Source organism: Tetrao urogallus, assembly GCF_951394365.1.
Source record: "Tetrao urogallus genome assembly, chromosome: 10".
Taxonomy (NCBI): domain Eukaryota; kingdom Metazoa; phylum Chordata; class Aves; order Galliformes; family Phasianidae; genus Tetrao; species Tetrao urogallus.
The window spans coordinates 19,489,662-19,623,688 of NC_136823.1; the positions used below are offsets into that span (position 1 = coordinate 19,489,662).

A 134,027-nucleotide genomic window follows, 5' to 3' on the forward strand; every position below is an offset into this window, starting at 1 on the left:
TCGGCGCTGCTCCTTCGGCGTCCCGCTCCAGCTGCAGGCTGTGCCTGGGGGCGGGTTGGGGCGGCCGCGCTGCTGCCACGCACCTGAGGTGTGGACCCTGGGATGGGGCAGCGCTGCCCCCTCCGTGCTGTCAGAAGGTCGTCAGCCCCAGCTGCAAGGAGCCTTTCGTGGGATAGGATGGAGCCCGTGGATGCAGACCACAACCTGCGCTGCTTCTGGTGCCCGGGAGTGCTGTGCTGTGCACGGGGAGCTCGCCGGGGCTCGTCCTGTTTGTCTCCCTGCCAATGCCAAACCTGATGCTCTGTCCGTTCTGACCTAGAGGTGCAGAAGGGTCCTGCTGAGCTGCTGAGGGGAAGGGCTGCACTCCTTGTGTCCAAACACGGGGTTTAAGGTGTGGAAGGTTTCCATCAGCCACACTTGGAATGTGCTGGCTCTGGGTGAGGCTCCATGCTGACATCTGCACAGAGCACAGGGTGGGCTGCAGAGCCAGGCCAAGCGCTGGATGTTCTGCAACCAAACCCTGGCAGAGCAGCAGCAGGGAGCGCCTGTGGCCTCTGACAGAGGGCTGCGATTTACTCCTCCCCACCACAGAGGGGGATCAATCCAGGAGACCAGTGCTGCAAGCCACATGCTACACGTGCACCCTGAAGGGAAGCCTGCAGCCCCTCACTGCCGCTGGGGTACCGCAGCACAGCGTGCCTGCAGCTTTCCTCTCCCATCTCCTGCGCCCCCCCAGCTCCCAGCACATCCCTCAGCTTTGGGGCTGGGCAGCCTCACTCAGAGCTCTGCCTTCATGAGGCCTGCCTGCAGCGAGCAGTGAGCAGCACTGACAGCATCTCCACCCATACGAGTTTCTGCTCTCCCGGGTGGCTCAGAGACACACATCACTCGCTGGGTTTTGGCACCTGCCCCACCTATTATACAATATCTAATTCTCCCACACGTTTTCTCATCTATTACCCCGAGTTTTGGCTGTCACCATTTGGCAGCTGACATGTTGTTTTACCAAGCCACAAAGATTCACCCAAAGGCAAAGTGCTTCAGCAGAGAACGAGCTCCTGCAGTGTCCCAGGGTGCTTCCCAAGCAGTGGGACCTGCAGTGCTGCACGAGGACAGGAGGTCACCTCCACCACATGCAGCTCTTCTCCCGGCCGTGGGCTGAGACTGAGCCCAGCGCTCACTGGTGGGGGCCATGCTGTCCTACCCCTGCCCCATCCCTGTGCCACCCCTCCCAGCCCAGCCGGGCAGCTCTCCCCACCTCCAGGGCTGAGCAGTGCTGGAGCCCTTGTCCCCGCAGCAGCAGCACTTTGGTGTGCAGAGCAGGAGGTGCAGCGGGCAGAAATCACAGGACTTGTTCTTTTGAACATTCCTCTCCTTATCAACTTTGTTCAGTTCCCATTAAAGGGAAACCCCCCGACCCATCCTCAGAACGACTAATTCCAGTCAAAACAAACTCCCTCTGTAGTTGCCAGCTGCCATAATGAATTATTTCACGGTGCCCATAAATGCTGCTTTGAGCAGCCGAGGCTATCAGCGTCAGATGTGAACCAGCTCCTACAGGTAGCTCCCCGGCAGGACCCGGCCGGGCACGGCACGGAGCAGCGCCTGCAGGCACGGCGGATGAGCAGCTCCCACCCGACAGCAGCAGCGCAGTCACCGAGCAATCAGAACCCGCTGCTGTCAGCCACACGTGGCCGCTGCCGCTGCTGTGCGTGCCGCAGGAGCCCTTCTAACCGCGCAGCTCCAAACGGCGTTACTGACTGGCAGCGCTGCTTATGCTTATCCCCTTCTAAAGAGGAACAGCAGGAGATGCGTGAGAGCCCGGTGCAGTGCCATCACGCTACCCGCACGTCAATTTTCTGGCACCAATTAGTGAGGGCGCGGTGCCAGGCTGGGCGGCCCGATGCCGTGAGAGGGTCCGGCCGTGGGGCTGCAGCTGCAGCCGGCGATGTCTGCGTGGGAAGGGGACCGCAGGAGCGGGACGTGGCGCTCCGCGGCGCCGGGAGCACCGAGCCACTGGCAGCCCGGCGCGGGGACGGGGCGGGGACACCCCGCAGCTCCATCTGCAGGCAGAGCTCCCGGCAATGAGAAAACAAACAGCGCTGAGGCAAAGAGGCCTGAGAGAATCACAGGGTTTTCTGAGTCACTCCCCGCTCCTTCCAGCTTTAATACATCTACAGTGCCGCCGAGCTGGGAAGATATTTGTTTTAAAAATACATGCGTTGGAATAATCAAAAGCGCCAAGGCTAAATTTAATTTCGATTTACTGCTGCATCCGAAATAGCAGTTTTTCCAACAGCTCTCTGGAATCTCAACTTTACAGCCCCCATGGCACACGGGCCTGGCAATGCTTCAGGTCCCAGCCGCGGCCGCTCAGACGGAGCTCTCACCAACAGCTGCAGGCGTTGCAGGCGCTGTGCAGTGGGATGGGAGGCTCACCTGCTGCTCCTTCCTGCTCCCTCCTGCCCACCCCGTGTGCCCAGCACTCAGCCCGCAGGAGGCCCGGCTTTGGTAACTGCCTACAAACACTGAGATGTGTGTTCCTGTGCACACACCGCCCGCAAAAGACAGAACTCTGCTTTGGTAACAAAACTGCAGAATGTTGCTGTGTTTAGGTGAGGGCGGGGAATGAGGATAGAGAAAAGAATGGTTCTGCTGTTCTTCACAGGAGGGCACAGGAATAACAGAGGGCACAGAAAAACGTGGCAGCCGTGACTGAAATCCCTATGGGTCAATCCATCGGTGCTCTGATCCCCCACCAATACAAAACACAGCATCATTGGGTCCAGAATGCCCACTGAAAGTCCATTATGTCAGTGAGATCTGTGATGGGATAACATTACCCAGAGGTAGGGTCATGACAAGGGACAGCATTGCACAACTGGAGGTGCAGGGAAGGTTGGCCCGGGACACGCTGTGTCTCAGTGCATGTGACCCCATCCGACCTCCCAGGCACAGCCCAGGGCACAGCACAGTGTGAACCAAGGAGAAACGCTCCATCCCACACTGGTGGCAGCAAACAAACCCAAGGCAGAACACAGCAGAACCGCCGTCATTCCAGCATTCCTGCTCCACACCGCATGCAGCTGCAGCTCTGCACAGCGGCCGCGCCAGGAGCGGATCTGCCTTTGGAACCTGCAGCATCAAAGCATTACTTAGGGGGAAAAAGCTGCAGAGACCGACTGCCCACAGACAGGTGCTGCAGTCCTGGGGCTTCTCAACAGAAGAGAACTTTCACGAGTTCCTGCGGTGCATCAGGACCATTTCTTCCCCCCCTCCCTTCATTTATCTGGGAACACTGAGTCCCAGTCGCCAGCACAGAGTGCTCTGCACTGAGATCCCTTTCCATCGTGTCACTGTGAGGTTCACGGGAGTCAAACCATTTCCTCCAGAGGAATCCCCTCCTCCTGCTGCCACGGTCTGAACACCGCTGGCATTGAGCCAGAGCCGTCACCAATTACCTCGGTAATCATCGCCATTAAGAAGGCAGTGCTGCACGCAGGACCTCCTGCCGGAGCCCCTGAAGGTGCACTGCTCATGTGTGCGCCTCTGTGCCAAATGAAACCGCAATCCCAAATCACTGCTAAAAAAAGGAAATCTGAAAACGCGGCCCAAAATTCAGAACCGACCTGGAGCAGAGGAAAGGGACGAAGGGTGTTGGGTGCTTATGAAGCGGGGCAACAGCAAATTTTGTGGGACCTGCAAAACCAGGGCATAAAGCAACGTATTCCTGCGCCTCATGCTGGTACTATGGGACGTCCCCACACACGCAGATGGGCCTGCTCACACCACTCACACCCTGCCTGCAGCTGCAGCTCGTGCACGTGGCAGCTACAGAACGCCCTGTGGTGTCAGAATGAGGCACACCAGTGTGAGCATTGCATCTTCTCGTGTTCTGAGAAAGCCGGAGGAACCGAAACAAAAACTAAGCATATGTGCATACTGATTTTAATACAGATTCACATGTAAATTGCATGATTAATATGCACGCACATCCGTATGAAGGAAACAGAATCGAGTTTACTGCTTATCACTGCCTCAGCAAAATCAGTGCTGCCTGACATGAGGGACACAGCCCTCAGCACAGCTCAGCTGGGAGCGCAGAGTGGGGCAGCTGATGGCCCACAGCAGGGCTTCATCTGAAAGCAAGGCCCAGCTCCATTTATTCCAGCTTTTTTGTGTCACCAATTATCTCCAATTGCAGTTATGTGTTCACCTCCTCCTGGCTGCAGCCCTGCTCTGTGCATGCAGCCAGCTGCTGCACTCAGCACAGACCGCACTGCACTCTGCTCACCCAGCCCCATATCAACCAAGGCACCAGTCACGCTGGGCCCTATAGTCACCATTTTCTCATTCTCTTTTACACGCTGGGCTTTTTTTCTGCAGTAATTCCTCAGATTTGGTTTTCTCAGTACGATCATTACTTTAAAAGCCAACACAATGGAGTACAAGACAGCAGTTTTCTGAAGGCCCTCAGCACAGATCCTTTTGCAGCAATATTCAGTTATGCAAACTAAGACAAAAGGAAACCAAGCCCTGCTGTATGCTGGTTTTCCTTCCTTCAGACACAGTCAGCCCCCTCACCCCCATCTCAGCAGAGCAGCAGTGGGGCTGTCCTCAGCTGGCTTCTAAAAGGAACTAGCACTCAAAGGGCTCTGACGGGCACAAATGAAAGCTAACCCAACAGGAATTAACGAGCAAATCGAAAAACCGAGCTGTCATTTGTCATCCACAATCACGGCTAATTAATTGTTACTAATTGCAAACCGGTGTGCAGTGTGCTGCTGCCCTGCCAGAGATTCGCAGAGCACCGTGGGGCTGTGGGGATGGAGATGGCAGCAGACACCCACAGAGCCCCATCAGTGCCCAGTGTGCCCGAGGGAAGCGTGGAACCAGGCAGTCATTCCGGTTGGAAAAGACCTCCGAGATCCCCCAGCTCAGCCCAGCCCAGCCCACCATGCCCTCCTGGGGATGCTCTGCACACCGAGCAGCCCACTGAGCGTGGGGTGAGCAGGGAGGGCACGGGGTCGGCCCCCCCCCGGGCTGCCAGCAGGGGTGGGTTTGGCCAGAACCAGCGCTGCTCCCAGCCCCCGGTGGGGACACGAAGCAGTGCACGGAGCATCCCCAGGAGACGGTCACTTTTCTGGGAAATGAGCAAAATATGTTCCCTTGTGCTCTGCATGACGAGGATCGTTAACCCAAGCAGGCGCTGCTTTGGGCTGGAAATTGCAATCACAGTAACACAACCATCAGGCTATAAAAAGAGACATGATTCAACCTAAAAACAAGGTTCTTCCCAACCATAAGTGGATTCAACCCACGATGTGACCAGGATATTTTCAGACCACCCCCGTGGTGGAACAACCAGGGCTGGAACATCAGCCCCGGACAGCAGAGATGTCCCATGGCCATCTGCCCCAGAGCTGGTGAAGAGCCAAGAGACTTTTTGCCATCCTTCTTTGTGGGAAAAGACTTACAAAGTTCTTCCACTCAAGTTTCATGAAGGCACTTCATGCACACAGAGGTAATGGCACAGTATGCACAGCCAGAAATCCACACAGGGTCTCCAAACCCCCAGCTACCACCTCTGCCTCCATCCTCACTGAAGCCATGTTCTCGCCCTAAGGACTTCCTCCTTGCACAGCTTCACCTGCTGCTTTACTTCATCTCCTAACTGCTAACCTTAAACTCCAAGCGAAGCGAAAACAAGAAATTAGATTCAGGCTTTAAAAGGTTAGGTTAGGGGGTTAGCATCAAGTACTGGGAAAGAAAGCAAAGTATTAATTACCGCTGATTGCAGCCTGCTGGAGCATGGCACAGCAGCTGTGGGCTTAGAGCCAGCTGTGCTGCTGCTCCTGACCCAGGGATGCAGGAGGAGCTGCCTATGGCATTGTGTGCTGCACTGCACTGACCCCCCCGCAGCACCTCGCTGCAGCAACGCATTACAGCAGCGCATTGCTGCACTGCACCACAGCACCACACAGCACTGCAGTGGAGCACGACCACACTGCCAGTCCCCACAACTGCACAAACTGCAGGCAGGAGGCAATGGCAGCACAGAGCGAGGCAGACCCAGAGCTGCACTCACTGGTTTGTAGCATGTGGAAAAGTTTTGTCTGCAGTCAGCAACTGCAGCACCTGCTGACTGGTCATGGGAGCACCTACACTGACCCAGCCGGGGAGGTTTGTAAACAGAAAGAAGGAAGGATTTGTAATAAAGAAGAAGAAGCAGCAGCACCATCATCCAAGAGCCAGTTCAAATCCAAAAGTTGAAGAAATACATTTACTGCCCAGGGTCTGAGTATGAAAACGCAGCTGAAACGTCGTGTTGGAGCTGGGGCTGCTGTGCTGGAGCTGAGTCCCACCGCACTGCGGCTCCCTGATCTGCCTGGGCCCACACCCCACTGCTGCCCACCTGCAGCCCAGGGCCTTCCAGCAGGGCTCCATCGGTCCTTCCATCCCCAGCTATGGGCAGGAGGGGCTGCTGTGAGCCCACCTTGGGTGTTACTGCCCACGTGTTCTGGTGAGCACTGAGGGCTTGTGGTTGGACTCAGAGATCTCAGAGTACATGGATGAAGATGCTTACAGCTGATATCTATGACACACACAGTATATATTCATTATGCAAAACCTCCAACTTCGGCAAGCGTAACTGTTTCAGACTGTAGGCAGTGACTTCAACAACAAGTGCTGCAACAAATTGATCCCAACAGGCCGTCAGCAAAAGAGTTTGACTTACGTCTGTATTTAATGTGCCATAGCAGCTCTGCCTCAGCTCTACAAACTCAAGTAATTGCTTCATTATCTCAACACGCCGATCACGGTGGTAGCAGGGTGCTGGAGTTTGTCAGTGAAACTGCCATTATCTGTGCCCACAGCAGTTTGCACACAGGAGTGCTGCTGATGGATGGCCGCCCCATCCCCACCCACTGATGTCCTCCACCGCCCAGCAGCAGCCCGGCTCCTTCTGCTGCCCGCAGGACGTCCTCTGCCACATCACGTCGCCTTCCCTCGTGCAGGAGGTGCAGACGACGCACGGCACAGCAGCGACATTTGAGTTTGCGCTGCAGGGTCACGGATACCATGGCAGCACCTGCAGGCTGCGGGTCTGGGTTGTATGAGGTGCTCCTACATCAATTTGCAGCTCAGAGGAAAGCGGCCCACGGAGTGAAAGCGCAGAGCAGAGCAGAGCTCACCCCTTAACTCAGCACTTGGCTCTGCACCCCGGGCGCTGGGAGCAGGCACAGCAGGCAGGGCTCCATGCTGACCTCCCTGTGTGTGTGGGGCTGTGGGGGACCACAGTGCTGAGCTCAGGAACCATGGGCTGCTTTGTTCCAGCATGACATTTGAAGAAGCCTCTGCCTGTCTGGGTCAGGGGCACAGTGCCTCAGAAGGTACAGCACATATGTGCACAAAGCCCATCCATTCTGCAGCAATTATCACCCAAGTCATTTTTCTTTTTGAGTAATCATCTGTAATGGTCAGGTTAGCTTCATTTTACCTCATCTCACCACCGAGCACAGGGCAGGGCCCTGGATGGCAGAAAGCAGAGTAACTCAATTCTCCCCTAATGGAATCACTCGAGTCCACTCCACCTGGAAGCAAAAAAGCAGGTGGTGTTGGTGTTATTTTCACACGGATTTTTATACAGAGCACGCTGCTGCTGCTGCTGCTGCAGAGGCTCAGTGCCGTTGCCTGCAGGCTGTACCCACAGCAGGCTGAGGTGGAGAACAGCCTTACTTACGAACACCACTCACGTTGTTTACAAGCGCTGGCACAGTGTTTGTCTTTTACACTGGGCAGAAGCACTTGAAGGCTTTGCAGCATTAAAATGGCTCCTTACTGTCCGACTCACATCAGCTGTCATTGCCCTCTCTGTCCCTTTAGTGCTTTTTGCCACACACACAACAAACCTGACCTGCATTTCCCCAAACCTGTGATGCTTCACCCCACTGCTGACAACCACGAGGACTCTCTCAGCCCTTCACACACTGCCCAGCGCCGTGTCTGGACCTGATGTAACCCCAACACAGAAAAGCAGAATGAAAATTTGAGGACGGGAGCCTGAGCTCAAACTCACTGGTATGAAAGGGCTATAAACCATCAGCAGCATGTCCTGAAAGTGGCAAGGGAGATCACTTCTCCCACCAAAGGGCTCACAAATCTGCCATTCCCACAGCATGCACACGCCATTTGTCACTGGGCTGTTCAACTGAGCAGACACTGGAGAGGAGAATCTGACTCACGACACTGAAAAACTCCTCTTTGCACTCCTAACTCTGTCCTTCAGTGCTGAGAGTGAAATTTGCCCCCTATAAAACTCTTTGGCAAAAGTCAGAGTCCCTCCTGAACACCCAGCCACCACCACTGCACTCTGGCACGCACTGGCTGTGCCATGGGTGAAGGTTGGGGCTGTGGGCTGCACCATCACAGCTGCTGGCACCGCTGCGGCCAGCAGAGCCCCGAGCACAGCAGTGAGAAGTGGTGGGGAAGTGCAGCCTTGAGCCAACTGCAGCCAGGGCTGTGAGTGCCACGGCCGGGGCTGCTGCAGCACTGTGCTGATGTCCAAATAAATACCTGTGGAATACCTTCAGCTGCATTCAGGGCCTGCACTCCTATTGCTGGAGAGCAGAGAGGGATAAGAGCTGGTACCGATAGATACTTCCAGCAGTGCATTCACTGCTGGCAGCACTCGCAGACAGAAGTGCTCTCGCTCAGAGCCCACGCTTCGGTGTCACAGTGATGGTTTGGAGGACCTGAGGACAGACTGCAGAGCAGACACCAGCCCAGCACGCAGCACAGAGAGCCACTGAGCAATAAACCACTGCTAGAGCTGTGCAAGCAGTGCAGCTGAACTCCCTGCAGAAAGCACGCGCTGTGAGTCATTTGCTCAGCTGCAACCAGGAGATACAGGTATTCAATAATGTGGAGGGGAAAAAAAAAAGAATGTTAAAAGGCTTTTTGTAAAGATGTACCTCAGCTAGGGCTGCCAGCACTGGGCAGCACCACAGCCCCAGCACTGCAGGCATTGCTTTATGGAGTCCCTTTATGACTGCAGTGCTCTCCATCACAGCATGAGAAGGGCTCCAGGTGCTGCTCATGCCAGCAATCAATACTCCCAGGAAAACAAAATATTTTCTTTCATTTCTAAAGTATCTAGGCTGTAAAATGAGCTCCAAAGTGCCTAGCAGTCCTGCTCTGGGCAGGGACCAGCCTGCTGCAGGAGAGGATGGGGACTGGTGTCTGCGTTACCCAAAGCTCAGCTCCCTGCAGGGAGAAGGCCCCACACAGCCACCTGGTCTGCACTTGAGTGGATCCAGCACAGAAATACTGCAGCACGTGGATCACAGCAGCACCTGCCTTCGGCTGAGCAAAGCAGAGCCCTTTGCTGCTCCACCCAAAGCACAGCATCTGCTGCTGCTGCTCCAGGAACAAGGCAAGAGCAAAAGTAAGGCTTTGGCACAGCAACGCTTTCAACAAAACATTAACTACAGAAATAAATTGCAGCACAGTGAGTGGCGGCAGCAGCTCATTGCAGGGCAGTTTCACCTATCAGATCTGTCAGAAACTGTGCAGGTACTTTCCTCAGAGCTGTGGGCTTTGCTTCCGAATTGATGCACAGGAACAGCACAACCTGCTGCCATCCACAAAGGCACATCCCAAACGTCCCACAGCACAGCCTCTTCCCCTCAGCAGCCGTCACCGTGCAGAGCTCAGCTCTGAGGCCTGGCAGCACAAAGCCAACCACACAGCAGCACAGCCCTCTGCGTGGGGAGCTTCAGAGCACTGCCTGCCCACGGCACAGCGCTGCGCTTTCCATCACAAGCTGGCACCTTCCAGCACCCTGCTGCAGGATAATGTAAATGTTTGTGCTCCCAAGCTCTGCAGAGCTCAGCACTGACACCCGCGCAGCCTCAGCCCACCACGGTGCTGCACGAGGCAGTGCCCCATGGGGACCCACTGCAGTGCCAGCAGAGTGCAGCCAGACGTGTGCACAGCTGCAGCACAGATCTGCCTTAGCAAAGATCCGCAGCAGTGATTTATTATGATTTATTACCCTGGGCAAAGAGGAACTTTACACAGATGCTCATCCGCGGCCAGCACACACAGACACGGTAGCAGAGATCACAGGGTAAACGAGGAAAGCAATTGCCAATTAGGAACTCATTTGGGCTCACATTCCAACCATGCATAAGTAGCATTGCTCACAGAGAAGTGATGGTTTATGGTCAGAACACATCAGGCGCTCTGTGCAGGCAGAGACCTTTGTAGTACCAACAGCAGCTATGGCTGAACTAACACTTTCTCCAAAAATGAAATTTTCCTTCTGAAAACCTTCCTGGTGATGCTCTTGCCTTGCAGTTTTGCTTTCTCCATGAATTTACCTTCACGCAATTTTGTGCAAAGCTCTTTTAGCAGCTTTACCAGTGGTACCCTGTTATTCACTAGGAGCTTGAACATCTGAAATGAGCAATGGTCAAACTGTGGCCCAATGAAGGATGCAGAGAATGCCCAGCAGGACTCAGCACTGCATCCAAGGGAAGAGGTTCGGGGCTCCAGAAGGGAGCAGGGGGCAGCACAGAGTGGGGCTGGAGAGGGCAGAACTCCTACAGGGAGCTTCAGGCAAAGGAGCCTTGCTTTTCTTGAGGGGCACCTTCTGAGCTGCCTTGGAAGGAGGCAGGAATCCATTTCCTACTGAGCAGCACAAAAAATCCCAGTGAAAATCCAAGTGCCAGTGCTCCCAAAGCAGCCTCTCCCCAACACCCCAAAGCAGGCTGTCATCTCCTGGGCTGCTTCCTGAGCTGGAAGGGGAGAGCGAGGTGTGTGATGGGAGGGACACACCTGATAGGCAGCAGCTGAGCCTCTCCTCCCGCCCAGGGCAGCGGCCAGGTGGGACAGCAGCTGACACTGATGATGCAAGCAACCCTTGCTTTAAAGGACACAATCAATATAAAAAAATAAACAGCTGAGAACTGAATTTGCAAAGGATGAATGGGATGCACTTAAGAAATAAAAATCCGGGTTTTATTTCAACTTAAAATGGCTCTTTGGGGAAAGCCTGCTGCAGACGTAAGACACCAGGCCATGGTTTGGTTCACTGCAAACATCAACAGAGCAGTTTATATCCGGAACATTTCCAAAGATGTAAGAACTGTTATGAAGCCTTGTGCCTCCCCATGGGCATGTAGGAAGGAGTCCTCAGAAACTCAGCTGAGGAGGATCACACTCTGCTTTCCTGCTTGGAGGGACTGTGTTTGAACAAAGGACTGCGGAAGGAAGACAAATTCCCAAAGCTTCAGCTTGTGCCACGCTCAGGGCGTTCACCTTTTGAAGACGTGGTTCTTCACCACAGTGCTCTCACACAAGGGGACACACACTGCAGGGCTGGCAGTGACCACGCAGAGCAGCACCCACCCACGAGAGCAGGGCTCACACACAGCTCTGCAGGTTTTAATGCGACCAAGGACAGCATTTGTTACTAATGAATTCCCTTTGGTCAGCGGGTTGGTTGCAAACAGCTGGCCCTGCCGTACTGCCCAGCATCCCATGCCAGCCCCCTGCTCCCCAGCAGAACAGAAAGGCAAGCACAGTGCCTGGCACCTCGCCCTGCCTCACTCCCCTTCTCTATTGATTTTTCTGAGTACTCTCCAGCCCCTACTCACTTAATGAATTAAGACTATTTATCCCTTCTGGAAATGGAAGTATATTTTCTGCTCAAGTCAGGATTTATTGCCATCAACTACAAATTTAACTCTGCAAGCAGCATCTGGCTTCAAAGCCAACAAAAAGCCTCAGCTATCAATACAGTCACACAGGTATTAATGAGCAAAGCTCCCCCCGGGCTGCTTCCCTGCTGACTCAGCGGAGTTGCAGTCCTTGTGCAGCACACAGCACTCAGATGCACTGCCACAGCTGGGCTCAGCAGATGGCCAGCACTGCAGCCCAACTGCTCAGGTTGCCATTGCACTTAAAACCAAGAGAGCGATGCTATAACCTCAAGCACCCACCTTGCACCAGTGCTAGCTGGGGAAAGGTTTTGGCTCATCCTGAGCCATGATGCACTCACACTGCATCAGAACCAGAATTCCACACCAGCACAGCTCTGCAGAACATAGGCCAGAAGGCACAACCCTTTAGCTCCTGCCAGAGGAGTGTTCACAGCTCTCCTCAGTGCCACAGCTCACAGCGTGTGTCCCAGTGTTACTCACAAGAGTTTTTTTAGGATGTTTTGTGCATGACAATGAATATCACCAAGAAAATGAATCACTATCAACTCAAATACAATCAAACCATAATGATAAAGACCTGGGATGCACAGCGGAGGATGGAAGCTGACCTGCTGCAGTGAGTCTGACACTGACCATTACATACATTCCTACTCTTCTCTGGCAAAGTGCACACAGTATTTTTCTGTTCATCATGGATTACTATGATTTAAAGGTGGCCCTAAAAGCATAAGTCAATATTTGCTCTCTTTCAGAAGGCATGGTCTTACTGACAGCCAACCAAACAAAAAAAATCTGCTCCCTATTTTTCCCTCTGCATCTCCTCCATCCCACAGAGGCATTACCCCACACTTGCCACAGACACAGTTCTTCCAGTCACCTCTCTCTTCCACACTACATGGAGTACTTCCAGAAGCACGGTGCTGCTCCCACCTGCTTATTTATTTTAAAGGGCAGAAGGCTCAAAACCTTCCAATTTATTTCAGCTATAATACAAAGCTGAAATAGCAACACCTGCTAATGAACATGCTTTCAAGGATGTATTCAAAACCAGCGCATTTCTGCAGTTTGAGTTTACAGTTTATTTCACTAGCAGAAAACCAAATTACACCAAATCAAACAAATCTATTGCCCTTCTAGTGTGGTGCTCAAAGGGGGGAAGGGTTTCCATGCAACCACGGCCTGCAAAGCCCACACTGCAGGCACTGCACATGTGAGCAGGGCAGGGCTGCAGTGCCACACAGAACCACTGCTTGGCTGCAGGAGGGCTCACCCAGCACCCCAGCAGCATTACAGTTATGGGGCACAGTGCTGCAAACACAAGTGCCTGTGCACTCACTTGGTTATTTTAAGGCAGCCTGATTGGCAGTTATGCAAGAATTCAACACTTTATTAAGTACCCTGATACACTGCAAGCAGGAGAAGTCTAAGAAGCACTTCTCAGCCTTAAGCCTTCTGCACTACCTAAGCCCAGTGGCCCCACAGCATCAGCTTTTCTTCCTCTTGCTCCTGGGAAGCAGTCGATCCCCTCCTGGCAGCTGGGACTGGCACGCCTTCCTCTTGCTAGTTCTCAGGTCCAGAAGACAGTTGCTGGAAAAAAAAGTGGAAAAAAGGGTTTCCAAGGTGCTCTGAACAGGCAGATGCTGAAGGCTGTACAAAGGCACAGCAGGCACTGGGTGCACAGTACCCACAGCACACAATCCCTCTGGGGCATGAACAGAAACACGCTCCATCCCCATGTCTGAGGGTAGCAGTACCCACAAACCCCATGGGCACAGACACGTCCAGCACTGCCCAGCTCTGTCCTGGAACTGGGATGAAGGAAAAACAGCCTTCCCAGTACTTCACCCACAGCTTCCAGTGCTGGCACACTCACGTGACATCAGCAAAGGTGTGCATGGAACAGTCATGCACAGCACAGCCACCAAGAGGAGGGACAGCAGCTGTGGGGTGGCTGTCCCACCAGGACAACACGTGGGGCTCCCACCTTCCAGCTGCAACCCTTCACCTGAGGCTCTTCCCATTACAGACAAGGAATGTCACTGGAAGCTCAAATAAGTGTTTTCATTTCAGTTACAGTTAATTTTAAAGGGGAAAAAAAAAAAGTTAAGCTAGCCTTATTTAAATTATACAGCTAATTTCCATCAACCTGCTTTGAGCTTGGAACACACATAGAGTCAACATGAAAGCTTAGAACACACATAGAGTCAACGTGAAAGATACTGCTCTGCCCATCAACAGCCATTACTAATTAAACATTCTTCATAAACACGTTCTTTCAAAAGCCGTTTGCTAGGATGAATCTACCCTACGGGGACTATTCACTCAGCTTAAACAGGAAATTCACAACTGGAAATAAGATGAAATCTGGATAAGAGTCTGGATGAGGTGCTATGAGATACAGCTCAGTGGGTAGTAATGGTGACAGGAGATGGTTTCAACCAGGTGCTCCTGTAGGTCCTTTCCAACCTCGTGATTCTAAGGAACTCAAACGCTGAAGTCGTTCCCCTGTTGGCAGCAGCAAGGAGCACACGCACGGATCAGGAACAACGTGCACCCCAGAGCCTCTGGCAGCTCCCCACGGTTCCTCCTGCCCAGCCGCAACGCACGCCGCACTGCAGAGCACAGCGGAGCCGATGACACGATTCCCTGCCTGCTCTGCCAGCGAGCAGCTCCGACAAGCAGCACGGCCGCACCGGCAGCCAAGCAATTTGATTTTCTACTATGATTGCTCATTTGATTTGCTACTCAATTATCCTTCGAGCCTCTTGGTATTGCTTTCCATTTTCTTCACTGACTTTGTGTGCTTCAGATTATGGGCTCCACAATGAGCCCGAGCTTCATTTACCTACTACATCTGGACAATACTATCACAAAGCATGTCCTAACATCCCCAAAGGCTATGATGAACCCTCTGCAGAACCTCCCGTGTCTTCAACACCAAACACCCAATAACAAAATAATTACCTCTAAGCCTAAAGCTCTTGAAAACAACGGGTTTTGCTTTTTACTCACATATAGTGCCTACACACGGAAGGATGTCACCACTCTCAGATAACCCAGCAGACATCACTTCTGCGTCATCCTTGTCCACATTTTGTTTTATAAGGAAGCCTCATGTTTTCTACCTTTGTTTCAGTGAACTGAAGATAGGTTACAAACACTAAAAGTTAGCATTGAATTAAGAGAGCGATAAACTATTTTCTAAGTAAATTCAAATAAAAACCCACCAAGAAAACTAAGAAAAATAACAACGGAGGTTGACAAAGTGACTTACAGTAACCTAGAGCTAGCACTACTCCAGAGATGGCATTGGTCACAGAAACCACCCCAGACCAGCTGATTGCAGCCAGCCTGCACACACAGTGCCCTCTGTCTCAGCTGGCGCTGCTCACAGGAGCCACCATTATGCAGGTTTAGAAGAACAGAATGGTGGAGCCCTGGGAACACTGAGCAACACGAAGCAGTGCCACACAACGGCTCTGCAACTTGCTGCAGTACCCAGTGCTACACTCCTACAGTCTGCCTTCCCAAACCCTGCAGAAATAAATAAGCCAAGAACTAATGCTTTCTAAGCAACAGCTTCACTTGTCAGCAGATGGGATCCAGGGTCAGCACAGGGCTGGGTGAAACCTGGGGACTCTAAAACCTGTTTCCAACTCAACTGCCAACGTACACCTTTGCATACAGAACAAGTAGCATTGCTGAGAAAGCACTGCAGTGCAATCACTGCATGGAAACAGCACTGAAACTGGAAAGAAAGACAATGTCATCCAAAGATACCCTGGTAAACAAGCAATCGTTGCTTAGAGGTTTTGTCTAATAAGGCAACTTCTGCACACAGGGTCTCTGTCAGTATGTTATTAAATGCTTCTCAAGCCACGACTCTGCAAAGCCATTGACATTTGTATAACCCTGAATGCCAGCAAAACCCTGAAGGGAACAGATGAGTTCAGATACATAACTGCATCCCACAGCAGGTCACATGCAATTCAGGTGTCCATGGCCCTGCTGCTAACACATACCTGCACGCTTCATCAGAAACTGAGTCTATATGTGAAGGACTAAAGCCTTCCACACCATTTCTGAACTAGAACTTAAGACCATTTGTCTGCCAACAGCTCTGCAAAAACATCGTGACCACCAGCACAGACCAATAAGGAGCGTGGCTGATGGGAAAAGCAGGCAAGGCTCAGGTATGTGACCCAACGTGGGGAGCAGGAGGCAGAGGGCACAACAGGGATGTGCCTGCAGAGCTCGATCTGCAGGGCCAGGCCTGGGTGAAGGAGCACAGCAGCAGACAGATCACAGGTCCTCTTAAGCTGAGCAGGCACTCGTTCCAACAGAACACCTCCACCCCCAGGCAGGGCACTGCCACTGTGCTGGGACCAGGGCTGCCAGCCGCTCCTTTGGTTTACGTTCATTCCATAGATCAGAGATTTTTGTACTCTTCAGCTTTGATCTGCTGGCCACGTGGCACAGTGCCACCAATAGTGAAAGCACAAAGCAAGCATGGCTGACCTTCCACAGCAACGTGCACATGTGGATCCTTGGGAAAGGCAGCTCCCTTCCCATACCCATTGGTTCACTTTGTAATGTGGTTGGCTTGGGCAAGGACACAGCTCCAACTTCTGGCATCCAACACCTGAGATGGAGGGAGAAGAAACAGGAAAGCCCCCATCCTTTCTTTCAGAATGAGATGAGCTTGTTTCTCAGAGCACTGAAGTATATTGTGAGGTAGGCAAGATATTTTACTGCAACTACGCACAATTAAAGATCCATCATCCTTTTATCCTTTTCTTTATTTCACATTGCACTCCTGTAGGAAATACATCCACCAGCTTACTCCCTAAAATCTCACTGCCAGCTCTCCAGAAGAACTTAGCTAAGGTGTGAATGGTGAAGTCACCACAGAAGCCTTTCATCAAGCTCACACCAATTTCTAGGCCTTCAGATGCGATGCTTCCTACAGAGCTGAGCAATCCCTGCAGCTCAGCACTCTACTTGCCACACACATCACAGAACCATAAGGCTTTCATTAAATGGTCACCAAGAGGTTACTGAGAGCCTGAAACGCTGCCTCAATTTCATCAGATAGAGTAATATGAATTTATGTAGTCCCAATAGCATTATACCACAGCAAATGGATTTGTTACTTAACAGAGTATATGAAAAGCAAGGAAAAAAATTTTGAGAGCTCAGAGAATGCTTAAATCGTGCTTAAGTTAGTTTCAGGAATGGAATGGTGTTTTGCTAAAAATATGCAGCAAATTGCCACTAAAATATCCCAAATCTGCTCCATCCGTGCACTGTCACAAATGGCAAGTATGCCATAGAAAAATACTCGGGTTTATTTTTTGAGTATTACTGTCTAATCTCTTTGTGTCAAAATAAGACAATTAGCAGAGATGAAAGATGGCTCCAGGGAATTTAAGTAATGTCTCAATTTTCATTAAGCGCTTCATAAAACAGACAATCCACTCTAAACGCAGAATATGAATATTTATTACTTCTTTATTAGATCTATCATGGAAATTAAGGCTCAGCAGATCACTATCTCCAAAAGGCACAGCATGCTGCAGTTCAACTTTTCCAACACCTTGAGATGTGCTGCAGGCAGAGCTGCTCTGCTCAACCTCAGCCTGATGCTGAGCAGTGGGAAGGCTGCTTTGGGAACTGCAGGCACAGATGCTGAGGTCCAAACACACCACATCACTGCTGCCACCTCACCTGCTTAGGGAGAACAAAGCATTCGCACAAGTTTGAAAGTTTGAAGCTTTTCTTTTTTAAATAGCATTAAATTCTCTTTTAGAGACTTGCACTGTGAAACCATAAGAAGCCTGCAGCTCACCAAAGCAGCCCGTGGTGCAGCTGGCAGCACACACAGCTGCTCCCTGCCCCACTGCACAGTGCTCTGCTTCCCTGCCCCCAGGAGCACATTCCCCAGCCACAGTCAACCAGAACCAGTGACCACTCTGACTGCTGAGCAGCCCCTGCAGACTGCTTCCCCCGGAGCTTCAACTTGAGCTTAACCCTTCCAGAGACACAAGAGACCCTAAATCTTGTGAATCCCATCTGTGAGAAACATGAAACAGACGACATAGTTTTAAAAGTACTGAAAAATCACATTTGGCAAAAGCAAGTAATGATCATGAAGAACTATTTCCTCCATTTCAGTTAGCACAGAAATCCTGCAGAAGAGCAATAATATGGACTTATATTGTTAGCGTAGACAAATGTATTCTCTCTCATCACATCCATCTCTGAACAGAGACTCTTCTGCAGTCTTGTCCTGAGAGAAGCCCACTGAATTTCATAGCTAGACCTGTCCTCAGCATAGTGCCCATCTCTAAAGTGAAATCCTCCAGGGCTGCACACAGCAATGTTTTCAGCCCTCATGCCCAAATACCAAATAATGTCACGTGGAATTACGGATATAAAAGGATGCAGAAGTCTGGACACAGCACTATTTAGAAGTGTTCCCTTCACCAAGAAATTGACATTTGAACCTAGGCCAAATACAGACCATCCTAAATTATTTCAAAGCATAATGTTAATTATCTTATGTACTGAAATATGTCAAAAGCTGAAACTTCCATATCACTTGCTTTACAAATACCCAATCATCAGCCATAACAAAAACAGAGAGATGATCAGCCCCAAAACCAAAAATCTGTGCTGGTTATGAAATGTTTTTGTGCTGGCCTGTGCCTTCACAGGTACTGAGCTTACCAAAGCAAAGCTCTCCCTTGCTGCAAAGAGCAGGACACAATTCTGCAATGAAGAGCAATATAGCTGTAATGAAATGCATAGACCTGACTTAATTAATATTCTTGTGCACTTGCCAACCTGGCCAAAACTTGGTGCCATGCAAATAAAACAACCAGAAGACTGAGATTTTCTGAGTGACGGAATCCATCAAAGTAACAAATTATTTTTGCTCTGGATATATTATAACTAACATTAACATCCAATACTGCTAAAGAGAAATGCCCCATTAGGGAATCCAGCTTCCACACTTGACATTCCTATTTCTTCTTGCACTAATGAACACAATTTGCTAATGCATGCAAGAAGTCACAGATGCAATCAGTCTTCATTCCTGTTTCTTTGTACGATGCCTACAAAGCTTTTCAGTTCATCTAACACTGCGCTGCTGTAAATCTCACTATACCTGCACACCCTCAGCATCCCCAGACAGTCCAACATTTGCTCTCCACCTTCATGCATTTCACTGCGTTTCTTCAGGAATCATTGGATGATTTTGCAGCATTTCTTTACAGAACACCTTGCACAGCCAGACACAAACTTTAAATCTTACCAATAAGAGAAGGGGATTTTTGTTCTTTGAAAAGATGACATTAGGATTCTAGAAACAAGAATGTGCTTTTCTCTCTCCTAACAGAAGTCAACCAAAGCAAATGCTGCAATTCAGGACGTTCAATTAGACACAGATACAGGTGAGGACTGGCAACGACCTCACATTAATTTTCTATTGTATTTAGTTTCTTGTTTTCCCATAAAACTCTGTGTTTGTTTTGTTGGTTTTTTGTTTAAGTATACATCCATACTCAATGTATGCTTTGGAACAATGATTTTCAGCCACTCATCTGGGGATTCTAGGAGCACCCATGCATTATTTTCCAGCAAACCAACAACACTGTAGAAGTTTTGCCCCCAATAACTGTGGAGGTTCTCACCAAACTTGATGCTTTAATGGCATTTGCCTCTCTTGCAAAAAACATGTAGGATTCAGCAAACCAGAAGAGACTTCAAATCAGCCTCAAGTACTTTTCCCCCCGTCTGTTTCTACCTACCTGTCAGAGGGCACCGAACAAATCTCAGCTTCCAGATCTCTCAAGATGTCTGAACTGGAGCTGAAGGGAAAAGCAAAACACGCGTCAGTTATTTTAACAATGCTCACGCCAAAGGTCTCTAAACAAAGTGATTAATTCTGGCAGCAGAGCTTGTAAATGAGACAGACCTTACACACAGCACCAGCAACGGGGAATCATTTCCACCAAAGCCCAGAAGGTTCCTTTTTCTGAGAAAATGAATAAATGGTGGGCAGGATTTCTTCTCCCTTTCCCAGTCAGTCTCCCCCCACCTCCCATTCCTCGTCAGGGCCAAAGGAGCAGCACAGTGACTGCAGCACCACGGATAGGAGAAAAACACCACTGGCACAGAGGAGTTCGAAAAAGGGAAAACACACACAAAGCACTGCTGCCATATGCAGAACATTATTCCGAAACAAAATGGACTTTGAAGCTGTGTGTGCAATGTTAGAAACTCATCTGTGGTTCCCCAGGAATTTTTATGAACTGCTGAATAAATTTATCTAATTACAAGCATTACTCAACAGAGCAGCTTTAATTTGGAGATAAAGGCAACTAAAATTAAAAGCAGTGACTGCATGTATAGGGAACAACGTTTCATCCCTGCACCAGTTACCAATCCCACCACACACAGCACCTGGAGGAGTGAGAGCAGCCCAAACCCCAGCACCACACGTGGGTGCTTGGAGGGAACATCAGGGAACCCCAGCATGCCCAGGCATTTCTTACTGCACTACTAAAGATGACATGAAATACTCAAAGCAAAAGCACAGGAAAGCACACTGTAAAAATGATGGTGACAGGGAAAGTTGGGAAGTCTAGCAGGTTTATTTTTTACTCCCAAAATTTGCACTCTGTCAAGAATTCATCTTCGGCACACAAGCTGGATTCCCAGGGAATGAGTTATCATACTTCTGAATCCTGCCCTGATGCTCCAGTTACATTAAAAGAAGCAGGGAGATTTTAGCGTTTGGCTCCCTAAAATAGAAAAAGAACAGGTTTGACGACTGAACACCATGTACTTTATTGCCCTGAAAAATATATTCTTATTATCATTAATCAACTGTTCGTCACAAGCAAAACAATATAAGTGAAAAGATTTGGCTAGCACTCAGCACAATAATGAAAGTTCATAATTTGCATGCATATTTCAAAGTTTATGCCTACCAAACTATTTTGAAACCAGGCACAAAATGTACTGGAGTTACTTACCACCTCAGAGCGTGCCTGTGTAGGAGAACGGGATATCAGCACAAGAGTGGACCGAGCCCCCCACGACCCAGGTCAACCCCTGCACTTCCACTGTGCTGAGTGATGAAGGACATCACACCTGAGCCCACAGACAGCCTGCAGGGCTGGGATTCCCAGCTGTGGCCAAACTGCTCTTTTCTCCAGCACTTCTTCAAACACGTCCATCATTCCAAGGCAGTTGCTCACTAAGATCGCTCCCCATGTCTAGTCTGTGCTAAACATCAGCTTCTTAAACAAAGATCAAGCCATCTCCTGACACTGAGCTGCAGCAACTCCATGCTTTGTACTATTTTCCACATGTGGGGAGGAAAAACAACTCTAAATGGATTGCAAAACAATTATCAAAAAACATTTTTCAGCTCTTTATTGAAACGCTGAATATTAAGCCAAAAGGAATGCTGACCAACTGAGTTCAAAATTTTAAATAATTTTGCTTTCCCTCACAGAAAGCTTCCAAATCTCCTTATTGTTGAACAACCTGCACTTAAACTGAAGAAAATGAGTTAAATTGAGAAGAAACAGCTACCTCATTCTGCATGCTGGTTTTACAGGTTTTAACTTACTGAGGCCAAACAGAACTCAGCATACGGTTTTGCTCATTCCTTTTGCCTTCCCAGCCGGCAGGCACACCAAGGCCAGGCAAGGCACAGCACATCTTCAGGCTTCACTTGGACTCCAAATCCAAGCAATTTCCTGCAAGAGCTCTACTGTCCTTCCCTTTCATAAAGATTATTCTTCCTATCTTGCATTGAGAATTCCAGATGAGTAAATCCACAGCAAAACCAGCAATGCCCTGAGATGTAAATGCTTGTGGTGCAGAGAGCTGAGGAGTGCAGTGAGGGCACAAAGGGTTTGGCTGCAGCACCCACTGCAGGCTGAGGGTCAGCTGCCTTGGGGCACTTTCAGGCCATAACGAGTGAACTGCTCCTTCCTTGATCATCAGCTGGATTTTACACCTGCTCTCCCTTTGTTAGTGAGGCTTTGGTTTGGTTTTGCCTTTTAAAGATAAACACATCACCTTAAAATAGAGAGAAGAAAGCCGACAAGTGCGAATAACATGTCTCATTCTAAAAATGAAAGGAGCAAACGTCTCTGTTTGCTTTATGGCAGATTAAGTTCCCTCTTGGCTGCTCAGCAAGCAGAGCCCTTTCATCAGCCTGTCCTGCCCTGCACTGCAGCACGTGCATGGAGCAGTTCTCGCTGTTGGTGCCAACTGCAGGCTCTCTCATGTCACCAGCTCTGTTTGAAGGTGAATGCCCAGCTACAAGGACCGAGGAGAAGTATTTTTCTGTACCTTCCTGCCCCGCTTCCTGCTCCCATTCCAAACTCCAGCCTGCCTGCGACGGACAGCCATAGCGTGCAGGGTGTCAAGCAGCCAAGGCAATGCAGAGTGCTGGTGCCTTCACGTCTGTTTTCAGGACTCATAGGTGCCCAATCCACAGCTGTGTCTGATGTCCTGACAGCTATCCTATGCAGGCACCATACCCTGCACAAACCAGAGGCCAGCTGCTGTCCCTTTGTCAATGGCCGCCCCAGGACTCCACCTACAGCCCTTGCAGCTCTGTGCCCATACATCACAGTTCACAATTGTTGGAACAAAGGTATGAATTAGCAGAGAAGCAGCAGCATCCTTATGCAACGGACTCACATTTGAAGCCAAAAAAATCAAAGATAGAATGCTCCCATCTAACACTTGACGTTCACCTTCTCTGGCCCACAGCAGCACAAGATTAACTCAAAACTGAACTACAGAATTGAAAAAAAGACAGCTATTCCCCCACTGAAAACAGCTCTCGCACACTGCCTCGAGCCAGAGACAGTCAGCCCCATGACCAGGACAGCACTCTGGTTATCCCAGCCTGCAGTGCCAGGAAGGCCCTCTCAGCTCTGCAGCCGCCCTGCGCTGCCAGCTCCGGCAAAGCCACGTGTGTGAGAGGTCTGCAGGGGATGCTGCTCCGGCCTGCACACAATGCCTTCTCCAGCTGATGAACCAAACCTCAACTACTGCAAAGCAGCTAAAGCCAAAGCAAGCGACTGGCTCAATGCAGACTTTCATCCTGATCAATAGCTGCCAAGCGCAGCGCCAAGGAGCCCCACTGAGTGCCATTGAGAGCCCTGACTTGGGCAAGGAGCTCAGCTGGCAGAGCTGCAGCAGCTCTGTGTATCCCAGAGGCAGAGATTTACACACGCTGCAGGTACAGCACTTTCAGTCAGTGTTTCAGAATTAAATCACCCTGTTTTGCTGTACAATATAACATCGTTAGACGAGGCCAAAGATGTATTGCCTGTGCTGAGAGTCCTCCACTCTGCTCCTAAGAACTGATGCTCTCTTCTAACAGCAGTTTTAAAGCGAAATAATTTGTTTAAATGACTGAATGTTATCTCAGTTTTATAGAGTACTTTTAATAAAATATTTCCTCTGTGTGGTTCGTTAACTGGCTTATCACTGTCCCACCTAGTTTCTTTTATAATTTTTCTATTGTTTAAACTCTTGCATAAAGCTTGGCTTCCGTCCCAGAAAGTAAAAGAACGCAGTGAGACTATTTATATAGAGAACTAAAGTTCCATGAAAGCTTTATGAATGACTTCACAGCTTTGAAAAATATCCTTTAAGAGTCAGGGCTTTGTTCTGCTGTTTATCTATTAGGAGCGTTTTGCTCCATTGGTGGGATCATCCATTTCTGAAAAGACCAAACTCGGATCGATGCTACCACCTCCATGTCTGGCTGATACCTTTCCTCCAGCAGAGTTCTCCTGTCCTCACGTAGAGCAGTGACTGCTGAATAACATCAGCACCGTCAGGATCGCTACAGACGTACAGATATGTTGTATGGTCTGACTGCTCCCTTAGTTGTACAAAGCAGAACTTTAACTACTGGTATTGGATTGAAAAGGCGTAGAAGTTCTAATGAGGAGAGGAGGTAGAAATCACCAAGTCCACTGCAGTGTCATTAATAGAGCAACGACGTCAGCTCCGTGCCTCTGTGACTGTTCAGCTGTGTTCCATACACTGCCCAAAATCCAAATTGTCTTTTAATGCATCACAGCATCAGGCCTCCATAGAAAAGTGCTCTCTCTGTGCTTAAAAGTACAGCACGATTTGGACTCCCAAATATATTTCAAGTTTTGACATTTCAATGTGAAATAAGTTCCCCCTTGTCAAAGGATATCCTCTTATTATCAGAAAGAAAATGCAAGTCTCAGAAAATCGTATCTTGATGAAAAAGCACAATGCTACAGACCACCCCCACTCTAAATCATTCTTCTTTTGTTTTCACTGCACTTCACAGAACATTAACTCCATGGCAGCCAGAGACTGACACAACACATCTTTCTTTCGTGCAGTTTATATGACTGTTTTTCCACAACCTCTGAAAATCATGACCTAATGCTACTAATTAAAATGGACCCGGATGATGTCAACAGCACAGCGTGGGTGCGAGGCACAGCCCAACACACACGGTGCAGCCAAAAGGCACACTGCTCCCAGAGCTGCTGCTCAGAGCCACAGGCAAAGCAGTGCAAGAAGGATGAGCCTGGCCCAAGGAGCACACTGCAGCCAAACAGCAGTGGCCATGCATCACACAGCATCCAGCCAGGCTTCCCTGCCTCATCGCTGCTATTCTCGTCTCTATTTCAGCCAAATATATACTAAAAAAAAAAAACAAGATGCCATGTTATAAAGGATGAGCACCTACAGTCCATGATGGTCAGGCACACCACAGAGCCCAGCAGCCGGTCAGCTGAGTTTAATGCAGAAAAGAAAGGAAAAATAAACACAACCACAGCACTACTGCAGTGAACTTCTTAACTTTTAAGGTTATGCAAACTGCACTAAACTTAAACAAATATAAACACATTGCACATACAAACCAGAGAGTATGCACAAAGTAGGAAAGCAAAGAGAAAAGTCCCAGAGAGATTCTGAAAAAGCAATTCTGTGCCATAGGAGTTGAAGCAAAGAAGTAGCCACAAAGAGCTAGTAAGTGTGTTCGTTGGCTTACGTTTGGTTTTTCAAAGAGGTCCAAATATCTGAGGCATACTGAATGGTCTTTACAGCTGTGAGATCCTGTGTTTGAGTCAAGAAATCTATGGAAATACTTCATTTGGAGAGAGCGAATACATGAAAAGAAGGAATAAACAGCTTTGTCCTCAGCCAGACATGACGCAAACAGATGTGCACTTTCCAACAAAATCTGCCAACTTGCCTTATGAGAGCACATTCAAACCATCAGCAGCAGTGGCACACTGATACCCTGCAGCCAACAGTCTCTTCAACACACTCTCACCCAGACTTGAGAATAATAAACATAAGTCTGCAGACAGAGAAAGGTAAAGAACGAAAATGTAACTGTGATGCCAAAGGCCACAGGAGGGTCACTCAGGACATCATTTATATACCAAGTTAGCAGCGGAGCAGATTTAATGACTCCTTGGATGAGCTAATAAAAGGAAAACTTTCTCACTCTGTCAAATGAAAATTCTAGATTTTCTAGGGTCCTTATTGCTAAAAGGTGAGCTTGCAGGCAAGAAGAAAGAAAAAAAAAAAAAGAGTGAAACGGGAACATCTCATTCAAATTCTGGATAGGATCAAGTGAAGGGCATTTATTTTGTGCAGCTGAAATCAGAGCCCTAGGGCAGGTGCCTTGCAGACCCAGTGGAGGAAGCAGCTCCATGTACCATTTGCACGTGTCCAACACGACACCTGGGTCTGGAGAGCTTCTGCCTGGGCTCCCATCCACTGCTGCTACACAGCCAAAGCACGGCCCAGCCACCACACAGCTCCCATCAGCAGCACAACAGCCAGTGCCACAGCTGCCAATTGCAAAGTTGAGGTTTCGGCACGTGAAACCAGCCTGTGGGACAAAGCACCACAGCCAGATCCTTCCCTCCAAGCAAGGGCCCAGAAGTTGCTCCTCCCAGCTGAGCTCCCAGCTGAGCTCCTTCAGAGCAGGTCCTGCATGGAGCAGCTCCAGGAAGCTGCTGCAGCCAAGCAGCACAGACATGGAGATGCTCTCGGGGTGCCAGTCCTGCCAGCACAGGGCTCTGCTCTCTGGTGCACCAAACAAGGTGCAGGCAGGGTTTGTACCAAAAAACAGTTATCCCATCTTTCAACTACTTTCCCTTTTCCCCTAGAAGCTGGGCCTACAGCACCCAGTACTGAAAAAGATGTTTATCTTAGCATTAGTCATCTTTATCAATCGATAGAGCAGTACCTAGCAAGTTGTGATCTGTGAAGCACGTGTTTTCAACAGACACAAACTCTATCTTTAAAAACTATGTAGTTAGGTCTTAGTAACTGCTGAGTCTTTTCAGTAACACCAGCGCTGAGGAGCCAAAAACTTAAAGCTTCACATTTATAAAACCTTCCTTGATGCTTCATTTCCTGTGACCAAATAAAGCCATTTCAGTAAGCAAAACTAAATGAATTAAGAAAGAAAAGTAAATGGATGTCAGGACTTCAAGGTTCAATGACATTCTATCCCTGCCTGCAAGTAATGGTCATTTAAATTCTATTTCTCAGAGCAATACTTGGCTCAAAGAGCCATTAAAAGATTTAGGCTATATCAGTTTTTGAACCTCTTCAAATAAATCCTCAAACGAAAGGGAAGATGATGCAGTAAGAGAGAAACATCAAACATCCTCCTGGTCCCGCAGCCATTTCATTCACTTTTCTGCACAAAAAGGAACGTTTCCACTACAGTGCCTCTATCAAGCCATTAGTAAACTATTAAGTGAATCTGAATGCATTTCAGCTGCATCCCTCGAGCAACTGCACAGCCAGAAACATGGAAGAGAAGGAATGAGTAACACGGCCGAGGATCACCTTCCATGGCTCTGGGCAGCCTGGTCTGGTGGTTGGCAACCCTGCCTGAGGCAGGAAGGTTGGAACTAGATGATCACTATGGTCCTTTTCAACACAGGCCATTCTATGATATGAAGTATAGATACAAAAGGCCCAGAACTGGTGCCAAAGTTTCTCCAGTTGCTCTAACAGAGTACAAAGCCATGAGAACAGGCTCTCCTGTGCTGACCTGCTCGATGATCCAGATGACTCTGAGAATGCAAGAGAGACCGAGCCCTGCCCTTCCTCTGGGGAACGAGGGTCACTTCTTTTGCCATCAGGAGTTCCTGCTTCGAGAACCCGGGCTTCTCCAAGGGCTGCAGCTGAGTGATGCTCTTCAGGATCTTCCCCTATCAAGAAAAACAATATTGCTTAATTTTTTGCTGCCTGAAGACAGATTTTAAGAACAACAACAGGTTTTGAGCATTTGAATACTGATGCCTCATTCCCACTCACTTCCCAAACTCTTACAATTTCAAAGGTTTAATTTTTTTTTTTTAATGTGGCAGAAAAAGAACCATCACCAACAGCAACAAGAAAACAGCGACAACAAATAGCCTCTGAGAACCAGAGCCTGAATCAGAAATATTCCCTTGTTATGAGTTTCAAATAAAAACAAGGAGAGAAATAAAGGGTAAGGTTATTTGTCACATCTCAGAAATTAGCAAACACTTAACGAGACAGCCCCGTTCTCCGTCCTTGCAACCAATTCACTCTGCTCATTGCATAAGACATCTTGATAGCTTCAGAGTTTCACAGATCAAGATAATAGGCTTGTTTTCAATAAAAGAAACATAATGATTTATTTCCTTATGCATGCAAGAAAGATGAAATGTCAGTCTAGATCATTGGTATTTCCATTTATCTTTATAGGAAAGAACATTTCTAGACAACAGAAACAAACTGTGAAGCCATTCTATTATTTTCCTATCAAATATTTTTATCTATTAGAAGATGAACAGTCCTCTCAAGACATGCCTCCTACCTCTCTACATACGTAGAGAATACGGACTAGGAAGTGGGACACAAACAGAAAACTTGCTTTTACGTTCTGCCCACAAGTCCTTTCCAAGGGATTATTTAACCAGGAAGTTGCAAGGGATGTTAAAGCCATGTTGAGACTCATCTCATTAATAATTCTCATTAAGGCAGTTCAGAGTTATTCTCTGCACCCACACCACCCAAGTTATATTTCTACTCAAACCACTTCCACTTTTGTACCTCTACAAAGTGTTCTGACAGTGTTGGCCAAACAGAACTATAGCAACAATGTGGAATAGCTACACAATCTATAAATTCAGCCAGGGTTTGCCTTTCCCCTGTGCTAAAGGGCATATTTAATTGTTAGGAGCATATTTCTGTCAGTTGAAAACAACCAGCAGATTACAGTGAGTCAGCTGTCTAACTAATGCAGCATTACTGACATCAGGAGATTAAAAATAAAGGCCCAGTACAATAATACAGCTCAAAATAGATACATCAAAGTATTTATCAATTTCTTACGGTGCTTCTGCTAGGCAGTGCAAAATCCTACATTTATCAGTTATAAAAGCAGACTGGAAAGTATTATTATTATTATTATTATTATTATTATTATTTTTAAAGTTTGAAGATGTAAAACAAGATCATGTGAATTGGAAGGGATGTTAAAGTCACTGCAACAAAGCAAGATTTTAATAGAGATATAAGCTACATCCATCAATACTACAGTTAGGGGCAATGGGAGATATTAAGGTTTTAAAAAGAATGTTTTAACTCTGCGTGGTTCCAGGATTACCATCTACCTCTTTCAGACTCCGAATCATTGGGTAAGGAATGCATACAAAGCCTTTGCTCTTCTTGGAAGTAATGTTTTCAAATGGCAAGTCATCAAACCAGTGGTGGTTTTCTTTCTTTCAGTGTTGCAATCTCCAATTTAATAAAAAGGTACGTGCTGTTAATAACAAACACGGAGGAAGAAAAGGCCTTAAGCCTTATGTTCCTTCACCCCTAAGTCTTCATGCTTTTCTTGGTGGCTTATAAGCAGCCAACTGGGTACATCTGTTCAGCACAAAAAGGGAAACTAATTTCAAGGATTGCTTGCATGCAACATTTTAAAGATTACAGAGTGCACAAGAAGAGTAACGAGTATCTTGAAGATTTGTCAGAACCAGATGAAGGGGCATCATCACCTTAAGTCAGCATGATACAGGATGATACAACTCTTGCAAGCTATTTTCTACCTGAAAATTTTTCAGGTATTTCCTCCTATTTTTTCTTTTGGAAAAGCTGCATGGCTTCACTTAGCTTCTCAAAGCCTGCAGTTCAGGGCACAATGAAAAGGTAACTCACAGGAACCAAACTCTGCACTGATCATAGCGAGAAATTAAAATTTCAGTCTGTGATCCCATTATCTAATAGCACATTGCTGCTGTCTCTGCTGTAGTTACAAGTTACACCAAATGAGGCCAACTTCATCCTTGAGATTCCTTACCTTTCACCCTTCGCAGGGAAAGGATTACACATTGCATCAAGATTTGCATGGAATGATAAGGATCGAATACACACTACTTCACTGATAGTTCCATTTCTTTTTATTCTCTGCTGGAGGTGAAGCACAGGACACAGCCTCACACCAGAGATGAACGCAGCTCAACTTGGGCAGCACAGGACGTGCGAGGGCTGCTACCAGCTGAATTTCCCCAAGGTTACAGACATCAGCACATCCAATTCTAGCCGATGGAATGCTCTCTGAAATTCAGCATCCTGAATACGCTGCAATTCCACAGATATTAGGCCAAGGCCTGCTTTTCCAAAGCACACATTCAAAGATTAACTGAACGCTGCCACAGCAAACAATACCATAAAACAAATGAGACCGAACAAAACTACAAGGAACAAGTTAAAAGCACACGGAGGTGTTTCTCTGATGCTGTGGGCAGCGAGGACAACAAACATAGGCTGGATGCTGCTCCTAACTCCAAGCATATCTGCAGAACTGAGTGACTGCAGCTGTGCATTCGCTGTGCTGAAGGATACGAATACAAAATGAAGCAACTTAAAAAGAGAGGCAATGTACTGTATAAACATTCTAGAAGAAGCTGAAGTACTTCACTCCTTCAACCTCAGGACAAGAAAAACACTTGTCCCAGTCCAAACATGCCCACAGTTCCCTGTTACTGACTCCTTATCACACTAACAGAGCAAAGCAGGTAATACCCACAAGCACCTTCATTTCCATGATGCATACCATCACATGCCCGTTACTAACTTGGTACGTGTGGCTCAGAACCTAAGGCCCCATTTACAACAGCGAGTTCAAATATGCATCTGATACAGTACACGTGTACACAGTCATTAAAATCAAACACATTGCACATTTATTACAAGTTGATTCTAGTGTGATTCTTAAGCACAATGGCAGCCCATTTCTTTAAGCTCTGCTTGATTTCTATGTTTGTTTGGGATTTGTGTTCATTTGTTTTATGGTTAAGAACTGTAGGAGGGGAGGAAAGAACATTTCTCCGGGAAATGCACTGATCAGCACGGGAGGCAGGGAGGTGGAGAGGGATTACGTTAAAAGGCATCACTAACCTGTGCCTGCTGGTAATCCTATGAAAGTGCCTTCTTTTTTCTTTTGTGTGCTTTCTGTTTTCCTCTTACCACTTTTCTCCCACCGATTTTTTACTTGATCCACTAAAAATTGAAATTCGCTTCTGTGTTTGTTTCCTGGAACATAAAAGTGCATTGCTGTACAACAAGCAGGCAGACCTGTGCCACAGAACTCCTAAGGCATACCATAAACAAGTGAAAAGAACATGAAATAAACACAAAATACTGAATCAAAAACGTTTTTGTTACAGCAAACAAAAATTAACTCCGCATTGCAGCATTCCATATTCTGTCAACAACCCAAATCCATGTTTATGCTTTCAGGGTTGCCCAGCAGCCAAGACAGTTGCATAAAAAAAACACCTTAGTTTTTGCAGAATAAAACTGTTTGTTTCCTCTTAACATCACCACGTTTCTGTTTGTTTGTTTTATTAAACCCATTACGTACTGCAATTGTCACTGTAACAGCCTGTAACACGAGAAGATTTCAAGCTCCTTCTGAATCCTGTAGCACTGCATTCATTCATAACCTCTCTCCTGAATTAGATGGAGAGGCTGCATTACTCAGTGGAAATAATTAGCCCTTCAGAGGGCATTTTTCACTTGTGTTGCTCAGAAAATCTAAATGCACAAACACCTTACAAAAACCCATCAGCTCTAAATGCTCAAAGGGCTGCACAGCATTTTGCCAAGAGAAAACAGAACCTTGGTGCCTGAACAGCTCAACAGAAAGTGCAAGTAACCAGCTGCAGAAACAGTGACATCTCTTATTCTGTGCTGATTTACCGTCCAAATGCAATTCCCAGTTCTCTGCTTTTTGAGACTGACCTTACTGACAACAAGCCCCAGGGAAGCCGTGTGTTCCCAAGGCGCACTTTCCCAAACAACCTAACAGAAGCTCATCAAGGCTATCAGCCCCATCCTGGTAGCCTGGTTGGCACGCCTCTTGTTTTATCACCTCACAGCAGAGGGCAGCATCCCAACTAGAGAGAAAGAGCATGGATTTTCCCATTTCTGCAGTAAAGTAATTCCACTGTAACAAGATGGTAAGCACAACAATGACAGCAGAGCAGCAAGTAAGGCTTTGCTCAAATGCAAAAGAAGAGGGCACAGAAATAAAACAAAGAAGTTGCTTATCTTCAGAAGGCCTCAGATACACAGGGATCTCTAGAGATGCCCTCACCTCCACTGCCAACCCTTAAAAGAGGTCTGGGAAGGGGTGGATCCTGGCTCCACTCTTCCAGTCACTTGGGTACATTGCATGCACCTGAGCTCCCCTGGGCTGGCCCTGCCTTCCACCAGGTGCTCCACCACTGCTTCTAGCTGGGACTTAGCATTGCACCTAAGGCTGTGTTTATGGACCAGGAAGAACCCCAGCATACAGAACAAGCACCAAACCAATGTGCATCCTCAGCCTGTGGCAAGCTGAGGGCTGGGGGAGCTCCCACAGCTCCCACCTCAAGCCAGGCCTGGCCTCTCCCCAACACCTCCAGTCAGGTTCTGTTCCACACAAGGAAACACATCTGAAATACTTTTCTCATGTATTGTTTAGAGCTTACTCATGCCTGGTAGAGCTGAAGACTCCACATAAGGTCAACAACTCCTTGTAGTAAAAAAAAAAAAAAGTTCCTGCCCAAGATGCTTGTATGTGAAGCATGGCATATTTATTACATAATCCCTTTGGTGCTTCAGTTTTTCCAGCGTTACTATTTTTTGTTGTTTTGTTTCATGCTGCATCTACAAATGTCTTCACATCACAATAAGTGTCCTGCCAATACAGGCCAGTGCTCAGATGCAACATAAATCATAGCTGTGCTGAAGCTACGTACCACGTACAGCTCGTAAAACCATGGGTATTTCAGTAATAAAAACAATTGCAGACATAATTACAAATATTTCAAACACCAGACAATAAATCACCGAGTGTCTGAATCCAAGTGTAAATTAAAAGACTTAGAAAGAGCAGCAGATTACATTTTTTTCCTATGCATTTTTTTTTTTCTTTTTCAAAGCTTGAAATAGAAGCCTGGCCATAAGGAAAGCAGGAGGTGACCCTGGGGATGGGAGGGAACACTGCAGTGCCATTGCTGAGCTCCCAGGGAAGAAGGCGGCTCCTGACCAGGACAACAGTGCTGGTTATATCCCACAAGGCAGCAGCGAGTGGAGCACTGACGGCAGCTGCTCCAGGGCTACCAAGCACTGTGCTTTGGGTTTGCCATTTAGAGCTGTTTAAGTTTCCTGGGGAAAGATACCCCACTGAGGGATTAGTAAGTTCATGGGGAGTTTTTTTGTTGTTTGTTCGGGAGGTTGTTTGTTTCTGTAATTGGTTAGATTGGCGTTTTTTGTTTTGCTTTGTATTATATTGCTAGAGATTTCTGCAAGGCAAGAAAGCAATTATGAACCAGTTACTTGAAATTAGAAGAGAATGATTCAAAACCACAAACAGTGCATGTACAGCTGGAAAAAAAAAATTCTCAGGAATAGAAGCAAAAAGCAAGGGGAAAAAATTACTAAAGATCTAGGCCCTTATTTAGCCTTTACAGAAACCCAACTAAAATCAACAAAGCTAAATCTAGCTGCAATATGGCATAATTTATACGCCCGAAGCAAGAGAAGAACACAAGGAAACAAGGGAAATGTGACTATATTGCAGATTTAAATACACCCCTAAGTACCACCAGAACAAGTTGTCCCTTCAGTGCTTTGCTCCTCCATGGCAAAAGCTGAGAAGCCCCATGTGCGCCGAACGCTGTTCTCCTGTCCCGTGGTAGCCACCACTTCCAGGAGTGCAGGTGAAGTCTTGCAATAGAACTCTCAGAAGAACCTTTGCTTCTAAACTGAGCCTAAAAATGACTAAGCTGCTTAGATGGCTCCGAGGGCAGACAAAGGGGTTTTGTTGGTGGTGGTTTAGTGGTTGTTTTTTTTTTTTTTTTTTTTTTTTTTTTTAAAGATAGCTCATGAGGAAAATGGAGTGAAACCTGGATTTTACTCACGATAACTGGTGTGAATCTCGTCTATTTCCTCCTCTGTCTGGTCCTTTGTAAAGGTCAGGCTCTACAGAAATCACACAAATGTTTATTTACTAAGAGAAAAAGTTGATAAAGCTGCATAGTTTACAACTAAAAACTAACTGGGGGAAGGCTCACACATTCAGTGTTCTCACACCAGCTCCTAGTGCCCCATCCACAGACGTAACACATGTTTAAAGTACACGCTGTCTTGCTTTGCTTTCACAAAGACAAAGGACTAAACCAAAATACCCTGGGTAACACCCGGCATGTGTGGGCCATGAAGTTCTCCCTAATCCTGGACAATAAACGTGCACCAAAAGTCACAAAAGTATCATATGTCATGGGAAAAGAACAGGCACTACTGCTAATAGGGAAGCAAGGAATGTGCTAGATAAATCCTAGAGAATTCTAGAAAGCCAAATATTCCCCACACTACCACGGAGGGTCAAAGTCTTCCAATACATCCAAGGGGAACATTACTTCAGAATTTTTATTGCAATCAGACAAAAAGTTCTCTTACTTAAACAGTTTGGACATAGAGATATCAGCTATACTAAGAACTGCCCATGACAAATGACTGATAAGAGAAAATCAAGCAAGTTACAAGATGGTACACGCCAAGTCCAACATGCAGCCCAGAGTTCTGGCAGTTGCCATAACAAAGTGACAGGCAGACACACTGAGTGCCCACACTGCAGTTTCTCCTGTCCCTCAATTTAGGAACAAGGACAGTCAGCTTACGTTTTCACCACTTTTATTCAGTTCAAGCTGAACCCGAATCTTCTCATTCTTTTCCAGCTCTTTAACAATCTCCGCAACTGTTTGAAAACACAAGAAACGGATCGTTAGACAGGACTTGTTAGGGATGCAGCAGCACTGAACAAAACGGCTGCTAACAAATCAGAGAGACAAAGCCAGCAGCTCCCAGCAGTGCCTGCTGCGCCTCGAGCCGCACACACGCTCGGTGCTCAGCTTCAAACAGTGCCCAGCACACATGGCAGCCAGCACTGCTCCGCCACAGCCGCAGCCCTTGTTTCATTCCCTTTGGGTTAAATTAATAGAAATAGGCAGTCTTTTTGAACCTTGTCTGAATCTTTCTCTACCACACTACGCTGTCTCCGAGACATAAAGGCATGCTGTTTATAAAGCTCTCATTCTATAGTGTATCTTTAAGTGGAAGTTGAAATAACAAAACACACTGCTTATCTTACTTTTCCCTCCTAGCAGCTCCTCTGAGGCAGTGCGGAGCTGTCTGCAGGCTTCTGTCCAAAACCCATAGTCCAGGGATGGATTACAGCCTCCAACCATTAAGTCAGACACCTCAGCAGCACACAAACAGGCACAGCACTGTCTGCAGGGTTTGTTTTGACATTTACTTTTACAGACATGTTTCTACCCTTAATCATTGTCACAGAGCTCTGAGGTAGCTATGCAGATTACTAAAACAAATACTTGCACTAAGTGAAGCAGCCTGAGAACAAGAAGCTTATTGAGCTGTGAAGGAATAAAACCTGCTCAAAACTGGTTTAGGCAAAATCCAGGAATTTGGCACCTCTGCTTCCACAGAAGCTCAACAATTTGTATTTTATAGCGACCTTTGGTTCACTGCTACCACTGAAAATGCATGCCTGTGTGAGCTGGTTTAATAGTTCACCCTTCATAAATAGTCACTGAGCCAGAACTCCATAAAAGCTTTGCATTATTTAAGTGATCCCAGTTGAAGCACCCTGCAGTGCCCTGTGGAACTCTTCATTAGCTAGCTCAGATGAACTGCATGCATAGGGGTTATGTGATGCTTCATTGCAAGCACTGAGTGAAGAACTGCTACAAGAGAGCAGCAGCCCCCAGCATGCCAACACAGCCAACAGAGGGCCCTGTGCATGGCAGAGCTCCTGCCCCAGCACCTCAGAGCGGGCACAAGGCTCCAGCCTGGCAGCGCACTGCTGCTAACCCTAGACATCCCTGCTGTGGATGAGCAGCACACAGTGAATGTGAACATTGAGGGTGCCACCCCAACCCCTACATACACCCCTTGCCCACACCAACGAGGCCAAGCCCACCCATCCCAGCTACTGGGAGCACTGAACGCACACAGACGCATCGACAGCTTCTGGAAGAAGCAGTGAACATGCATCAGGACGAAGAGAAAAGGGATCAGCTATGGGGTGAGGAACGTCATTCCCCAGCCACACACCTGGGCTGTGCTGCCAGCAGCAGGCTGAGCACTGCCAGCAATCAGCATGAGTGCTGCGGGACCCCCGCGCCTGCACTGCTCCAGAGAGCTGCATCACAGCTGGTCCTGCCAGAGACTGCTTCCACAGGGCTGCCTGCCATCAGCTTCCAGTCAGATACAGAGCAATACAGCCAGAAATCCCAAGTCTCTCACACACGTCTGTGTATTTGCGCCATTACTGCTATCACTTGCACAGCTGAGAGATGACAAACGCCATCTTTAAAGAGAAGCATATTCTCTTCTTGTATAAATGGAATATAGCAAGAGCCATTCAAGATGTAAGAAATGGCCCCACTGCATGCAAAGCCAGGCAACACAAACACATACAAAGAGCCTGCGATGATACAAACTTTCCTAGTATTTCTAACTTACCCGATTTGGGATTTAGAGAATCACACTGAGCATTATACATGTGCACAAATTCTTGGTGCCTTTTAACGAGCTGCTGACGGCTCCCACGGGAAGACAGTCCTTGCTCCTTCAGCTTCCTCTTCAAGTCACGATCAGAGAGCAAGTTGTAAACAACTTTAGGCATAGGCTTCCTTTTGTGAGCAGAACTGCAAAGGAGAAAGAAAACAACCCTTTTTTTAATTAATACTCCTACCAGGAATCCAAATGCTGACTTGTATTCTTTCAGGGCATCCCCTAGGAACACTATCTTGCATTATACTTTCCTAAATCCCAAGCAGTCTAGACAAAACAAGCAAAATTTAAAATTCTATTAGGGATGCGGGCTTGATACCAAACAGAGATCTGGCTTTTATTCTCATTCATTAGGAACAGTGGAAACAGTAAAAACATCCCAAATGAAAATTAAAATGTAACATCAGATTCCCGTATTAGTTTACCACTTATTCATCTTCAAAACTCTCTAGCTTCCGGATTGCAATCTCAGCATGACTGAGCAAATTCAGAGCTCTAACAAAGTCACTTCCTAATTTAAGGTTCATAGGACCTGAATCAAACCACACACAGTAAAAGTTCCTCACAGCTGTCAAGTCTGATCAGTGAACCACAGCAGCCTATGTTTATGTTAGTAACAAAGACTAAAGGTTACACTTCTGATGTGAATGTGGCAGCTATAACAAACCCTAGGGTGGATGCTTAAATAGGAAGACATGCATGAACCTTATGAAATTTAACATCTTAAAAGAAAAGACCTTAACCTGAGTAATTTGAAGATAACTACAGCGAGCAGAGGAAGGCACAATTGTTATTTTTGACTTGACAAGTAGTGAAGCAATTCTCTTTTGGCCCATCTGACTCGGAGGAAACAAGTCATTCACCAGATGAAAAATGGGAAGAAGTGTTACAAAATAAAATCGTAATGCTAATGGATGGGAATCCGATGATAACGACGTCCAAAGTTTTACAATCTATGTCAAATTCCTTAAAACACACTCAATGTTTTCTTACTGCTAAAAACAAACAGAACAAACAAAACCCACCACCAATTCTGGTTATCCACAACGCTGCTTTGAAAGAGGCAATGCAGCAGCTTCAGACTGACAGTAAGCAAGGAAAGCACGACGCCCTGCTCTGCAGCCCAGCAACTGCTGTGGGCTCTGCAGTGCAGAGGACTCCACGTGCTCACAGGAGGCTCAGCCCTCTCCTACCTCCTGAGGCGGTCCTTCTTTTCCTCTCTGCTCAGGCAGCTATCCAGGTGTTTGTTGATGTATGCCTCTGGAATAGCAACTCCACAAACAGGGCAGTCCACTGAAAGAAAGGGAGAGTGCTGTTACTGCTGCATACGTATCAGCCAAAATCAAGCTGCAAAACTGTCGAGTAAAATGAAAATCCAGAATTGCAAGTTTGGTTTTATGTTCTTTAATAAGAAGGCAGATCTACGTGGAACCTTCCCTTTTAGTACTTATCTTCAGAGCACTCATACTCCCCGTTCTATGTACCATCAGAACGCATCTCACCTTCCTCCCTGCAGCTGGAGGGCACGAAAACTGTAGTAAAATCGTAGAATAATACACACAGTACAAAGAAACTTCAGAACTAATATAAACATCAGCATATCTTTGCAATAATGCCTTTCATTTTTGCAACATTTCACTTTCCTTTATTTCAATAAGGCAGTAAAGCAGGAATCTGTGCATGTTAACACTGTGTTCCCATCCATGCGTCTCGCCATCATGCCAGCACATGAGTTGGCAAACCTAACAGCAATCCTATGACCCAACCACGTGTCATTTTTTCAGAAGCACCTCTAAACTAACATGATTTCTGCTTGGAGGCTCACAAACCCCTGCAACAGAGTCCCCCCCGTGTCACAACTCTTCCTGCATCAGATTAGCAAGAAATACCTCTGCAGGCCACTTGCAAAGACACTCAAAAACAATGTCTGCCTTTGGCAATTACATCCTGGACGCTGTCAAAAACAAAAAGCTAACCTCAAATGAACAGCATGACATGGATTCTTTTCCCATTATCCTCTGTATTATCACGAGGAAAGTCAAGTTGGATTCAGAAAACAAAGCAAAACACAATAGCAAGAATACCATGAAATGCTGTAGGAATTCAGAGTTCACTGGTAATACTGCTTTGCAATTCCTGACTTACAACTAATTAGGACAGTTATGTTAACACGATAGTTATCAGCAGCCTGTTACTTTATTGAGTACAGCATTTCAGCTGTTAACACAGCAATCAGTCATCCTCACAAGGAGAACTTCAGCACTGCCTCTTTGAGTTTCTCCTTTCTGTTCTTTGACCAACTACTTTGCACTTGTGGAAGCAATTTCTGTGCAACACATCCTTGAGGACTTACTAAGGCCATAAAATGGTCAGCAAGCGAAAAATTCAATTCCTTAAGAATAAATGAGGTAAAATTTTATATTAGTTGTAAATTACTAATACGAGCAAGTCTGATGCATAGAACTAGAAAACATACCAGCTGGCTAAGTTGACATTATTTTCCTGCAGCTACTTTTCTAGCTATGTTACGTTTTAAGCAGTATTTACCTGGCTAATGAATAAATATGAACTTCCAGGTCCCAGTCAAATAAATTGCTAAAAGAATAAAAAAATACAAACTATTAGGTCTGAGTGCTTTGCTCCAGCCAGCTGCACACCAGTCCCCTCCAATCAGGACCATCCTAGGATTCTCTACGGCTTCTAATGGAAAAGCTGCCCACCACGATATTTATTTATGAAGACACTGCCAATTTTGTTGTAGTTGATTAGTATAAATGAACATTTTCATGCTTCAGTACATTAATCTTAACACTGCAAGATTACAGAATATAAAGGAGAATACTTGTAGAGAGTCTATAGACAGGAACATCAACAAAACTGAAACCATGATCAGTTTGGTTGTGGGTGCACCCTCGAATGACTAACATGATGAAATACTTTGCTTCTGGTTACTGAGGATAAGCAAGAACAACAAACATCAGTGTCTGTCTGCTCGTGAAAGGGAAGAAGAGAAAATGAGTAAATTTGTTGTGCAACCATTGTTTTTAAGAGTTGTTATTCAATACAAAGGAATCTGTAAGAGTCGAACTCGGTTTAATTACTTTGTATCAGCCCAAACTTCCTCATCAAGAATATGCTTGCAGCAGTAATGTGAATGAAGCACAACCCAGCTAGACAGGAAGCATCTGAGCACGCCAACGCTCTAATTGCAGATCAGAACAGTGCAGGAGATGGATGCCACAGACTGACGCGCTCAGCCAGATGCAACCACAGACTTGGGGAAGTGATCAGAACAAAAGCAAAAATTAAGTATCTCACCTTTGTTGACTATTTTTACCACAGATGTAGAAGGCTTCTCACCACTGTTGGTGCCTTCAGGACTCCCTCGTGGTCCTGCTTTGTTGTCTTTGCTAGCAGCCCCTGGAGAACTGCTGCTGATGTTACGATGTTCCTCGGTTTTGCAAACTTTCCAATCTGTTCCTGCCAGACCATCTGTCTTTGTCAGGGTACAAACATTCTCCTTTTTCAACAAACTGTCAATCACTGGCACCTCTTCTTTTACAACTGGCGAAGACGCGGAAGTCTTGGCATGGCTTTTGCCAATTGCACGCCTACTACAAGCCAATGGAGATGAAATCAGCGGTGTATCCAAGACCAACTGGACCAGCTGTTGCCTGGAAGCATCCAGAAGACAACTGTTAGCTACATCTAACAGTTCTGTTAGCTCTTTCTCTGAAAACAGAAAACAGCTGGAGTTTTTCCTCCATTCCTTCCTCTCGGAGCAGTTGCTAACACGAAGCACATGGGAATCATCTCGCCCACACAAACCAGGAGCATCCCAGTTCAGTGTTACCACGCTCTACAGATTGCAAAAATCAGTTTCCCAGTTTATAAACAAAACAAATTACATTTCATTTTGCAAATGTTATAAAATAAGCATCAACATATCACACGGAACATAAGGAACAAGTTTTCCCTCTTACTTGAGAGTTGTAGATAACTGCTTTCAGGACAGCGCTCCAAGCACTGGATCAGCTGAGGCAAAGGCGTACCAGAAAGTTTCTGTGTTCTTTGTCCCCTCCTGCTGGGGATCTCCAGAGCACAGCCCAACAGGCACCCACCAAAGCAATAACCAAACACCCGTCAGCTCGTGAGACCGAGCGTTAGGTAACCCCACCTACACACCTCAGTGACAGTGAGACAACAGGAACAAACACTCCACTGTTTCTGTAGCTGGAGTGAGAAGACCACCACAGGTCTTAGGGGCTGCTTTAACGAGGCGCACACCCTGGGGCACAGAGCAGTTCACATCACCCACACACAGGAGCCAGCAGAAGAACCTGTGCAGCCCCTCACCTGGACCCCTCTCATGTCCTGCTGCCCTCCCACACAGCCTGCACACAACCCTCCTGCTGAGCTCCCCATGCAGCAATGCCTGCACACCTGCCCTCCCTGCCCCAAGCTGTTCTGTCCCCACGAGGTGGGCAGAGCCTCCCCCTGCTCCTCTTTACAGCAGGGTAACAAGGTGGGAGGAGCAGGAAGAAGGGGCAGCTTCTGAGGACACTGAGGAGTCCAGGAGCCACTGCCAACAGCAGCACTGCACTCGGGCACCTCAGGGCCCCCACCTTGCCGTGCAGCCTGCACTACAGAGCAGCAGGACAGGGCTGTGTTCAGGGCAGGGCCATCAGCACGATGCCATCTCCTCCCAGAGACAAGCCTCCGCGCTGCCACAGAGCCGCACAGCGTGCCTGCTATCCCTCAACACGTGTATGAGCCCAAAAGAGCACAGCAAGCCTGTAACACCACAAAGCCTTCCACATCCACAGCACACTGACCTCCTCAAGTACAAGGTACCTTCTGTGCATTTTTACTACGGCTGCTGCTCAGTAAGTTCATGCTTTTCATTTAAGCACCGTGACCTGACAGCTTGGATTTTGACGATTCTCTCCCCCTGAGGTGACAAAGCCTGTGAAAAGAGAGCAGCTGGGGGAGTGGAGTTTCATTGCTATGCCTCCCCTCAAGGCCCCAGACCATACAACTTTCTGGTATACGGCCTCCCTGTTCTGACATAAACACAGCACAAGGTGCTGGTCAGACATCAGCTGTTTCAAGCTATCCCTGCACTTAGCCAGCACGGCGAGCTGAAGAGAAAGGAGCTCAAACCAGCACAGCAGCAACATGGCACTCCTGCAGCATTCACAGAACAGAAAGGATTGCCCCTGAGACACACAGCTCTAGATTTTCAATTTGCAAAGTTTTTAACTCAGAAAGAATAAATAAGAGTTGACACAATTTGGATTACTATTCATTTTCTGCAAAAAAAGCAAGAGACACTCGGTGACGCGGCTTTGGAACAAGCACTGCCATTGAACTGCTTCTTGCCCATAATAAGAATGAAATGTAGGTGTGCTTTATGATTGCACAGCTGAAGACGTTTCAGTGTTAGGTAACTACTTGGAAAACTCACCAGTCTTTTAAGGTAAAGATTCACCACACATCTGGGAAGAACTAATTAATATGTATCTTTGAATGTTTTAGAAGGTACCTAAGTCAGTGGGTGAGCCCACAGTCACGCTGCTTTAAGATCAGTTTCTAGTGAATAAATAGAGCATGGAGCTCAGCACACTTTGCATTCTGTGCAGTTATATTTGAGCTAGACTCAAAGCCCAGCCTGGAGTTCAAGCTTCCTGGATTACCCTATGCAATGAGCATATTTGTCAGTAGCAATTCTCATGCATCCCAAGGCACTGTGACTTTTTACAGTACAAACAAGCACAATTAAGCGTGGCAGCAAAACTATGTTCTTCTGTCTGCACATGCCTAGATATGGACTGGAAGTTTTTCAGGAGGTTAATTCCCCAGCTGATGCAAATATAGAGTGGAGTAGCCACTGTTGTCATAGGATCAACTTCACGGGAAACTCAGGAGCCAGCTAAATGGGAACATGAACAGAGTCCCTTTACACAACCCTGTCCCAGCTCTGCTTCACATTTGCTATTGACAAGGGCTACATTTCATCCTAAAGCGTCATCTGACACAGCACTGCTGCCCAGGGCCATCAGCAGCAATAACAGGCATTATTAAGCATCTCACCTGCTGCAGATAAATGCACAACATTCTTCAGCTTACAGGTTAAAGCTGCAGCCGCAGAGGAGCTGACACAACAATAGAAATGCAAGAATGGTGGTTTCTTCTGACTTCCCAGGTTTCCACACAGCAGCCAACCATTAAGGTAGATGGGCAAACAGCTCATCTTTTCAGTGCATTTTCTACTGCTTTGAGAGCTCCTCCTCCTGTCAGAGTAACGCAGTCTGTACCTGCACCTATCAGATACTGCTGATGATTTTCTCCCAGCATATACTCCTTAGCTGGCACGTATCACCATGTACTCACACTGCCTGACAGCACCCGTAGAATTCAAGATTCACATCAGCCTCTTTTTGCAAGGCTTTCCCCTGATTCACTGTTTCACCACGTTTCTCTCTCAGGACACACCACACCACCACTGCTCACAGCACCTGGATCCTCTGAAGAGGGCTCTGCTCCACGCAATGCTGTCCCTCAGGAAAGCTCAGCACCCAGTGACGTGCTGTGCCAAGGGACAGGCTCCTGAGCTGGGGGACAGTGGTGTGAGGGCCACAGGACAGAGCCCTGGTGTACGAGCACCTCTCTCTGAATGCAATAGCTAACACTTGCACAAAGACAGCCAGAATTGTCACCACAGATATGCAGCTCACCTACAGATTGATTCAGGCAATAAATGTTAGCACAGTGTGTCTTTCAGATAGCTTCTCACTTTGCATGGTTTTTTCCAGTTACTTCCACTTAGGCTACGTACTCTGTGCTCTAAGGAATTTAACACAGCCTACTGTCAGCTTGGAGAGGTTGTAGCCGATAAAGTTTTACTACACTGGCACAAAAGCAATACATGTGTCATAGCTGACAAACCTGTTTAACTGCACTGGATACCTTCTCAACGGTGAAACACGAACGCACAAGATGTCAGTGTGTCCTTACGCTCGCTGTATAACCCAAAAGCCCCTCTGTCCCCATCCTTTTCAACAGATATTTGGGCTGGGCGAGCAGTTGCAGTTATTTCAGTTTAGCTGTGAGCAGACATTCATCCTGGCACACCGCACCTGATAAAAACTCCGTTCATAAAGGAAAGGCGGCACACGTAGCACTGCCACGCCAAGGGCTGAGAAACCCTGCGCACGAAGCACTGCACGACAAGCCAAGAGAGCAGAGCGCAGGCTGCTCTTGGTCCCCAGCAGGAACTGCAGGGTGCAGGTGAGAGCGCTGCGCTCCCTTCCCTCCCGCACTGCACTGCTCGGCTCCTTCACGAGCACAGCGCGAAGGCAGCAGTGCTGAGCGCAGCCCATCACCACGGCAGCTGCAGCTCTGCAAACACACGGCCGAAGGCTGAGCGCGGATCGGCGGGATCAGCACTCGGGTCTATTGAGAACCATTTCCATTCCCACGCACACGCTGACCTTGGAGCACAGCTTTGACTTCGCTAACTACTCAAGCATTAACATTTCCTTTCCCTACAGGCCTGACTTCAAAACGTATTTGCATTTTTTGAAATATTGAAAAGCCTTAATGCCTAATTTTCACAAATGCTGAATTACCCGAGGCTCAAAGTCAAGGCACGACGCACTTTAAGAACTTTACACGTTTCAAAAATCAGACCCTGGAGTTTGGATTTGTTTTAGGGCGGGCCAAAGGGAAACAGAAGCAGGGGAAGGGAGCCAGAAGACACGTCCTGTACAGCACGTCTAGGCAGAAAATGCTACGGATAGCAGCACACAGCATTCTGCACCAAGCAGCCCCTAACTCACAGCTGCCTGCCGAGCAAATGCAGTGCCAGGCTACAAGAGAACAACGCAGGGTGCCCGGCATCTGAAGCGGTGCAAAGTTTGCTCTCTGTCTGCATTCCTCTTCCATTTCACTTCAGCAGGCACCTCTGTCAGCCGTTCACCATCGGGCATTTCTCAGCGAGACCCAGAGCAGCTCTGCTCCCACAGCTCGCCCCAGGTGAGGAGCAGGACACCACCACCCCTTCAGGCTTATTGATTCAACTTCACGTTGAGAAATTGATCGACCTCCAAGTCACAGAAGGAAAGGTTATTGATCTTAGCTCTGCTAAGATTTATACTGATCCATTAAAGCAGTCCGAAAAATTAACGGTTAAGATTCATTATCATAATGGATCCAAGTCAGCACTACCTGTTCCCTATGAAATTAGATGTTACCAAAATACAGTAATCCACTTATCAGCAAGAAACACTGAAGTCAGAGTTCCAGCTAAAATATTGGAACTGCAGAACCTCAATTCTTGGAATAAAATCAATTAAATCTAATAGCAGTCATACAAAAGATTAGTTCCTTGTCACACAGAAACTCCCTTAAGAAACAAAGCCATAAGGACTATGCTTCCTGTTGCTTACGAAGCCAAGAATCCCAGTGATTTAAATCTCCAGATTTATTTCAGTAAAAAGTGCCCTATCATGCATCTTCCATAGCTGTAGGAATCCCTGCAGAAAACAGAGCAGTCACAGAGCTGCCTCCAGGCAAAAGCAAGCAGAGCTCACACATCTGCAGGATGCACCTACCATGTCACATTGATTTTGTGCTTCTTTTAAAGGGAGGAGATCAAAAGTGAACCAAATCAAACAGAAAAGAAGGTGAAAGCACAATATTCCATTACAACACCCCAAGTCAAACCTCCCTTTGGACTGCCAAACTAGAGACAGCATTCATAAGACTGCAGCATACCTTGCAGAACTGAAGCTCTTTACCAGCTCATCTAACGCCCGGTTGTTTTTCAGGTCAGACTCCGAGACAGCCTGTTAGGGGAGAAGAAAAGAGAGGAAGAAAGCAAAACAAACAGTCAAATACCATGAAAACAACAGGTATCCTGAAGGTGTCCAATGTCCTGTAACTTCTGTGGACCTGTGCTTGAGCCACCAGCCCCCCAGACTGCAACGTGAATAAGAATGCATAGAGCATAAGCATTTTCTCCTTAAAAACATCTAAAATAAGAGCCTGAGGACTGTGAGTCTGCCAGGTGATCAGCAATGTAGAAACTGCAGCAGAAAGGCAGAAGGAGCAAACCCAGTGCACCCCAATGCCAACGGTGCTCTACTGTCACACACTACAATCATTTTGGAAACCAAAACAAGGAGCCTATCAATGTGACAAGAACTTTAAGCAACAGGGAATGAAAAGAGATGAAGATGTTAATCTCTGGGGTGAAGATGGAAAAAGAAACAGGAATCATGAGATGGCTTCACGCATTCAATTCATTCTTTTAAAGCAATTTCTGGTTTTTATCTCTCTGGCTGTTTCTCTTTGCCCTTCTTTCACCATAACTCAACTTCTACTGGTCTTGTTCATACCACTCGTGATGCTTTTTAAGAAGGCACCAGTGAGATGACCCAGAAACATGCATCAAATAGTCTGTACTTGTTTGCATGTTTAAAAACTGACAAAGTTACAGCTAGCTCTGCTTTTCAGCCTTGAAAAGTCTCATCTGGTGGATGCTTTACAAACACAGAAGAAAATGCCTTCTACCTTGCTGATGCTCACAAAGCACCGCTGATTGTTTTTGGGCAGCCTAACATTTGTAAGGATTCAATACAACACACTGGCTTAAGACAGAAAGCTAGCCTGGGGCCTGGGGAAAACTGCATGCTGTGTGCTTTGAGCAGAAAGGGCCTCGAGTCAGATGGCAATGGTCACCCAGCTGCAGGGCAGGCAAAGCTGCAGAGTGTTTCCCACACGTGGGCTCACTCTGGCAGGACACATCTCCTCTCCCTGCCACGCAGCGCAGCTCTTCCATCCCCAGAAGGCCACACAGCACAGCCCATGCACTGACCACTGTGTGGTCTGTGGGTGCTTCTAAAGCTGTGAAAGAATGGGAAGTGAGGCCTCTCAACCACAGAACACTGAAATGTTTCAACTTAGCACTCACATTTTGACTTATTTTAAACAAATCAGGAGGCAACGCTGAATGCTTCATGGCAGATTTTGTACGCAGCTCAGAGCCAAAACTGAGCTTTCGTGCTCCATCTGCTTTTGCTGACTGAAAACTACCAGAGAAATTCACCTACTACAGAGATCAGAACACCACACTTTGTCCAAACTGCTGCCTACGAAAGGGAAGGTGGTAGAACACACCCAGAATTGCAGCCCAGACAGCAGCGTGCTGAGATGGCTAAAAACAGCACAAAGACAACCACTTACCACACAGCACGTTGGACACTGAGTTTTGTAGGACAAAAACTTGCGTATGCACAGGGAGCAATCTGGAAAAAGAAAAGATACGACTTTTAACAGGTCTCCTTCCACACACAGTTCAACACACACTTGTTAGTACATTCTGATATACATACACACGTTTTCCTATCTACATATGTAAGCTACGTCACAACACACCAGTACTGAAACTATGCCATTTTTCCATAGAATTAAATACTTCTTTCCCCAGAATCTGTGGCAAACAAAGCCAACATGTTTACTGAGAAGAACGGCTAAGAATGGTGAGAAACAGCACAGGAATGCTAAGTGAGAGGCAGCTTAAACGTTTCCTGGTAAAAGCAAGTCACAGCGCCGCCAGGGGATCGATCCTTCGGCAGCCTCTATGGTGAAATACACCACAAGCTTCATTTTGTTGCAATAAATCCCTGGTATTACCCCACTGCCAGTGCTCATCTGTGAGCTTTTATAACCACTTCAAGGGACAAAAAGCACCGCTACTCCCCAGGAGACTTCTCTTACAGAATGCGACTGGAGAGTTTCAGCAGATGCTTTTATTATGTGAAGGAAACAGGAACGGCCCTTCTGTTCTGTCTCTGAAGACACAACCAAAGCACTGCAGCCGTCGATTGGCTCTTGCCAGGAGAGCTGCCCAGCACCACCCACTGCAACAGGGGAGGGGCGTTAAGGGGCGGTGGGCACAAACATTACAGATGGCTGCAAGCCCCACAATGGAGCATTAAGAAAAACAAATCAACAGAAAAAAGTTCTGCCAGCAAATGCAAAGGTAGATGCATCTCCTCTTCATCTATAAACAATCATTAACAGGAGAGGATTTTTTGGTCCACTGGACTGAAGAAATGACACAGAGACAACCTAGCAGGAAACATTTCAGGACATCTTGATTTACAGAGGAAAACAGAGGCTTGCTGCAAAGAACAAGGGAGGATCAGAGGAGAACCTGCCAAACAAGGCAGGCAGCCCCTTCGGAAGCCACAGGCATCAGAGCCAATCCACGGGCAGCTCCGTCACGCCTGCTGCAAAGTGCGCCCACTGCAGGCACGCCCTTCTCAATGCCTACAGCTTTGCCAAGCTAAAGCAGATTTCACCACCGAGCTACAATGTCCCCTTCAGGTAAGTGCTACTGTTTCTGAACAAAACAATTGTAAGCCTTTATTTGAACGTGAGAAAAGACAGCGGGCTTCCCTCTAACTCCCCGGGAAGCACTTTGCTACCGCACCCAGCAGGCAGCAGCCCCACAGACAGCTGTACCTCAAACACTTCATGGGCTCAGCGCTACAGATCGGGTTTTGTTTTGTTCCATCCTCATGGCTGAATGAAGGACATTTAAGCGAAGGATTTCAGGACCAGGTGATCTCTAAGTGCACTGACCCCAGCAAGAGGTTTTCATATTGTCAGAGAAGTCAGTGTCCGCTTCACAGCTCTCACCCCAAACTGCTCCTCCACAGCCCCACACAGGAAAACATCCCTGCTGCCCAAACCACACAGGGAAGGGCTACATGTTTCGTAAGGAAGCTCAGAACCAGAGACCTCTGTGCATCATGGTGGTAAGTAACAAATGGCCAAACCACGACTGCCCTGTGAAACTCTGCGGGAGAGAAAAAAACTCACGCAGACATTTTTTAATAACTTTGTCACCCACACGAAGGAGTTGAAGGTTCGGTCAGCCCTCGGGGCCGTCGCGTTTTGGCCTGCACTCCTTGTAACGACCGGGAGATGCGCCACGCAGGGCACGGAGCAGCGGGACGGGGGCGGCAGCGACCGCAGAGGGCAGAACGGGCCGCACTTACAGTTATGGGAGCATTGCGGGATGATCACTGCGATGCTGAAGTAATCGAAGCAAATCCCACAGCGCAGCAGATCGTCCACGGCCTGCAACGAGAGCGGGCTGGGTGAGCGGCTGAGGCACCGCTGTGCCCGGCGGACAGCACGGCACGGTATGATGCGGTATGGTGGTGCGGTACGGTAGCACGCTATGGTACGGGTATGGCATGGCATGGCATGGCACGGCACGATAGCGCGGCGCGGCACGAAACACAGACCCGGGCCTGGCCTCCATCCCTGCAGCGGCTCCGCAGCAGCCTCCACCTGAGGCCGGGACCCGCGGGCCGCCGCCCCCCAACTCCCCGCCCCGCCCCGCCCCACGCACCTTCAGCGGTGACAGGCTGGCCGGCCACGGCGGCTCGGGCAATGCCAGCGCCATGATCCCGCGCCCGATCCCCGCGGCGCGGCCCGAGCCGCTCCCGGTCCGAATCCCGCGCGCCGCCGCGTGCCACTTCCGGTCGCGGTGGCTGCCGGGAGCTGTAGTCCCGCGCCGCGTTGCCGAGACGCCCGACTCTGCGCACGCGCGCGGCCCGCGGTGGCGGCGCGGTCCCGTCGCGGAGCCGCCCGCGTTCGCCTGCGCTGCGGCTGTTTGCCGCCGGTCGCGTGGCTGCGCAGCGCTCTTGGCACGCGGCGCGGTTCACCTTTGAATGCATCGGTCCGCGTGCCGGTACCGCCTGGCGCTGCTTCCTTCCTTTCTCACGTCTCTGTCAACCGCTTCGGCTCTGTTGCTCCTTACGGTGGAAATCACCGTGCCGTTACCTGCAGCGTTCGCAGCCCGGCTGCCACGGAACCGACCCCATCTGTTCGTAATAAACACCCGATAATGACACCACCTGAACTCATCAGCAATTCATATTTCCTCCTTTTTTTTTTTTTTTGCAGTCTTGTTGGCAGCTGAGGTTTCCAAAGTCCCATCGCGTGTCTCTGCCCTCTCTTATGCTTCAACTAAAACGTGACATTTGTCACATTGCTAAGCAGTAGTGCTGAGCACGCGGGTGGTTCTGGCATCAGGAATCTGTTCGTAGTGTTTCCCTCCACATCGGCCTTCCAGCACAACGTTGTTTCCCGCTGCTCCACCAAAAGCCACCTGCAAGCTTCAAAGTGAAGCTGCACTGACAAAGCCGGGGTGGACAGCAGCTGCAGGAGCTGCCGTGGCTCAGTTCCTCATCCCCGAAGCACAGAAGCAGCGCCCAGTAACAGCCCGCGTGTTTGGCAGCATGTAATGCAGGACTGAGAGCATCTCCGGGCAGAGCTCCCTCTGTGCCAAACCACACCACCAGGCTGACAGCAAGGAGCCTCAGCTGAATGAGCACAACACAAATGGCTCCTGAAATGGAGGGGTTCCACAATCATGGGGACATGGCACTGTGGGATGTGGTCGGTGGGCACACTGGGATGGGGGGGCTGTGTGGGGATCCACCTCTGCTCGCACCACAGCTCCATGGGCACCTGCTCTTCTCATGCAAAAGTGCCTCGAAAGTGCAGCGAAAACTCTCTTCCTTTATGGGTTTGTTTGTCTTCTTCAGTGGTTTCAGGCCAGTGTAAATCAATGGAAAAAATGTCACAGCTCAGAAGAGCAGTCTGGAAACTTCCATCACAGAGCTGTCAGAATGAGCATCTGGAGCAGCCAGAAATAATATTTAACTTTCTCTTGAACTGTCATGAGATGGGCGCATTGAGCACAGCCAATCTGAGCATCTGATAACGCAGCGATGCTGATGGGTCGGGGCTAACTGAGGGCAGAGGTAAATGCTATGAGGCACCAGGGGGGAAGAATCTACAAATGAGAGAGTTTTCAGAAAGGGCTGGTTTGGCTCAGCCAGACATTGCCACGTTCACTTCACGCACTGCCTGCTTGGCTCCTTTCCCTTGGGAAAACATGGCAAACACTCCAACCCCCCGTGCTGCGGTACTTCCAGGAGATGGGTAACACCACGATCCCCAGCGCCTGCTGAAGGCCGTCTGCAGTGTCTCAACGGAGAGCGGCCTGCAGGGCTGCAGCAGTCATCTTTTTTAATTTCTCATTCTAACAAAAGTGGGGGGAGCTGATTTTCACAGCACAGGTGCAGAGCTCCTGCAGTGGAGCTGAAGGCAGGGCTGGGATTGGTCCCGGTGGGCACAGCGCCATGCTGTGCGCTCACTGCCCCGTGCCACGGCACATCGCTCCGCTCCTGCTCCAGAGAGAGATGGAAAATCTTTCCCTCATTTGCTAAAGGCACTTCACTGATTTTAAATGTGGGGTGGGGAGAATTAAACATTTCACTTATTTGTCTCATTTAATCCAGCCGGCAAGACCGAAAGCACTCACTGTGCTCTGTGCCGAAGCTCAGAGCATTAACCACTCCACGTTCTGCCACCGTTTCTTTCCTATTTCGCTCCTGCGTTCCCTTCATCCCGTACCATGAGCACCATACGGACAGGCTGCTGACGGACAGCGCGCACTCGGGACGATCGCCGCCTCCATCAGAGCCCCGCAGATGACGGACGCGACCCCCGCCCGCCCCTCCCGACGAGCCGCTCCGAGCTCCGCGGTGGCGGCGGGCGGCGCCCTCTGGCGGCCGCGGGGCTGCGCGCAGCTCCGGCTGCGCACGGATGGCTGGCGGAGTTTTGCTCGGCGCGGAAATTCGCAGCTGAAGTTGCGCTCAAAGCCCCACGCAGCTGCACAGCCCCCACCCGGGACAGAACTGCGGGGCGAGCACGGGACGCAGCGCAGAAGCTCCGCTCCGGTCCCGCACCAGCCCTCAGCCCGCTCTGCACTCCCGGTACCCGTTGGCAGAGCCGTGGATGTCCGCCCAACACCTCGAGCCCATGCAGCTCCCCTTCAGGGCTGCCTGCTGTACGCGCAGTCGGCTCTCAGGCAGGAGCCGGCCTGTCTCTGTGCTTCCCCACCAAAGCGGCTCTCCATTTCAAGATAATCTCATACTGATTCACGAACATTAACGAGCTAAACTGCTTAGAGCGGCTCAGAGTTCAGCGCTGGGGAAAGCGCTGTAGCAGCAACAGCTGTAGTCATGATCGCCCCAAACGCTCCCAGCACGGACCTGGTGAGCCGTCCATGCACGAGCCCTGCTTGCACGGTGGGGCCCAGCACCGCCCCTGTGCAGCTCCAGGCCCATGCAGTGCAGCCCCATCACCGCTGTGCTGGGGACACGGACCAAGCCATGGCTATTGGGCAGGCACAGGGCTTTTCCTCGCCCAGCAAGGGATGCTGCTCATCCCAGAACACCCTGCCCACATGGCCACCCATAAGGACACCCCCTACACCCTGTGTGCCACTTTTAAACATTTGCATCTGCATCCCACCTAAACATCCCCTGCCTCCCCTTGTTTATGGACTTACTATCTTGTTCAGACAACTGTAGTGTTTGCATTGGCAGGACAGCATGTCTCACTGAGCTGAAGCTCAGAGCAGAACAGCACCAGCCCAGCATGAGTACCAGCATCCCTGCCCATCCCAGCAGCACCCACCTCCTCACCTGCACTCCAGAGCTTTGATGCGGGGACCCTCCGGGCAAAGACTTCACACTTTGGGGAACATTCCCACTGGGTTTGCAGAAATGCATTTTAAATGAAAAACAAGCAGCTCTGGAATACAGGGTACATCCCCGGCTGGTGTAGATCCATGCAAGTCCTCCCACATCCATCAAAATGTACGAATTTACACCTGCTGGAAGCTTTAGGTTTTTATTGGCCTACATCTCCTTTCCCTGCATCTTCCCCACTTGTCCACGGCTGAAAGCAAAGCATCCATCTGCACTCTCAGCAGCTGGGCTCCACACACCACAGGGCACAGCAGGCAGTGCCAGCAGTGCAGGCGCTCAGTGCTGGCTGCGAGGTGCTGCCAGGGCCGGGAGCGGGACACAGAACCACAGGGGGTGAGGGATGGGATGCAGGACAGAGCCCTGCAGCTCCCCAGGCAGCAGCGGGGAGGCAAACACTGAAACCACAACGGGTGATTTTGAGAAAAGTTAAGCAGTTTTATTCAACAGGACGAGTCCACCTCCAAGCAGTGGCTCCATCTACACGGCATCATCAGCGCACAGGACAGAGGACCCAACCGCTCTAGCTGACGGCATCGCACCACACGTTACAGAGACAACACCCACGGGGAGGACGACGACCGCGACGAGGGGCAGCCCACAGCAGTTCCTGAGGTTTCCTGACACAACCAAAGCCCAGCAGAGCACGCAGCCCAGCACCAGGAGCCCATCGGCCTCGGGACATCCCGTGCCACACAGTGAAAACACAGCGCCGCTCGTTAGGCGCGCGGCTCAGCGCCGCAGGCAGGGCACCGGGCACCGCAGCCGAAGGACGAGAGATGCGCCGCCGTCGCAGCGCCAGGCCGGGCACGAGGGCCTCCCATAGCAATGCTCACTCGGCCGCGGTCCCGGGACGGGCTCAGGGCTGGGGGCCGCAGGCGCCGGGGCGGCACCGGCTCTGCATGGCAGAGAAGCCCCCCGGGGCGGCCCCACCTCCCGCGGGCCGGGGCTCAGCAGGAACGGCCCCGGGGCCCCGGGCGCCTGCAGGCTGCAGCCAACCGCCCCGGGACTCGGTGAGCCTCCAGTCTTTGAGCCTTGGAAGAGATATCGAGGAGCAGGATAAAGTCACTCACAGAACGTGAGCGGGTTCCAGTTATGATACTCCTACCGTGTGGTTACATTTTGTGCCGAGTTACAGAAAAATACATTTCCCCCCCGCCCCCCTAAATTTACAGCAGTTAAAACTACAATTGGAATATCGTATTAAAAAGGGGTTGCTTACTCTTCCACAAAACGTCTCGGCTTCCTTTCGTTAAAAAACAAAAATGATAATTAGCAGTACTTCAAAAGCAACCAGCCACAGCACAACGTAACTGTACAAAGGAAATCGGGACGCAGCTCCAAGGACATCGATTCCAGGCCTTTGTTCTGGTGCTCAAAAAGGCACTTAACGTTAAGAAAATAACTGTATTAAAACCCACAATAAAACAAAAGAAAACAAAAGGCAATAATTTAATAGAAAAACACTGGCATTTGTACCGCATCTTCAAAAGAAGGTAGGAAAAAAACCAAACCCAACAAACACAGTTTGCTCCCAAGTCATCTCTGAAAGTATATTAAAAAATAAAGGAAATAAACAGAAGAGCCAAGTGAACGTTCTCCAGGAACCGGATGGAAAACGCGGCCGGCAGTGGCTGCACAGCTCTGCGCACAGCGGCTCTGCTCCCCCTCGGCTGCGGATCAGCGCGGTGCCGGGATGCCGCAGAGCCGCGGCTCAGCCCGCTGTGGGAGGGGAGAAGCCAGGAGAGAAACAAACACCCATAGGAACTGACGGCGGGAGTTACAAATGTCACCGCTGGGAATCGACAAGCACGTCAACACCATTTCCCCTTACAGCGTTATACCGAGGAACAACGACAGGACCACTACGTACAGTACTTTCCCCCACTATGTACACCGAAAGGTCAGGTTGCTGCTTTTATTTCTTTTTTTAACGTTACTTTTTATTTGTACATTGAGCTACCTACTAAGTGCAAAGATCCGGTGAGCGGCATTGGCTTTCATCTAATCTTACCCTATTTTTGTACAGCTTACACTTCAACAGTTACTTCCCAGCACCGAAGCAAATACAGCGACGTAGAGCAGAGCGGGCGCGCAGCCCCGCACAGCAGCGGCACCCGGAGCCGCCGCGCCGCTGCCCCGCCGCCCTGCCTGGGGGCCGGGGGGGGGCGGGGGCTGCGGGCCGGCAGTCAGGCGCTGCTCGGGGAGCGATGGTGGGGATGGGGCTGCGTTACAGCGCGGGTCACAGCGCAGAAAGCTGCGCACGGAGGGAGACTGCAGGAGAAGCACAGAGCGTCTTGGATTCAGCGCTACACAGATGTGGCTATCGGACAAACCCCATGCAATCCCCAGCTCTTTCTGCGTATCTTTTTTCTCTGGGTTAAACGTTCCGAGGAAAAACAAACTGTCAATCTCTTTGCATGAACTCAAACCGCTGCATTATACAGTACAGTACAGAAAGTGCAAAATGTCGCCCCATCAGATCGGCTACACGTCTGATATGGTCAAATATGGCTCATGCTTTGCATGCAAGACGCAATCTGAATCAAGACCCTCATGTACTGCTGTGCAACCGCCCAGGAGTCGCCGCCCCGGAGCCCCCTCACCTTCGGCCCCATTTGTTGAGATACTGACAGGTAAAACTAAAAAAAAAGTGTTACGGGGAAAGGGAAAGAAGAATCGTCTCAGGCTGCGTAAGTTCTCTATTTATGCTTTACCACAGGTTTGGTGCCAGTTCTTATCCGCTGCTGATGCTGAAGCCCCAGCCCAGGGCCTGCGCTGTACCTGGCTGTGCCAGCAGGGCCTGCCGAGCCCCTTCTGCTTCCCCAGCCGTGCAGGGTGCAGCCCAGCTCCCACGAGCAGCCCGGCACCGCTCGGCACACAGCTGCTATGCAGGGCCACGCACACACAGAGAGCCTGGAAGAAATGACAGAACCAACCCAGCGTCTCTAGCGAGGACATTTCAGAGCCAGTTTCTGAGGTAAATCTACTTTTTAAAAAGTCACCAAATTCTGTACACTTCTTAATATATACTTCTACGTGTAACGCGCATTCTCCAGTGATGACACGCAGATCTGCCATCCCCTCTGCCACACGGCCGTGAGCCCAGGCAGCGTCCCAGCGGTTCGGGGCCCCCGCTGCACACCCACAGCCGCGTCACTCCATTGGCGCTGCCCGCCGGCTTCTCCCGAGCGCGGCACCGCAGCTACATGGTGCCCGACTTGTCCGCCGCGCCGCTGGGGAACAGCTTCTCGGTGGGGGTGATGGCGGGGCTGCCCACCCCCGAGCTGCTGCTGCTGCTGGAGCGGTGCTGCACCGCGGGGCGCGCCGGGCGCATGGGGGGGGGCCGCAGCTGAGCCCCGGCCAGCCGGGCCGATAGCGCCGGTTTGAAGGTGGTCATCATCTCGGCGGTGGAGCTGCTGCTGCGCCGCATGGCGGCGTCGGGGTCCCGGATGAGGATGGTGTGCAGGGGACTGGCGGGTTCCGAGTTGGCGGCGCCCAGCGGGGGGTTCTTGAGGAGCTCCAGCGTGTCCAGCACCACGTCGGGAGCCTGCTTGGCCGTGTTCTGCCGCTCCAGCTCCCGCAGCTCGTTCAGGGCCGTGCTCATGGTCTTCTCGATGTCCTGCCAACCGCACCGGCACAAGGAGGTCAGAGCCGCGGCACCGCGCCCGGCCCCGGGTGCCCTGCCCTGTGTGCTGCAGGGGAGCTCCGGCCCTGGAGTCCCTCAGTGCAAAGCGGGAGCTTAGGGAGAAGACGAAGCCACGCTCTGGCAGCACAGAGGCGCCCGCTGGCTCGGATGTCAGTGGGGGTTTGGTCACGACTCTAAAAGCAATAAATCCCACGTGACACTGAGACACCAACCCCGGTACCTGCACCCTGCCCCCCCAGGACAGACAGCCCCGCTCCCAAACCACAGCCCTGTACCCTCCAACAGGCGCACAGGACCTCCGCTCCCCATGTGCCGCACAGGATGTGGCAGAAAGGCGGTGATGTGCGGGGATGAGTGGCACGAGGGGCTCAGGGCTGGGGGAGGCAGCCCCAGGCACCCCCCACGGCACAGGGGCAGCGGGTCCCCATCTCCCACCCTCCAGAACCAGGGCCCCCCACAGCCAGCACTTCCCAGCTACCTGGCTCACGGCACCCCTGGGGCTGCCCAAGAGATCTGTCAGACAGGGAGCCCAAGCCAATGGAAAATGTAAACTTAAAGCAAATTTGGTCAATTGCCTACAACTGGCTGCTGATCTTCACGCTCAGAGATGAAGAGGCCCTAATTTGGCTTCATTTCAGTCAGCCTTAAACGAATTAAGGCCACTTTAACTCAGAGGCCATCTGAAAAGCGATTCACAGCAATCGAATCCACCATTTCAGAAGTAACTCCGCTTAACTCTCCTCGCTACCCTCGTGTAGACAAGTCCTTATGTCTTCTCATGTATACAAAATACTTAGTAAGCCTTAGATCACGTTCAGCTGAAGGGAATTAATTATCAAGTTAGCTCCAATTAATTTTATTAAACTGAGCAGAAAATGAGTGGAGATGATTCTCCCACAGCTCAGCCTTAGGACTACCAATTTCAGTCCAACTTCACATAAATGCTTGTTTTAATCAGTTGAGCAAGAATCCTTTCCAGAGTTTAAAAAAAAAAGTGAAGGAAAGGAAAGGGGGCAGATCGTCTCCACCCCCAGCACTTCCTGCTCCTCTGGAGGCACCCCCTGCACTGACACTGGTTCACACATAAGCTCCTGATGAACAGAGAAGCGGGCAGAGTGCTGCAGAGCAAGCGCACAAGGAGCGTGATTGGTGGAAAAGCAGACAGGACAGCAAGAGTTCTTCCTTTCTGCCATTATTGTTACTTATCCCACTGAAAGCAGGTGGTTCTATGCAATAACCTGCCAAGCCCCACAGAAGATCCTTCCATGTGACAGGCAGCAGCGTCTCCAGCAGCCATTCTTCTCCCACCTCCATCGTGCCTGGCCAGGAGTGGCACACAGCACGTGGCCTGGAAGTGCTGGCACATGGGACTCTTCTGCATGGCCCCGGCCACACAGAGGCATGGGAATGCTGCAGCTTGCTCCACGGAAGTACCACGCTCCAGTTGTTAATGGGTTAGTGGCACCTGGCTGACAGCCCCCAGCTAGCAGCAAGGAGAGCAGACCACAGGCTGTGCTGACAGCAGAGTGCACTGATCAAGCAGCATGAAACTGCGGCGATGCTGTGGACCACGTGTATGGCTGGGGACATTCCACTGCGCTTAGACTAAGGTTCTGAGGTCCTACACATAGCCAAAAAAAACCTGAAATGCACTAAGCACCAACTGAATGCTGACCTACAGATGCTTTCTATGGAGTGCCCAATGCAGGTCATGCACGTCCTGCCCTGCGAGCGGACGGCAGCGCATTTCAGTGGTGCACTGAACACCTCTGCCTGCTGTAGCACAGACGCAAGGAATGTGGAGCAGCTGTACCTCCTGTTAGACCAGCCACAGGGCTGGAGGAGCAGACAGCACGCTGCTGGCTGCTGGCTTCCATCTCTAAACCACTGCAGCTGCAACAGCTCCACCACCCTGAAGCGCTGTGAGATGAAAGGGGCTCTGCAGTGCTCAGCCCTGAATTTTACCTCTCGATCCGTGGGCACCAGGAGCCACTCACCACCCTCTTACCTCGGCAAGTGCTTCTGCTTCTAGAGATTTCTGATCTCCAAGACTACTGTGCCTGGTGGATCCACAGGTCGATCGCAGCGGGTGGCCGTCAGACAAGGCCTTCCTGTCTGGGAAATTGATGCTCCCTGCACTGCCGAATGTCGCCATCCTGCGCTTTTCAGGGCTCTCAATCCTGCCTCTGCTTAGAGGAATTTTGTGGGGGCTGCTAGGGCAGGCGGCCGCTCGAGGAGGAGTGTCTATGCCAGGACCCAGCCCCCGGGGTGGGCTGTGGGTGTCCCCCCCGCTTCGACGGCGAGGGATAGCTGCGCCGTCAGACCTCAATCTCACTCTGCAAAGAATTCATCACAAGAGCGGGTCACTGCACGTCAGATACAGGCGTCCGCTCGCATGCTGCAAGGCAATCTCAGCTCTGGAAGCCAGACCAAATCAGACTCAACCCCTTCAGCTCCAGAAGACTAAAGCAAGAGGACAGACAGAAATTTTAGCCAGCGCTGAGAAAGGGACAGCATTACCATTTTAGTTGTTAAGATCGACATTGGCAACCCACGGGAACAGAACGTTCCCCTCTGCCCTGCCCTGCACACCGACTCTCCCTGCACGTGACAGTGAGCACCTCTGTGTCTGCAGAAAAGGAGAGCTCCCTACCGGCCCATGACCCCGCCAAAGCCGTAGTCCACAAGGTGATCCGTCGGGGACTGGATGTCGTTCTTGGAGGAGGCCTTGTCATCCAGCAGCGGGCCGCTGCTTGCCTCGCTGTCCGCCTTCTGGCTCAGGCTGTCAGAGAAAGCATCGTCCCTGTGGAAACGAGACCCCATTCAGGCTGCCACTGTAATGAATGGTGTGGTACTTACAACAGGAGTGGCATCTACAAAGGACAGGCAGAGCGAGCAGCGGGCAGCAGCAGCTGCACACACAGAGAGAGACCAGTGCTGCGTCTGCACCCTGCCTCCGAGAGTAGCCAGTGACACACATGGTGTAGGCACACCAAGGACAGTATTTAGTGCCTGGCTATGTCGGCTTGAACAAGAGACAGTCTAAGCCAACACATGGAGGGGCATACCAGAACAGATCCAGATTTCTCAAGTCATTAAAAATCTGGGAAAACCAGACCTATTTAAGCAGCTAAAGATGGACCTCATGTAGGTGGGCGATTCTGACATCCCGGGTCAGCGCACAGTGCCTTTACTCACATGTCTTGCACCACAATGTATTGGTGGGGTATGAGGCCATCCACACCGTTGTGTCTCCCTTCCCACCAATCTTCTGATGCCCGATGGTACAGGAGGAGTGACGCCCCTTTCTTAAAGGACAGCTCTCGTGGAGACCGTCCAACATAGTCAAACTTTGCTATGGCTTCAATCTGCTCCACTTCTGCAAAGGAAGAGAAACACAGACAGAGAAGCTCAGTATGACAACCATGAGAGTGAAATAAGCCCCAGAATGAGGAAACCTCACCTGAGCAGCTTCTCATCCTGCTGCCCAAGCTTCCCAAGAGCATCTTACACTGAGCACAGACCATCTTATTTTTAGAGCAACCGATTCTTTTTGTCCTTTCAGCCATCCTAGAGTTTCTCAGAGGCTCACAATCTACAAAAAGCTGCAAACCAGATGGGGAGCAGCTGAAATTTCCCTGTGTACATATGGCATCTTTGTCTACACTCATATTTTCTTCCAATAAAGTGACTTCTTTGGTTACAGAACACCATTATCTTCCAGACTGGGATCTCACCAAGCTGTATCAGATACAACACCCAAAGCCTCTCCCCCTCCATTACATTCTCTTCAATTCCTTCCCTCACCCTGGAGACAGCTTGGCCTGAATTACTGGTGAATAACAAATGTCCCTTGGGGGGATCCCTACAGAAATGAGAGTTTCAGCTCTGAACTCCTCTCTCTGCCCAGAAGGAGGTGCAAGATCAGCAGCCACCACTCGGCCAGCTCTGACTGCTATTGGAGCCACAACAAACAGCTAACATAACCCTGCAGGGATATCAAACGTTTTAAACCCCATGAGGACCAACAGCGTTCGGACAAGAGCAAAGCTGGACAAGGCAGATCAGCCCAGCTCCTTCAGATCTGCCACGTTCTCATGAGAACATGGAAACTCGCCCTGTTCCCTGCGTGCTGCCACTAACCATGGGCTCTGCACTGAGGTGCGCCCTGCTGCTCTGCTCAGAGCAGGACCCACTGAAGGACGTGGGAGGTGCTGAACACGAACCACGTCCCCTTTCGACACGATGGCAGACCGGTCATTTCCATGGACAGACTGTCCCTAGCTGAAAATATGGCTGCACCACTGTGAGCATGGCGGTGCCTGGGTCTGCCACCACGGGATCGATGCAGAATGCTCTCTGTAGGACACACAGGGAGGAGGCTATCAGAAGGGCTTTCCAAACCAGATACAATATTGAGTTTCCCAGCAGGAGGGGTGCATACGGTGAGGGGAAGAAGGAACACGTACATTCACAAAATAAAGATGCTCTTCTCTACGCTTGCACCACAGTTAATCACCCAGAAACTCCAATCACAGCTATTATTAATGTGGCCACCCGGGCAAAAAATTGGCTGAAAGGCAGCTTGCTCTCCTTCATCTTCTCACCCTGCTCCTGGCTGTTCATCACATGGCAACCGCAGAGGTACTTTGTGCAGGCACACCTCAGGCTGCACTCTGCCCAACCCAGCTGCCTGCTCTCCCCTGCAGGCAGACCCCACTGCAGCCGGCCAGCCAGGGAGCACCAGCGTGTGGCAGAACGGGAGGCATAGGGGCAAGGCACCAGCACCCAGCTACACAGCACCTGCTGCGCAGCACCGTCCCGCAGTGGCACTGCTGCCGTGCGATGACATTTGCTGTTTCTCAGCAGCACCACTCGATTCCCAGCCTGCAGTGAAGTCGCAGGTGACTCGTGGGCAGGGAAAGGCCATTGCTTTCTCCGGCTCTGGGCACCACAGCTTGTACTGAGCACACCTCATGCCCAGTTCTGCCTGCACCCTGGTCTTGCACTCGCCTTTGTGATCGATATGAAGTCCACAAAGACAACTCCTGTACTCTTCCCTGGAGTCAGACTGCAGTCCTTGCACATCCTACGAGGAAAACCTATATGCAACATTAACTAACATGCACATACACTGCCAAACACACAGAAACATCTGCATGCCAGACAACAGCCCAGCCTGATGCGATGAGGGGCAAAGTGCACAGTACTTTCCTATAGTCCTCCTAACACAGATCCAAGTTCCTGTAGCTCATGCGTGTGCTCACCATCATCACTGGTGTGTGGCTCCGTGCCATTGTCGTGGTCAACTTCATCAATGGTGCCTGGCTCACTGTGAGGGCTGTCACTGAAATAAACACATGGTGCTTTAAAAGAGAGAGCAAGATTCTGTTCCCAAGGCAAAAATAAGTTGAGGAGCCCCAGTGATACTCAAAGGCGTTCTGGTTTTCATTTTAAAATAAATATCTCAGTCCTACAAAACCACAGCAAACCTTTGAACTGCTCTGAGTACGGCAGACACGTGCACCACCACAAAGTTCAAGCCCAGAACTTCATGTCCCATTGCTCATGAATGCCACTCATATTTGGCAAAATAAAAACAAGCAATAGCAAGTAAAATTCCCTATTCATTCACAGTGATCTTTTATCCCCAGCTCTTGCATACCTTATTTGTAACATCTGCCAAAAATAAAGGTAAAAGGGCACGCTGCATCTGCAGAGAGTCAAAGCCATCCCAGCACTGTACTCAGCTGCCCTGGATATTACATCTGAACTTGGTCAAAGCTTTCTTCACAACTCATCCTCTCAGGAGTCTGATCCCCACAGCCCTTATTTAACACTCAGGCAGCTGGAGTCAGTTCTGCTTATCATGAATCCTGCCAAAGGCCTCCCTTTTGTCACAGATTCACTCCTAATTTGCAGCACAAGAAGATAAATCTAATGAGGGGATCCGGTTTTGCTGGGTTTTGAATGCAATGAAGTTCTGCCCCTGCTCCTTACCAGTATTCCTCCCCTCCAGTCATGCACTTCTCATAGACAGGTCCTTCCAGCTCTCTGTGGCTGGGGAAGATGCCCTCGTGGTTGACGATGATGGTTTTGATGACCTCATTGACATGGGCTTGACAGGACACCGGATCCTGCCCGTCTGGAATGTGCATCAGAGTGGGCCCAAAGCAGATGGCCAGGTTGTAGGGATCCATCATGTTCTCATCGCTGTACTGTGACAAGCTGCAAGCACACGCATTAGGAGGTGTGGCGTCCTCTGTCCCTGATAGCTCAGAAAGATGTCCCACCAAAGCCCCCCAGCACCCAAAGCCATCTTCCCCAAACACACGGCCAGGCCTCGCCAAAGAAGAGGCAAAATACAGCTCTGTGGCAATACCAAAGTAATTCACAGAGAAGAAGACAGAGAGGCACTGAAATAAAGGCAGATAATGAGCAATTTAGGAAAGAAAGAAAGACTCACTGATTGAGGAAAGCAAATAGATATCTCATGACAACAATGACAGCCCGGGGCAGAGTGATGATGATTTGCTGGATCTGGTGCACCCTCTCGGTGGGATTCTCAGTTTCTGGAACACATGGAATAAGAAGTACATCTTTAAAACTTCTCAGGACTAGAGCGCATGGCACTAAAGGGACTTGCTCCAGATTTAGTAGCCAACTACACAAGGAAAACAACAGCACAAATCCTGATTCAATCCACTGGTTTACACTATGGAGTCGGCAGAGAATCAGCACAGTGCTCTTGCACAGGTCAATTCCTACGTACAGCCAAGATTTAGTGTAAAAGCAAACAAAGGCATTTCCATGGTTCCATTTTTAAAATGCCTGTTAATGCATTATTTAGTTACTTATTCAGCAGTTCCTCTGTTTCTCAAAAGCTTCAGCCAATCTGGCACTGGAAAGCAGCACACCGCTTGGCGTTCTAGCGCAGATTTTAAGATAAGTTTTTATTAGCTTTGCTCTTTCATGGGTATAAATATCAGGTCTTCCTCAGCCCTTCTGCTTAAGTTTCCCTCTGGTTTTAAAGAGAATTTAATCTGAGTTGGCACTTGAAGATTCGCTTCTGCCCTTTGGCAAAGAGCACCAAAGCCTGGGGTCAGGCAGCCCTCGAGGCATGGAACAAACCACATCAGTGCAGGGCTCCTTCCCCGCGCCGGCTCAAACTCTTTGCTAAGAGTTGCTAATCAGAATGAACTTCCCTGGCCCACTGCCAGGCTGCCATTCGTTCAAAAATTCAGAACCAATTTTGGCTTCAATCCAAACCAGAAATCTTTGTAATATTTTGTTTCAGAACTTTTTTCCTTCTGAGGAATGAATTCATCACACTACAGCTTACCGGTTCTTCATTTCTTCCCTTTGTGTTTATTTAAGAATACATTACAAATAAAAACATCAAACAAACACGGGATAAAGCAATACAACAACAGGCATCTGTTCTGAAACCCAGAGGAACAAGCTGCCTTGAAGTACCTGCCTTTCTACGTACCAAAACGTTTCAAACTGGCTGCAATTCAGAGGATTAATGGAGTAACCAATCGCTCCGTAACACACGCATACCCCAGAATGAACCTTTGCTAGCAAAGAGCCTTTCCTACCAATCTGCTTCCCACGCATGTTTAAGGGACATCTCCACGTAAACTCTTAGTTCCCCACAAAGCAAAAGGAGAAAGCAGCCCTTCCTTTATCATCACCCCATCGCGCCGGCAGGGAACCACGCAGCTCCCAGGGGCAGAACCCAGGAAGTGAACCCATTCTGTTTGCAACGAGAAGCTCCCAAAAGCTTACCAAATGGTGCAAACCAGCATTAACTAGGGTTGGCTGCACAGCACCAGGCACACTTCCCACAGCTCTGCTCCTGCTGCTGCAGAGCCCAGGGGTGGCTGCATCTGCTCATGGCCAGACCAGCTCCCTGCCTGGGGCAGAAATAGCTTCCTTTGCTTGCAGAGTTACAGGTGTGTTGTACTGTTTTACACATCAAAAGGGAAAGGCAACAGCAAATTTCAAACAGCTACTCTACAAAACAACTGCTCCTGAGAAATCAGAATACATTCCTCTTCTGGAACAAACCCATCCCTGAGCCCTTCCCCTCCAGGTATCATCTGTCTGTCTTGACATTGCTAAATCTCCAGCAGCTATGCACATCCACACTGCCAGGCAGGAAGGAGCCCTGAGCAGTGACAGCTGAGCAAGGGCACAGCCCTTCAGCCCTTCACTCGTCAGCCCCAGAGCACCTGCAGGCCAACAGGCAAACCACACAGCCCAACACTGCTCCCATCAAACAAAGCTGTCCTGTAGCCACAATGCACAACATTCTTCTACCGCCTCCGATGCACTGAATTTATTCTGCCTTCTTTTGCCCAACGGGAGCGATTTCCATGACTTGCCAATAAACAAATGCTAAACAAAATCACTACAAGGTACTGTGAGAAATAAGGCCCAGCTGGGAGATCCGATCCTTCAGTTGCACAGGAACAAGTTGGGTTGAGAGAAGTCAGGACAGAACATAGGGGTGACCAGGCTTCTCCCCTGAAACCAACCCCAACAGTTGGTTCACATCATTTCATAACGAAGCTCAGCTTCCACCTCTGCTCACATCCCAGTGAAGTTTGTTTTTCTTTGGGGCATACAAACAAGCAGCAAATACTTTGAGAACCCCTGACTCTGTGAGGTTGCAACCACTTTGCTGACTTCATGGATCAGAGAAGTCTCCTGAGTAGCTATGAAGTACTGACCTCTGCTTTGCTTAGCAGACAATGCTGCAAACTCTCAGTCCCAGCTGCACGGCATGCAACAGCTCAAGAACAGCTATGATCTGTGTAGACAGACTGTGCAGGAAGACACTGCCTGCTGTGTTCAAGCGACCAAAGAGCCCTCATGCAACAAGCAACGTGTATACAGCCCACTAGCCTAAGCCTGAAGTTGATTCTTTGGATTTTAGAGGAGCCACAGCAAGATGTTACACCTCTGCCTTACCTCCAGCACTGACAGCGCGCATCCTCAATGTCTTTTCCTCACAAGTTCCATTGCAGACCTACAGCCCTTCTGACAGCATATGCTGCAAAGCACAGGTGTATATGCCCTGTTTATTGCTTTACTTGTCCCACCCTGTTCTCCAAGAAGACACGTCATATATACTTACTTATAGTAGATACCAAATCTTGAAACCTTTCCTTAGGAAAGAGGGGGTTTTCCAGTCCTCGAAAATACAGCTTCAAGACTCCAGCCACTGAGTTGATGTCACGTTCATTCTGATCATCAGCAAGGGGATCTTCACCTGCCCAGGGAAGAGTTTCTACTTGTAGCATTACAGTCAGATTGGACCAACACCACAAGCTTTTTTCCCCTCACTTGGTAAAAACCTTCCCACAGTTCAGAAAACCCTCACGTGTGGAATGGCAATCGTGTGTTTTCTCAGCAAAAGAAGAGCTTAACGAGGCGCTCCGTAACACTGCGTCACACTCAGGCCTGCTGCAGCCTTACCTACAAAAGGCCACAGTACGTAGTTTACTGTTGACATCTCAAAACTTTCCTGAAGAGGAGGATGTTATTAACTGATTCTACTGCATCATTTTCAGTCCAGTGCATTTTCTGCATTTAAGGCAACAGCTTGGAGAGCTGAGCAGATCTGAGCTATAGTAGGTGATGGCATGAGAAGAAGGCTTGCGTGCAGTATGCAGTTAGACCACTGGAACAGACCAAACTGCTCTGGATAGCGCTGTCACTCCCATATTGTCCTGGAAACTGACCAAAGCTCCATGAAAATGGATTCTCAACAAATCATTTTATGGCTTCAGCAGCAAATGGTGTGGAGAGGATCTCTGCAGCTCTCCCCACCGCGGCTATTCTCCCCCTGGGTGACTGCCACTGCAGAGATACAAAACTAGGACAGCCAGAAGGAGACAGCCTCCTAGCTTCTCTCACAGGGAGGCTTTTATTTACATAAGGCCTGGTGCCCCAACACCCCCCAAAGCGCCACAACTGTCTCAGAGCGCAGGCAGGAGGAGCCCGGCCGACCACGTGCTTTGCCAACACACCTCGTTCAAAGGAATTCTTGATGTCGTTGACTTCTACCTGTGAGCCAGGAACTCGAAAAATGCCCTGCTGCTGAAGGCCTGGAAAAGAACAATTTTTTTTGGAAAAGATTTGCATAACTGTTGTCCAATACTTTCTGGTGAAGAAGAGCAGAAACCAGCAGTCAATGCACCCACAGAGAAAGGCTCAGAGAGCGAGCAGCAGACAGCCTAGCATGAGCCAGCCCCGCTCCTACTCTCCAGCACAGCCCCCAGATTAAAGTGCTGGAAGAGCTGCTCCTGGCCCAGGGCCTGAGCAAGCAATTTAACATGGATGAGTGCTAACAAGACCTAAATATTTGTCAGTCATCCAACATTACATCACAGTCGATGCCACTGTAATTATAACCTGAGGCAATACAGCAAGGGCTGAGGGCATCTCTGCTGCATTTCTCTGCTAGCTGCAAATAACTCATTACCTCTGCAGAAAGTTTCACCGTCAGTATTGCTGAATTAACTTACCATACAAATTGATGTAACGAATGCAGCTTTCTACTACAAGTGGAATGGCCTGTCCGGAATCCTTCATGAAAGAAAAAGAAAAAAAAAAAAGGCAAAAATTTACTGGCTGACTGATAATAAAGCTTGGGAAAAATGCACTAAAGGCTGCAAAAACAGATTTGAAAAACAGTGCCATTGAGTTTAGTAAGAGGACAGGCAAGAAAAGGAGGTGTTACACACATCAAGCCATCTAGCAGTGCTGAATACACTGTGTGCACTCGATTACTCACAAAAAGCTTTCACTGAAGTGTGTGACAAAGACTTGCTCACTATCTGGTTGAGATAGCGGGCTGATGCAACTGGATCACAGTTACTCCATTTCACAGGTGTAATGCTGAACCAAAATAAATCTTGTGCTGTACCTGACTGATGAAATAAGCTTCCAGTAACAGAGCTTACAACAATATTTCCACCTAAAGAAAGAGCCATTATCAGCAGATGCTAAAGAAAAAAAAGAAAGAAAAAGAAAAAAACCCCATTACTGTCTGTGAAATACTGCCTGCGTCTGAGCCTATGGCGGGTTCTGGCTTTTCCTTCACAGCCGCCCCTTGGGGCAGGAGCTCAGAGGAACATGAGCAGTGCCTGCTGTCACAAGGGGAGCTCATGTTCCTCAGGGCTTTGTTTGGCTCTTTTTATCCCAGTACAGTTGCATCTCTCTGGTCAATTTACTCCGTCTCACAGACGGGCCTGCAGTAAATACCTGATTTCTTGTTCGCGCATTCCTCCTTCCTCTGAGAACACAAAAAAGCAGCAGAGCAGGAAAAAAAGAAGAGATTAAGCAAAGATGAGTTCAGTTAGAGGTAAGCATCTCTTTTGGAGGCCATGAACGCTCAAATGCAATGGCAGCTTAGCAAGGTCCAAGCCCAGCCCTGTGGCACCCACCCGCCCTCCCCAGCCCGTGCCAGCACTGAGCCTGGCGGCCGGAGCAGCCCCAGCAGCACCCGCAGGCAGCACCCTGCTGCAGCCAGCACTGCCGTGGTGCTCAGCAGGAATGGCTCTGACAGCACCTTTTTTAAAAATCAGCCTAAATACAAAACCCCAGACAGCTGGACAGCAGGATGTGTGCTGTGGGCCAAGGCCAGCCTCTGCCCAAACCAACACCGCTCCTCTCTTGGCTGCCAGCAGTCACGCTGAGATGCACCGATCGAGCCGCTCAGCGTTTTTCTTTTCCTAAAGGGTCACAATGGCATATCTACCCCCCCAGTGCAAGGTATTTCATCTTAAGGTTGTGGTCCCCACAACTGGGAGACACATGGGAGCTTGTAAGTCTGTTTGCTGCTTCCGCCCTAGGGCAAGAACACCAAATATGGAGGAAAATGGAAAAAATAAGGGAGTACGTCATTAAGGCTTCTAATCAGCACATTCCAGCGAAATCCATCTTGAAAATCGTGTGCACTCCTCAGCAGTTTCCTCACCTCAAATCTATTATGTCGTATGAAGAAAAAAACCCCTAACCCTGCCGTGCTCCACGGGGCCCAGCAGAGCCAGGCGGTGCTGCTGCCCTGCCCTCCTCGCTCCACAGCAGGGAGCTGCAGCTCGAGGTGGGACTGAGCACGGTGCTGCGGCACAGCGCTGCATGGCCCCCTGCGCTGCGTGTGGGGCGGCCGTGATGGGCTGGGCTGCGGATGGAGCCGCACCGATGGGCTGCCGGCCGCTCGGCTGGGTGCAGGGCAGGAAAGCAGTGGGCAGATAGGACAGGAAAGCCGCCATTACATTCACAGCGTTCATCAGCTCTTACTGTCAGCCAGCGAGTACCTTAATGAACGTTTCCATATTGCCGTTAAAGAGTTTATGATTATAGACTGAGAGAGGCCTAGGTCTCCTCATTTTCTGTGGCTTAGGGGGAAGACATGGGGGCCTGGGAGAAAACGGAACAAAAGAAATCAACAAAACACCAACATAAATGCAACAAACGGGTGAGATCTCAAAGGTTATGACTGAGAACAGCAGCTCAACCCAACAGAAACCCCACGGCGAGGGCTGACACGTGGGCCGAGCGGCCGTGCAGCGGCTGTGCTAACCGGCGGTTCTGATGGGTGTCTCAAAGAGTCCTGGTTGATACCTCAAAGAACAAATCGTCCCCAGACAGCGGCAAAGCAGTACAGACACCAGCAACCACAACCCAAATGGATGATGGCAGCAATTTCCTTCACGCAGGATTTCCTTCATTCGAGCAAGAAAACAACAAAGCTGCTGAGCACAGCTCAGCACAGCTGCCTTTACGCGCAACCCGCAGACAGTTCTCCCTCTCTGAGGCGTGAGCAAGTGCAACCGCTGCCCAGTGTTTGCTCTGCTACCAAGGATAACATTTTGATGCCAAATGAAGGATTTTAACACCAGCCTCCTACTTCTACCGCTTCAGCACTCTGCCAGCATGAAAAATCACCAAGAGCTGCTGAAGCATTCAACCAATCTCTTGGTACACCCCAAACACACGGCAGCTAGCCTTTGGAGAACACCAAAGCAATCCCGTTACTGAGAAATGCACCCTGTTCTGCTCACGTTCTGCCTAAGAGGACAGTGGGAACCTCCCTCTGCAGCTACTTTCTCTCTGGGAAAGGCTCACAGGGATGCGGATGGTCGTCGGTCTTTCTGGCAGGAAGAAGTTGCCAGGAACTCAAGATCCAAAGAAACAAGCGAGCCCTGTCAAAACACAGCACTGAGCAAAGCCACCCTCAGCACCACCGAACAACACAGCGTGGCACTGCACCATGAAGCACTACGACCTAGCCTGTGTCACCCAGGGTCGAGTGGGCCTCACCAGCCTGGCAAACAGATCCTGAGGACTCCACTGACTTCGGCCAGGGTTACAGACACACGTTACTCTTGGAACACAGCCATGGAAAACACATGACTTATTTTAGCTTTGCGATCAGGGATCTGCCTCTGTTAATGGTGTTTGCATTCTGATTTCTCTTTCTGATAACGAAGGACATTAAGACACAAGCACCCACATCTAGGAGAGAGAAAAATAGCATAAATTCTCTAAGTGATTCTTGGATCCACCCTCCTGCCCAGCCTACAGTGACCACTGGAGCAGAAATGATCACTGCAGAGCGGAGTGCCCCTGACCCTCAGCTGACAGCCCAGGGCTGCTTGCTGAGGTGCCATCTCCTCTTGCAGTGGGCAGTCCTCCTCCTCCAGCTGTGTCTGCAGGAAGGTTGCTCTGCCTGAACTCACAAGAAGGAGATTGTCTCTTGTTTGTTTTCCTTTGTGTAGTAAAAGCAAAGGCTGAAACAAAAGCAAACAGAAGCAGCAGGGAGTTGTGCCACCATTCTCCTATTTACTCCTTTGATTGTTTTGGCCTCCATCATCACCAGTCCATGGGCACCCACTCCTGAGAAACAAAGTAATCGAGAGCAAACTATTTCAGGTTTGGCCTGGTTTCATCAGCCAGTTCAGCAGAAAGCCCAGCCTGGGGCTCCCAAAGGACCAGAGCTCAGCTCACAGGAGCGTGTAAGCCAATGCCAGGGACTTGAGATGAGAGCCCTGCAGGGCAGCTCTGCTGGGAAAGGCAGTGACAGAGGAGCAGCAGCTTGGTATCCACTGCTCTGCAGGGACCCTCCATAAGCCAAGTGCCCTAGGGCACCCAGCACTGCAGTGGGCTGAAGGGCCAAGGGCAGCTCCAGGAACAAAAGGCTGCAGTGATACCTGACGATGTCTGGATTTCTTAGCCTGCGTCCCTGCTCTCTTCCCCACTCCAGGCTCAAAAGTTTCTTCTTTGTCTTGATGGCACCTTGTACTGGAAGTCCAGCACTGATCCTTCTTGGCCTGGCACAGCACTGCACTGCAGCCCATCTCCGCCAGCAGGCAGCAGACCAAGGCACCCTGCTCACCCCGCTCTCTGTCAGGAAACCTCCTTCCTGCCTGCCTGGGCAGCCCTGCCATTACCATCTGCTTCAGCATTTCAAACATGGAATGCATGCAGCTTTTTTGCTGGTACTGCAAATTGAATTAAACATTGAAATGGGATCATAAAAAGATGATGCACAGAGAGGTACTTCACATTCTGGGGAGCCATCAGCAGGCTTTGCTGGCCCATGTCTTACTGTTGTGAAAGCAGCACACTCAGAGCAAGCCACCAGAGCTCTGTAGAAATGCTTTACTGACTGGATACAGATCAAAGTCTTCTTCCTTTACATTCACCCCTAGCACTATCTCCTGCTGTAGCTGGATGAAAGCATTGGAAGACACTCTCTGTGTTACTTCGCCTAGGAGCAAGAGGCAGGAGAGGCTTTCAGAGGATGCAAAGCCTTTAAACAAACAGGGATGGTAAGCAGCAGGTGGACATGTTCACGTTGTGCTGCCTGAACACAAGCCAGGCTGTGCCTATCAGGCACTGCAATGCACCGTGCTGACATGGCACTTCCAGGCAGTCAGCTAGAAATTACACTGCAACGCCAAGGCCCTGCTTGTTCTCAGCCCAACTACTCCACTGGAGGCAGTGCAGTGGGGAAGCATGTCAGCAAAGTGGAGAGCAGGGTCTGCCTGCCCTCCAGCCCCACCAAGCTGCATCAGCAGCAAAGAAAGCCACCCTCACCACGGCCAGTACAAGCCAAAGGTTATTCCCAAATACAGATGAAATAAAAGAAACTTCTCACCTGGTTGTTCCACATTCAGCTCTTTCACCTATGAAGGAAAATAAGTTCCCATCAACTCTTCATATCACTAGAAAATTGACCTAAAACACAGCTGCACAAGCACTCGTGCCCCCATTCTGGCTCTGTAAGTCCCGAGTTAATTGCTTGTGGCAAAGAGGCTGACTGTGCCTGAAAGCCCTGCAGGCTGCAGAAGACGTCAAGCTGATTGCTATGCAAACCCCTTCCCTATGAGGCATTAGAAGTCCAGGGCTCAGTCACAAGGGAGGGAAAGCATCTTCTGTTCCCACTGACATTAAAGGTTTATTTGCAATACGAAGTCCATCTTGGAAAAAAATAACCAGATGCACTGCAGGTCCTCTGCAGTAAGTGCTCATTTACACTAGCTGGGTATTGGCCAAATTCAAATAGGAAAAGGAGAGGCTGATAAGGGCTGAGGCCCCTGGGGAGGCTGCTGAGATTATCCAACTGCCTCATGGAGGACCACTAATAGCATCTAAATACAGTGGTGTAATTCTGCTCCCTGGCTCTTCCTATGAGATAACAGCCCATCTAATCATCATCAAGCAGACTATTCTGGCTGTCAATATTCTCATTCCCTTCGTGTATTTTTAGCGCTTGGATTTCACATAAACAGCAGTATATTACCAGTGATAAGATCTGCTCATTTTTTGAAGCGCTTGTCAATCCACTGAAAAAAATACATCCATTTCACATGCTGTTTGTGCTTTTCTCCAAAGGAAGCCGATTTAGCCTTCCTTTTTTCTAAGGCACATAAAAGGAAGCATTTGGCTACACGTGCCTCCTTCCTGCTCTCCCTTGGCACCTGCAGAAAGCAAGCCTGCAGCCAATTCCTCACTGAAAAAGCAAAGAATTCCACACAAGTGTTCTGCAAACCCAGACTTCTTCCTAAAGAGAATCACTCATGCTGAAACACAGCATTCTGCATCTCTGGGCCAAATATTTGCCAAACGTCTACATAGCAGGACAATCCCATGACCTGGAAGAAATTCAGTTTCCATGTGAAAATGTTCCACAGCTGCTTTTGCACAACTCTCAGAGAACTGCAACGCCTGACACCACACTCCTCCTCCCAAGTACAGCCACAACAGTGCTTGTGTGTGAGAGCAGGGCAGTCATCAAATCATTATCAAGAGATCAATCGCTTCCTGCACCGACCCCCAGGAGCCGCAGCCCCGCAGCCACCGAGCAGGCCTGAGTCTGGTGCTAACATCTGGGATCGGATCTCTGGGAAGAGCTCAGACAGGCCCGTTTCTGCAAGCTGCCTGCTCTGCCCCCACCCCACCGAAGCCAGAGCTCAGAGCCAGATGCCAGAGTAATGCTGGCAGCACTTGTTCCCTCCCTGCGCCTTAACCCCACGACTCACCTTCCCCAAGAGTCTGCTTCAGCAAGTCGTGCTTAGCCTGGAGCTTTGTGATAAGGTTACTGCCATTCAAATACTCTTTAAATTTCTGGAATTAAGAACAGAACAAGCGAGGTAGGTTAAGACTCTTGGCAATAATCATCTGAAATTGAAGTACACTTTTGCCTGGGGGGCTACTGAGGGGACACAGAGGCTGTCAGGCTCCAACAAACGAGGAGGCGGAAGCACTGCAGGATGGAGCAGGGTCTAATAATCACTTCCCACTGCCCCAGCTACAGTCCTGAAGATCTTATTATTAGCCTGGTCTCCTTGGTGCTGCACCCCCTGCCTGGGAACGCAAGTTGCTCCAAAGAAAAAAGTTCAAAGCAAATTTTCTTTTGTCAGGCTTCTGAGAAAAGCCTGGAAAATCAAAGAGGTTTTCCCTCCCCTGGCGGTGCTTTGGCCCCATACACACAAGTGATGCAGCAGAGCAGCCCAGGCAGTGGACACACAGTGTTGGGCAATGAAAACCATGCAGCACGACTCACTGCACTGCAGTGCTGTGCACCCAGCAGTGCTCCAGAGCAAGTGATGTTATAGAGGAGGAGTAAGGGAGACACGCATGGAAAACAAAAGACAAAAAAAAAGGAAAAAAAAAAATCACAAGTCTTTGCAAAATTAAAGAAACAAGCACAACTCAAGACAAACTAACACGCTGATTTCCACCCTCCCTGCCCACCCATAAATAATAGTACCACGTGAGAAATCACACTCATGTACACATCACAAGATATTTACATACATCAACTGAGCCTATTAACCACATTTAAATGAGGGGCACTTCTGGCAAGCTAATGTCTCACTGCTTCACGAGAGATAACAGAGAACCTTAAGAGCAGTACAGGTGCACAGTACCTGACCAAAGGTGCTGCTGCCCAGCACGCACACAGCAGAGACCCCAGTCAGCACAGCTTCCTGCAGTGCCTGTGCAAGATGCTAATGGCAGCTTATTTCAACCCTAGGCCCAGTACAGATTTTAGCTGTGCAGACCAGAAAAGGCTCAGCTGAGGGTTCAAAACTGGAAAGGCCTCCAAAGGATCCATCAGCTGGGCCTAACTGGAGCCTGCTGCCCAGTGCTGTGCCACTCCTGCTGACTTCTGTAAACTTTGAATCAAAACTGCTTGCTGCAGTTGTTCCACTAAAAATGAGAGCAAGACAGACACTAAATTGTCATTCTCCATGTATTTCCATGCTGCTGTGAAGTACGTTCCAATCCCAAACTATACAGAAGGCGAACAGTGAAAGACTGAATTGGTTCTTGCTCTTCACTAATGAGCACTTAAAATGCAACTCAGTCCTCGCAATTAATGCCCTGTGTCCTGCACCACGTGATATGAGACTCACTGTAAAATAGAACATCTCAGTCTCCTGTTGGTTGGCTCTCCTCTTGGCGATGTTTATTTTGCTCATGTAGGTCTCTGAAGCAGCTGATTTGACCGACTCGGTGGAGCGACTGTGCTGGAAGGCATCTGAAACATCAAAATCTTCCACTGTCAGCATGTCCTGCAAAGTCTGCATTGTGGCATCCAGAGTTTTTCGTACCTATCAGGCATAAAAGACAGCATGTTTTTGAAGCAAACAGGGAAAAAATGACATCTGGAGCCAAAACAACAGGCCCACAAGCAGCTCATAAGTACTGGGCTTGCCCCAGCATGAGCTGCAAAGGGAGATCTCAGCACTGCACACTCCCATACCCGAGGACAAGAAGGGGGGTGGAGGATGAGCTCTTACCTCTTCATTCTCTATCTTAAGGGTGGCCAGGCGGGACTGTAGCTGGTGGTACCGCATCAGCAGCTCAGTCTGCACAGGCTGCTGGGCACTGACTTGGCACACCTGGGTAGGAGCAAGGCAGAGGCAGGAGAGAGGTTCAGTGAGTTGCACACAGACCAGATACGCGCTTTAACACCAGAAAGATTTTCTCAGCACCCACAAGTCCCTTGCAGCCCTCTCAGGCAGTGTGGTCCGGTTTCTGAGCAGCAGTGCTGTGGACCTAGCACAAAGCATTTCCACTCAGCTTTTTAAAGCTGCACTCCAAAGACTCTGGATTACAGCAGGTAAATCAAAGTCCCAGCATCAAATCTCTTGGAGAGTTTAGTTGAGGATGAAAACACAGGATTTGTAATTGGGAGAGGACAAAGAGCAGATTGAAAGGACAAGTGCTGCTAATGAGCTAAGTGCCTGACTGAAAAAGGAAAGGCGAACAGCAGCAGGTGAAGACAGAGCAAAGGGGAAGAAACGACGTAAGGCTGACGGCTAAGAGGGACCAGGCCTAGACCAGGCTGTGAGGCAGCTCCCCAGCACCGAGCGCCGTACCTCATCCCCCATGTGGGGCTGGAACTCGAACTTCAGTGGAGGGCAGAAGACCTGATTGCACATGTCCATGATGGTGTGCTTGTCGCTCCGCGCATCCAGGTTGTCCACTGCATTCTCAATGATGTCCAGGCCCTCGTGGCGGGAGGTCTCCAGGTTGTATTCAGCAGACAGGTACGTCCGGAAGGTCCGTGCAAGGCTGGCATGGAACCCCAGGTCACAGCACTGTGGCACAGCAAGGCAGGGCTGAGTTAGGAACAGGTACCAGCAGCACTACCATCGCTGTGCCATCAGTGCACAGCAACACCGCATTTCAGGGCGCACCAACAGCTGGGCCGTGCACTACCCTGCACTGGTGTCTGGGCACAGCACAAGAATTTAATGCCCCTAGCTTTGCTGGGAAAAGACACAACTGGCTCTCAGACAGCAGAGAGCTAAAAATCACACAAAGGCATGGTTCCTCTGGCTGCTCAGCACCAGGGCAGGGCTGCACTGATGGCAGAACTGCTGCCCTGCAGGAACTCTGAACTCTCTTCAGTTCCAGCAATCCTGCCAGCACCTTCTGCACAAAGAAACCACTCCCTGAGTAACCCCATACTGACAGGTGCTTGAGCACAGTGGTACCAAAGGACTCTGCAGTGCATGCACGGCCCCTCCACCCTCACCAAGAAGCTCACAACAAGGCCATTCCTCATGCACAGCTGATCATCCTCATCTTGGAGAACATGATAAAACTGAGCTAACTGCCTAGCGCACAGTATTTCGGCAGCAAAACCCTGTTTTTAAACTCTCTTTTTTATACAATTGAATTTAGCACATTAAGTATAGCAACAGCTCAGGGATTTGCTGCTCTGAACACCGAATCACAGCTGAGCAAGCAGCAGCTCCATCCCAACAGGTCTCCTCCCAGACTAAAAAGGACAGCAGCGCGGCATCAGGCACAGCCCTGCTGCAGGCACCCAGCACAGGGATACCAGCAGTGGCTCTGCAGGGAAAGGAGGGGCACAGCGAGGCACAGCTGGGAGCTGAAGAGCAGCACATCAGACTGAGCCATGCTAGCAGGGCTCCAAGGAGGCTGCAACCCAAAACTGAGGCATATCTATTCCTAGACATAAGAGGGCTGAAGTTCCTGACAGAGGACATAAAGCTAGACAACCACAGCTTCACCCACTGTTAGGAGTTCCATAAAAACATGCCCCCTGGACGCCCTGACTCCTGGCACAGCCGAGGCACGGTGACACACGCTGTCACCAGCACAGCCTGTGAGCAGCAGTCACACACACGGTCTGAAGATGGCACATACCTGCACATGAGTGCAACGCCCTGCAGGGTTGCAGCACAGAGCAATGTCCATTGGAGGCACTGAGGGAGAACGTGCTGGTGGGCACTGTGAGCACTGCTGCAGCAAGCAGAACTGAGCTGGCACCTGCCAGCCACATACACTACAATTAAGAAGCTCTGTTGTCACACAACTTAAAGAATGAGTAGAAAGTCCTCATCGTCTGAGCTGTAACCAAACCACACAGAATCCCAGTTTACCCACCAGGTTCCCCTCTGCTTCTGGCAGCACAAAGCCATCTTCACGGGGCAGATGCCATTCCTCCAACTCTGCAGTGCCCAAAGGAATCACTTCTAACCAATGTAGAAAGGCACAGAAAGTGCCTCTGCATCAGAACATCAGCACTGACAAACTCAAAGTGAAAAGTGAAGACTCAGCTGGTGCCACGAGCAGCTCCAGCCAGAGAAGTCACCTCGCTCCTCCTGCCATGTGAAAGGACAACCCTCAGCTCACATCATGTCACACAGAGCTGTGCTCGCTGGTCTGTGCTGGAACGAGCAGTGACAGCACAACAGGACTGCTCCTGTTTGCAGATCTACGGTGTGCTCTGCTTGCCCCCGGCAGGGGTAGGACTGATTTAGTGGTTTTAATCCATTATTTATCCTACTGCTATTTATCTTCTACATTTATTAGTTTAAAATAGGGACAGTTAAGAACTGGTGCAGCTCTGCTTTCTGCAAACAACACTCAAAAAATGGTTCTCTGGGGAATCAAAGTGGGGGAAGTAGAGTGCAAACTGGACACAGCACCGTGAGTTTCTGAAGAGGTAATGCATGACACGTGTGGAAAGAAATGCTACTGAGATCCTCCCTGCAAACAGAGCTCGTGCTGTAGCCAGCAGTGCCCAACACTGACAACCAGGCAGCACCTCGCTATGTGTCCTGGTGCTGAGGCTCTGCACTGCGCAAGCACTGCATGCACTGCTGCCTGGAAGGGAAAGGAGCATCGGCAGTCACACTGCTCCCTGAGAAACACACCAAGCATGAAGGGAAAAAAAAGAAAAGAAAAAGGACTTCAAACTCCAGCTCCCAGCTCCAGAACAAATGGCATTTTCTTACCCTTCTCATCCCCCTTCGATGGAAAATAATTTAGAAGCACAAATAACAACCCTTAGTACTTCTGCAGCACCTTTCATCTGAAGAGCTCAAAGCTCTTCATACGTTAATTCATTAAGTCTCTACAGGGGCTGGAAGTACTGCAGTGCTACCCAGAGAAACAGTGAGACCTGGGAGGTCACACAGCTCTGCCCAGAGCGCAGAGGCAGCCGCACGTATCCTGCCCTGTGCCCAGCACAGCTGCCAGGCCGGGGGTGCAGAGCAGCAGCTCGGGGTGAGTTGAGGGTCCCTCCCTGCCTGCTCCCCCCAGAACTGTGGTACGGCAGCTCTGCAGGAACACAAAGTTCTCGTACAGCAAGGCTACAGCGGTGCCAGACCTCACAGAAAATGAAGTGCTTTCTGAAGCACTGATTCATCTCACTGTTTACACAGAAGATATTTAACTCATTTTAAAGCATGAAGTAATGCTTTATTAAGGTAATACTGTGCTTGGCCATGCCAATGCTGGGTGCCAGCACCTACCTCGCACCTGGACCTACCTTCAGGTCTTCAGAGAAGCGGTCCAAGAAAACACAGTGCTCAGTTCGTGGCCACGGAGAACAGAACAGCAGCAGCCCTACAGCCACCACACGTCCCTCAGAGCCATCAGCACGGAAACAAGCCCGGCCACAACAGCACCCCAGCACAGGTACGGGAATGCCTGGCCCAGGGCACTGGGACACACCAGAGGCTGCACAGCACAAAGCTGTGCCTGCAGCCCCGCAGCCCCTGCACAAGGCCAGCAGCACAGGGCTGCTGAGGGTGGGGGCACAGCTGCGGCCACAGCCCAGAGCTGCCACCGACCCCTGCGCAGCCGCTCCATAACAACCCAAGGACAGCAGGTCTGGGGGCAGAGCCAGCTGCACACCTCCCCCCTGCAGCCAACCCACGGCCGTATGCTCCCTGCAGGACGAGGCTGTGTGCCCCTGTGCCCACACGGCCCTGCAGCTCCAACACCACCTCTCCCAAAGGAGCGGCTGTGGCCATCGGGTTCGGTACCTGAGGGAGCACTGCAGAGCCCCCAAAACCCAATTCATTCTCAGCCAAACACGGAGCTGTGAGCACACAGGGATGGAGCAGGGGAAGAACGGGGCCCTCCGACTTCCATAACCAACTCTGAAGCACGAGGCTGGATCACCTCCAAGCGATGCTCCTTCCTGCAGCACTGCAGAGCGCAGCTCCACGCGGCCCCTTCCAAACCCCGCTATGGTAATTACCTCTGCAGACCCAGAAGGGGTTTCTTTCCAAAGGATTTCTGACCCACATTTCACTCTGGCCCTTAATCTCCCTATTGCACTCCTCTCCCATGTACACCTTCTTAGGCCCTTTGTGCATGTGTGCTGGTTTGGGTTTTTTCCAAGATGAACTCATTGGTAAATTAATCTCCTAAAGGACATTGGGACCTCGAGGCTATTCGTTCACGCTACTGGGAAAAGCACAGAAAGTGTCGAGAAGGAATTCTTCTCTCCCAGGGAACATCCTGTTGCCTTTTTGTGCCGCACTAACAAGGTTCATGAGACAAAGGCTGCTCACAGCCCTCAAGCAGCAGAATTTATAGACTGCACGATACTCCAAGCCATAAAACAATCTGCAAGCGGGCTTCATTAACCTAGCGAGACAATTTCAGTGTCTGTGGTGTCTGCATGAGGAAAGAATCGTTCACTAGGTGCAAACTTTGGGGAAAAAAACCACATAGTTTTGCTGTATTATTATAGCCAAGACAGGCAAAGTTAAAGAGATGAGCGCTGGCCGGGTTCCGTAGTTTAACAGAGCACACTAAGAACAGCTTAGAAAAAAGTACTGCTATTGGATTATCACAATTTAAGGTGTGCTGACAAACAGGGAGTATGGCAGCTTTTTTATTAACCACCTGCATATAGAAACAGAATGTGAGTTTACTAAAGCAGGGCACTGGTGTGAGAACAAAAGGTGTCCAACTCCTGCAAGAAAATCGAGCCAGCGCAGCTCTCCCCTCCCCTACAGCCACATCAGCCCTGCTTTGAAAAAGATCACACAAAGCAAATTCTTTTTCTCCCATTCATTCCCTCACTCTGCATGAGGCTCAGAACACAGCAGGTCCGTCCGGATTCTCATCTGCTGCCATTGCCACCTCCGCAGGGCCAGCCTGCCGTGCCACACACGCTGCCCACAGGTCACTGCAGAGCAGAATTCTGCTCTTAGCTCTGGCCCCAGCACATCCTGCTCCTCACTGCATCACCACCAGCAGCTGCAGCCGCCTGGGGCACAGCAAAGCACTGCTGAGCAGCACCAGTGCCTCCTCAGGCCTCAGCTCTCTGCCCAGTGAAAGCTGTCCCTAAAGCACATTTCTATTCCCTCCAGTCCCACAGCAGGGCGGCTGCCTGGCTCTGCTGCTACAGCTACCAGTGGCTTTCCCAAACTGCTTCTCAAGCATCACTTGACCTTATTAAAAATAACAATGTTATCAGCATCTTCTAGTGACCAAACCTTTTGACAGTAATTTAACATCCCTACGAGTTCCCTTCCTTTACCCGTTTGTTTGTCCCAATGCAGCAAAAGCTCCATGCACGCAGACACAGCGGCGGTTCAGGGCGATGTCGGGGAGCTGACTGACTGCCACACCGTGCCCTGACCTGGTGACATCCTCTGTGTGAGCCTTCAAATAGCACACAGCTACTGAGCAGAGAGCTCCATGCGGATGGAAACAGCTTTATCTCCATTCCACATGCAAGGCCACAGAGATTAATTTGGTCACACACTTAACGACAGAAACAAGAACACAGGTGCCTTAATAGCAACACGATTCTTTTGAGGGAAGAGGCAAATGATGCACTTTAAGCCCAAATCTAACCTGATGCGTCTCCCTATTTTTCTCCTTCCTACAGAAGGACCAACGAGGCCATTGGACACAGCAGGGCACAGCCTTCATCTGCCATCACAGCCGGGCCCTGGGAGCACAGCTCGCCCTCACAGAACAGCTGGGGCCTCATCTCTCACCGGACTGGGAGATCAGCAGAGGCTTTGTTCTAGCAGTCTCATTTTGCAGTGCCGCTGAGGGCACAAGAAACATCAAGGCTGTGCCTAATAGCACAGAGCCCTCTGGGATTTGGGGAAACGCCGCTGGATCAGCTGCTCCAGAGCTCTGACTGTTCAGATTTACGTACAGATAGAAACTGCATGTGGCAGCTCTGCTCAGTGTGAATGCTGTGCAGGAGCTCCATACCACGCGGCCCTGCACAGCACAGCAGCTGCACTGGGCATGAGGGCAAAACTCACGTCCTCCGCTCACAGCCTCTGCTGCACCCCATGAAGTACCAGGACGGCACCAGACAGCAGCTGACTGCACCAACCTGGTGTCTGCAAGCAGCACGAGCACTTGAGTGAAAGGCACTATTGCACCATCTCATTAAGTTATTAAGATTGAAATGCTAACTTTAAAATCACAGCTAAAACGCTTGTTTTCTTCATTTTCCTTCACAGAGATTACATACGGACAGAAAGCACAACGTCGCTGCCTGCAGGGGCACCAATGGAAAGCATTACATGGGACCCCCTTCCTCTGGAACTTTCTGAAACCTTCTGTGCCATGCTCTTGCAAACATTTGTACAGAAGTCTGTCCAAATGAACTGCTCTCCCTTTGGGGATTTAAAATTAGCACCTACGTACAGCACACGCATCCAATATTTTGTTTCCATTGGTGACCAGGATGTGTCATTAGGGGAATTTAGTTGCACAGCGTCAAAAACGTTTTAGTTCAAGTCCCCTCAAGGGATTTCCTGCAGCGTGGAAGAAAAGCCATCTGCTGACTGCAGTGGAAGGGTCAGCACAAGGAAATAAAGTCGGAAGGAACAATATAAGCAGCCAGAACTGAACTGGAACTCATCGCCTCTCCAGGAAATCAAAGGCTCAGAAACTCTACAAAAATAAGGTGTTCCTTCTTAAAAAACAAAAAACACACAATGAGGGAGAGAAGAGTGTGTGTGAGGAGAGAGAGTGGACCACAGGAAGAAAATGCCTTGGATAAATGAAGGAGTTATCACACCTCATTGCTTGACCGTTTTCATCTTTGAGTTACTGAGTATTCTTTCTAACCAGGCTAAACTCATCTGCAGTAATAAAGAGAATAAGGACATACTAAGAATATATTTCACCATACCTTAAAATCTTGAAACCCTCAGTGGGTTTTGCATCAGACTTATTTTAATTAATGCTTGGAAGAACACATACACATCAGTTGGTTAGGAGGAGATAAACTCTTCAACACATTTTTTAATTATGCATTCAGTGATTACCAGGCCAGAAGGCCAACCTGGTGCTCACAGGTGGGGCAGTGATCTGCTCACTGAGCTGCCTTAGCAGGAAGGAGCTGCGCAGTGCAATCTGTACCACTGTGAGGACTCCTACTAAAGGAAGAGATGGAAAACTCTTCTCCTGAATCATTTAAAAGCAGCTCATAGGAGTCCCTGATACACACACGTTTTCAATTCCTGTCAGTTCCACAAAAGCTGCTCCTGGGAGTTGCTGCCCTGAGGCAATTTTCTACAAGGAATGTTTTGGATACAACTCAGCAGGAGCCTTTCCTTGCGAGGGAAGCACTTCCATCTGCTTTATTGCCACCAGAGCTCAGGAGTGCTCAGCACCTATCCAAACTGATAGAATCTGCAGACACACATGGCACAAAGAACAGGTTTCTGTTTTCAACAACAAAAACGAGGATGCATGTAATTTTTACGAGAGATTATCTGTTTCAAACGCAGACCAAAGGCTGGGCCAGAGGAAACCTGAGGACCACCTGGTTTGCCCCAAGGCAAATTCTACTCAATTCTACAAATTCTACAGAGCACGAGCTCTGGACTTCAAAAAGCTCCAGCTGCAGGAAACACTACGTGCGAGAGCCACCGAGAATGAGGCTGCCATTTAATATTGAAGGAAGCACCATTTCTGCACGATTCCTAAGCCAAAACCAACACACAGTGACACCCAGACCACAGCCTGCTTGTGATACCACACAGAAGATACACGGAGCTGGCTCCAAATCTGGGCTCCTCTGCCTGTGCACTCCTCCTGAAGGCACTGCTATGCATGTTGGCTCATACCATGCAGTTAAAACCAAAACTCTGTTTCTTTTTTCCAGACAACAATAACAGAAGCTTCTATATAGCATAAATATAAATTGATTACTTTGTTGTGTGGTCATGCGACCACCATAAAATTCAGCAGGCTGAGTACCATACAGTGACAGCTCCAGTGCTGCACACACACACCTACCTCAGCTGAGAAGGAAGTCACATGCATGCATGCAACTGCAAGGGGAAAAAAAAATGGGGAAAAATCCAAGCTTACAGCACATTATGAGGCCTAAGTAAGTACATTTTAAAGTCCAAACAAATTCTCCTTCATTGCTGTCATGTGGTAACAAGTGCATTTAGGAACCAAACCACGTCTAAGATTGAGCTGTGCGCTCACCAGTGCCAAGCAGGCAGGATGCATGCAGAGGAAGCACTTACATCAATGAGGTCAGAGACATCGTGGATATAGTATTTACTGACAGCTGCGTTGGTGGCTGCCAGGTTCAGCAGGTAGTCATTCCTGGCTTTAGTACACTTCAGCTTGTTTTCAGAGTATTTGGCTTGTCTCTGAAAAAGCAAAACGGAGCATTAGAGCCTATACAGGAGGTTCCTGTCACAGTCCCTCTTGCCTGCAGGGCCCCACAGCGCCCCAGAGCCAAGGTGTGACACATGAATTAATGAAGTTTGGTATCAGGTATGAAAACAGGCATCTTTGCCAGGCTGGAGGGATGACATCTGGACGTCCCTGGTACAATCAACCAACACACAACAGGCACATTCTGCTCAGATGTATCTACAGCATCCCAAGCACAGCTGTTCTTCCTTTATCTGTGCATTCATGGAAGCTTTGGCAACAATCACAACTGGGGGGCCAAATTTTCCTCCCAGATATGCTGACATGCATCTGGATTTACTCCAGGTTTAAGCAGCTGTATCAAAGTGGAATCTGTCCCAGAGGCCCAAACTCCAAAATTAAGAACAGTACCCAGAATTCTAAACTGCAATAGCAGATGTGCTTGGATTTGGGGCATTTGCTCAGGAAGATCACTAGCCTGAAGGTTTAGCACAGAAGATCAACCCTTCCCAGAGGTCTGCCTGCATGTCAGTGCCCCAGTGCTGGGCCGACACACACGCTTAAGAAGCCATTGCTATTCTCAGAAATTAACAGAAGAATTAATCAGTTTTAAAGATCCCAACACCCAGGGAGAAGCTGAAGCTAGAGTGGTGTCACACGTTTTGACTAGCAAACCATCCAAGGGCTGCACCTTAAATCCCAGGCAGCCTACACATGAAAAGCACTTATCTTATATATCCAACACATTTTTATTCTGTCTCAAGGTACCCTGAGACAGCTACAGGTCACTGTCAACAGCAAAACACCCGAGTGCAGGTACAGCTACACTTCCTAATGTCCTCCAGGGAGACAGGAGCAGCTGCACAGAAGTGAAACGGATCAGAGCTAAGCTCCCACTGCACAGGCAGCCCCAGACAGCCCTGGGCTCCAGCCTGGCTCCTCACCCCACGCTCACCTTCTCCTTCATCTTCTCAATCTTCTTGACGGAGCTCCGCCGCTGTGGCCTCTCCTCGTGCCGCAGAAGGTTCACACTGACATCCCCTGACTTGTTGAACTGCTTTTCCTCCTGCTTCTCTGCCTCCTTCAGCTTGCTCTCAGCACTGATGCTTTCTGCATGATACATGTGGTAGGTCTTCATCACCTGAGGGAACAAGACTGAGTGAGACAGCTGCTCCACAGCCAGGAGGCACCAACGTGCGAAGGTAGAACAACAGCTGTGGCAGTGGGAAGCTCAGTCCCTGCTGTGCCAAGGCTGTCTGAGGCTACTATGGCATTAAGAAACAAAAAGGGAAGAAAAAGCCCCAGAACAAGTCCTGTTTTGAAACAGCACAGTGCTGGCATTACAACCACCATGCACTGCTTCCCCACTGCAGCAAGAGCAGACGGCCATGCCTCCAGCACACACTGCATTAATGGTTCATCTTCCTACAGGGAGATGAGAAATGTCCTCCAGTGCTTGGCAGATGGGATTGGGGCGTCCACAAGAGACTGCGAGGAGGACATGATCAGCCTGACACCACTTTGGACCCAATCCCTCTCTTCCTGCATCTGAACTTGCTAAACCAACAGTGTGACAGAGCACATCCCTGCTCTGCCATCCCAACCACAGATTTCAGCTTGAAGGCAGAGGAGCTGCAAGTTCAAGCAGAAATGGAGTTTTTCTCCCATCACCCCCGAATTCCCATCTCACTGCTGCCATAAGCACAGTCAGTGACAGGTAGAGTACAGCAACATCTCTTACTGTAAACCCAACATCACCACCAGGGACTGGACACACAGCACTGATCTGCTGCAGGAAAACTCACAGCCTCCACTGCAGCATTTTCTTTCGGATACAGAAGCCCAAAGGGCACAGTTGTGATCATTCTAATAGAACTGGCAAGGGGAACACATCTGCTCTTCTCTCTTTATGTCTTTAGTCACACTGTCCCCTTTTATCATTTCCCCTCGGGATCTGGATGTCTCAGTTCACATTGCCCTGACAAGGCAGAGGGCTGGCTTCTCACTGAAGATCAGAGCTCTGGCAGAACACTCAGGCACTCGCAGGACAGGACAGCCCAGGCAGAGCTGCAGCAGAATTCCCCTGAAATGGCTGAGGTTAAGCACAGCTCCAGGTAGCAGGTAGATGAACACTGAGCCCATTGCCCTCCAACTGCTGCAAGGAAGCCTGCACGAATCCCTGGGATTTATTTCAGGCAGCTGCAAGGAACAGCAAGCAAAGGCTCCTGCCCTTTTCTGAGATGGCCTGCTTCAAAATTCTGCATGTTTGAGCCACATATTCCAAACTGCAGTTTCTGCAGTGAGCACCATAGCATGCACACTGAACAGACGCTCCCTAAGCTGAAATGTATTTAGTCACTTTGGCATAAGCTGGAGACAGCAAACTGCAGAAACCTGTAAAAAAACTACACAGTTTCTGCACACTGACCAGAATTACTGTCTCAAGGCCTTACAAAGCAGCCCAACCCAGCACACGTGTCCTACATACAAGGCTTGGCCACAGGTAGAACAAACGCTTTCTTTGTGCTGCCTGCCCATGGATGACATCTCACAAGAACAAGCTGTGCCCATTGAGGCAGAGGTCCTTGTTCTGCACCTGGTTCTGTCGGCAGCCAGGGTTACGAGGGTGCAGCTCCTGGCGCACGGCCTGCTGCCATGAACACAACAGCTCAGCCCTGAGATGTCCCACAACAACACAAGCACACAGAATCACCCTGTAGCCAGGCATGCAACCAGGCCTCTTCTACCTGAAACCTCAAGGACTGGAGATTAGGGACTGGAGGTGAGCTGGTCAGTACCGAAGGACTTAAGGCGGTCCTGTTTGTCTGATAAGGCCCAACTTTTCACTCATGTTTCACCGTAACTTCTGAGATAAGCATGCCTCTCCCCACTCTCCCCCAGCAGGATGATGTAACTGGTCTGCCATCTTAGTAGCAAGGTCAGCTCAGAGAAACTGCAGAGTTCCTCCAGCCATTCCAGTCTGTCTGACCATTCAGACACCTCTGCTCTGCAGGTGGGAGCAAAGCAGTAAACACAGTGCTCTCTCTGTTCTCGTGGAAACAAGTTTTGCCACAGACTCCAAGAGGACCAAAATTACGCTGTTTTCCTTGCAGTTCCTTTCCCTGCAGTTCAGCCCCCAGAATGCTTCCGATGCTCACAGACGCAGTGGTGTCCCTCAGATGATGCTGCTGTCCCAGGGCTGTGCTCTGAGTGCGCTGCTCCACAGGCACCAAGGCCAATCCAGCCCTTTTAGTTTTCTACTTGCTATGCATCTGCCTTGCTGCAGCTGTAATTAATCTTAATTAGTCACTGTCACTAATGCAGCTTGTGACACTCAACAATCAACAATGCAATCCCAGATCTCTTGCAGGCTTTTTATCCAACCTGGCTGCCCACCCACGCTGCAGGTCTCACAAAAGCTGTCCTTCAACAACCAATGCAGAAACAAACCTGCAAAGAGAAGTTCTGTGCCAGAAATTCCAAGTGGTATCACTCACACTCTGTAGCTTAGGTCTATTTTTCAAAAAAGTGGAATAAAATGGTAGTTTAGGTATAAACCTTCTGCGGTGTCATTTGTGTAACAGAAGCATACAGACAGGAAGAAAGCAAATATATCATCTCCTTCTTCCAGGAGAAAACGTTACACTTCATCACTGATCCCAAAATGCAAAATTAGAACAAAAGTCTGTGGGGCAAGAGCCAGAAGCAGCACAAAGACTTTTACTATGGCAACCCACTCGCAGGGAGATGTCCAGAATAGCAGCACTGACTTCAGCCAGGGCAGTGGAACCAAAGTGCACCTCTGAGCAGGGAGGTGGAGCAGAGCACACCCAGACCAGCGCCCTGTGAAGGTGTGCTCAGCCAGAACCCTCCAGCCAGCACAACACCAGCAGGTCAAGTTCCAGCCACAGATCAGCTCTGCCAGCTCCGAGCACAGCCTGGGAGCCATCAGTGCCTGGCCAAAAGCACCAGCCCACAGAATGTCAAGAAAGGTCCGGAGGCAGCACTGTGCACAGGGCACAGCAGGCAAGGGCCTCGCAGGCACCAGAGCCACACTGCAACACACCCAGAACATCTCATCTACAAACATGTGGACGGTGCCATCCACTGCCCGATGAAGACACAGAAGCTCTTCACCACAAGACAAATGGAAATTCCCCTCCACTTCATCGAAGCAACGGGTGAAACATTCCTAACGAACAGAACACAAGGCTGGAGTGCAGCAAGGCACAGGGCGAGAGCCCCCCGAGGTGCCTGCAGAGCCTGACAGACAGTTTGCTCTGACAGTCACACTGCTGTGCTCCTGCACTGCACACAGCGTGAGAGCCAGGAGTCCACGCTTACCGTGTACAGCTCGTTGGTGACTTTCAGGAGTTCTTCATGCATCTGTAAGCCAATTTCCTTACTCTGGAAGACAAAAAGAATAAGAATTGACACTGTCATGCTCACAATGTGCATTTCTGAAAGCAAAATACATTTTGGAGGGAGAGTAAAATCACAGGACTTTCAAATATTCCACACACACCTCTTTCAATCCTCTCCTGCCAGCACATTTCCCAGGCCCACCACCACGGCACCAGAGCCCTGCAGGGCCAGCAGTCAGCAGGGCTGGCAGCAGCGAGCCACCAGTGTGTGCGTGGTGGGATCTGGGGCCTTGGCACCCAATGGTGTCACGAGACAGAGCGAGAAAATGGGGCCCACAGGAGTGCCCAGCCCCAGGGAGGTGAGCTGAGCTGACAGCCTTCCCCGACTCATCAAGCCGAGGCACACAGTGGCCTGGAGCAATCATAGAATGCCTTGGGTTGGAAGGAACCTCAAGGATCATGAATCTCCAACCCCCTGCTGCATGCAGGGCCACCAACCTCCACATTTAACAGCGGCCCAGGCTGCCCAGGGCCCCATCCAGTCTGGCTTGAACACCTCCAGGGATGGACGGGGCATCCACAGCCTCTCTGGGCAGCCGTTCCAGCACCTCACCGCTCTCATAGTAGCAAACTTAAGCAGTAAGGAGCAATGGAGGAGCACTGCCTGTGCAGAAGTACACAGCCCACAAACAGGGAAGCTGGCCAGGAAGCAGGAATTGTTTTCCTCTGCCTTTATAAACTGCGTGGCGAACCCAAGTGCAGTGAGGCACGAAGCATCTGTTCCAGGCCTCCCAGCTCCCGTGTCCAAGAGAGCCCTGCTCATCTCCTGGAAATGCGTTCACACCCATTCCACAGAGAACAAAACATAGCAACGTATTTAGGCCGCTGATATCTAGCTGCATTTTTCACATTGCTATCATGCCTGCAGGGTTTTCCTTTCCTTCTTTCATTTCTCAGTGCAGTGGGTGGACCTTAGCAGCACAGCTGGGTTTGGAAATGCCTTTCTTCATGCCTTGTGCCCCCAGAGATCTGCCCGCACCACTCCTCTGCCTGTCACAAGGCTTTTCCACTCTTTGCTCTGCAGCAGAGTTAAAAAACAACGGCACATTTTAAGTACAGATATTATTTTTAAAAATGAAATGGCTTCACAGCATGAGAAATGCCTCAGGGGCCTTATTTACAACACTGCACAAACCCTGTCTAATGTCCTTCCTGCTCCAGAAGCTGCAAAGGCAGCATCAATGGGGCTGCCAGCCCACAGCTGGGCTCCATTTTTTCCATCTCTAAACATTAAAACCAAAATACAGATGGCCTCCTCTTCCAGTCTGCCCATGACAGCGACATTTAGAAATAAGGGAAATCAAAATGCTGCTTTAATTTGCTACAAATCCTTAACAAAACAGAACGTATAAACACGAACACACACAGTACAGCAAATCCTCATGCTGTTTGGGAACTGCTGCACTTTTATTTGAGGTCTGTGCTGGCCCATGCATCACCCAACCCCAGCTTCCAAGACAATAATGCAGATCAGCACACACCATTCCATTATCATCGCGCAGTAGCCCAGGATGGAGCTGGAATTCCAGCAGCCCACTGGGAACACCACGTGCCCTGCTCCACACACAGGCTGCAGCCAGCAGGGAAGCAGGGCCGCCTCACAGCCAGAGCAGTGCATCACAGCTCGACTGCCTATTTTTCGACAAAACCCCATAACTGAATGTGGTTGAGTGCTGCACTCCTCCCACAGCCACGTCAGCACCACGCTAACTGCCCTGTATAACAAAAGCAAACACCTGTGGGTACCCTAACTGCCTCTGTTTGCACTCCTCAGCTGCAGCATCACCTGCCACTCTACTTTGATTTGACAGGTTTATTACAGACACCCGCTGCCAGATGGCCAACTCTGCGCTTCAGAATAAGAATTATCAGGACTCTCAGCCCAAACACTTCACGTTTTGCTGTCACAGCAGCCATAAGCCAGCATCCCTGCTCTGCCCTCAGCGCTCACTGTCACTGCTCTGACCTGAGCCGGCCACAGCATTGTGAAATGACTGCATCACAGTTACATAATGAAGTTTCCAATTTCACAACCACAACAGTCAGAGTTCAGCAAGCTCAGGACAAAGCGCACTGTGAGCATCGAAGCCCACGGCCTCTTTCTCTCCACCCCCTTCCACTGAGCCCATCTACTCCTGCGGTGCTGCGCTCCCCCAGCACGGAGCAGAGCAGCATCGGGGGGCTGCACCCAAACCCAGCAGTGGGTGCTGTGCAGCTGCACGGCTGCTGCTCTCTGCCTCCCCTGTAATTATACCACAAATCTCTCGGTGGAATCTTCTTGGCTAGGAAACATTAATTATAACTTGAAGATATGTTTAAACTAAGTGCAGATTCCCCTTCAAAACACAAAACAAAGACGGCAAGTTAAGAAAGAAAAAAACAGTTTATTTCAGATTCCTCAAATAATTCCATGCATCTTGCATATAAGGCAAAACCATCCCATTGGCTTACTGGCTGAGTGAAGACACAGAATTCTCATGAAAGCCAACTGGAAAGCCTATATACATTACAAGTTTAACGTCAGATTATCAATAATTAGAACTTAATGCAAAGAGTGAAGCAAGGAAAGTACAGGATAAGGGCGCACAGTGTCACAGGTCACTGCAGCTACCTGGGAACCAGCACCACAGTACTGGGATTCAGGCCCTCCACAGCCAGCTCCGACACACAGCTCCTGCTCAAACTGCAGCACCAAGCAGAGGGCAGTTAGCAGGAGGTGCTGAGTGCCTGGACAGCTGCTGAGAAGCCCCAGTCCCTCTGCCCCCACCCTCAACTGCCTGGTCTTGGGACTCTCATTCGGAGCAAGCACCAGAGCCAGCAGCAGCAGGCACCACCACATCACAGGGAGCATCCAGGACGTGAGCTGCTTCAGCAGGGATCTGCACGGGGGCCTGTTGGACCCCAAGTCCCAAGCGTGCAGAAGAGGAGGGCAGGGGCACCCAGCACTTCCAGCTGCCCCTCCTCTGCAGGAACTAGAACCCGCGTCCCAAAGCGAGCTCTTCCCACAGCCAATGGCCCAGCTGTAGCCACTGTCCTTGCTTTCTTGTGCAGCCCAGGGGGAGCCCACAAAACCATCATTTTCAAAGCTAATTTTAGACATTTAAATAGAGCACAAAGAAATGGCTTGGTTCCTGTTCACATGAGTCTCATTGCCGTGGAGGGACCACAGGTGTGCACTGTGTTTACAGACCTACTTCTGTGCAGACAGTACCCAAGAGCCCTGCAGCCAACTGATGGGGACCAGGGTGAGCAGCACTTGGCCCAATAGCATCAGAGCCTCTCCCGGACATGGGCAGGTGAGAGCTGACAGATTCACCTCACCTGTCCCAGTCCTGCTGTCTGCCCTTTCTGTAATAGAAAACTGGTGTTTATGTATTGCAAACAAAGCCAAAATGCCATGCAGTGGCTGAACTGTCAGGCACCATTCCCCAATGTAGCTGCTGCTTTATGCCAGTCACTTCAACCAAAGGAGTTCTCAGTGGAGCAGCAGTAACTTTGGCTTTGCAGGTTTGTCCAAGTTCCTGTGCTGAAGACAAAGTAGCAGGAAGAAGCAACACAATGCCAGCAACAAAGAGCTCTTGTTTCAAGTAACAGGAAGGAGCTTCCTTCCAGACAGACACGGCTTCATTACACCGCCGGCTGGACCCTGTGGGACACGAGCACACTGCCACAGTGCATAACAGCAGCCTGGCCTGGGAGCACTGCAGCACAGCTCAGACCAGCAGTGCTGCCTCAGCGTTGTGTCCCTGCATCAATGTTCTCTGCTCTGTTTCCAGCAATGCCTTTATACATGCTGCAGCTCTACGAAGGTTCTCCGGGAGGAGGGGTTTCAAATCCCAGCTGCACAACATGCCTCATGTTCCATCCCACCAAACCTCATCAAAACCCTGAACGCCACCAGCACTGTCCTGAAAGCCAGCCCTCACCAAGTTCCAGCTCCCCCAGGGCTGCAGGCTCTTCTTCCCCTACTTCACAGCGCTCTGCGATATTAAAAAGCAGCGGACAATGAGAGGAGGGGTTGCATTTTTCCCTGCAAGGCTTCCTCCTTACTTTCAAAGTAAAGAAGTCATCACTTACAAAGCCAAGAGGAAGCAATCCAGCTGTGGAAAACATGGAAGGGACACAGCAGCCCTGGCAGCTGCTGGAAGGGCTGCAGGGCACCTGGGGCACAGCGTGGGAGAGTGGAGCTGAGCGAGGCACAGAGCAGTCTGGGCAGATCAGCTCAGCACTCAGCACCTCCATTGGCAAGTTACCATGGCAGTGATCAATTGCTTCTCGATTATGCACATCCTCATACCCCAGATATTATGTAGCTGCTGCTTCGCAGCAATTGTTTACATTTACATAATGAAAGCACAAAACAAAACCTTCCAGTTCCTCCGTGTAACCGCAGCATGTCACAATCCATTAATAAATTCTAGATGGGAGGAATTAAAAGTGACATCTCTGGAAAATAATGTTACCTTAATTTACCATCAAAGAGCAATCTGCAGCAAAACCAAGCAGCTGAACCACATCTGTGGCTGCCTTTAATCCTTTGGAGCTGGCTTGCTTGTCCTGCACCCACATGGCAGTGTCACCAGCAGTGTCCCATGATCTTTACTCATACTCAAAACCAGATCAGATGAAATACTGAAGGACACCTGCTCTGAGCAATCTAGCACCAGCTGCAAGGCTGGACCTGATGTCTAATAAGCCTTTTATCAGGATGCTCTTACTCCCACAGACGTGCTTCTCCACCAAGCACTGCTACAGAATGCAGCCCCATATTCCACTTCGAGCACAGTATGTAATAGGTTAAGAAAGCAACCTTGCAGGGGGGTTGGAATGAGATGATCTTTAAGGTCCTTTCCTACCTAAGCCATTGTATGATACCCCAAAAAGTCAACCTCCCTAACCCCATTAAGGACAAACGATGACATCAAACACCCTTTTTGGTGATTGAGCTGATCACTACTCCCAAGGACATGCGAGTCCTGCTACAATTTAAGCCTCCAGGGACAAATGCAAATGAAGTCACAGATCCCCGGGACTCAATTGCAAAGCTTCCCTCTGATTAAAAGCAGGCACTGGCTTTGGCAGGCTGCAGACAGAGCTGCTGCTACTTCACCTCTCTGAGCAAAAGACGGGGGAGGAAAAAGTAAGGAGCAAGAATTTCCATACAGTGTAAGGAGATGGAGGAAAAACAAACACTAAGAAATAATTCCATCAAAAGGATGAAATACTTCATCTTCACCTGGCTGAAGACTGAATTACTACAAGAAAAATGCTTCCAATATCCGTACCCTCACGTGAGCGGCGGCTGGATTTGTCCTGTGGTTTGCAGTGATGCACGCCACCGCAGCCTGGTGAAGGCAGGATAGACTCCGCATGGCTCAAAACCGAGTTCGGGGTAACATGAAAATGGGAGGGAGGTTGTGACAGCTTAGAATTAACCAGGACTGGAAAAGGGATGACATCTCTCATCAGAACAACTCCAAACCTGCCCTTGCGGCCTAATTCCTAGGTCAGATCCGTAAGGAGGAGGAAACAAGTCATAAAAGCATCGCGTTTCATTTACTCTCCAGCTGGGCTAAAATTTCAAGATAACCAGACTTCAGAATGCTGCTCCTGTTGGAGTCATCCCACAGCCCCTGCCCTGCTCCTCGAGCTGCAATCCTCCACCCACCCACTGAAAACAAGTTGCAGCATTAAGAGTGTCGGAGCGACGGCCCAGCGCAGGGCCGGGCAGCGCGGGAGCCCCAGGAGCTGCAGGCCATGAGCCCAGAGCCCAGGCCGTGCCCCACTGCCACCAGCAGTGATGGAGACAACTCCTTCACAAGCCCTTCTGACCGCCTGAGGACTCAGGTTACCCACACAGCTTCCAAAAACATGATGCGAGGCAACAGATGTAACATCACCCATAATAATGCAAATGTCATAAAATACACGTAGTAATAACAACATAAAAAGTCTTTCCTTGTCACCTTCTCCTTTCAGCAGACTTTGTCAGCCTGCTGCTTGTCCTTTTTCCAAATGATTACGAACTCCACTAAAATTCCCCTTTCTCTGGTTCTGTCTTCAATCAGCCACTCATGCAGAACACAAACGCTCTTTCCTTATTCCTCAACAACTTTTCTTCAAGAACTTCAGCGAGAGCCTTTTCTAAAGGCTGTAAGATACTGAAGGTACCATGCCAACCTGCTCTCGTGATCACTGACTCCCAAAAACACTTCCACAGGGCTTCCAAGGCATGACTTTCCTCTTCAGAAAGCCACACTCGCTCCCCCTGGTTGTACTTGGCTGTACATCTGTAATCCTGCTCTTTACTGAAGTTTCAACCAACCAGTCTGTTTTTAAAGTCAGATTGCTATTCTGCTCTCTGAAGCCCTCCAGGAGTCTTTAAACAAAAAAAGAAGTCATCACATTTTCCACCCTTCGTTTCTCCAGCACTGACGCCAGTTTCAGCATTAGGTCACACGTCACTGCTTGTCACTTCAGAGCTTTATATCTCATTTCTTTAAAACTCTTGAACAAAGAGTATCTGGAAAGAATTCTAAGCAACAGGCCCTTGTGTCGGTTTGCTCTAAAACATCCACTGGAGGTTCGGCTGGGAGAGGTTCCTGCAGCTGGTGCTGCTTCCCTGCCCCCAAGCAGATCTCCACACATTTCTATTCCAGGCACCCAGACGAAGCCAGGCAGCCTTTGGCTGTTACCTCCTGCTCTTTTTGTACTTCAAACATCTATTCTCCTTCACATCCTGTGTCCCTTTTCTTTCTTCTGATTTTAGAGAAGTTTTTATTAGCTTTATGTCTTTAGCAAACTGCCTCAGAATTTTATTTGGCTGCCTTACTCTGGCGTTACATTTTGATGTTCAAGAGTTCCAGCTCCTCTCTGGTTTTCTCACTGAGTTGAGACATGTATTTAAAGTCTCACTGCTTCCTCTAGCTTTTACCAGTGCTTTCCTACACCTACCCAAAGAACCATGGGGCAGAGATAACAGCCTGTACCCGGACACCAACACTGCTGCTGTAGCTCTGGGCGCAACTTTGCTTCTCTGCCTGCTAAAGCCTGCTGCTGGTCCAGGAGGACGAACCTATGGTGTTCGCCAACTGGTCTCAAGCTTGCCTTTACACTAGGACTTTACACGGGGTTCTGTAGTGCTAAGCCAGAAATATGGCTAAGCACAGTCTCAAAAAATCAAATGCCTCATAAGTAGATTCATCCTCCATCCTCAAAAAAGCCTCCCGTTTGTGTAGAAGTCCACAATACATACATATATTTCCAAATTAAAACCTAAGGACAGATCCCCACAGCACAGAGCTCCCCGCACAGCAGCGTTACCTTCTTGAAGAGCCTGATGACATCCTCGCTGATCTGCGACAGCCGCACGATGACATTGTTTGTGAAGATGTCGTTCAGGGTGGCGTGATCCCTGCTCTCCCGACGGGTCTGCGTCAGCACCAGGTACCAGCAGTTCACCGGGGAGAGGAGGTGCTGATCCTTCCTAGGGGAATAAAAAAAAAAAAAAGCAGAAGGGTGAATGGGACAAGTCAGGAAGGCACGCAGTTTTCCAGTGAATGCTGTCAGCCCTTTAACAGCGCCTCCTTGCACAGCACACACCAGCTGGAATTTGGCATGGTCCGGAGCACAGCCTTCAGTGCTGACATTCTGCACGCCTGCACCCACTGCTCAGTACTCGTGGTATTGGGAGGGCAAAGGGGTTTGTGACAACAGTCTCCCAGTTTTCATAAATACCCACTGTTTGTCCCCAGAGTGTGGGGACATGCTTGTCTTCTTGTCTCTTCCCTTTCCCTTTCCCATGTATTATACTTAGTATAAATGGCAAATAAAGTGAACTGAAGTTTTCAAAACGACACATCTGAAACAGCGCATTTCCACTGTCCAACTGCGATGCACGGAGAGCCTCCAGACAAGGAGCTAACACAACCCCTGCCAGCCCTCCGCCTGCACTGCCTCCCCAGTGACAGCGTTCCTGCAGAGCAGCACGGCAGCACGCACTGCAGAGCTGACCCCGCCAGTGCCTGAGCACTGCAAAGCAGCAGAAACTACTGTCACCTGCCGGCACCTCACAGCACGAGCACCTGTCCTACACGTAACGGAGCCGTGCCCCAGCACCCTTGGCAGCACCAAGGCACAGGCACCCTGCACAGCCTGCTGCCTCCCATCCTGGCCCTGCCCAGCTGCCCGCCCTGCATCGCACGGCTGAGAGGCAACACAAAACAGCAACTCCCTGTGAGCAGAGTTCTGTGCGAGTCGACTACAAACCCCTGCTCACCAGAGAGACCGAGTAAACAGATTAAATGGGATTTACTAATATGGAATAAATAGGATTTAGTAATGTAACGGCAGAAATTGCTGTTCTTGCAGTTGAAACGGGAAAAAAATAATCACAGGAGGTTATAGAGAGATTGAGAAGAGTCGGGGATTAGTGAGGCTAAGTGCACCTAACAGGCAAAACCTCCACTTCCTAGGAAAATGGCCACGTTCACTGGCCTATGGATTGAATGACACCTGGTTCATCTTCAGCAAAAGGCACGAGCTCCCCACTGAATTCAGGGACACAGCCATCAGAGATGAGTGCTCTGGGAGACCAAGGCGAGGAACGTCAGCTCGGAGCAGGGATGGCTGTGTGGTGCCAGCACGCAGGGCCACTGCACAGCAGCACTGCTCCCAGGACCCCCAGCTCCATCCCCTGCAGGCACACAGAACGTCCCCTCCTCAAGTTCTTTTTTTGCTTGTTTTGTTTTTTTAATTTATCTTGTTCCATCCATATTTGAGAGTATGCTTATTCTCAAGAGAGGCTGCTGTTGGAAACTTGCACATATTCACACATTCAGGGATTCTTCAGTTTTCACCATGAGTTTGAGTTTCACACTATTCCAGATTCAGTTTGTACTTCCTATTGCAAAACTTTGTTTTAAAATATTTACACAGAAAACATACATATTTCATTTTTAAGAAGCGTAATAAATTACATTTCCACAAGCTGCTCCCAAGCCAGAAAGCAGCTCTATCACAGCGTGGTGCATTCTGACATCGACAGACCAAAAGGGCCGGCGCTGTGCGCACCACCAAACCCACAGATGGACCTGGGCCTCCCACAGAACAACGCCAGGGCTGCACACCTCCTCAGCCAGACCTCAGCTTTTGTTCTACCGCTCAAAGCAGCGCGCAGCAAATCCCATCCCAGCAGAAAAGGTGTGTGATGCTGCTGGCTCTTTGTGAACTCCACACCGTGGTGACACGGACAAGGGCCAACGCTACTCAGTTTAATGCACTTTCGGACTCTGCAACTACAGAAACCCGCTCAAGCCCAGTGCTCAGCTCCCCTCCACCCTGTGATGCCCACTTACTTGAACTGGTGCTCACGGGAGCCGCGGATCTTGGAGGAGAAGCGCTCGGCCAGCTTCTCCAGGCTGCGGGAATACTCCAGCTCGATCTCGGCCTTCCTGCGGAAGAACTCCTGCAGGTCCTGCAGCAGCTGCAGGCGCGACTCCGACTGCTGCTCCAGGCATTTGAACTGCTCCACCAGCTGTGTGCGGATCTCTGGGGGCACACGAGGGAGAAAAAACAGGGTAAGTTACAGCTACACACGGAGGGCCATCCGAGCGCCTGGAGCAAGTCCCCCTCAATTCAAAGTGCAACAAAGCAAACAGAACGAGAACCGGAAAATCCCATTCACCAGTCTCACATCAAAAACTTGCTTTTTGTCAAAATAATCATCTACGTAAGCACACCGAACCTGACCTGCAGAGCTGTCCGGTTGCCGCTCTGACGGTCAGTGATGCTCTCATTTTATCCGCGCCTGCCTGCGGAACACTTTGCTCATGAGTGGCCCCAGTGCAGCAGCAGCCTGCAGGGCTCAGAGCCCCATGGCCACGGCACTGCGCCGTCCTGCTCAGTCCTTACTCTACACTGAACGCTGAACTGATAATTTCTTGATCAGTAACCACACAAGGCACCAACAGAAATCAGAGATGAGTCACAGACAGTTCTGAGCTCCTTCACTGAGCAAGGATCCCACACAGAGGAGATTCCAGCTGCCACTGTAGGCACTGTTGTTTATCAGCATCTCCTCTTGATAGGAAACACAGGGCCTGTCAGAGCCTGCCAGGTGAGCTTTGAGGTGTGAACGAGGACACCTGCATCAACCTCATCACTGCTTAACTGGACAGCAGCACTAACAGGACCAGAGGCTGCACGAAGGTCACCTAAAAACACGAAGCACCTTGGAAACAGCGAGTGTGCTGACAAGGCTCTGCAGAGGCCACGCAGGGGGGCAGGGCAGCTCTGCTCCCTCAGGAGCTGGTGCTGGGGGACCCCAGGGACAGCCACAGCGCCAGCAGGTGGGGCAGGACAGCACACGGGGCAACGCCGGCTGGTGTGCAGCGCTGCCCCAGGATCCACCAGGCGCTGCTGCTGCCACCCACCAGCACTGCTGGGCAAGGAGCAGCTGCCTTGAATTAAGCCTCCTAAAAACCCCCAGTATGTTCCCACAGGACGCAGCAGTACCAGTTCCTAACAAACCGCTGTTAAAGCTTTCACACTCCGTGTTGATGAGAGCTTCCTTCCCACACAAGGTCAGTGGAAGTTCCATTACATCCCGCACGGATTTCACATTCCCACTCCCACTGCTGCCAATGCGGGACTTGCTTCACAGCTCTCTGCTCTGCTGAGCCCATTTGGTAGAGGTTTGTTTTTGTGTTGTTTTTCTTTTTTTTTTTTAAACACAATTCTGATCCCTAGCTCTCTCTTCATAGAGAATTACAGCCTGAGGTGCTTTCTTGAACAGCTCTTAACAGATATGGCAACGCGCAGAGATACAAAGAATACCAACAAAGCTTCTCCAATCTTTTCCATTCCCTCTCTTGCTACTTTTCCCCCCGTCTGAGCTCTGTGGCCCATTCCGCCGTTACTCCTGACACAGACACCTGCCCACAGCTCCAGCACAGCACAGGCACTGACGGAGCACCACCAAGCACGCGTGGCACAGGGCAGCCACCTGCAGCCACCACACGGAGCCCAGCAGGACACCGGCCTGCAGGGGTGTTGCTGCATTCTGCATGTGAAAGGTTCGCAGCAAAAAACAAAATTAAGGGTTGGGCGGGAATTAATGCAGGAGAAACCAAAGCACGGCAGAAACTCGTACAGCTGGTCCCATTTCCACACGAGCTGGTCTGACTCAAACTGCACAAAAACACAGTGCCAATTAACCCTCAGATGAGCTGTTCTGCAACCAGTGCGCAACACAGTTCCTCAAGTTCCCTCAAACTCTGCTGGGCAATCAGCTTTCGCCATTTGCTGCTTTTCTTTCCAGTTTTGTTTGGTCCTCTTTATATGAAAGTAGTTTCCAGTAGGAGCACTCCTGCTATTTACAATGCAGGATGAGAGGCAGAAAATTATTTCCTCGGCTCTGCTGAAGTGCAGCAGCAGGGATATTGGAGAAAACAAAATTCCTTGGCAAACAAAGGCCCTGCAGCAGCACACGGGATGAACGGCAGGACCCTGCTGAGACACAGAGCAGCTGCACCCAGCGCTGCTGACGTGGTTTGGGGACCGCTCCCCTGCCCTCGGGGCAGCAGGCACTGCACAGGTGGTGCTCAGGGCGCTGGCTGTGGGCCTCCAGATCCCACAGCACAGCCAGCCCTGCATACAGTGGGGCTGCAGGCAGAGACCCACGGCGTGCCACCAAAGGGTGCAGCAAGGCGCTCCTCTGCCTTTCTCCAGGCTCCAGAGCAGTGGTGGCTGATGCAGACACGTTGGCCAGCAGATCAGGGTGAACCTCATTTTTTCCTATCTTGGATTGCTCGTCTCACCCCTTCCCCAGCGAGGACAATACTGGCAGGACACACAGCCAGAGCACGACTACATGCCTTCAAATAGCAAACCTCTGACTGCACGGATGATGCAGTACTTCACAAAGAACAAAACTCTTTGGGACTAACTGTGGCCAATTTGAGCCCTCGTTTCACCAGCAACATGCTTGTGTGGAGAGGTCAGGATGAACCCGGCACGCTCGGTTCCAGCTCAGCATTAACGTGTTGCTGCTCAACCAGCTCCACCCACACTTTGCCGAGGTTTATTTTCCATATGGTTTCATCTCTCTAAAATCTAACCTTAGATGATTGCCACCAGTACAACACAGCCTTTACCAGAGGTATCTGTTCTTATGAGCTCCTTATCGTTTGTGTCCTTATGTAGTTGAAATATTCTCCTGGGCACAAGAAACTCCGAGTTTCGGACATTCACAGACGTCATGTTGAAATCCCAGCCCCAGCTGAGACAGTGGCAAAGCTCCCACTGAGCTCCGCTCAGCAAACTCCATCCCTCAGCAGCGCACAGCAACACGGCAGCGCTCTCCAGAGGCACTTGCACAGGCCTGTCCCTCTCCCAGTAACCCCTGGCTCCAGTGCCCCCTACCTCAAAGCAACAAAGGCTGGGCTCCTGGCAGGACACACAGCACAGCAGGGCTGGTTGGCCCCGATGACCTTACAGGACTTCTCCAACCTAAATGACTCTACGATCCTGTAAGAAGTACAGCACTGGTCACTGCTGCTCTAGGAGCTACGGTCCCTTTTGGAGGTGAGGAAACATGACAGAAGAGAGCAATCCGAGGCCTGCAGCACTGGCAAAGGGCAGAACAAGGGATATTGCTGCTGCAGAGTCCAGGACAGGGAACAACGTGGCCAGCAGAGCTCCCTGCTCCAAGGCAGCGGGAAGCTCTGCAGCTCTGCCACATCTCCATTGCCTTACACAACCAGGAGACAACCAGCGTCTCAAATAAGCCAAGAAATACCTAAAAATGGTCAGCACTGTAGGTATCTGTGAGGCGAGGCTCTTCAAGAGCTGCAATTCTCACTGCCCTGGGTAATGAATGTGAACAAAGGTGAAGCAAACTCAGCACTTGGGAAGAGGCTGCACTTCCTGCCCAGGAGAACAACGCTGCGCTGACCCCAAAGGAGCAGCCCTGCAGTGGTTCCTGGGCAAATGCTTCACCCCACTGAGCAGTGACGAGTGGGAAAGCAAGCCTGGCAAGAAAAGCCATTGTTTTCCTCACAACAGTGATTAGCCTCAATAGTTTACTGCAAATATCAGATGGCAAGCTGGCTCAAAAGAGAGCACCCACCCACACCACAGCACCATGTGCAGAGAAGAGGAGAGCCAGGCTAGTTATCCCTGCCCTGCTGGGAGGGCTTGCTTTCCTTGCACAGCACTGGGAGTAAATAGGGCTTATTACCAACTCCAGCCGAGACTCAAAACCAAAACTTCCCATGGATAAACACTGTCTGACAATAAATGTAATGCTGTGTTGCAATTACATTAAATTTAAGAACAGAATTTCAGACCCTGAGCAAACCAGATGGGAAGCAGAAGCTGCAGAGGAGCAGACCAGACCAAGAGCACCCAAAGCTCCAAACCAAAACCAAAACCAAAACTCCAGGCTGCTCTGCAATACCAAGAACGCTCACTATGCTTCTATCACAGCCAAAACCAGCATTTTTCACACACTGCACGTTGACTGAAAATCAGCAAAGGGAACTTATTTCAACAAATACAATTTTAAAAGCTGGATTCCAGAGTCAAAATGCATTTCTCTAAGTATGAAAAACAAATTCAAGCATTAGCAAGGGGGAAGGAACAGACAAACCAGAAAGCAGAACTGTTCCTCAAATGAATGGACTGCACATTTTTCCATCAGCAGCTCTCCTAAAGTGGGTTTGAGTGGCAGCCCTCAATGAGTTCCACACACTGTTTTCTAAAGGACTTGGCAAGAAGTTCAGCATTATTAGAGAAGAGAGAAGACAAAGCAGAATTCAGTCATTTCATACCCACCCCAATAACTGAAGAAGTATCCTCGCTCCATTGAGATCACTGGAGACGTTTCCATCAATGGGAGGACGGACAGGAGGGCTGGCTGTGAGGAGCAGCTGCTCCCCAGGGCGCTGCTCAGCACTGCAGCCCGCACAGCAACGTGAGCTCACCTCTGCCACAAAGTCCCCGTCCTCCATTTCGGTCTCCACCACACCTTGGCCAAAACTGTGGGCAGTCCAGAAAAGCCAACCGTGTGATACCTTCCTCCTTGTATGGTCAGCAATTCGCCCTGGAGAACAACTTTCTTTCTTTATATTAATTACCACATTGGCCAGAAACGATTTGGGATTTTGCAAGAAAATTCTAGCACAGAAAGTCCATCTCCAAACCAGACTGCAGTGCAGCGAGCAGGAGAGGGGGCTGTGAACGTGGTCTGAGCGCACCGCCACGATGTGAGCAGTCCCACAGACCCAGCACGGCACGAGGCGATGTGTGACCATGACAGGAGAAATTCAGTCCAACTGACTCCAGAACACGGCCCACCATGAGAAACCCGTCACATCTCGAGCATTCCAGAGCAGTAAGCAACTGCCCGACTGCTGGCAACGACAAGGCCATCAGTGAGACATTCCAATTGCACCCAGTCAACATCCCTGTTTGAATTTCATACATCTTCTCTTTATTTAAGTGACCTCTAGAGCCACTCAATTTCACCATTCTTTCTTCAGTCCTTCTTCCTAGGAAACAGCAGCGCACACACAGTGAAAGGAATTGTTCTGTGTTAACAACCAGTATTCTCTGCACAACAAACCGCAGCTGCACAGCACATATCTGCACACCGACAGCCCAAGCACCACCTGAATGCCTGTGAATCCCCCAGTCTGGACTGGCAGCACCATTCTGTCTGGCCGCCAGCAGCACAGAGGATGTAAATCTCAATTACACCCTGGTACGCTTTGTTGTCAAGGCTACACTGCCCTGCACTGATTACAACAATATTCTGGGAGCTACATTTTATAGGACTGAAGACAGGGAGACCAAAGAAACACTTGCCATTGCACAGTTTCTTTTTCTGTTTGTTTGCAGACAAACCCCAAGCAGCCAATGATGCCAGCCCTGGGGAGGCAGCCGCTTACAGGCACGTCTGGATACCCTGCCTGGATGTCCCTGCCTACATCAACACCCAACACAGCACAGCAAGAAATCCCATTCAAACAAGTCAGCCTTGCCTGCTTCCCAAGCAGGTTTCACTCTAGCACCAGCCAAACCTTCCAGGAAAAAAAAAAGTTCCAAAGTCTTTAAGTGTGTCAATGTAGCAAAAACAACATCACAATGCAGAACACAAATCTGTATGAACAAAATGAAATAAACACAAAAAAAGAAGATGACGAAAATACTTTCCAGACTAGGTTAGGCCAACCGTTTAGTAAGCAGAGCCAGAAGAAGACACAGAGCTGGTTTAGGAAAACATTTCCCTGACCACCTCAGCAGAACCAGCAGTGCAGATGGACAGAGAAGCAGGCTGGCTGCAGAGATGGAGAGCCACACTGAAAGAACCATCCCCAATCTCTGTGCTGGAGAGATGTTTCCAGCCACAGCTCCAATGCCAGTCTGATGCACTGTGAAGAGGAAAAAAGACAACCATCAGAGACTTCAGCTTCCTGAGGGCAGGAGTCACTCAGCTCGCTGGGCAGGAGAAGGCCAGGGCTGCAGAGGCAGGAGCGGAGGGCTGGAGGCAGGCTGCCAGCTGCTCCACTTCATGCTGCCTGCGCTCTGGTTAACAGTGCAAGGAAGAAGTAAGAAATCCACAGAAACTGGTTAAAGCATTAAAAAGAAAGAACCACGCAGATCGGGTGCTGGGTTACTCAGGATGTGACAAGGACCAACGCAGCTCACCGAGCAGACGCTGTGCCCATCCCACACTCACACCATGGGGCTGCACAGCACTGGGCGCTGCCACAGCTTCTGCCAGGCTGCACAGCACAGCCAGTCCCAGGCACAGTCCCTGCCAGGATCAGATGGAGCCCCGGCACATGCTGAATGTCCCAGATGATGTCACTGAGAACTCTGTGTCTTGGGGCTATTAAAATGCAAAAGAGAAGATACTTACACTTTGAGAAAGAAAAGGAGCTGTGCAAGAGCACGAATCGCACCCCAAGACATTGAAATGGAATAAAGGAGCAGATCATTAAACAGTTCATTCCAGCACCTCACGTTCCTTAACCCAGACAGGGAAACTCCACAGGGAGGAGCCTGGCAGCCCCCAGCTGGGACAGGGTAACCACGAGAGCAGAGCACCAGCAGCTCAGGTCAGCAGCAGCTGCTGGGCACCTGCAGGCACAGCATAGGTTTCTTCAAGGCCACTGAGCCTCTTTGTTCGTACATGAACAGCATACAATCATGCCTCAGAAATTCTCATCCAGCATCTCACAGCAACCTACAGAGCACAGCAGTACAACCTCGCACAGCCTCTGGGAAGCACCACGCCTGCACAGCGCGAGGCCACGCTCCAGGTACAGCCCTGGGAAACGCTGACTCAACAGGCTTGAAACGCTGGCTCAGCAGCTTTGAAACTCAAGACACGGCGTGTGTCCCAGGAAAAGGCCAAACCAAACCCCTGCAAGCGTCACTGCTGAGAACAGACATATGCAGAAGAGAAGCCAGAGGCAGCACAGGGTGGCCTCCTGAGGGAAGCTATGCCCTCAAACCACAGCATCCCGAGCACTGCCCGAGCTTCGTTTGAAGCACAGAACCATTAAGGTTGGAAAAGACCTCCAGAATCCCCATGCCCAGCTCCAGCCACCCCACCATGCCCGCTGCCACATCCTACAGAGCCACATCTCCGCGGCTCGGAACACCTCCAGGGATGGTGACCCCACCTCTCCCTGGGCAGCCCGCGCTAACGCTCGAAGCACGCCCTAACCACCTAGCAACACTCCTCTTTCCCACCCCTCCTTGTTATCCCCCCCCCCACCCCTGCAGCCAGGCCCACCTCAGCGTGCTCTGCCTGCTGCCCAGCTCAGCAGCTGCCCCCAGCCCTCCCACAGCACACAGCCAAGCACAGCCCTCTGCTGCCAGCAGCCCTTCCTGCCGAGTGTCAGCAGTGTCAGCCCGAGGCAGGCACCTCACTCCTCCTTTCCAGGAAAAACACAGCATGGGAATAGTAAAACAAAACTATGCTATAACCAATAAAAGAACATCGTCCTCATGCTCAGCCAGCTTGGAAACCGCAGGAAGGAAGCATACAGCAAAATATCTTTGCCTCCGCCACCAGCCCTTAAATGAGGGCTGGGAAGGGGTGGACCTGGCTCCATCCCTCCAGTCACTCAGGTACAGTGCATGCACCTGAGCTCCTTAGGCTGGCCCTGCCTTCCACCAGGTGCTCCACCACTGTTCCACACCATGACTTAGCTTCTCCACTACAGGTGCAGTTAAAGATGAAAAACCGTCAGTCTTGATCCAAGCCAGCAGAACTTTTGAATAAAGGAAAAGATCCCCTTTTGGAGCAAGTGGTCAACACAGACAGCAGCACTGCACTCCGCAGCAGTTTAATGAACTAGGAGGAAGTTTTGCTCACAAGTTGGGTGCCCATCCTATATGTTGGTCTAGTTTTCACTGAACTCAGATTTAGGTTAAAAAGCCCTGTGATACTGGGCATAGCTATGCTGCAGGAGGATGGTGTGGGTGCGGGAAGGCAAAGCACACAATGGAGAAGCCAGCAGGTGCAGAGAAGTGGTCTCTGAAGGACTCCCAGGCAGGGCCCCAGCCAAACGCTTCACAATTCCATGATGAATTCATCACCAACTACAGACCTTGAGCAGGTTGCAGGCTGCAGACAGCCCAAGTGGAGGCTAATAATATGCAGCTTATTGGGATCATTGGATTGCGCAGCTGCCACCCACAAGGCAGGGTGATAATCACCCTCACTGCTTCATTTTTGCATGAGTCATCGCGGCCTCTGCTATGAAGTGATCACGGTACTTCCTTCCTTCCTGGATGAAGGAAGATCAGCCAGGCATATTGTCTCCTCACACTCTTCGCCAGCACCCCAGGCTTTATGTATTAGTGGGCACAGGACCAGATGGTGATAGACAAACAATACAAAGGAAAACACACACATCCTGTCGCAGTACAAGAGCTCTTCCTCCTCTCAGACCCTCGGGCGCTGAGGAGGGGGGACCAGCAGAGGACAGACGAGCAGCAGGGCAGGATGGTGCTGGCCACATCCTGCCACGTGCCAACACCGGCGCTGGGCTCAGCCCGCCAGCTCAGGGGGCTGTGCTGGGCACACAGCTGTTCCAGTCCCAGCAGCGAGGTGGTTCAGGTGCACATTACATTCTCCTCTCATCATCACAATGTTTCTTCTGTACTACATTATTTCCTTACGCCACAAGTCTGGGAGCTCCCATACTAGTTATTTGCCCCAGCTTTATTTATTATATACTATATATATTATATAAATATTATATATTTATTGCTGGCCGGCAACAATGCACGCACATAAACGCTGCGCTGCCCTTGGCTCACACCCATAGGCTGCACGGCGCGCAGTGACAGCAGCTCATGGAGCCCAGCCCCCTGCATGCGGCATCGCTGCGGCTGCTTTTTATAAATTCCTCCTGAACCAGATTGCTAATTGCTCCTCATTTCTGCTCTTCTAAATTAAGCTCAGGCTGCAATCTGCATAGCTGCTCCCAAAGGACTAACGAGCCACTGCCCACCTGGAGCCTGAGCTCTGGCCACATGCAGGAGGCCCCTGGCCCACCAGCGCCTGCCCGCCACGACACACCAGCTCTGCGAGGCCACAGGCTTTATCTAGGGCAAGCAGCACCAAAAATGAAGGCTGGGAGGATGTGCCAGAACCCACGTCACTGCATGCTGGAAGCAGGCTGCGGAAAGCACGGGGAAGTGGGACGGTGGCACAGCCCTGCAGCGTGCAGCACAGCGCCCAGCAACCTCCAGCCTCTGCCATTCATTCTCTCACTGCAGCTGTCCGTGGCGAGGAGCAGAGCAGTGATTGTGTGCACAAACCCACAAGCAAACACTGCATACAGCGCATCCTAGGGCATTACCACCAGATTGTCTTCAATAACAAAAGCACATCAAAACACTGCTTTCCCTCCATCTTCCTGAACTGTCAGCTGGGACCGGGACAACTCTAACGCACATCCATCACTGAGCACCAAGGCACGCCGCCCCCAGAGCCCTGCCCAACAGCCCCGCTTTCACACACAAGAATACAAACCCCATTTACCTCCTGCATTACGACCACAATGTTCTTCACTCCTTAAACCCCGAGACGCTCTCATGGAGCAGAGATCTGCTACCACAGCAAGGTCAGGAAACACACACGAAGCCTGCAAGCCCTTTATGTTCACGTTATCTGCCCCACACAAACAGCACGCACAGTCACAGCTACACACCTTCAGCTCGAGCAACTAACTGTGCCAGCCACAGCTCAGCACCTTCCTGCACAGCAAACACAGGGCATGAGTGCACGTGGGCACACACGCACCCATCCCGTGGGGTGGGCAGCGCCGGCCCCACTCGCACCAAACCCACCCCGGGCACAGGGCAGGGCAGTGCCTCCCAGCACCACAGTGCTGCTTCCAGCTCCCCTGTGGGACAGTGAAAGCACAGCATAAAAGGAAGCAGATGCTTTCACCACAAAGAAAAGCCTTACAACGAAGCAATGGGAACAAAAAGCAAGCGTCTCCTCCAGACAAGTTCTTAAGAGACTCAAAGATCCATCACACCAGGAGAAGCGTGCTGTCTGGCACACATGGGCTCTTGTACCAGTGCCCTCCCCAGCACAGCTCTCCCAGAAAGAACAATTAACATTAAAACCACCACTGCTGCAATTCTGGCAAGCACAAACAAGTCTGAAGCCATTAGGACCCTGCACACTATTACTCTTTTTAGGACCAGGCAAAGCTTTCCCAACCAAGCACAGTGCTGGCGTGCAGACACCTCCCAGCCCGTGCAGCAGGAATCCCGAGCTGCCCCTGCAAGGCCTGAAGCCCAGCAGCTGCAGAATGCAGCACAGCAGCATTGTGCTGAGCGCCTGCTGACTGCTCTCCTTCCTTCTCCTCTGCTCCTCTTGGTGCAGACACAAACTTCAAGCCTTGAGGATTAGTCAAAATATTCCATTTATCTGATGTTCACAATCCTTCCTTATTTTGCCCTGTGCTTTGTTTAGAAGATCACTTTCAAGGATCTCCCAAGTCCTCTGCCCTATTTTCTAAGGCTTCTGCTCACCTTCCACGCATCCATTTCCTGTCCCTGCTGCCCTGGCACCCTGCAGGCGGCGTTCTGGGGAGCACAGCTATGTTGGGACACAGCTGCACAGGAGCCCTGCAGCAAGGAGGCCCACTTTCGTCAGGGAGGGCAGTCCCAGGGTCTCTGAGCAGCGCAGTGTGGGACCGGCAGCAGCGGAGCCGCCCGTGCCCTGCCTGCTGTGTGCCAAGCAGCCGGATGGCCGCAGCCCTCCTGTGGCACATTGGCTCCCCTCCAGAGCTCTCCCTGATTCCCTGTCACCCAGCTCTCCTGCTGCAAGCACCTGCTGGCCTGGCACTTGGGTCATGCTGAGCATACAACATTCCCTGGAATTCAGTGCAGGCTTCTGACATCTGTCCCACTTACCTTACCTCACCTATTTGTCAGAAATAAAAGACACCAAATTCCATTTTATTTACTCAGATCGGACTTGCAGAAGGAAACAGTCCTGTCGGCATCCCTGCCACCCTGCTCCTTGCTGTCGGCCGTCTGCTCAGCCTGCGAGCTGCTGACTGCATCCTGCATCTCCCAAACACAGCCCACACAGCCAGCTAGTGAAGACTGTCTGATTTAAAGCTCAGTTAAACTGAGGACATATTTACCACTGTGAACTCTCCCTCCACAGTGCTGGAAATAGAAAGGAGGCCCTTCTAACACACGCAGACGGCAGGCCTTCCTCTGACCAGTGCTGGCAGGGAAATGATCCTTTCTCCAGCTGACCCACAAGACAGGAAAACGCTGCTGCTTCTCCAGATCGTCCAGACTCAGAGCAATGAGATGCGTAACGAATTTGGAAAGAGTCTGTTCACGGTTGCTGTATGGATGAGATCCCCGTTCGCAAGCTGGCAAAATGCTTTTATTTTTGAGTTAAAAAAGAAATTGAAGTGCAAAGCTGTTACACAATACCTTACCCAAGTGGTTATCCGAATACCCAGCAAAGTGACCGTAACTACAGCAAGTCATGCTTAGCAAGACAACAATTGAAGACAGGTAGTTTGCTTTGTTCCAAGCAGCCTGAAGCGCAGCCATTCTAAACACAATTCCCTGAGCCCACACGGCGATGTGCGATCTGTTATGGCTGGTCCTGGTCCCCAGGACAGCTGCCTCGCTGGGGAGCAGCGCAGCGCTGGGCGCTGCCACGTGTGTGTTCAGGGGAGAGCACAGCAGGTACCAGTGAGAAAACCTCTATTCCAAACCACCCAGGGCACTGGAAGGACATGCGGACTTGGACCCCAAGCTGAAGAGAGGTGCTCAGAATCTGCTTGTTTCTTTGCATCTGCATACAAACGCTTGCCAATTCATTTACAAATCAAATTTAAACCTGTCAGATTTCTACTAGAAAACTGTACTTTTCTCATACACCTATGTTCTATGCAGATTTTTGGGGTTTTTTGATGTAAAAAGTTGCACCTAGATGAAAATATGCTCCAAGTGTTCCTCACACCAACCCCTAGTTTTCTGATTACATCCTACCATCAGGGCTTGGAACAAACAGAAGACTGAACACAAATCACAGTAATTGCAGGATCACAATGGCAGGCTGTGCTGGAACCATCCGTGCCACCCCGGCACACGGCCACTCCTGGCACCCCTGGCACCACTCTCAGCCTGGCAGCACAAGGATGAAGCCAACGCACTGCTGGGATGCGCTCACCTGGCAGCCTGCATGCATCGCTCACCTGCTCTCTGGCCTAGTGTAACCCTGACATTCCTTGCCCTTCTCTAGCATTTACTCTTCCAGCTCCTGTCCTTCCAAAGCACTCTTTGCCTTGGAGCTAGATGTGATCTGATGAACTAGCCAGAACTGCATCTGCCCACTGTAACTCAAAGCAGAGCAAAAAGATGTGGCCTAAATTAAATATGTTCTACAAAAAAGCCAGGAAAGCCCAAATGAGATCTAAAGACAGCACCCTTCAACAGCACAGCAGAGACAGGGCGTCACGTGCCAGGCCCTCCATGCTCCATCAAACCCCTCACGCTGTTGGCGCCCTTACACAACACACACTGACCATGGCAACAAAGAGGAGACTTCAGGGACCATCCCTGAGGCCCAAGGAAGGCAAGAACTTGTTGAAGCCCCAAGCTTCAGACACTCCTTGATAACAAAAACAATGGAGAATTTAAGCCTATTTCCTCGGTGACAGGCAAGCAACTTACATGGTAGAACAATGGTTTTTGGCTTTTCTCATGTGCTGTAAGATAATATTTTTCCTCGCTGAAGAGATACACAAGACAGATGAAGAGCATAAAGGTACTTTTGAGACGGGCAATGCATCTAAGAGGCGACCTGTAGCACCAACCATCAAACTGAGTCCAAACAAGCAGTCTGAAGAAGGCCAGCAGTGAGTTGAAGCCTCGTGCACAGAAGCGCACCGTACATCTTCTGGGCCATATCCTCAGTCACTTTGATGTACAATCATTCCCTGCTCCTCCTGGTCGCTTTTCAAAAGCAATCTAAATTAATGTGAACTGGTAGAGGGTAATTATCTCTACGAATAATTAGCGTATGCTAGTAAATGCAAAATAGGACAAAACACTAATTTTTACTATCACTAACAGTTCATGACATCCTCTCTGCTAAAAGAACATCTACTGACCACGGAGCAAGAAGCACAGAGCACAGCTGTGCCCTCACCTCACACATGAACAACTCTCACAGCAAACACGGGCAGCAGCCCAGGCCCACGAGGCCCACAGGTCTGGGGATCTCACTTAAAACACACAGCAGCTTCAAACTTTCTCCAAACGGCACTTGCTACCCCCTCAAAATTACGACACGTGTTCTGGCATCGTGATAGGAAAAACATTCACAAATTATATGAGCTACCATAAATCCAGCTGGAATCCAGCCCATCATTATTTCACTGGTGTGCTTGTTAAGGAGTTTGACATATAAGAGTATATTGAAGGTATACTGAAGTATATATAAGGATTGTTCCCCTCATCTTTTGGAAGAAAAAAAACAAAAAAAAAAAGAAAAATAAAGCCACACAACCTTCATATTTGCATTGCCCTTGCATATCTCCTTGCTGAAGATTACAAATACAGTGCAGTGAATTGACTTTGCAAGAAGCAAGACAGAAAAAGCCTCAAGTCTGTCCATGAATTCTCATCAGACAACACTTTGAGCACCAGAGGCTGAATCACGCCGAGGCTCCCTGCTGTCACTGTGCCCCCGTTGCCCGCCTCGCTACACCCGAGGTCTCAGAAGCTGCCTGGAATGTCCACTCACCAGTGAGCCTCCCATTTCAAAGTCAGCTCCTGAAGACTCATCCTCACCTACAGAGTTGCAAAGGTGTGAACTACAGTCTGGATCTGAGCAGCACACTTCATGCTGTCCATCAGGTATTTCAGGCAGACAACCACAACCGCTCAGTTACTTCCCTTAGGACATTGCAGGCCTCTAAAGGCAGTTACACGGTTTCTCTGAAGCAGTTCTCTCCTTGTGCTCAGTGCATCCCTGGGCTGCTCCTTTTCTTCCAGTTCAGGCTTGCTCTGACAGCTGCTCTTTTCCATTATCGTGGAGTTTCCAGCCACCGAGGCTAGGCCACATCTCACTTATTACCAAGTCACCACAGCACACGGAGCACAACAGCCAATGCAGCTGGTGCTGCTGCTTCAAACACAATGATAAATGCGTGTGCAGATGAACCGAGGCATTCCCCATTTTCCATTTGTGCACCTTGGTGACTGATGAGCTGTGGAAGCAGAGCCCACCATCCATCACAACCAAACCTGCTCGCCAGGTCCAGCAAAACAATACGACTTCCTCCTCTCAGTCACAGAATAGTGACAGGCAGAGAGAGATTTATACCACCCTTCTTTGCTAATCAGAGCAACAACACCTTAAGCCGTGTAACCCCTCAGTTTCTCTGAGGGATGCCCGCTCCATCCCATGCTCCGCCTGACCACAGAAGCAAGCTGTGCTCACTGAGATCTGCTGCCCCCAGGGACAGCACTGGGCAGCAGATCCCACAGCCACAGGGAAATGCAAAGAGCCACACTCAGTGCCCTGGTGGGCAGGGGCTGCTGAAGGACCCCAAGGCCAGCAGTGAGGGCAGGAGTCCTCCTGGACCACACAGGTGGGGACGGACAGACCGAGGGACACTGGGACGGCCAGCACACAGCCCACAAAGCCTCCTTGTGAAAGGGAGTCAGTTCTCCATACAAAGGCAGCAGCTCACGGTGCAGCGTGATGCCAACCATGCATCGATGGGAGCTGCATGCCACAGGGGACAGAGGCCAGCAGGGCTCCCAAGCCAGCCGGGCTCCCAGGCCAGCAGGGCTAATTCCTGCATTCATGTAGAACAACTGCAAGAACAGTCTTGAGGTCCTTATCTATTTGACGGCCTTGTGCTCATTCTCTTTTTGAGAAAGTAACGCATGATTAGTTCCTTTAGGGAACTAATTAATGACATGGAGGAGCGACAATGGCAGCGGGTGATACCAGGGCACCGGGCACCGTGCAGCTGTGGGCCTGCCTGCCTCCAGAAGAGCCATCGCCAGACCAATGCACCTTCGTACCACCCAAATGCTTCTAAGTGCGAATCATGAACAAAAATACTGCTGCTCCAGTTACGAGGTGGAAGGTTCCCATCAGACATCATCGTGAAACAACAACATCCACGTGCTCTGCAGCCACCACCGGGTATCTGCCAGCCCAAGTACAGACAGCCCGGCAGGGGGCTGTGCCCAGACCCTAAGAAAACAGTTTTATATTTAGATTTAAAACCGGGAACGAAAGTTAATCCCCAATGCAGTGTGTGCACCGTGCCCTGCCCCACACTGCGCAGGGCTGGGCTGCCTGCCGAGGTCACAGCTCAGCCGTGTGCCGGGCTGCCACGTGCGGCCGCGCAGGACCGCTGTTAGCTGCGGACTCACCGCCACCTGGAAGGGCTCCCCATCACTCACATGCGTGGGTCTCATAACAGGGAGGAACAGAAGCTGCGCTATGGCTGACATCTGCAAAGCCACCCAGGCGCAGCCCTGCCCACATAAGCACAGGTTTTTGAAAGCAGGCTTCTGTGTCCTCTATTTCAATTCACACCGACTTATGAACTTCTACTCAGCCGGCCAGCAAAAGCCAATCCATAAATATGAAAGGTAAAAGTACTTCCCAGATAAACCACAAACCAAAACAGGCCTGAGTTTGTCATATGTACATTATTCACAATGACTAACTCACCTACAGCTATATTTCGAAGCAATCATGCCAACTTTAATTCTTTAAAGCAGGAGGCACCTCTTCCCCCTTTCTCACGTTAAAGCCGTCTGCTTTCTGCGCTCTGTGGATGAGGCACCAGGAGAAGGAACGGATGCTCTGCTGAGCGGTCCAGGCTCTGCTCCACTCAGCTGTGAGCTGCCGGCCCGCAGGTGACATCGGGGCTGAGTCACAACGCCTCTCATCTTTTTGAAGCAGTAACTGAACATTCCTGGAAAAACTAAAGCGGTCTGAAACAGTCTGAGCTACCGGTTGCGATGGGTTTTCAGTTCAAGCACCCTGATGCCGGTCACCCACTTCTCTCTGCTTTCCTGCCTTTCCAGAGCTGATCTCCAGGGACAGCCCCACAGGGGCTGACAGCTCCGCACCACTGGGGATGCTAAGCACCCCAGACAGATTCTCTCTGTTCATTTCACTTGGAAATTATTAATTTAGAAATTACTTCCCTCTACACCACCAATGACATGTGTGCTTACACACAGCAAACATCACACGGCCACGGGCAATGAGATGCCAACATGGGAACCCTTCAGAGCTCAGCATGGCAATGAAGGCCTGATATGATCCTGGCAGCGACAGCAGGCCATCCACAGCCAGATGGATGTATTTGTAAATAAGACAGATCCGTTTGTCAGGTTGTAATTGGTTTTAGAACAAGCAATTCCCACGATGACAAACAACAATTAAAGAGCGCAGAGCTCCCACAACATGCAATCTGAGCGCACTTGCAGGAAGGACAAAAGCAGAGAGCAGAACCGCTGCCAACAGCAGGGGGACGGCTTCCTCACGACACAGCCTCAAGAACGATCTCCTGGAGACCTGGAAAGCCCAGCAGTGCTGCGGGGCAGCTGCGGCCCCTCCACCTCCCAGAGGAGTGGGGCACCTCCCCGTGTGTCAGGGCAGCAGCAGGACACTTCTGTGCGGCGCCGCAGGGAGCACCAACGGCACCACGCGGGACGTGCAGGGAGCTCGGCCCCCCTCGCTCAGCCCCGGTTCTGAGCTGACCTCCCGCATCGAACAGGTCACCGTTCCGCAGTGCTGCATCTCCTAGGCCATCCCGCGGGCGCCATCATGACAGAAGATGTTATGGTCCCACTTTCAGGGCTTTATAACACAACATTTTCACTCGCACTGTTTGCTTATTGTCTCCTCAGGGATTTTAGCAAGAGTAGGTCAAGAGCGGAGAAGTGCTGCATGGAAACAAATGCTTTTAGAACACAAATCTCTCAGAACGACATCATGCAATGAGTGTTACGAGAGACAAACGCTCTGTAAGACCCTGCTGGGAGACTGCACTTTCCCAGTTCATTTGATACGTTTCACTTACAAATGGTTCAGCGCTGCTATTTTATTTTCACTCTGTTTTTGCCTCCTCAGGTTCTTCCTTGACTACCCAAACATAGACTGAGTGGAGAGCCTGATTCCGAGCTTCTTTATTGCAACAGCAGAAGTCCTGCTCACTTTAGTTCTAAAAAAAGAATCGGACCATATGAAATACCCTACAGGACACCGGCCGTGTTTGGCAGAAAGGGAGATAAAGAGCAGCTAAAGGAAGACCTGGCCAAGCAGGATGCTGCTCCTGCAGCTCCATGCTACGGCACCGAGCACTGTGGTGCTGCTGCACGGCTACTCACAGACATGCCAACCTCATCCTGCCTGCAGCCTCTCTCAGAGCAGAGCTCTGATGCTCGGGTGAAGCTGTAACGTATCCAGCCGATTGTGTAATGCTCCACAAACTGTTTTCTGATCTCTCCAGCAATCGCACTCAGCCCCGAAGCGCAACACTTGACTGTGCTGACTTCAGCAGGATCAACTGTGCAGAATATTGACTGCAGAAGTACCCAGCCCTTCTGAAAACATGCCCACCTCCAGACAGAAGCACTTGGAGGCACTGCTGCAAAACCAAAACCAAAACCAGCATTGCAATACCCCAGCCTACACCTGGCAGTTTAACCCCGCAGAGCAGCAACATACAAATGGTTTCCCAGAAAGAAAAAAAGCAGAAGGGGCTCAAATGTATTGACATGGCTTTGTATTCCGCTTTCCTTTTTAACATTTAGCCTGACCATGCAATCAACAGAGTAAAACAGTGCTGAGCCTCCCCCGATCTCCCCAGCAAGCTTCACTACCTGCACACTGACCAAGCCCAGAGCCCACAGCCAAAACCCCAGCCCCAGAGAGCTGCACCCCCTCTGCTTTTTGTTCTATAGGGGCTGGGGCTCTGGGACAGACCTAAAAATCAAGGATATCCTCCTAAGGAGCAATCTCCTCTCTTCTCTCAGCCATCCAACACAGACACAAGTAAGAAAGTGTAGCAATGGGAAGTGCAGCAGGGAAGCTCAATAATTTTCTGTTAGGATGTAGGCAGTTCAATTCTCTGGACAAGACAGCAATACTTTACAGAGCTGCTTTAAGCAGTGAGATGCATGATAGCGAGTGCAATCCCTTGCCAAGTACATGACAGTTCCTCCCAAAGGTCTAGGCAAAAAAGACAAGTAAAATGTTCTTCCACCCCTCCCTCTTCAGAGCAGTTCTCTAACTCCAGAGGAAAGGAGAGTGACGGACGCTAATGCAAATTATTTTCTGAGGCTGCCAGACGCAGAGAGGCAGTGCAATTTTCCCTTAACTTTCAAGACCCAGACCGACAGCTCGCAGCACCAGGCATCCTCATGGAGAACCTCCCTGCGCGTCAGCATGGCTTCAGCAGGCAGAAAAGGACCCTGAAGAAGTTAACAACCTGTTTGCTCATTAGCACCCATCAGGTAGGGGGGCAGAACACTGTAAAGTAGCACTATAGCACAACTTGTGTGAGCCAGAGAGCCTCCCAGCCAGTTCCTTAAGCCAGTTCCAGCTCCCGGTTCCCTCTGAACAGTGTATGAGGACAGAGGCACCCGCTGTCACATGGAACTCAAAGAACACATCTCTACATATCCTTGTTTTTAAAGCAAAGGGTAAGATATAGAATAAAAAGGATGATTTAACACAAAGGGTATGATTTAAAACAAAGAGGGTGATTTAGAACTTTTCCCTCCCTGCCACGGATAGGATCCTAACAGCTGCCTCCTCGCTGATGAGTAATGACAGCACTGGGATAAATAATGCGGCCGTATATTCCCCAGCCTGGCACGTGAGGCTGCCGTGCTGCCGATGGTGCCATTTTTCACAGGCACTCTAAGAGCAAGCTGCTGGCAGCCCTCCGCCACAACGACCCCGCAGCGCTGTGGCACTCCATCACACACTGTCCCACCGTGCTGACCCAACCCCAGCCTGGGGAATAACATCACAGCCAAGAAACCCCCCCAGCAATTTCATGTTGATACACTACTTCCTCTCCTAATGCCTTATGTTGCAATACGTTGTCTGGAGCTGCCTCTCCCAACACACTGCGGCTGCCTTCCAGAGGTGAGAAAAGGGACACAGCATAAGTCATCTTGGGCCCGTTTTCCAGCGTACAGCTCACAGATCAGGCTCTTGGAGGTGTCAAAAGCTTAAAGCGCATCCAACAACTGCAGGCACAAAGCAGGAGCATTGGAGAAGACTGGAAACCCTAAGGAGGTCACCAATGATAGGTATCAACTATTATTACCACCGTCACTGCGTGGGCTAACACTGTTTACTCATTTCTGTGTCCTCCCTTGCTGCTATGATACATACCAATAACACATACAGAGGTGGGGCAAACACAGCACAATAGCTATTAGTAAGAAATATTCATCCTTTTTGAACAGGCTGTTTTGCTGGCCGCGCAGCAAAAGCCTCCCGGGCTCAAATCACCACCTAGCTTGCAGAAAGGGCTGCTCACTTCGTGCCATGGCGTGGCAGCAGCCAGCAATGCCCACAGCACTGCTCTGCTCCCAGCCCCGCAGCAGCCGGCACGCGGTGCTCGCCTGACCCGTGCAGCCACTGCGCACACGGCAGGACTACAGATGCCTCTGAAGGCAGTAAATGCATTTCAGAAGGTGATTGATGTCACTGCTGTGGGTGGTAGACTGAAAAACAGCTATGGAAACAAACCCAAATCCAGGCAACGAAAAATTTAGGAGCTCAAAGGGACGTTTTTTCCCCCACCTCAAAGGGGCCAGCAGAACAGAAGAGTAAATCCTGCTCCCGACAGGTGCTGAAACGGCACACGCAGAACTGTGAACGCTGCACCTTGCGAAGGCGTACGAACACCATTAACTACCTGAGCTCTGCCTGCTGCTGCACTGCCACAACCCTTAAAAATCCTCACCTGGGGCCACAAGTATGGGCTGCGGGAGGTTCTCGCCATCATCGGGAGAAGGACAGGTTGATCAGTAGTCCGACCACATCCAACTATCTGTCAGCTAGTGAAAAGGAAACCATCAGGTTCAGAGATACAGCCAGAGCAGCAGCTCCAGGCCCTCGGGGGGCTGTGGTGGCCCTGCGCCCAGCCGGAGGGACGCACAGCTCAGGGCCGACACGCCACAGGTCCACACGCTGTCTCCTGGCTCCACTCGAGGCCCCAGGCCCGAGGCAGGAGCTGCAGGACACGCAGCAGGCCTCCAAAGCAGAGCAAGGGCCAACGGAGGTCTCTGCTGCAGCGCGCTGCCAAGCACAGCTGAATTCTGATTTCTCAATGCATTGGAAGAAAGTCACAGTGGCAAAGTTTGAAATGAAACCAACCTTCAGGAGTTCTGCTGGCAGCACCGGTGGCTCCACATCTGCTCACCTGCACTAAGGCCCGAAGGACAGGAGAACCCATATCTACACAGGAGATTTCTTTCACCAAAAGGAAGGAGACGAGCAGGAGCTGCCTGAGCTGTGCAGGCCAGGAGGCCCTCAGCCCGATGGCGCAGGCCAGGCCTCGTGTTTCTGTTTCGCAGAGCAGCTTCCATAAGAACCCCAAGGCCCCACAGCCCTGCTGCTGCACGCCATGCCTGCCCCACAGCAGGGCAGGACACACCGCCCCGCTGCTGCCCACTGCTCCAGCTGCCCTGGGCACCGCACGACGAGGCGGAGCCCAGCCTCTGCCCTATGCACACACCTGGCTGCCGGACAGAACCACGCCGTGCCTCTGCTGAAGCACCCTGAAGCACAGCAGAAAACATCCGGTAGATCCAATTTGTTTCCATTAGAGACTTCCAGTTCATCGCCATTATGAATTGCACCCACATTTTCCTCTGCTCTGCCACGGCTGGGAAGCCCCACACACAGCCCACCTGCCAGGACAACGCCATCAGACCCAGCGAGGGAAAAGACAGACAACAAGCCTGTATGGGAGTCGGCAAACAAGGAGCAAGCGAGTGCTGGTTCTGAAGTCTAACAGTAGAAACAAGATCGGTTTCATTAGAACCTTCCTGCTGCAGACGGCTCCATGAATGCTCAGCAGCCACCTGCAACCCGCCCAAGGGCGGCCCTTTGCCCTCTGGCATAGAACCACTGCATTACCTGGGCTGCCGGGTTCCAAGCCTGGATGCCTCCCCAGTGGTAACTGAGCTTCCTACTCGAGCGAGCGGCGAGCCCAGAATAATGCAGGGTGGAAGTTTTCCCAAAATTTTCTAAGCAAAGTGGAAAGAGACCATTGTGTGGGAAAATGGGAACAGACATGAAAGGATGCAGCTGCCACAAGAGCAAAAATACAGTGAAGCTAACAAGCAATTATAAATTAACCTAAGCTGTGGTTCTCCTGTGAAAATGGGAAAAACACTTTGGTTCTCTTTGGCCACAGGTCTGTATGCCTTCTTAATATTTCTGTATGCTAAATCAATCAAAACCTGTTCTATTCCCAGCTCACACAGCAACTAAGAGTCCTTAATGTGTAAGAACTCATCTCCGCACCACTCCGCATCCAGCTGTGCCGTTTGAAGGCTATCGCCTTGAGGATCACCAGGGATGCTGCTCACCTGCCAGCATCTGACAGAACAAGATGCTATCGGCTCACAGCAGCCTTCCTGCCAACAATCACCACGCAGATCATACAATGACCTGAATTTTCCGGGGATTAAAAAAAGCTTCAGGAAGCAATATGAAATTTAATAGCCAATCATCAGCACGCCCTATTTTCTGCAAGATTTACTACACTGTACTATAGACAGTTCTGTCTACATTATTAAAACTGGTTCGTTTTGCTGCATTTAAAGCAACAAATCATGCATTCAAGAGTAATGAGGAAGAAAACATGTTTGTTTATCATTCTGGCCAGACAGACCAACTAAAACTGCACGTATGAAATGCTGCATCTAAGGATCCGCCGTACTCTGCATTCTGCAAGCAGCTTTAATGTGGCAGCTGTAAATACGCAGTCATACCTTTATTAGCATTTATTTTTAATGCAGCCTTTCCTGTCTGTACATTTAAGGCAGGCAAATAAGGAAAGCTGCCTCCTAAGAGGTACCCTTCATGTCTCCTTTCTGGTACCGCCACCAAGCACCTGCAGGCAGAGCAGGGCCAGTCTGCCCGACAGTGAAGTGAAACGCAGAGCAGCAGAAGGGAAAGCAAGGACCCTCAGCACGGGACTGATAGGAGAGGCCGCATGCAGGGCCATGTCTGTCAGCAGCAAACACATTCAGGAGAGTGAAAGAAAGAGGCCCCCCTGCACGGACAGGTGGCAAACACTGCAGAGCCAGAAGGATGGGCAGCCTGCAGCAGGAGCAGGGCCCAGGTACCTCTGCTCCTAACACAAAGACCAGAGGCCACAGCCACTGCACACACACACACAGCACACCCGTGCTATCAGCTCCCCACAGCCACGGCTGCACTCAGACCAGCCCCGACCGTCCCACGTGTGCACACACACCCACACCCTTAAAGCATTTTCAGGATGACTCCTTCCCACCACAAGAAGAGCAGACAGTTCTCCAAAGAGGGAAAGGAGATACAGGGTCATCGTAGCTGATAAAACACCCCTGCACAGGAAGATAATTCTCCAGTTAAGTCCTTCTTACGCCATTCACACCTCCCACACAAATGGTGCACGTACCAATTTTTAGGACACGGCAGTGCCCTGGGCACAGGAGGTCAGAGCTCAGCCATCACACCCATCACACACCATTCCCCTGCCAGCCCACTTGCCGTGGACCCCCGCAGGAAGGCTGCCAGCACAACTTTCCTGAAGTCAGCCTAAGCAACATAACGTTCTTTGTTGTTGCTCTGCCATGCTACCTGTCAAAGCCCTCTACAAAGCTCATACAACCCCATGTTTGAGCACTGTGAGGTGCCTGCTGCTTTCCAAGACTCCTGGCCAGCACCCAGCCATCTCTGATGTGACACTTTCAGAGGCAGCCCTCTGCAGATCATTTCTGTCTCCATCCACACCAGCGCTCCCTGCAGCCCACGTGTGGGGCTTTCCAGCTCTCTCCTGTGTTCTCCCTAACCCCTCCCTGGGGATCAGGCCACGCTGTGCTCAGATCCTCCACTACAAGACACCCTTCCTCAAGTTTTCATCCTTAACCATCTTCACATGGCAGTTGTTCTGTGGCAGCAGTTGGATTCTGCAAGCCTGCTTCACCCGCACTCTCCCTTCTCCCCCTCATCACTTTGTTCCCACTTTAGTCTTTCTCTAGAGATTTGGGTGCCCAGAACTCTCCACCATGGACGCAGACAAGAGCAGAAGAGTGACCAAACCCCTGAAGTGAAGAAGCAGGTTCCTGGAGTATTGATGCAGCCTGAGCCGAGGGCAGCAGGCACTGAGAGGCAGCATCTGTGTCACCACCACTGCCCTCGAGGGCTTGGGTGACAACAAGACCCCGCGTGCCAGCTGTGTGTCACCAATGCAGCCACCCCTCCGCCTCCTGCATCACCCTGGCACCCTCAGATGCAGGGAAACCTGCGATAGCTGCTGCTGAGACACGAGAGCGGATGCCCTCAGTCAGAAAACTGACATTTTTGGAGGTGTAACGGTACGAATATTACCAAAGTACCAAATAGTACCAAAGAATGATTACGGCCCCACCAGGACTCTGCCCATGTTACTGCTGCCCCAGATGTGATCACCGTGCTGTAATAAATCATCTTTATACATAACCCCAGTATTAATGATCCAACATAGGGAGCCCACAAGGCTATGACAGATGTCAGGCCAAGAGTGATCGCAGCAAATGAATATTCCAGTTACAAACACAAGAAAAAACACTGCAGACGTCTGCAGCAGAACTTTTTGGAGCAGAGCAGCCCCAGCCCAGCTGCAGCCCGGAGCAGCCTGCCCAGCCCCACACCACCACAGCACTGCCTGCAGCCGTGGACACACGGATCCCCCTGGAGAACAGAACATCACCACGGGCTGAGAGAACACTTCATCTGCCTCACAGCACGGTGCAATAACATCAGCGTGCCCAAACTATACACAAGCGGAAAGGTAATTGGCACTGAGCAGAGCGTGTTGTGACTGTTACATCATTCTTCAAAGCCAGCTACAAAAGACTGAAATGCAAGAAAATAAACAATGGCACCGAGTCAGCAGGCAGCCCCTCCCCAGGGCCCTCCGCCCAGCAGCACCACGCAGGGTACACGCACAGCACCCGGCGCCCGCGGAGCTCAAGGTCCAACAGAGTGACCTCTGGGGAAAGTAAGGAAGTGCGGCTCTCGCGGCCACAGGTTCGTTTTCAGAAAGCTAAAGTTGTGTTTTTAATTAACTCTGCCTTAAGTGGAGACTTGCACATCACAAAATGGTGCCTGTAAGGACGAGCACCAGAAGGCTGCGGGAGCTCTGTGTGACAGCAGCAGCTCGGCGGGCATCGCAGTGCTTGGGCTGGGTGTGGGAAGGGACCGGCGACGGCCAGAGTCACAGACTGACGCTGCAATGAACGCACTCACAAACTGACGTTACCACGAAATGATGGACACCAGGTAACACTTCGCTACTGGCGTTAAATGCCCCATTTCTGCGGCACGGAGAAGGCCCCACACGCTGCACACACGGCAGCACTCCTCCTTCCACCACACCGCAGACGTCTGCGATGCTTCAGGGAGCGCCGACCTCCCCACAACAAACCCAGCCGTAATCAAAATAAACGCGGAGCTGACATTCGGTGCTCAGCGGTCCCAGCAGATGTTATCTCGGCCGGTACTCTACTCAAAACCAAGAACGCAGCGCTGCGCTTTGACGCCTTGGTTCCGCAGAGCCTTGCATAACGGCGATGTCCCCTGGAACCGCTGCCCGCCGAGGTGCCTTACATAAGACCCGCAAGATCAGGGCCTCCCTGACCAGCGCGCGAATCGATCCGAGCCTTTCCAAGAGAAACACGGAGGAACCCACACAGCAACGAACCCGTTTTCCCCTCGGACCGCCGCTCCCGACGCCCCGCTCCGCACACGCCCGCACTCCGCCCGGCGCCGGGCACCTGCCGAGCAGCGCCGAGAGCTCCGCCGCGCCCCGACGGACGCCCGCAGATACCGGCGGCCGACCGAGGGAGCCTCAGCAGAGCCGGCGGGGACCGCGGACGGCCCGGCCCCACCCGCGGCCCCGCAGCTCGGCCCCGCCCGGCGCTGCCCCCGGCGCTGCCCCCGGCCCCGCGCCCGCTCCGCACCGCCCGCGGCCCCGCACACAAAGGCGCGGCCCCGCCGCAGCGCCCGCCGCTCACCCTTCACTTGCGCATCGTACTCCGCGATGATCTCTTTGTCCTTCTTGGACTTGCCCTGCGAGGACATCTTTCGGGAGGGCGCGGGCGAGCGCTCCGCCGCGCCGCCTCAGCCGGCCGCGGGCCGCATCGGCGGGGCCGGGACGCCGCGCAGAGCCGCCGGCCGCAGAGCGGAGCCGCGCCGAGCCCAGCCCAGCCCGGCCCGGCCCCACTCGACTCCGCCCGCCCGGCAGCCCCGCCCCGCCGCTCCGTGCCGCGCCGAGGCCGGCCCGTGCCGCTCCCGCGCTCAGGTTGCGGGCGGGCCGGCCGCGCCCCTCCCCCGGCGGACGGAGCGACCCGCGGCGAACGGGGAGCGGCGAACGGGGCGGGGCCGCCGGGGGGGCGGCGCGGCGCGGGACGGATGCGGCTCTCGGCCCCGGGCTGCCGGGCCCTCGCGGCTCTGGAGGCCGCGGCTCTGGTGTCGGGGAGCTGCCGGGCTGTCGGGGCTGCCCGTCCGAGGCGACGGCGTTGGGTACGGCGAGAGCAGCGGCGGCGGGAGCGGAGCGGGGCTTTGCCCGTAGCAACGCCGCGCTTACAGGCGGCTCCGGGCAGGAGGGCCACGAGACGACGTGCAGAAAGTAGCAGAGGTGTGGGGGGTTGCCAGGCACGTTTAGCCCAAGGGCTGCTCAGCTCCCACCGGTTTACCTTCTGCCTGGCGCAGTATTTAAAAAATTGCATCACAAGAGTGCCCCAAACGCAGCCGGTGCCACCGCTCAGCAAAGCACAGCGCAGCTCCCCGTGTCCTCATGGCGAGGCGCCTGCGTGTACGTGGCCCCAGCCAAGCAGAGCCACTCAGGGGCTGAGGAGCAGACGCCTGTGGCACGAGGACGCTCTGATCCCCGAGTGGCTCACGCTGCTCCCCACGCTGCTCCCCGTGCTGCTCCCCGTGCCACGCTGTCCGCACTCCCAGCCCATCAAACTGTGCCTCCACATCTTCCTGGTCCCAGCTGAGCTCAGGCTGCTGCTCTGCACAATGAATCCTTTTTGTTGGTGTCTCTCTGAAGCCCAATGAATGCAAGGGGATGTGATGATTCACAGTTATTCTGCCAGCTTACAAAGAATAAACCAAGCCTGTTAAACAAATAATTTACCTAGCCTCGGCCTGCAACACAGAAGAGCATTCTGAGCTTCAAGCAGCCACAAGAAGGGCCAAAGAGCAGCCAGAGGCAGCAGCACTGCTGCAGAAGAAGCATCCTGCATGGTGCCGAGGGCAAGAGGTGAGGTGCACAGGCAGCCACGCGTCCCCACAGCTCCAGCAGGGCCAGAGGAGCTCAGCTGCAGCACAGGGGCAGAGCAAGCTGTGCTGGGACCTGGTGCATGTGGGGGTATGGAGCACAGGGCTCCTGAGGGGATCTGCCCACGTGGGATGTATGTGGGACTCCTGGAGAGGAGCTGAGCAGGGCTGGGGTCTGTTCTAGGGAGCTGGCTGTGGAAAAGGAGAAAGTAACAATTCACAGCGATTGGAGAGGAGTGTCTGCAGCGTGCTGCAGACTGCAGCAAGTCACCTGTTCAGAAGGTGAACTCGGACTCACAGGGAACTTGCGCAATGCCCCCATTGATGTTTTGCTGCTCAGCACCCTGCAGACTCAGCCTGCGTCTGTTGCTCCCAGCGCACAGATTGGGCAGCGCTTTTGGCCCTCCATCAAAGCACAGGGTTGGCAGAACCCCTCCGGTGGGAGAAAGGGACGGTGACAAGGGCTGTGCCAGGCGGGCAGCAGCGCTGCGGCTCCCTGTGCCGGGGCAGGACGAGGTGCTCGGGGACACGGCGCACATCCCAGCCCTCACAGCGCTGCACGGGGGGCCGCCCGCAGTGCCGCTCGTGGACAAGCAGAAGCCAGCAGCTGTGTGAGCAACGTCTGCGGCCCTGCCTGGCAGGGGGACTGCCGAAGGGCTGGGGCTCGGGGTGTGAGCCGGGCTCAGGGTTTGCCTCCTGGCAAAAGGATTCCCGGAGCTGTGCTTGGAGTGGGGCTGATGGGGGGATGCCAAGGAAAGCTGGGAGGTGTGAAGGAATTCTCCTCCAGGAAATCTCCGGCAACTGTGCATTTGGGATGTGAAACAAAGATCTGTGGTATAAAATAATGCCACGTAATTTCCCAAAGCAAGGTTAAGTCACACAGGAATTACATACTTCTGAAGTACAGAGATTGCAGTTCGACCTTCTTTTTGCATCAAAGACTGCTACGATTGGGGCCTTGGAAAAAAAAACAAAACCCACACAGAAGAAAAGAGACTCGTGGAACATTTTAAAATATTCACTGCAGGGTGAGTTCCTGTCCCTGCAGCACTGCCAGGTACCTGCAGCCTGCGGCAGCGTGCTCCAGGGCTGAGTGGCCACACCTCCGGCTTTCTCACCGCGTCGGTTCCATGGGGGGCTCTGAGAATGGGCATCTTGTAGCTGAGGATGTAAGGATGTAAAACAACTTTTACCAAAACAATCTGCAATACAAAGGTGAAAGAAAAAAGAATAAAAAAGCAAACATGAAATTATGTAATAGTCAGGTCTTCTGCTACTAAAAATATCACTAAAAATAAAGAAGCAGCAATATCTGAGGAAAAGTCATCCAGTCAGAAATTAATGACATTTGCTAAATAACAAAGTCAAAGATTTTCTGTGGGATTTGTACTTAAAGCAGCTTTCTAAGAGGAAGGGTCTGATTACAATTCACTTTGTGACACTTTCAGCACAGGATTTTTGCATGAGGAACGGCACGGGACGGGATTTAATCGTAATAAATACTTCAGGCTTGAGGGATACAGAACCCAGCAGTAACTATGGCAACGTGGTCACTCCAGTACGGCTAATGCAGATTACTTCCAGGGCAATAGCCTTGTGTGTGCTCAGGAAGCAGAGGTAATGTTTGCTTAAAGCAATTCCAAAATTAAGGAAAATCCTCGAGGTAGGAGCTGCCCTGCACTCTTTGTTCCCAGCGTCAGCCTGTCGGTGCTCCGTGCTGTGCACCGCGTGCTGCAGAGCCCATTGGCTGTCAGCCCCGGCCGCACAGCACGGCGCCGCTGTGCCCGGGGGCCCGGTGCTGAGGTGCTGGGTGGGCTCTGCGTGGCAGTGCTCATGGACACGTGGACACACGTGGGAACAGCAGCGCCGGGTCCTCCCCGAACCGCAGTGGGGACCCGCCTGGTGCTCGTTTGCTGTATGGGCAGCCGTGAGGCAGCACTGCTGGAGGAAGACTTCCACAGATACGTTTCTCAGAGTAAATGAACCGGAGGTGCATCATATGGGAGCTTCTTGCGCTGTGCTTTGTTTTTGTCGATCTTGTGCACTTTTTTTCTGACAGCAAAGTTCTGTTATCTCGTGTTAACAAGAGAACCGGTCCTCTCTCTGTGCCCTTTTTTATCTGTGTAGAGGGGTGCCGTGGTAGCTTGGCACTGACGTAGCTGTAGGGACGTATCCTTTGCACCCAAAATTACCGCACACAAAAGAACAAAGCAGAGCAGCCCTGATTTTCCTGTGCCCTGGTTCCCCGTGTGAAAACTCGAGGAGGCTGCAATGCTTTAAACGTTTTTCAGCCATTTGAGATGCTCAGACAAAAGCGGAAAGGAAGAAAAGAACCAGCCAACTGCTATCACTCTGTCTATGACCTTTCTGACACAGCAGCTTCCCCAGCACAGATCTGCAGGCTGTCCCAGGAGCGCTGCTCAGCAGAGCGCGGCGCTGACTGCAGGGCCGGGGCAGAGCTGTGCCTGCAGAGTGCTCCGGGTGCCCACGGGCTGTGCTGGGGCTCTTCTGAGTAGTGAATTTGGGCAGCACCAAGCAAGACTTCCTCCAGCAAACTGTGGTGAGAGCTAGCACCATCTGTTCTCCAGGTTGTTAGCATCTCACCTCCCTAATGTCCTCTGGAAACAAGCGTCCCATTCAGAGCAGCAAACCAGAGCTCTTTAAGTAGAAGCCCTTCTGACCACGTCTTTTTTGCTGTTACCATTGTTAAACCTTTGTGGTAACAGCAGAATTTAGTGTTACACTGGCCAGTAATGCAAATCACCAAGAAATGGAGAATATTTGCTTGTGCCTAAAAGCATGAGGTATCATGATAAACAACCTGCCAGTGGCACTTCTTTCCTGATGCTGTCATTCTCCTGTAAAAGGCATTTGAGTCTACCGAGACTTTGGCTATACAAGGCTAAAGTTGCCGTGCACATTGCTTAAGCAGTTGTGAAAGGTCTCTTGCTAACAGTTTCCTGATAAAGATCTGTTACCTCTCATTTCCTCAGGGAGATTACCGAGCCCGCGCAGTCAGAGCTGTACTTTCATTTCCCTGCTGTGCTCTGCAGGTTCTGTGGTGATGTGTTGCCGGCTCCCCAGGGAAGGGGTGCAGCGCAGCGCAGAGGAAGGTGCCTGAGGATCTGCCCCTGTAGCACGGAGCATCCAAAGCAACCCACACCCTCCCTCCCAGAGCGCAATAGCCAGTGCTGTCCCAGCAGAAGACCCAGTTGTCCCAGCTCTTGGGGAAGGGCCTATCAGTATCTACTATCAGTGTGCATCTGAAACTTGCTTGGCTATCGAAGTCCTGCCCTTGGGCAGGTTGGGGTGCTTTTGCCCATGCTCTTTAATTCTACATGCAAGTGCTTTTGCACAACAGCTTTCAGGGAAAGGACAGAAGACTCTGTTTCTAGTTTTCTTTTTTTGCTCCACTTCCTTAGATCTCACCTCATGCTGAAAGCACAAACTTGTGCCTGGGCTAGCCACTCCTGTGCACGGCTGCTGAAGCTGAGACTACCAGAGCCATACTGTTATTTTCCAGCGGATTAGGAGTTAAATAAACACGTTATATTTAACATGCTCAAGCCAACCTCAATTGCTCCATGCTCAAATGCCTCAACTCAACCTCAAATGCTCAATTTCTCCTCATGCCACTGTTGCTTATCTCCAGTTCCTCACCCTCTCCTCTGCACAGAGCATCCCAATGCCGCGCTCCCAGGAGAGGTTCCAGCCCCACAGGGTCAGCCTCTGCCAACACGTGGTGCAGATCTGCCCCATGCCAGCCTGGCTGCCCGGGCTGCAAGGCCTCGGTGTGGACCGATGGAATCTGATTGAATCGAATGTGTTGTTTTGATGGAATTTGACCTGTGCTTTGCTGACAGAAGGCTGCTATCATTGGCTTCAGACTAGCTGTGCCCAGGACTCCACTCGGTTTGGTGGCAGCACAAGGTTTGTGTCACCTCAGGCAAACCTCTCGGACCTCCTCCCACTCTGCGTCCCTTGGCACAGCAGTGAGCACATGGTGAGTCCTGCAGAGCTGCCCTTCGTGTAGGTGGCCGAGAGGCAAACGCAGAGCAGCACAACGTTTGCTGCAAGACGTCACCTTCCATTGTCTCCAAGCAGAAGTTCTCGACCCCGGACAGCTGAGGCCTGGGATGGCAGTTCCACCTGAGGCTGTATGGGTCATTGGTCACATTGCATTCTGCCGTAATGCGGTGATTTTGCACACGTAGAAGTGAGCACAGAGACACGGTGTGAATGGCCTTCTCATGTCCTAAGAGAAACTGAGATCGTAGAGTGGGAAAAATGGGGCTGCAAAGCGGTGTTCCTTTAAGAACTCGTAACATTCATGAATGCAGATGAGCCCCGCTACAGTAATTTTGAATGTACATTTTTGATCTGTGCCACTGGCATGAGTCGAACTTTGACAGAAATGAATTTGCCTAGAACTGCTTGTTTCTTAATAAAGAATATCAAGGCTTTGGGGGTTTTGGAAAAGAGTATGAGCTGTGACTTAAAATACAAGATGTCCACACATCAAAGAAAGAAATCCAAATAATCTAGCGGTTATAATCACCCACTGGATTTAAATGAATTAATTCAGTGTAATTGATTTCTAAGGGGAAGGAAGAAAAAGCAACACAGGAATCCCTGCCACAGGAAGGCATGATTTCTATCTGCAATCTAACACAATTAGTGGAGTAGGATTCAGTTACCGAAGGCAAAAAAGAAGACAAATCAAGAGTCAATTGAGTTGCTGTAAAATTTAATATCTTGCTGTCATCTTTGTTCTTAGCACAGAGTTGCTGTAGCAACAGACCAAAAAAAGAACTTGCAAGAGAGGAGGAGCTCGCTGCTCTTTTAACAATGTCTTTTTATCATCCCTGAATTGGTGTTTATGAACAATCAATCCCATTTAGCAGTATCAATGAGTGCAGACACAAGGCCAGATCCCGCAGACATTAAGTCTACCGCACCAAGAGCTGTTTTCAGCTCCACTCTGCAGGTTGTATGATTGCAATTTTCATTTGTAGGCTTGAGCCCATTTTGATCACATGAAGATGCAGCTGCTCCTTCATCAATTTACCCCAGCAGTGGCTGTGTGCCGTGCAGATCAGGACCGCTTGCAACCCCGCATCCTACAAATAAGCATCAGGCTTTTCGGACGCTTTCTTTGTGGGTGATGTGGCTCAGGGAGCAGGGCACGGGGAAGCAGACGACAGCAGTTTCCGGGCTCAACCCACAAAGCAGAGCTTTCACAAACGTTTTGCACCGAGTGCAGCTGAAGCCAAGGAACCACTCCAATGTGACAGTGGCTGCTGGGCACCGACTCGCTTTCTGACATCGGGGTCACTGCTATTTATCGTCTGCAATTAATGTAGCACACGTGATCGCCGTTTCTCCATCTGCAGCGCGAAGTTGGTCACGGCGCCCGTGGGCGCTTTGGGATCCACAGCGTGCAACCACAGCCTGCGGCCGCCGCGCACCGAGCGCAGCCAGCGGGCCCAGAGGCGCTCGGTGCGGGCTGTGCTGCCCTCCTGCCCAGCTGTGACGCTGCCCGACACGGACACGGCTCGCCGTGCGCCCACACGGCGCCAGAATCCGCGGCCGCGCTTCGCGGTCCTTCTCCCTGGCGGGCGCCCGGTGCCAGCCGGCAGCACGCGGCCACGGGCCGCCCCGCTCCGGATCGCTTCCCGCCCTCACCGCAGCCCGGCCACCGCCGCGGGCAGCGCGGATGGCTGCGCTCTCACGCCTTTGTTCGGCGCTCGTTCACGCGGCCCCGCGTCGCCGCAGCGGGAGGGGGGAAAGGAAAAGCCTGGGAAACTGCAGCTCCGCGGTGTGGCCCCAACAAAGCGGCTTTGTGCGCGGCTCAGCGCTGCGTGTCGGGGCCGGGCGGCCTCGCGCAGCGCAGCCCGGAGAGGCGCACGGGGCGGGGGAGCTGCGCGGGGCCTTCTGTTACACTGACAGCAATTGATGGACGAAAGGGGCCGAATGGAAAACACGCCTTTCACGGCGAATTCGGCCCTCATTAGAGCTGAATAGAGCCGCCGAGGGGGCCTTCTCCTGGTGAAGCCCAGGGCTCCAGCTACATTCACAGCTTCATTGTAAATTCCAGCACGACGGTGTCATTTCCTGAAAGGAGAGTGGAAAGTTTGGGGTTTTTTGAAGCGCCCCTTCTCAGCAGAGCACGGCTGAGCAGGAAACCCTTCCTCTTTCACAGCTCAGCCACGCCGCTCTCCAAATGTGCAAAAGGAGGGGAAGGAAAACGGTCAGGGCTTTTGCCTTTGTTTTTTTCCGTCTCCTCAGAGAAAGGCTGACCACCAGGACCTCGCTTATCTGTTTGAGCTGGATTTCACCTGACAGAGGAGACTCGATTCCTGTTACAGTTTTCGTGCTGCTTAGCACAATAAAAAGCACTCAAAGAGAGGCAAGCGCAAGAAAGAGAAGTGCGGTGAAGGAAGAGATGAAAAGGGAAACGTCAGCATTATCGCGCCCAGAGACGCCGCAAGCTGCCACCATCGGCACAAAGGAAACATGATTAACAGCAGAGGCCGGACAGCCTAACTGTGCCTCTCGATCAAAGGCAGCTGCTGATTGATCATCCCAGCTCGGTCTGTGGGAGTCCTGGGGGGCCCTGCATCCCACCCTGCTCCATCTGAGCCAGCAGCTGCAGAGCGGTGCTGGAAGGCACGGCGGGAGCTGAGGGCAGAGGTGTGTGCTGAGCAGTCGTGCTGCAGTCAGAGGACAGGACGTGCCAGCAGGCCATCTTCCACTGCAAAGCCTAAGCAAACTAAGCTAGCAGTATATCAGGTACGAGAAGAATGAATACTTGGTGTCCTTAACCAGGGCCTTCCCAGAGCTGGCTGGCCTTGAAGGGAATATTAATAAGGAGACTTCAGGGACATCGTCAACTTGGCAAGAAAACCCATGGTCTGTGTGTCCTTAGCTGAACTGCCTTCAATCAGAGCACTGCATTCACACTCACGGGTCAAAAAGACCCCTGCCTGGGTGAGGCCCCTTCCCCTACCATTGCGTATTGAAAGTACAGAGTCAGCCATGTATAATTGCACAGCAGTCACTGACCAGTCACGTGAGAACAGACAGGAACGTTATCAACTTGGTAACTGCTGTGTGTAAATCTTGTGCGGATAGTTTGGTGTGTGAGTTCAATCTGTGGGAAACAAAGGAGAATGCTTCTGAGTTGAGGCCGCTGCCCTGCTGCACAGTGGGCAATAGAGACGTGGTCTCCAGTAGCCGTGGGTCGGTGTCAGCCCTGTTTGGAGCAGGGCTGCTGAGAGGCGAATGCGCGCTCAGAGCCTGAAGTGCTGCGTCTGGCTGAGGACGCGTGGGCCCTCTCCCCACGTGGAGAAGCTACAAGAGCACTGCTGGTGTCCCTGCAGCGGGCAATTGCTCCTGGCAGGGCAGTGGTAGCAGCCAGTTGGGGAGGAACGGGAGCAGTAATTAAACCACCGCAGTAATTAGCTGGGGGCGTATCTGTCCAGGCCCCAGCTGCTGCCTCTCGTGGTTGTGGCTGCAGCACGCAGAGCAATGCCAGAAGTGCAGCACGAGCAGCAATCTTTAAAAGCAAAGCTCTGGGGCCTGGTTTGTAGAGCCTGTTTGCCTCCCTCTGTTCCCAACAACACCGTACTCTAACCTGATTTCTACCACTCCTGTCCCCCCGCTCCCGGGCTCCTGCTGCACCACAACACTGGGCGCTCAATGCGGTGGCACAGTGCCCAGCGGGTGGCGGAGCTTCATCATGAGGCCAAGCATCCCACAGCACTGAGCGGCTGAAGAAGCTTCCACAGCCCTGAGAGCAGAGGCAGGGAATTTAGCGATAGCATGAGAACAATTCTATCCGAGCAGGTTCTTCTGGCTTGGGAGCTGAATGTGACGAAGAGGAAATGCTGCCTTTGTTGGGGATGCAGCAGCTGAGTGGGACCATGTCAGGAAGGCTTAAAGACAAAAGCAGCAGCCCTGCTGTTCTTTGGTTACACCCCAATATTTCTTGTTTCCCTTTTTTCAAGCTCGGTGTGTGTGTGCTGACTGTGCTTATTTTGCAGTTCTGTGAAACACGAAGGTGGGGAGAGAACCAAACTTCTGTTTGTCACCAAGTCCTCTCCTTGCAGCACCTGGAGGGAGCTGTGCCACCATCCCCAGGAGAGAGTGTCAGCTCCAGGACAGATCGGTTCCTGCCATGCCATTCCATGTGGCTGTTATGAAAACCTCCTTCACACTAGGCCAGGAAAGCCCAGCATGTCCTGAGCTCAACCACAGCTGCTTTACAGAGAAAAAGCTGCACTTGAGTTGTGCTGGCACTCATTTCTCATGTCCTCCTAATCAGTAAGAAAGTCACAGGGGCATATCCATCAGCTGTTATTTAAATGTGTGTAAATTCGTAGACACATAAACGTATGTTGATATGAATGTCCAAAGGAGGAAAAGAAAAAGAGGACAAAAGATATACTGTCATAAAATAAACAAACAAAAAAAGTACACAGCATGAAAAAAGCTAATGGTTTAACAATAGTGGGAAAAAAGAAAAAATGTCTGTGCATTTTTAACATTGTGGTTATCCACCCAAAGGAAAAGGACCACCTTCCTAAAGCAAGCAGAATGATGCTCACAGTAGCAGTCCTGGAGGAAAGAAAAGCTGAGTCAGACCTGCCCGGGTGACACAGTGTCAAAGCACAGCTCCAAAGGCTCCAGAGCACTATGGCACTCATTGCCAGCCCAAGGGTGCTGGTTACTTCCAAAGAGATGCCCAGAAGCAAATCCCTGCTTGGAGCTGCCCTGCCCACGCTGCAGCCCACAGAGAAGTTCCATCTATGCAGGCTGCCCAGAAACGCAGCGAGAACCCCAGGTGCTGAGCTCTGAAAAAGAGAGAGGCTTTGTGAACAAAGCCCGAGTCAGCCAGCTCCAAAGGCAAAGCAGAGGTATAGCTCACGTGCTTTCCTCCTCAACTTCACAGATAGCCAGATGGATTTTTAAATTAATGTCACTGTTGTAAAATACAGCAGAGACCTTGACTACCTGCATGTGTTCTAAGGGCGAGCTGTACCTTCCTGACTGCAATCTCACAGCGTTGCAGTGGGACACCAAGTGAGCTCTCGCTGTCACAGTACCAGCAGACGCGAGCTCGGGTGGCAGGGCGGGTGCCCAAAGCGGTGGCACGTTGGGGATGCACACGGATGCAGAGCTCCCTGAGGAGTAAAACACACGAGCAGCGCAGGCATCCCCAGCAGCGCCAGCCGTGTGCTCACCCTCAGCAGTGCCTCACGATGCTTCCCATCCAACTGGCAGCTGCCACAGCCCCGCAATGACAACACACCTACATGCTCACAGCGACTCAGGGCCGGCTTTTCTTGTCTGAGAGACAATATTTTGGGGGAGATTTTAAACTGAAATCACTTGGAAGGCTGGCGTGAAGAGAGAAGAGTCTCTCTATTTAAAATATTTCAAAGAGGCATTTAGCTCTTGAGAAAGAGCTGCGCCTGGAGATCCTGTCCTGACAGAAGGAAATCAGAACAAAGGGACAAGGTGAGAGGAGTCGGGACGTGGAGCCACGCACAGCCCAGTGCAGAGCCGCAGCCGCGTGGGCCGAGCGCCGGCAGCACTTTGCATTGCCACAGGTGTTGGGCACTTGGCTCCTCCTTGGCCCCCATGTGCCAGGCAAGGCATGTGGACCTTCCAAAGCCACATGAGCCTTCCAAAGCCACAGGGAAAATCCTGAAGGATGTAATCCTAGAGGAAGGGCTCGAATGTCAGCGTCACGCAGTATCCCAAGCTGTTGGGTGTTGTTGGCATTTTTGTTTTTTCTTAACAGAAAACTCATGAGTTTCAAGGACTATCTTGTGATTCCCCAATGCTCATGGCTTCAGTTGCTTTATGGCACGTTCCGTGCCCACATCTCGCTCTTGTCACTGGGTGCTGTTTACCTGCACTCATGGTGTTTGTTTTTCTACCCTCGCTCTCCCCTAAGAGCAATATCACCCCAAGTAGCTCTGCAACTGCAGGCAGCTCTCATTCCCCACCTCCCTCTGCTTCAGGCTGCCTTGGCACATACCAGAAAAGTCAACAGAGCGTTACTTTCAGTCTCACCAATTATACTGGTAGACATACAGAGTTGGATAATGCTATTTATTGGATGCATTTCAGTCTCTCAAACAGAACTAAAAAGTGGTGCAGGTCCCCCAGCCCCCGTGCAGCCATCCCCCATCCCCTCCTGTGCAGCAGCTCCTCGCCCAGGGAAGAGAGGATCGCCGGCTGCAGGTGGGCTGGCCGAGTCCTGCTCGGGATGCTGCCCATCCAGCTGCTTTCCTGAGCTGTGCACACATCCATCTTAAAGGTGACTTTCTGCACTGCTCTAGAAAAATGTGACTTCCCTCAGAGAAGATAATTAAGCTTACCTAGATATTGTTAAAGAAATTCATTCATATCAGTTTCCTAAGTTAAATCACCAATATTAATTATAGTGGGTTGTTCATAAATTAATTCGAAAGGGTAATAGACACCGTGGGTATGTAAAGCCTATTTGTTAATTAGGTAAATCATCCGCACAGGTTTTCTGCACTGCTGACTATATTTGGGAACTCCTCAGCTTTTTCCTGGTTTATACGGCTTTGCTACCACGAATTCCTTATCAGCTTGTATTTGTAGCAAGGAACCAGTCCTGAGCTGCAAACCCTCCCTGCATTCCCAGCAGAGGAAGGCACCCCGGGAGCCCCAGGCAGGCCCTGCCCACACCATGCCCTCCTGGGGGCACAGGGGATGGCTGGCAGAGCTCCTGGGATGTCAGCAAACCTCAGCTGCTCCAGGAGGCACGGGAGCAGCGTCAGGAAACAGTTGAAGTGTGCACCAGCAATGTGATGCCCAGGGGTGCAATGCAGTGCCACAGCTGACAGCAGTTTAGAGCAGGCACCAGCTCAGGGGAGTGATGAGCATTTCAAGTAGGTGGCAGACGCAAAGCACTGCAGCTGCACTGACTGCTCCCACAGCTCTGTGGGCATCACGGGCTCAAGGCCCTCCTCGACCCCTCGCTCCTCCTTTACAAGCACATTGGAGGCCTCGTATCTGCAGGCGGCACGACTTGAGCTCTGCAGGTTTGCACAGCAGCTCACTGCCACGAGCCCCACGGCCCTCCTGAAACCATCACACAGCACCAGCAGCCCTCTCACTTCCCATCTGGTCATCTGCTCGTTCTCTGATCGCTTAGATGTGAGTGTGGAACGGGACGTTTTGGCAGAGGATTTGTCTGGGGGTTTGGTTACCTCTTTTCCCCAGACAGACGAGCGGATAGCCCAGAAATACTTGTAGAAAAAGGACAGA

The 134,027-nt window shown here is 50.6% G+C and overlaps 2 protein-coding genes across 3 annotated transcripts; both read right to left on the reverse strand.

Annotated features, from left to right (window-relative positions):
* Window positions 1-13,213: 13,213 nt before the first annotated feature.
* Window positions 13,214-48,399, reverse strand: RAD18 (RAD18 E3 ubiquitin protein ligase; the record flags this gene model as incomplete). Its single annotated transcript, XM_079540394.1, has 13 exons — window positions 13,214-13,316; window positions 19,544-19,603; window positions 26,848-27,007; window positions 30,231-30,365; window positions 33,242-33,302; window positions 34,001-34,077; window positions 35,865-36,049; window positions 37,109-37,208; window positions 39,234-39,589; window positions 44,694-44,764; window positions 46,164-46,225; window positions 47,987-48,068; window positions 48,346-48,399. The coding sequence occupies 13 exons, from the start codon at window positions 48,397-48,399 to the stop codon at window positions 13,214-13,216; spliced, it is 1,506 nt and encodes a 501-aa protein (XP_079396520.1).
* A 6,365-nt stretch (window positions 48,400-54,764) lies between these two features.
* Window positions 54,765-121,514, reverse strand: SRGAP3 (SLIT-ROBO Rho GTPase activating protein 3; the record flags this gene model as incomplete). Of its 2 annotated transcripts, none has more annotated exons than XM_079540400.1 (22): window positions 54,765-55,181; window positions 57,217-57,544; window positions 57,862-58,011; window positions 58,407-58,587; window positions 60,476-60,555; window positions 61,209-61,436; window positions 61,675-61,780; window positions 64,354-64,488; window positions 65,249-65,326; window positions 65,747-65,807; window positions 66,486-66,516; window positions 70,387-70,414; window positions 71,771-71,855; window positions 73,151-73,348; window positions 73,538-73,639; window positions 74,120-74,341; window positions 82,037-82,165; window positions 83,128-83,313; window positions 86,517-86,579; window positions 93,920-94,082; window positions 95,953-96,145; window positions 121,448-121,514. In XM_079540400.1, 22 exons carry the CDS (start codon window positions 121,512-121,514, stop codon window positions 54,765-54,767), a joined length of 3,231 nt encoding a protein of 1,076 aa, XP_079396526.1. The 2 variants fall into 2 exon arrangements, with proteins under 2 accessions (XP_079396526.1, XP_079396525.1); XM_079540399.1 differs by lacking the exon at window positions 66,486-66,516 and adding an exon at window positions 67,541-67,643.
* Window positions 121,515-134,027: the final 12,513 nt, after the last annotated feature.